Source organism: Falco biarmicus, chromosome 15, assembly GCF_023638135.1.
Source record: "Falco biarmicus isolate bFalBia1 chromosome 15, bFalBia1.pri, whole genome shotgun sequence".
In the NCBI taxonomy this organism is placed as follows: Eukaryota; Metazoa; Chordata; class Aves; order Falconiformes; family Falconidae; genus Falco; species Falco biarmicus.
Genome location: NC_079302.1, coordinates 10,131,446 through 10,275,624, shown reverse-complemented (window position 1 = coordinate 10,275,624; position 144,179 = coordinate 10,131,446). Strand labels below are relative to the sequence as shown.

At 37.8% G+C, this 144,179-nt stretch overlaps 1 protein-coding gene and 1 long non-coding RNA gene across 3 annotated transcripts; one reads left to right on the top strand and one right to left on the bottom strand.

Moving 5' to 3' along the window:
- The first annotated feature begins 25,896 nt into the window (after positions 1-25,896).
- On the top strand, positions 25,897-107,684 carry CDH11 (cadherin 11). 2 transcript variants are annotated; one of them, XM_056360905.1, is made up of 15 exons: positions 25,897-26,053; positions 26,376-26,527; positions 66,691-66,821; positions 85,911-86,016; positions 86,901-87,296; positions 88,323-88,617; positions 89,374-89,493; positions 90,007-90,174; positions 93,098-93,285; positions 94,799-95,052; positions 96,032-96,168; positions 96,368-96,489; positions 97,274-97,391; positions 103,523-103,774; positions 104,779-107,684. In XM_056360905.1, exons 5-15 carry the CDS (start codon positions 87,069-87,071, stop codon positions 105,273-105,275), a joined length of 2,379 nt encoding a protein of 792 aa, XP_056216880.1. In that variant the 5' UTR covers positions 25,897-26,053; positions 26,376-26,527; positions 66,691-66,821; positions 85,911-86,016; positions 86,901-87,068; the 3' UTR covers positions 105,276-107,684. The 2 variants fall into 2 exon arrangements, with proteins under 2 accessions (XP_056216880.1, XP_056216879.1); XM_056360904.1 differs by lacking the exon at positions 85,911-86,016.
- Positions 86,077-120,639, bottom strand: LOC130159366 (uncharacterized). Its single transcript, XR_008825719.1, has 3 exons — positions 120,528-120,639; positions 110,324-110,409; positions 86,077-86,419 (listed from the first exon to the last, which is right to left on the bottom strand). It is a non-coding gene; the product is annotated as an uncharacterized LOC130159366 (long non-coding RNA).
- Between the last annotated feature and the right edge of the window lie 23,540 nt (positions 120,640-144,179).

Below are 144,179 nucleotides of genomic sequence, written 5' to 3'. Positions count from 1 at the left end.
AGAGGCATCATGTTTGTCAGATCATTTTTCAGCTGTGCCACACAGGCCTTTGTGTGATATTTATTCTCCCTCTAACAAGTTGTTTAATTAATTTATAGATGTGGCACTTAGGATCTCCGTTTTGCTACCTACTATTATTATCATTGTCTTTAAAGTACGTTTTAGATAAGTTTTCATTTTGTCAGGGTTTGTTGTTTTTTTTTATTAAAGGGTGCATTCTGCCCTGAGTAATCTTGTTATGATCATGTAGTAACTGAGAGTTGTATGGTTCTGCTCTGGTGTAAGTATGAGCACAACACGACCAGATGAATGGTAGTAGTCAATATGCTTCTCAGAGGGGCAGGAATCCCAGGGTTAGCATATGACTTGTGTGAAGCTAGACTGCAAGGAGATTGCTGTTTGCCCCAAACCTTCCAAGTTCAGTTAATTTTACACCTAGTCCAGAGCAGAAGTTCCTTGTTCCTGGCTTGGGCCCTTGAAACCATGTACCCATTGCATGGAAACAAATAAATGGAAACATAGGTATGTTAGAAAACCTGATGAATGAGCCTTGGCAGAAGCAAAAGGCAGTTTCTGTGTCTGAAAAGTATTTTCCTGAGGTGAAGACCAAGGAAGAATTTCTTCATCTTGAAGTAGTTTGCTGCTTCCTTTTAGCTCCTGTCAGTCACCTTTATCTATCTCGGGTGTTTATAAGGCACCTATTGCTTCTGGATCTAAATGGCACAGGCGTCCTGTGGAAGGCAGTTTAGACAAAATAACTACATGTAATAACTGACTGACAGACTGCAGAGTCTCTTCAGATGTGAATTCACCTGGGAGAATGAATACATCCCACAACATCTAAGTACTAATATATAAACTCAATTATAAATATTTATACTCTGTGGTATAACAGAGTTTTGGCACATTGTCTATAAAATCTTGGTATTTTGAGACTAGGAGAATTTGATTTTCATGCATCTGTGTTTTTAATCAATTTTCCACAGAACTATATGCTGAACTGCAGCAGCAGTAAAGCAAATATTAATGAAAATACATTTGATAGAATCTTTTAATAATGAAGATATACGGGCAATACCAGAGGATTATATATACAAAAATATACTTGGCTAAATTCTGAAGAAATGCTGCAAGATGAGTTTCTAGAGCCTCAAGTAGCAGATGACAAATAGAGGAATGATAGATTTCGGACAGTATGTGTTTTCCTGCAGGTACAAGGGATGATGGGTAGAAGAATTTTGCAGAATGTTGTTTGGGTATCACTGAAATGCTACTTTCTGCAGCAGTAAAATTCAGTGTCAGAAATCTGTCACTCTTTTACACTTAGCTTGAATTACAGGGAGAGGTATTTCAAGGTCTCTCTAATAACATACCTAATAATAATTTTAGTGGAAGCCAGAACTGTTCAGAAGATAGAGGTTACTTTAAGAGCATTGTGGTATGGGCAGAGGTAAATTGAAGAACTCTTAACATATTCTGGTGACAGTGCTTAAAACCCACCTTAATGTGTGTGTATTTTAATTAGAGGTTCTGCACTACAGTCCTTAATTGTAATCAAAATTATTGTTCCAAATAATTTTGAACTCTGGATTGATCTAACTATAGTGAATATACAACAAAGAAATAAGTGCAATTTATTTAGTTAAAAATTAGAAATCAAGGGAAGGGAAAACAAGTTAGAAATTACATGCTGTTTTGCTGTTATTAGAAAAGCAAAGGTTGTGGAGTTTGGGAGAGAGTTGTGTTGTTTACACTGAGTTCATTTCATATGTTCAGGTGTTCTGCAGGTAAAAATGCTACCAGGTGCTGAGAGTGCTTCAGTTTATCCCATCTCAGGAGCTCTAAATCTGAAAAGGTGACCAAAACGGCTGTTTCAGTGAGTTCTCTCACAGTGTCATGCTAAGACCTAAAACCCAGAGCATCTGTAACACGTGCACCATGCTTCAAGCAAGTAGAATACATTTTCTGTTCCTAAATAAAGTTTAATATTTTTCATCTGGAGTTGGTTTTCTACTGTCAGCAAAAAAAAAGACCATGGATGCAGTTGTGTATTTACGAGCAAGTTTTATCTCTAAACAGATTTGTAACTAAAAACAGAAATATCTTTTTATGGGAGACAGCTGGTTGGGAGATTAAAGAAACACAGCAAGGGAGGGGAGTTCAAATTAACAAACATTCCTAGACAAGGAATGCCTGTAAGCATTAGCAAGCTTTTAGCTTGCGACCTAAAAACGTATCTAATCTCATCCATGGGTCTGTACTGATGGGTTTCACTTTGTTATTTGCTGATAAAGAAATCTTCCAAAAGCCTAGTGTGGAGCCATAACTCTTGTACGTCTTCAAGTATCAGACAGACCCTACAAATATGTGTCAGCCTAAAAATTTCCAATTATGCCATGAGTTGGGGCCCAAATGGTGTCAGGCAGTTAAATCTAACAGACCTTGTGCTGGGGAAGTTTTCATTGGCAGAAACTGTTCTGAGTCTTTAGCAGCTTCCCAGGCAGCTTCGAGGTCCTTGAGCAGTCTTGCAGAGACTTTTCACCAGAGCAGATGTTTGTTCTAGGGAAAGCAAAATTTGCTCCCTGAACAACAAAATACCTGGAGATAAGCAGACAGGAATCAGCTTGTCCACAGCCTGCTCAGTGTGTAAGCCAGGTCTTAACAGTACGCTGTATTGGTCACTTAAAACCCTTCCTGTTGCAAGAAAATTTGCATGACGTTCCTGCTGCTCTCAAGATGGTAGCCCTCAGATGGGAGCTTCTAAGTGCATTTTTAATAACTATGCAGAAAGTCAGCTCTCAAAAAAAGAGGCAATTTTTCTGTGCAGCGAGCATTTGAATAGCTAGACCTTGAGTTATTTGACAGATCTGGTTGAACTTTTCTCATAAAGTATACAGTAATATGTCATTTAAAGATAGCTGGAGTATGCCTGTGCCCATTGTATTCTGTCTTTCTGTGTTAAATATTATTATTGGGAATGCTGCCAATTTCTAACAGAACTATTGTTTGTTTTTAAATCGGTATAGTTACTTTTGGAATTATGGTTCATCCTTCACACTGTGTTCGGTTTTATATGATTTTTCAAGTTTGTCTTATAAGGGCACATCTGCTGAGGAAAGCTAGCTCATATTTACTGACTTCCAGTTGCACCATAACAGAATCTTACCTATGTTCAGAAAATTTCCAGAAATATTTGGGCCAAGAAGAGAAACAAAGTATCAGCATTCTTAGTATCAACAGCGTTGAAGCCAGTTTGGTTTGGGTTTTTTTCCTTCTTAAGCTTTACCTGATGCATGATTGTGTTTTTGTGCTTTATGTCATACATATCCCCTAAAAAATTGAAGGGTGGAAAATCCTGTCCTCAGTGTAGTTAGTTAAATCCAAGTTTCCCCAAAATCCATATTTTTATCACATCTGCTTTACTTGTTTAAAAACTCAAAGTTTGCTTGGAAAGAATGAGGAGAAGAAGGGAAACTAAAGTTTTTTATCCTGATAGCTAATAAGTGCATGGAAGAGGGAGAATAATGGCCAATATGTGAATTTCTTCGTTGCAGATAAGAACTCGAAGAAAATTTTGGTAGTTTGTACTTTAGAAAGCATGTGCTTGCACATCTTTCTTCTCTGACCTCAGCTCCCTCAAGAAGCTTCTGAATGTTCATATTTGGCCTTAAAATATGGCTTAATAAGGGGATGAAGGTGAATATGAACAGAAATGAATTGAGTTACTTTACCTCTGCTCCTTGGTTTCTTGTCTTCTGAGTCACTTACGTGATGTTATTTCTCCTGCTCCGCTCAGGGTTCCAGGGACTATGTGGCAGATAATTTATCCTGCCTATGTCTGATGTCCATGCCTGATGTCCGTGTCTGATGTCCATGTCTCTCAATAGAGGTTTGTTTGAAAACTTGCAAAATGAAACCTTGCCAGAAAATATCAAATATTATTTGGATGTTGTACCCAACACAAATACTAAGTCTGTATGCTCTGGGAGATTTCTCACCACTGGCTTTTAGATAGAAGAACAAAATACATGGTTGGTGAAAAACATGCAAATTAAATTTTAAAGTGGATGAGTAATAAGATCCTTAAATTATGTTTCTGTCAAATCATAGACCAATGGAGATTTTTTCGGGTGGGTTTTTTGTTTGGTTGTTTTGGTTTTTTTTTTAATCAAGATATTATAAATAAAGATAATAGAAAAATAGAAATAGAAAAATATATTTAGACACTTAGGTATATTTTAAGGGTGGGTTTTTTTCTGCAGGATTTTACTTAAATATTTTAGGGGTTAAATATGGAATTTTAGAACTGCTCTGTTTCCTTTTTAAACTAGATTGAATACAGGTGTTTGTAGCAATTTGTGCTTTCACCTTCGTAGTTGCAATTACATATATACATTACAAAATCAGACTCCTATCTGAAAATCTTTTTCTTCCATTGCTTTGTGAAGTATCATCAGTTTAGATCTTTCTCACACATGTTCATGATTATATCCCAACAAGGAAACATTTTTCAAATTCATAAGTTGAAAGGGGAAACAATGTATCTGATTCTTCAACACAAGAAAGTAATGTGAGATTTGCTTTATTTTGACTGGAATTCTTTCTTCATTATATGCAATTCTAATCCAGAACACATTTTTATTTCCCTCAAATTGACATTCTTTCAGCATGTGCTTGGATGGAGATCTACAAAAAGGCTGAAATACACTATGAAAACACAATTTTTTTTTAACATAAAAATAGTATTGGTGAATATAGTTTCCATAGATTTATGCAGGGAATATTGGCCCTTTCCGTACTCCTTTCTGTCAGTTTCCCAGTCATAAAAATTGAGATGGAAGGGACCCATCAACTGTTTCATGTATTTTTCTACTGTAGAAAGATATCTAAAAATTAGATTTGGTAGTTCGGTGGTGACTTGTTGTGGGTTTGGATTTTTTTTGTTTCACCCTTTTTTTTTTTTTTTTACCAAATTATGTAATTTTTCTCTTCCTTTTACATTTATGTCATGTTTAACTCAACTTGATGAGACAAATCTTGGATATTTTTGTAGACAGTGCTTAAATCCTACTTTTATTAATTCTAAGAATATATCTTGAATGCATCCTGGTACATTCTTTTATTCAGAAAAAAAAAATTAAAAAAGTTTAAATGGGATATTTTTCATAAGCAAAAAAAAAAAAAAGTAATTTAAACTTTTCATTTAAGCAACATTCATTTTTTTCAGTGTGAATAGCCTTTGACTGCCTGTTGCATACATTCATCAGGACGTAGAACATTCACTAGAGGAGCTGTGGGTGCCCCATCCCTGGCAGTGTCCAAGGCCAGGCTGGATGGGGCTCGGAGCAACCTGCTCCAGTGGAAGGTGTCCCTGCCCATGTCAGGGGGGGCTGGAACTAATCTTTAAGGTCCCTTCCAACCCAACCCATTCCGTGATTCTATGCTTCACACGCTTTGTTGGTGAGGAATATTAATGTTGAAAGTATCAGCCATAAAGCCATAACAGGACTAGTCATATAAACTGTATTTAAACAAAACGAAACAAAAAGTTAATAGACCTTTTTTGTTACCCTGTTTCTTCCTCATTAAAAAAAAAAACAACAACCACCAACATGGAAATTAATAGCAACTGCTAGCAAATTAGGAATGCTATAAAGGAAATTTCTTCTGTAGTGCAGGCATTTATGAAGACATGCATGTGTAAGGAGTTTAGAGGGTAAATAATCAAAAAATGTTTTTAATTTCAGGATTGAATGCAACCATTAGATTACCTGCTTTGACCTTAATAATAATAAAAGCCAATAAATCTTGCCTTTTTACTTTACTGAACTCCATGATGCAATTGAGGCAGCAGCATTTTAACAAGAAAAGCATCTAGATGGGAAAGGATGAAGGCACCATCCTTCCATAATTATTACTGTGTTCAATTACCCGTTACAGATATGTGCCCAGTTTGGAATTGTCTGATTTCAGCATGTTTTGTGTCAGGTGCGTTTAGAATTTCCCTAGCTAAGTTTGCTGTCTGTTAAGTTCACTGTATTCATTGAAGAATTTAATACTATTCTGTAAAAAAATAGTGTTTGGTCGTGCATGTCCTCCATTTGTCATGAAAGTTCCCATTGTCACTGTGACATTACTGAGACAAAGTAACAGTTTGTTGGTGCAGTTCTAGCTACAAATCAAACTGTTAAATCTGGTCTTGCTTGTGCATTTCAGTGTCTTTGTGCAGGGAGTCTGGTTAGAATAATGTTTCCTAAGTCACCTCTCTGCTCTCTCATCTGAACACCACGCTGTTTTTGGCATGCATGGTCAGCTTAAGTTAATTTTCTAGTAGTATTTCTGTGAGTGAAACTCAAGTATTCCCTTAAATTGAAGACCCAGCAGAAAGAATCTTATTTAATTTCACTGGTTTGCTTATATGCAGTTTGTTTAAAGCGTTAATGTTAATTATTTTAATGCTTTACAACATTTTTTGCTAGTACTTTCTTAGTAGCCGTAATACCTATAGCTATTAATTCTCTTAAGGTGTTTATACTCTGCAGAACTGAATTCATAAAAGTCCCTGTTAATAGGTAATATAGCAGTATATCCAGAATTACAACAAAGCTGGGAAGTAAGTGTTGGGTTTTTTTCTTTAAGCTTGTACTTCTTCCCTTTATTGGCTGGGCTACATCAGCAGCAGTATTCTAGTACCTTCCTGTCACCTTATCAGTGAGAATTCCAAGGACTTCTAAGTAATTCTTATTTAAATGTTGAAGGATACAATGGGTTGAGTCTCTGCTGTCATACAGCCAGATCTAGATTTCTGCACGGATCCAAAATAAATCATTGGCAGGAAGACGAAATTAAGCTAAGGATCTTAGTTCCTGTCACTGAAGCATTTTTCAGATTTTGGAAAATAATAAGTACAGTTGCAGTAACAATTGAAAGCACTGCAAAAAATAGAAAATACATTCTTATCATACTGGAAACATTAAGAAAGTGATGTTAAAAAGAAGACTACCTCCTGACATCAATGCAAAAAGCAAGATTATATGCCACACTATTGATTTAATACAATTATTACTGTTGTTCAGCGGTTACTTAAATGGTTAGCTGAAGGTTAAATAAGAGTAGTAGTAAAGTAGAAGGAAGAAAAAGAAGCAGAGAAACAGATTGAAAAGTAGAGTAGAATTATCTTATTGATAGCCTAGATCAATTATTTTTTTTTCCCGGGGGACTTTATGAGATGTTCTATCATCATCCATAATTATCTCCTGCTGCCGCAATAGTGTTTTCTCTCTTATAGCAGCCAGACAGTTCTGCATCTACAATGTAGAATCCAATTTATTTTTATGTTGTATTCTTCATTCAAGGCATAACAAAATGCTTTTCAAATGGAGGCAGTGTTGCATTTTTTTCATAAAATTTCCATTGCCGTTTTCCCCAGTGAATTTTCCTGGATGGAAGCACTGCTCGCTATAGCAGTAGTCCAAGACTAGTAACACGTAGATGGTTTTGGATAGGGTTAGTTGATACTGCTATATTGTAGTGAGAAAGTCAATATCAACAGGTCACAGATGGAGTTAGACTAACAAGAGATTTTAATAAGAATGTCTAAACCAAACATTTCTTCACTGGATGTTTTATTATGTTCTGGTGGATATTTCAGTTTATATAAATCCCTTAGCGCTGTCAAAGTCTGAGGATTTCTTTGGCTTCCTCTAGGGAATCTGTAAATGCTGAGACTTTTAAGACTACAAACTCTCATGACGATATAGAAGGTTTTAATCATGACTTGTGGGGCATATGCTTTTTTTTCTCATACAAATAAATGGAGTCATTCTATACAAGAAAATTCAGAGGAAACTGGCCATGGTACAGCTTTTCTAGTTACGTACATTACATATAACTCAGGTCCTAAAATGGCCTGTACCAAAAGGATTGAGGAAAAATGAAATTTTGTAACCCTGGATAAGTGACTAAAGCTGAAAATAAATATTTTCACTGAAATGGGATGGACATTTCAAGGTGAAGAGAAATTCCTTTGGTGTCCCTGAAACAGGAAGATTTCATGTAGATCAGGTCATGAAAAGCAAGACAGTCAGGTGCACCTCACCTTTCATGCAGGTGTAAGAACTGAGAACGGTAAGTTTTTATCCCCAAATCTGTGAAACACTGACTGAGAAAAAACAATAGAAGGAGGTTGTGTTTATTTCTGCATTATGTACCATAGTATTTTTAACCTACATGGAGAACAAAACATAGAAATGTGATTTAGGATTTACTAATATAGGTAATGAATTTTATTGTTCTTGATCTTTTGGAATGTTTCACTTTAAACATTATCATAATGGACATCTTACCACATTTAAAGCATTGGTGGAGGAAAACAGAGCTAATTCTCCTGTCAGAAGACACTGAAGTGTATGAACACTTTGAAAAAGCGTGGTTGGCTGTAGGCACTCCTACTCCATAGTGACAGGACTGCAGTGTAGGGTCTGACTAGTTCCCAAAAGAGCTACTAAGAAAGAACTCTAACTAGTGTTTTCTAAGACTAAGAAATTTTCAGCCACTCAGTTAGGGCTCTAAGTGTATCAAAAGAGCTCTGACCTTCCATATGCTCCGTATTTCCTTGACTGGAACCTGTGCAGCTGAGAGTATATTTTCCTGCAAATTTCTGTTGACTAAGTGAGCATGATACCGAAAAATCAAGAAGAAAGTGCATTCTGATGTGTTTAACAGTAAATATAAGAGTTAGTTAAAAAGCAAACATTTTCTTTTTTAAAGTGATAGTTTAAGCAAAACTATGACAAGCATTATAAAGGAATAAGTCCAAGGATTCTTAAAATACTATTTCATGCATCTCCAGATGGTTGTGCTAAACGATACAAATCATATTAACCTACTCACTAAGATGTTACTGACAAATGATGGTGTAATGATTAAAGACCGTGTACTAGGTTCTAATGTTTTGTTTCTACAAATCCAATGGGTTTAAGTGTAATTTACTTAGAGGATTCTGGTGTGTTTTTTTTTCTTATTTGCCTTTTTTTTTTTTTTTGGCTTTGTATTTGGAGCGTTCCACCTGAAATGTTATTCTTCCATGCTGACAGGAAGAATATGACTAGTTACAGAATGGCAATTAACACCTTTTTATTTTAGGATTTTTGTAATATCTTTTCTTTCACCTTTGTACATTGCCTTGTAGCTATTATCCTCACTGTTTTATACTACATTTGATGTCTTGCCTAGTTTTTTTCTGTCTTGTGATTCAGACATCAAGTGTTTATGATTTTTGTAGGTCACTTCAATGTTATATTCATACTGGATTCTTTCAGACAGTCTCTGTTTTGAACAGAAGCAGCAATATGTAGTTTCCTTCTGTACCTTTCCCTTCACTTTATATTGTTTTATTTGGCTTCCTGAACAGTGTTTCGTATGTCTCTAAGTTTTATTGGAGGAGCAACAATTATTTCTAATAATAATGTTGTGAAATGGAGACGGACAAAGATCAAAATATAAGTAAAGCAGCAGAGTATTTCTTTTTGTCAGTGGCATAAATGTAAATGAGTGTAGTGGTGACCTGAAGAATAGCAACATAAGAAGAGAAATTGTATTCTGAAACAGAGGAAAGATCCAGAAAGTAGTTATGGAGAGCAAATGGTACTTCAAGCAACATTAACTTCCCTGTGTACTCTGTGGCCTTTTCCATAAAGACCTGGTAGTCTGTAAGCCAAGAACCAGGGAACTGCTGGTTGCTTATATATAAGATGTGTATATATTCTTAACATATATATATATATATATACTGTTCTTAGCTAAGAAGGTGGGAACTACAAGCAGTTGTTGAGTTGGCATCTCAGTCAGAACATCCCAGAATTTGGGTGGTTTGGTCTCCTCTGACTTCTGAGCCATAGAATGTCCTAAGTGCTCTGCACTGGTCTTGTTAGAGGGGAATAAAGTTTGTATGGCTGCAGAGCATGGAGATTTATCTGTTCCCTTATTTGTCCTGATATGAGGAAGGGAGAGCATAGACTGATGTTACAAGTTTTTAAATTTTTGTATTTGTCTTTGGAAATAGTGTTTTGAGCATTAGTCAGATACTGTTCTGTAAAAAGATACTTTACTAAGCAAACGGGTCGAGGCCAGACTGTGTTTGACAGATGCGTGTTTATGGTGTGGAGATGTGATACTGAACCACCCCAGGAACAAAATCCTAGATTTCCTCAGTCTGCAGGATTAGCACTATGATCACCATTTAGCAGACAGGATTAGCACTGTGCTAATCATTCCTCTGAATGATGAGCATGTTTGTCCAATTTGCTCTGATGGCTGGTTAGGGTCAGAATGAATAGCCATGTCATCTGCTTTTCACCCTTTGTACATGGCATGTGTGTCCTTTAATTACCCCAAACCATTCTGTGCTGAGAGCTGAGAATGCTGATGATTATTTTCCAAACCATCAGAAAAAGTAAAAGCAGAAGAAACTGCTTCCAACTAATACATCTATTATTCTGTTAAAAGTAACAAGCATGTTCTTTCCAGTGTACGCTAACGGAAACCTTTTCTGTATATCTGATATGATGTTTCCACAAAGAATTAGTGTTACCTGGAACATTATCAAGGCAAAATGAACCCATCATTCCTTAGAGGAATTTACATAAAAATGAAGTTATTCCACCCCCATATTGTAAGTAATACAGTAATCTACTCTTTATACTCCCTTGGCTTTTTAAGCCTTTTCTAAAGCGTTGTACAATACAATACGCTTGATTTAAATAAACTGTTTCTTGATAAAAACCAAGGAGCCTGGTAAAGATTTTCTATACTTCTGTGATGTCAGAAATAATGTGCCAAACATTCTGTATATGAAATCTGGCACAACTCCATTGACTTCACAACAGTTTTGTGAATTAATAACAGGATTTAACAGCTGTAGGTGCAGGTTGTGACAGGCCCAGTATGTGAAGACTGGACAGCACTGTTGAAGTTAGGAGACTGGTTTAAATTTATCTGGAGGAAAATAATGAGAGAGCTTGATCCTCCCCAAGCAGAAACAAATTACATCAGCCGCAATCAATAAAAGTTACTTTTATCCAGGAGAGGTCCAAAATCATTATTTTACATACTTTCTCTCTGCCCCAAAACAGAAACAAACAAATGCAAAACAATTCAGGGGAGAAACGAAACCAAAAAGAGTAGTTAATTATGATTTATAAATGTATTAACTTGGTGAATATTCTAATGAACCAAAGCGGGATTTCATTCCAGTACTATTCAGTGAGGAATGTTGCCAAAACCAGCACCTATGGGAAGAAAGTAATACCTGTCAGATCATGGTTTAAGATCAATTAAAAAATGTAACCTTTTAAACTTTGATATGATTTGCTTACTTTTAGACAAGTGAGTAGAGTGACAGATTACCAGCATGGTATAGCTGAACCTTGGAAAGAATCATTAATACTGAATCAGTAGGAAGCATCAGTAGCAAAAGCCATAAGTCAGCCACAAGTGTGCCTGGCAAAGGGATTTGTTAGATCTCTGTCGCTGGTGGGGAGCATCTGCAGTTCTTCCCACAACTGTGTCTGCATACAGGTGCTGACTGTAGCAATTCTGCTGCCGCATCACAGTAGAGGAGCTGGTGCTGATATATGGAACTAGACTTTCTCCTTCAACAGAAGTAGCACGGCCCCATTACTTTAAGGACATAGATCTCAAAGTGAGTCTGTGTTGCTCCACAAAAAAAAAAAAAAAAAAAAAAAAAGATCAGTTTTCAGCTAATAATCAAGACATTTTGGAGGAATTCAATGTATTTGTGAAGTTGAACTACTTGCAGAGTTGGGTGGGAATGTTAAAATACAGAGTAAAAGGGTCATTAAAAAAAAAAAGTCATTTTCACTTTTTTATTTTCTGCATACGCATATATTTTTACTTTGGTGCTCTGCAATACTCTATAGAACAGCACTTGCATGAACTCAGACAAGCCAATTAATATGCACAGTGTCCTGGAGGAATGGTGCTCCTGAGCTGCAGCAGCCGCTTGCTGAGGTAGATGCTGAATTACAGACATAGACTAAATGTGCCTGCACTGTGCTGAGCCGTAATTCAGATGCAATTCTCTGTATAGCAATGACATCTTGGGGCTGGGAATGCAAGAATATAGTCCTGATAGTTTCACTCCCTGGATTCAGGTTTGTATCTAATAGTAACAGAAGCTTTATGTTGGAATAAGTGAGCTGTTAAAATCATAAATTAATTCATGTGTAAAAGTGCCCTTTCCTAAGGCACTTTGTTTGATGACAGTGATAATACTACTTTGTATTATGATGCTAATACTTTGCATGTCTTCGGCATCTTTCATCTCAGGATTTCAAAGTGCTTTACAAACATAATGAATCATGCCTCACAACACCCTTGTAAAGGAGATGAATGACAAGTCTCATTATAATTGCTTTGTTATGGAGACAGATTTTTAGCATTTATGCTTAATGGAGGAAAGGTATTTTGTTTGTTGAGAAGGCAGTACATAAGTTTTTAAGATATTGGCAAGTCCATAGATTCTTTAGATAGCATTTCATTTTAACTTATTCTTCTCTGTTCTTGGTGTGGATCATCTTTCTGTATATTAGTATGGCTAGGAATCTGATTAGATTTGCCATTTTTGCTTTCTTTTCACTTGCCACTGCTAGTATTTCAACATACGTAAAAAAAAAAAAAATCATTGGAAACTTCTTACTTTGAACACAAGGCCTTCATCTTTAGAAAGAAGCCACATGTAACTCTTCTATGCACTGAGATGAAGTTTCTTCCCAGATTTTAGCCACCACCAGAAGCACTTTGATTTATTTTTTTTCCCCAGTTTGATCTGGTAGCACAAAACACGGGTCACCAGTGTATTTAATGGTTTTGCTGTGTTTTGCATACCTAGCTCTGTAATTGGAACAAAGGTCTATTTTTTTATGTATGGGTCAAATCTTTTTATTTTGTTTCCTGAACACACCTTTTGAAGATTAGAAAACAATACAGCACTTTTGTTTTCTATGGAAGAACCATATTGTGTGGCTATGAGCAACGCTTTATTGACATATTTTCCTCTTATTTTTCTGCATTTCCATAATTTTGTAGTTACGTAACCATTTAAGACAATGGATTATCTAATCCTCTCTCCTTGTCATTTAGATACACAGGTTTTCAAATATGTGCTTTCAAGGACTTTGATTACAATACAGTATTTTGATGGTCAATGAGGCTTACCTGTTAATTCCATCCAGGAAATGCATAATGGCATGATAACCTCGTTATCTCCCATATTGCACTGCTTTTAATAGAACTCTACTTAACCATCTTCATCACTCATCAGATGTCATGTAATCTGCACCATGAATAAGCTGACATTTGCGCTTAGTTTTGATTATATCATTATAAATGTTTGTTTTTACACATTTTAGCTGCTGCCTTTTCACATTTCATTGCCTTCTACATATCTAATATGTATGAAGATTGATAAAAATGGGTTGTTCTTTTTTTCTGGGAATATGTAAATTATATATTTGTATTGGATACATTAGCATGAGAACCCATCAATAAGCTCCTGGGGAGCAAAGTCATAGAAATACTTTATTATCAAACCAGTGAACTTCATAAATTGAAAGTTCAGCAGAATATTTCTGTGCACATCCTTATCACATTACTTGATACAAACACTCATAGGTGTTCTCATAAACTTATTTAAACTGGGTAGAGAACTAATTTTTCACATTTTTTTAGCTGAATGCAACAATTTAAACATTTATTTTTTTCTCACTGAAATGAAACTCTCAAAATACTTTTACAGTTGAACCTAAATGCTGTATCCTGCTCAAAGAGGGTGTTGCAGGTAGGTTTTAAACATTTAGATTTGAAAATTTAATATTGCCTACATTTCATTTTGGTTTACATTTATAAAAAACATTTTCATACATTTGGTTTAAAATACTTGAAAAGATGTTTTGACTTCTCTAAAATGTTTCGCTTCCCCCGGTCCTCTCAGTCAAACCTGCACATTGGATTTAATGTCGATGTACCAATAGGCTGTTCTTAAAACTTCAGTTTAATATTTTGAATAACAACAAATAAAACTACATGTAAATCTGTTATAGAAATGACCATTCTAAACTGTGGCTGATAAACGGGCATGCAAATTAAGGCGCAAATTAAACAAGGCACTGAATATTTTGTGCTGAAAAGAAATATTCTTTTTGTTAATTGGGATTTTAATTGGACTTTAACAAAAGCTGAAGTGGCAAATGCTTTGAAAGGTGAGAAATTGAGTGCCATGAGGGCTATTTGATTTAGGACAGAGAGGTGAAATGCATGGAGACATGGATATAACTTCAGGCTGCACAGACTAGGAATACTGTACTGCAGAAATAGTTTTATTTAATGGACTACTCAGGAACATCATGTAGGACATGCTTCAGTACATGGTATATACTTTTTGGGTTTTTTATAGTATAATGAATTAAAAATACCAGTTTATTTTTCCTAGTGACAACTTTGTATTTGCGAAATTAAAGTTATACAGAAATGCAAATATTTTCTTTGGCCTTTTAGATCAGCCTCTGCAGCCTTTATGTCTGATTGCAGGCCATAATGGCTCTGGCCAATAAAAACAAACTATTTCACTTGTGTGTGCATTTCGGTTCCATTTTACTTCAGAAAAACTGCTACATAATTTTATGAAATGTGAACTAGAGCACTGTTGCATCATATAATTCAAATAATAATAAAAAAATCACTGCTGAATTAGAGATGTTCTCTTTAAATTTAAAGGCAGTAGAATTTGGAGACTTCTTCAAATCAGCCCATTACAGAATGTTTCATGTTTAATGTATAATGCTTATATGTAGTTTACACTATTTAAAATTGTTCTCTTGGTATCTTTAAAATCTGAATACTTCAGTTACTACAGCACATCCCTGAAAAGGATGATTTACAGTGCTTTATTTTCAGGGTAAAATGTGCAAAAAAAGTGTATGTCTCGTTTGTGTGGGATTTATTCAGTATTGTGGTGTGCAGAACCATTATAGTTGTGCTCAGAAATCATATATATGTATCTACTCAACTTCATAACTAGTCATTTTGTACATGTGTGCATAAGGAAATTGAAAGGACACACATACTCAAAATCACACACTTGGTTTGGGAATGTAGCATTAATGTCTTCTCAATATCTCTTGCTTATAGATCAGCACCAAAACAGAGTTCACTGTTTGTTAATCAGTTCTTTGGGATTCTCATTTATTCAGGAAAATTTATCAACTGAGCCTGTGACTTGCAGAGTATCAGAAGATGGATATTGTGTCCTCTTATGCCAGATGAGAAATTAATTTGAATGAAACGAAAATCATCCTCTGCTCAAGAATTATATTAGATTGTTGCACTTATCTCACTGATGCTCGTAGAGTATCCTGAAAATAACAGCTACAAAGGTCTAAGAACACAGGCCTACAGCGAAAAATATTTTTTTCCATTACATTCTATAGGAACACTGTTTAATAAATGAGGGAAAGCAAGATGAGACATCATAATTGGAATCAATATTCAGACACAGAAGTGCTGAATCATTCTTGTGCCCAGAAAAAAAGCAAAATAACTTGGACCAAGATATTGAAATGTCTTCTGGGTTGATGTCAGTATGAGTCTATCATGAACAGGAATTAAGTAACAGAATGTGGACATTGATATCAAAATACATACATCTGTGCTTTAATCCTATACTCAAAGTTTTACTGAATAAATGTCTAGAAGAATAGAATAATCCTGTCCAATAACTGAAGTTAAATGAATCCAGTAACGTAGGTATGCTGTTAAAAATGCCCTTGGAGTTCCCTTCCACTTACTTGCAGCCTTGCTTGGTCTGTTACACTCTTCCATGATGTTCAGTTTCTCTGCCAGCTTCCAGGTCCGTAAAACAGGTTCTTTTGGCAGCTGCAAATGCTCTTATCAGCAACTGCATTTGAAATGTATCCAACTCTCAGACAGTTGTAAAATCTTGCAAATTGAAAATCCTTGGATCTCCTGGGATATCACTGTTTAAGATCATGTTTAATCTCCTTTTAATATCCTCTCAGCAGTTTGATCCTGATCTTACAGTGATGTAAATTCAAAGTAACTCTCTTGAAGTCAATGTAAAATCTAAGTAAGCCAATGGTGTTATTTTGGATTTACGGCATGTGAACAGAATCTGGCATAGCATCCTTATGTTTTAGCTCATTGAAATAGCAAGTGTAAAAGTTTCTGAATCATGTACTTTTCCTACTTCATCTTTACTAGCCAAAAGGTTTGTTTCCTTTATTTGAGCTTGATCTGAAGACTAATTACATTAATAGTCAATCAATTATGTTCTCTAGTTTCTTTACATCACCTGTTTGCCTCTTCATTTTGCAGTTCTTCTACACAGTCTTTCTCTGTTAGCTTTTCAGCAGAACAGATACTAAAATGGTACAGGAACAGTATTAATTTAATGGCCTGAATCACTGCAATAAAAGAAAAAATATCTCACTTTTCCTTACAGGATCAGAAACTTCAAACATTTAGGCATACTTTTTAATCTTGGTTTTGTTGGACACCTATAGCCATCACTACTATCAATTTTAGTATTACAATTAAAAAGCTAAAAGGATCCGGTCTTTTTTTAAAAATGTGTGAGCATGTGTAACTCTTGGGAACATAAGGGTGTTATTTGTCAATTCTGTTCTTAAATTCTCTCTTTCTGGTATTCTTGAGTAAAAATTTTCAAATACTATGATCTACCACAAGCACTGCGATCCAATTAAAACTTCCAAACAATGTTAAACTACATTATCAAACTGAAGAAGAAAATGCCTAGACCTACAATATAGTATCATGTGCTTTATGGATGGTGCCATAAAAATCAGCTTGTCCAAATCAACGAGGTCCATGACTTTATTCGCAGAAGGCTAGATGAGACTCCATTGAAATAACTGAGTTTTAAAATCAGGAATCTATTAAGTGGCTTGTTTTAACATCTTGTAGGTATGCTCTTGAAATTTTAGACCCGTGTCTTGGTCCATTCAGGACAGATCTCAGTGCCTGGTGTGGAATACAGAGTAGGCAGCAATAGAAGAGAAAATACGCTTCTTTCTGAAATGTCACAGAAGGCAACCCTTTTCCATGAAGATGCTTAGAAAAGCTGAGAGTCAGAGTAATAAATACATCCCTAAAAGCAGAAAGCAACTACAGAGAACCTCTTAGGGGTTACTACACAGAAGAAGGCTGCAGGTACTGCTTTCCATGGAAATGAGTTCATCTAGATGCTAAACAGTTTAGTGAGGGCTACTTGCACATTCCTAGACTGCAGCGGTGGAAAATGGAGAAAGATGAGGCTTTCTCTGAGTAGGTCTTATGGAAATGAAACCATTTTCCATGGATTAAGGGCTCTGTAGATCCAGAACATATGTAATTTTCTCCAATACTCCTAGGAAAGAGCCATTCAGATGTGTTAAATTGTATGAAATGCTTATGTGAAGCATTTCTTTGTGTTGTATAACCTGAACATAAGCTGAAGAGGCCTAGCCCATGTGGGAATTCACATTAGTTTCTTTTTTAAATAGGTAATTTTTCTTCCTTTGTTGATTAAATTAATGGGGAGGGTATACTGGGTTTTCACGTGGAATATGTTTTTCTTCTAGTTGTATTTGGCAGTGTGGCAGCATAGTTTGAGCATGTTTTCCACAATTTGTTAGCACCCACAATATTTCACTGGGGAAAAAACCCTGACATTGTTTGATGCATTAAGCATCTGTGTTAATCTACCTTCTGATTTTGAAAAATGGAAGGCAAACGGTAACACATCTCAGCTATTGAATCAGCAGAAGATTTGTGGGGTTTTTTTCTCAAAAACTAAGAAACATCACCAAATATACAGAACAAATAACCAAAAGCCTCAAATGGCCAAGTGACAGAAATGTATTATAAGAAGCTGTATTTCTCGCTGGTGTCATAAAATACAGTGGGGACTGAAATCTTATTTTTTTTTTAAATAGGGAAATATAAAAAATTAAACTGGCATCTAAAATGTAAGTCACATAAGAATTGTTCACATTAGTTTACATGACTGGTGCTGTGACATTATTCTTACAACAGTGGTAGTATATCTGTAGTGGCTGTTTGACTGTAAAGATACACAGCGTGCCTGTGTGATGAGTTCAGCTGTGTGGTTGAAGACTGACCAGCCAACACAGGTCTTCTCATGAGCACTTATTAGTCAAAGGTCAAAGGACAAAAGGAGCTCATTCAGCCCTCTCCCATGTGTGGGTACTGCAAACCTATAAGGCCTGATCTAAAGCTTACAGAAGCCAATGTGGAGCCTTCCCCAACTTATATAGTCATTGGAAGTGCCCTGTTGAAATCACTTTGAATCTCACGTTCCTTCAGAAGTAGAGCCTTAATGTTTGTACAGATTTCTAATAAATACCGAAAGGACACTTTTTTTTTTTTCTTTTGGTAGAAACTTCTTAGATTACCCATCTAGACACAAATTAAAGGTAAATATATACCTGAACTTCCTGAAGTAAAGCCTATCGTTTTCAAGCATGCCTTCAATCACCTCTCTGAGTGTGATTTATAATCCTTGACCTACTTGTACGTGGAACTAAAAATGTTACGCAATACTGGTTTTATGCTACTGGGAAATACAGAAAAAACCCAACATAGGACACTTTAAATGATTATCTGGACTCAAGCAAAGTGATACCTTATTATATGTAGGATTTAAAAAAAAAAGTATTTTAGTGATCAATGAAATTTTTAACCACGTGGCAGATTTATAGTAAAGCAATGCCATTTTATTTTTCAACAGGTTTAATAACTGAGATTGTTTTCATGTTTTGTGATTGATGATTGTGTGAATCATCTAATGTTTTTAGTTATGACTCATCTGACAAACTCTAAATTCTGTTATATTTTTATCTTGTGATAAAAGAGGTATTAAAGAATTATAATCTTGTGTACTTTAAATAGTCAAGCAAACCTATATTTCTTTTAACAACTTTTTTCCTCCAGCTCATTAGAGAAAAGTCACTTAGTGTTTTTTTCAGTAGCAGATGGATGTTAATGCAGCAATAGCATATCCCTGGGTTCAGTATTATGTATGGCTTAAACTAGAATTTATGGCAAAAGGTTTATAATTGTGTCATTATTTTGCAAGCCTATATGAAACAGCTCAATTTATAATTGTTTATCAAACTCTTGCAATCATGATAGTGATTGATTTCCTGGATCTGTGCAACATGGTTGTTCATATACTGATGTAAAAATGCCTTTGATTATGGCCTTGTATAGACAGATAAGTAGCTACCAACTCATAGTACCTGGAATAGCATGGGGACATAAACAAAAATCACAAATAACAATCTGAAATACTTCAGGCGCATGCTGGGCAAGATTGACTATCTCAAGCTGTGGGCATTAAATGAAGAAAGATCTTTGTGCTAGATAAGCATGACTGCCTGGTGTTCATCAGTACAGAAGGGTTAGCAGCTGAGATTACAGGAACATCATTCTCCTTTAAATCTTCTTGGGCACAGTTTGGGCTATTTGCAATGTGATGTTAGATATACCCAATATACATGTAAAGAGTATTTGTAGCAGAGCAGAAGTACATTCTGATAAATGTGTATTCTTTAAACAAAACACAGGAAAACAGAAAAAAATTGTGAGGACAGTGTATTTTCTTCTTAGGCTTTGGAAGAAGCTTAATCATTAATTGTACAGCACATACTGCACAAAATAAGTGACACTCAGAAATGGAATTAAAAGCCGTAATTATTACCAGCTATTTAGCTATGCTGTATCTTACTATTGAGTGATAATACAAGCCACGCATACTCTCTAGTAAGATGCTGTGGCTTTTTTCAAACTTCTTTTCTAATAAAATATATAAGGTATAAGTTGAATGCATTAGAGGACTATATTTGGAGGCCTCATCCTGCTTGACAGCATATGCAGATGGTGCACACACCTAAATGTGTGCGTGTACACATACATATAAAAATGCATTACTTTCTTTTAATGCACAGTGTCAGAAATAAATGAGTATCAGGTTACTAACTAAATAATACCTTGTCTAAATGAGAAATTTAATTTTCTGATCTGTATTTCTAAAAACCCATTAGCAAAAGACATTGATACATTAAAAAGTTTATGAGGTTGGTCTGACTAACCATTTAGTCCTTTTTTCCCCCCTGAATTCTTTTGCACTGTAATTTTTGGATACTAGGTTGGGACTATAAATAGAGTTTACAGTTGCAAATCTACATTGCTCAGCAGACCTTTTGCATACAGCATTTTTCAATTAATGTCCTTATGAATACTGTTCTCTAGTAATCTACTTCAGTATTGTAGAAACGACCCAGCTGGGCCTTGATCCTTGACTGGGTCTAATCTGTAACCCAAGGCAACCAAAAGGCTGTCTCAGTGCCTCTGGAGATCTCCCAAGCCTGAGGAAACCCTTCAGGACATGAAAGCTGACTAGTCCTGTCCTACCTGGTCTTCAGTAAATCACAATAAAGCTGAGGAAGTGAGATGATGCCCAGGATGCTGCTATACCCTGGCTTATCCCAACAGTTTTTAAAACTGAATAAAATAGCCTCAAAACATTCTGAGGACTGTGTCAGGGTAAGATGGTCTCAAAGCTCAGTGACAGAAATAGCTAATCATCCATACTCATTATGTGCCAAACTATTTAGATTTTGGAAAAAAAAGTAGTTCCCCTCATGAAAGTCTTACTGCAAACAGACCTAGCTTTAAAAGGTCTCTGAAACCTGGAAAAAATAAACTTGACTATTCTACTGCAGCCTAAATGAAATAGGACTCAATTCTGTTGTATTTTATGGGTAGGAAGATGCTTATTCTGTGGCCAGAGTCTGGCCACTTGGGTTTGACTGAAGATAAGGATTTCCATCGTCATTATAAAAATGAATTACAATGTGAAATGCCATCAAGGCCAGACTCCATCAGCAGATTAATGAGAAGAACTTTGCTTCAGTCTGGTATAGGAATGAGACCTTTCTTTCCTGTAATGAACGGGGAAAGGAAATAACCAAGCCCACAATATGGGTTCTTCCTTGATATACCAGGCATATCAGCCTTGTATTTGAAAGTATCACCCTAGGTATCACTTGGAATGGCTGGTTCAAGCTGATGATTTATCAGTGTGCTTACAAAAAGCTCTGTATGCAAATCTCAAATTTAAAAAAAAAACCAAACCAAACCACAACTAAAACCCTGCATAGCACTGTTGATAAGATTGTAGTATTTCTGTACTTCAGTTTGGGTTTTATTGTAACCCTCCTCCCACTTCAAAACTTCCTTTTCTCTCCAGGCTTTAATGCTTCAAGTATAACCCACTGGTATAGCCAAAGAAAGATTTTTTCAGTGCTAACTTGTGGAGATAGTTTCTGGATCAGCTGTTTTGTGTTGAATTTTTGCCTTTGTTTTAACCTTTCTCAAGTAAGTGCATGTACTTATATTCTTATATTTCTATAGGGAAGACATTTGTTATTGGGACCCCCCCCCCCCCCCCCCCCCCATCTTTAGGTACCAGCTGCTTTGATCTATCCATTCTTCATTGTGTAAAAGCCCTGTTTCCTTGACACAAGATGCGCATGTTTGTTAAGCTATACTCTTCTTACACACTTCTTACTGTGCTGGTACTGTGGGTTTAATTAGTCTTCCAATTTTTTTGAATCATGAAGAACAATATTTTTCTCTCCTTCAATCCTGCTCACCTTTCACATTTTCACATAAGAGTCAAATTTTGCTTTGTTTTAGTAGCAAAATGACACTGACATTGAAGGACATTTTGGACAAAAACTTTGTTCAGACCATGTGGAAGATACGTTATTATAAAACTCTTCTTCTCTTTCACTGTCTCTGCTGCTTCTTCCTAAACTCCCAGCTCCTGCAGATAGCAATATGATGTTCACGTGTCTTTTAAATCCCTAGTATTTTCCAGGTGAGAAGAAAAGTGAAGGAAATTGCAGGTCTGTTAAAGGTAGCTGAGAAGGAAGAGAGTCTGTTGGAAGCCAAGTGGGAAAAGTCTGTAGGGCCTGGAGGAAGCAGGGTCAAAAGATGGAAAGAAGTTTCTTCTTTTGTACTTGCTTCGTAGATGTGCCTGAGCTACTGAGTAAATGGGACATTCAGAAATTCTTTTGAATTGCAAAAGGCTTTTAGGAATTCAGTTTCCAAAGTTCACAGTTCAGGCTTTTTCGTGCACCCTAATACAAATGTCCAGCTTAAACCTGTATTATATTTTCTGCTTTTTTCATTAAGCTGCAATGTTTCCTAGAACATGGTTCAGTTAGCAGAAGTGCATGTACCCCTTCAGATGCTTAGAAAACAAATCAGCCAGCTTATTTTCAAATGATAAATGGGTTAACTTACCAAGCAATGAGTAGAATTCTAACAAACTTTAGATTCTGTAAGCCCACAGTAGAAATCTTTTTTTAGTTTTTGCAGATTTGTTATCACAGATGTTCTTAACCTAAATATATGGATATGCAAAAACAATTACTGTTTAAAATATGTATAAACTTCCTTTATTTATGTCTGACATTGATTTCATTCTGACACCAGGTTTGAAGCAGCTGTAAATGCTAACTCCAGACCTCACTGTACTCCCCTGCTGCTCTGCCATGACTTCCAAGGCAGCAGGATAGTTAAAGCCTGCTTTTTTGGTTTGCATCTAAGACTTTGTGAAGAGAGGAGGCAACTGTATTTAGAAAGATTTCCCACTAGTTAATCTGATACTGTCCACATTGAATTTACATAGGCTTCTGCGTGCCATTCATGAAATTACCATCTAGCCAAAGGCTTCACAGATGAAGAGTCACCAACCAGTAGAAACTGCACACAAGAACTGGTTGCCATCCAGTGGAGCAGCTCTGCTGATGTTCTAGGGTACCCTTCCTCCCTGCATTTCTTATCCTGAAATGATGGCAGCATAGTTTGGAACTGCCTGAACGTAAACTGTAATGGCTAAAGGGAATATACCAAATGTCTTCATTTATCAGCATCACATACTGATTTTCGTTTCACTACTTCTTATGCTCTGTATCTAACATAAAAAGTAGGACTCATCTTATCTGACTTTTAGATGGTTGTAGGTAGGTTTGTAGTCTGAGCAAGTTGTTAAGAACCCTTTGGTATATAGAGAAGCATCTGCAGCTGGTGGCCTGTCCTGATGAGAGGGACTTCTTTTTTGTTGACATTAAATGAACATTTACTATAGATAGCATGTTAGATACTCAATTTTAAAAAGGCTTAAGTAGGTGAAATTAATTCCACAGTGGTTATGACTGTAATCAGACTTGGGACTTAGCCAGAGGTGCAAACACATAGATTTCAGCAGCAATTTTGCTTTAATTTTGTTTGCAGATAAGGACGATCTATCTATAGATCCTATAGGAAGATGAACAAATGGGAGAAAATAATAGCAGAATCTGATTAGTTTACACTGAGATTTCAGTGCAGAAGGAAGGGAGGAAACAAGCCACTCACCAGATCAGACTTTACTATGCTCGTTTGTTAACGTGCTTCCTTGAATGGAATTAATGAAACCTTTCATTATAGATCAATATGCTCTTTGACTAGAGAATATTATGGGTACCTATTATATATGTTTAATTAGGTTGAAATTGCATTCACATTTCCTTTATATATTACAAAAAATCTGATCTCAGCAATTCAAAAAAAGAGAATTACAAAAGTCATCCCCTCCGCTGTGCTGCTAAAGCCAGCAAGAGAAGGGAAAAAAGGGAAAAAATCCTCAGCCAACTGCCCAGCTCTGGGCTTCAGCTTAGTGACAATTTTGGCAGAGCTGCACTGAGTAGTACTCACTACAGGGTATCCATAAAGAAAACAAATGGTAATTCTCACACTATCATCACAGGAGATTGATGGTATCCATTAAAGGCAATAGGTTTGGACTGGGACTATATGGAACTATTTTGAGACATATTTCCCTTCCTCTCATATTTTCTGTCCAAAACCAATTTCTTGACAAAACTGTTCCAAATTAATGTGCACGAGCCTCCTTTCTCAGCTACGTCTCCCCAAAAAAATTCTGGAGTGATCTTTTACATCTTTTATTTCTCGATAGAAATGTATTACTCCTTGAATTTTCTACCAAAACCCACTCCTAAAACTAGTTTTCGTAGCACCACCGCCCTATTCCTATCAAAGTAAAGCCCTCAGTACTTCAGTACCAGTTAATTAGCTGTATTGTTCCCTGATGCTTTCAGCCCAGCCCAGGGTGTTTCGGGGTTTGTTCCCCATTTCCCAGCCTGTCCCAAGCCCTCTGGGTTCTCTGGGTCGGGGCTGCATCCCTGCCCCAGGCCGCCTCGGAGCCCTCCAGCCTCGTGCTCCCACCCGCTGCGGGCCTTTCCCTGGGTGCCTGTGAGTGGGACCGTGAACTCTCAACGGCTCGCTGAAGCCATTTTTAGCCTTAATTCTCCAAAGGCCCCAGCTCCGCAGTCGGGCGGCTCCTGCTTTTCCCCTGGGGCTGACATCAGGCAGGACTCGGTGTTTGGCCTGGAGAGGAGGAGGCTCAGGCGGACCTTGTTGCTCTGTACAACCACCTGACAGGTGGGGGTAGGTCTCTTCTCCCTGATAACAAGTAATAGGACAAGAGGAAATGGCCTCAAGTTGTGCCAAGGGAGGTTTAGACTGGATATTAGAAAAAATTTCTTCATGAAAGGGTGGTGAGGCATTGGAACAGGCTGCCCAGGGAGGCGCTGAGTTACCATGCTTGCAGGTGTTTAAAAGAGGTGTAGATGTGGTGCTCAGGGACGTGGTTTAGTGATGGACTTGGCAATCCTGGGTTAACAGTTGGACTTGCTTAAAGGTCTTTTCCAACCTAAATGATTCCATGATTGTATGACTTGCTTCTCTGCTGTGCTAAGTTTATTGTCCCTCAGCCTCCTTAGGATGCATTGTTTATCAGCTTTCCTCCTTCCAAATTCTTTGTTTATACAGTGGCAGCTTTTGTGCCAATTTTTTTTTCTCTTTGCCCGGAGTTATTGGCAGAGCTAATTAACCACAGAATATAAAAGCCTTGTTCTTTGGGGCCAAGTGGGGTGGTCACAGAGCAGCGTGAGTGCTGCCTTGTGGCGTGGGGGATGAACGGTTGGATGGGTTGCCTGAGGATGGGCAGATTATCTTCACAAAGAGGTACCTAGTTATTTCCAGCAGCGAATGCAATCCTTATTCTTGAGGGGCTGCGCATTGCATCCTTCCTGGCTCTGCTCTGTGCTGCTCCACAGCTACACAGATGGCACTGACTGTGCTGACAGCCACCTCAGAGCACACAGGTCCTGGCCTCCCTGATGGGTGAGAGGGACATGCAGTCTCACGTGTGCCTGGGTGGGCATGACAGGAGAAGGGGCTGCATGCTGCCTCTGGGTTTGCATTGACTCAGGGCACTTCTCGGTGGGCTCACAGAGCTCAGCCCCACCCAGGAGTCGTACCTGGGGTTTTCACTTTTGGTAACAAAAGCGGAGAGCGCGAGCTGCAGCCCCTGGATCAGGTGTGTTTGAGCAGGGTCACCCACTCCACCCCCCACGGGAGAGCAGCTTGCCTGGGCAGAGGCCTGGCCTCAGCCTCTGGCTGCCAGCGACCAAGGTTTTCCACATCCAGAAATGCTTGGGGAACTTTATAATTTTTTTTTTTCCTGGGGCAAATGTCTGATCATGACAGGAAACACGACTGGGTTCAGCATAAAATACTCCTGCTGCGTGTCCAGCTCAGACGCCTTCCCCATCCGTGCTGCGAGGTTGGGGCAGCCCCCCAAGCCGGAGTCTGGCCGCAGCTGGCCGTGCCCGGGGCTCTGGCGGGGGTTACAGCCCACCCGCGGTGCCGCCTGCCGCCGTGGGGTGGTCCTGGGCTGCCTGCAGAGGAGTGGCGACAGGGAAGGGACAGGACATCCCTCCCCGCAGCCTGCCAGCACAGCAGGATGGGTGTCCCGGTGCCCCTCGCAGACGTGCTTGCGGGTGCCTGCCTGGCTGAGGGGGTGCGGAACCCACCCCTGGCGCGGGGAGAGCGCACCCTGCCCACCCCCGGGGCCGCCTAGGCGGAGGGAGAGGGTGCCGGGGCTCCTTACCCCCCTCCTTTCCCCTTCCAGCCCCAACTTCTCCCCTGCGGGCGTCAGAGGGCAGGCTCGGGGGTCTGCGTTCCTCGTGGGGTGGGGGGAAGGGAGAAGAAAACAGAGAAGCAACAGCCTCCAGCTTTTCCCTTCCTCTAATCTTGCTTCACTCCCCCTTGCTCCCTCTCCCTCCCTCTCCCCTTTCCTCTCCCCTTTCCCCTCCCTCCCTCTTTCTAATTCCTGCCGCTAGCTCGGAGCCTCATTCAGCAGCCGCTGCCGGTGGAGTGTAATAGGCTGAAGATGCTGCCGTGCCTGCTCGGTGTCTAGTTGTGAATGGGACTTGCCTCCTCTCCCACCTCCGGAGGTGGCCGAGGGAAGGAGCCAGCCCCGCCGGACCCGCAGGTAAGCGGCGGCCGGAGCCGCGGGGGGCAGCGGGGCACGCCGGCGCCGGAGTTGCCGCGGGCGAGCGGGGCGGCGGGGCTGCCGGGCGAGGGGGAAGGAGCGGGGGCGGCTGGGGCAATGGTCGCCTCCCGTCGCTGCGAGCCGGAGGACCGGGCGGCAGGATGCCTGAGTGCGCACCAGAAACTTGACAGCAGCAGCGGAGCTGGGGCTGCGGCGTGCGGGGGCCAGGCAGGTGCGGGCGCCGGGAGCGGGAGCGGGGGGCCGGGCAGCGCCGGGCGAGGTGCGCGGCGCCCGGCGGCAGCTCCGCGGAGGCGGCCGGCCGGCTCCCCGCAGGGGCCAGATAGCCTCTCCGGAGGGAGAAAGGAAACGCTGTGGCAAGCGGTATTTTATTTATTTATTTATTTTTAATTCCTTCAGTTCTTGCTCGGGGGGGGGGGGGGGGGGCGGCGGCAGGGTTGGGGGAGAGCGAGCATTTGTCCGTTTTAAAATGTTCCTCCGGATAAGCGCATATTGAAAGCCCCGAACTGAAAATCTTTTACTTGTACTGTAGCTCCTAAGCATGAAATGGATATGCAGAAATTCTGAGTGCACGAAATGATGAATACTCTATCCAGAATAAAAAAAGGGAAAGACTTTGATTTATATCTTCCTCTCCTCCTACTCTCTCTCTCTTTTTTTTTTTTTTTTTGTTGTTGGGTTTGTGGTTTGTTTTGTTGGTTTTTTTCAGTTTATTTTGCTTGCTGGTTTTCAAATGCATTACTATTCACAAGATACCAAAATGGTATCTGTCTTTAATATGGGCTAGTCCAAAAAGCATTAGACTCCTGGGTGATACATGCATAAGCACATTCCCAAGAAGGGTAAAATAGATCAGGCTGCGGGTCCCCATAAATACCATTAACTTTTAGAATAAAAGTGCTTCCTGTGCAGTCCTTCGGGAGCACATATAGCAGTCTGACATCATGATACAAATGCCTTTACCTTCTATAGAAGTCCCCCTTTATTGTCTACTCTTTTAAATATTCATTTGGTGGGGAGAGAACCAATATATGCTAGGAGATCTTTGTACCATTGCTACAAAGGACAGTGTAGCTGTGTAACACAGTATTTACCTACTAAGATATCTGTGACAAAGTAACCTCTTTAGCAAATGAGGTCACTAATTCAGAAATTAGCCCTCTATAAGGAGAATGCTCATTTCTTTTCCATGTTCCATTGACGAGTAACTCCCTGGGAAAGACTTTTCTTCCTGTTGATTTCTGATGGTGATACAATGAGAATGCCACAGGCTCTGCACCCCTCTATTAAGAAATTAAATATTTTTAATTATTTAATAATGAAACTGTTGAATGAGAAAAGCACTTGCAGATTCAAAAGCAGGGAGGCATGGACTCAGACGTTACTGAATGCCCATCTCTTTTCCCCCTCCCTGGCTCTTATGCTTGCTTCAATGTTTCCAAAGCCTATGTGATTCTTCAGTTAAATACTTTGTTCTCCTTTTCTACACTGGCTAACACATACCAATAAATAAATTTGCTTTCAGTGTAGAAGTTCTGCAACAATTAATCTGACATCTGGCTCAGGTCTGTCCACTGAGATTTGGAACACAAACTGATGGTTGTACTCAATCCTTTGGATGTTTTTATATGAAGAGATATATGGAAGTATGGAAGTGGAATTGCAGATGTTTGCTTATGAACAGCATTTTCATAGCAGAGCGGCTCAATTCATGTTGCTGGGAGATGGGCAGTAAGAACAGTAGGGAGACTAGAGAGCAGAAGGTCTGGTTTGAGCTTCATACCTTCACGCACAAAACATTCTTCTAGTGTATTCTTAGTCTACTACACTCTAGAAAACAGAAGGTTCTGGCTGTACTTGTAAAGCAGTTCTCCTTCCTCTTGCAGGAAAAGAGGAAACTAAAGTTACAGAACTAAGAATAAGATCTTCCATAAAATATTCAGAAATTCTTTAAGGAAATTGCCTAAAAGACATCTTTCTTCTGCAGGCTCTTGTTCTTAGGCCCTGGAACTGAATATTTATCTTTTTTTCCTCACCTCAGCATCAGAGAATGAGCATGGACAGAGAATGCTATTAATAGACTTCTCCACATCAGCTTTAACTTTGCTAAAATTTTAAGTGTTGCCTGTCCAAAAAAATCACTAGAACTAGATTACTTCATTACCAGAAATGCTGCTACACTAGGGTATGTCAAGAAATGAGATAAGTCATTGCGATTTATTGTCAGCAGTTTCAGAAGGAAATATGTATGGAACTGGTTGATTGAGAGACAGGACAGCTAAATTAATTTTTCTTTTGCATAACAATATGGGGAAACTACAAAGACTGGAATGATTTCTGTGATTTGTTTGATAAAATGTTTTTAAATATATCATGTAATTTCAGCTTCAATTAACATGCTATTCTGACAACTTTTGACATGTTTGATTTAATTTAGTGTAAGAAACATACGTGAAGTTCAGAGTTCCAGCAGACTAACATTTTTTTTTTCTGTAAATGCTGTGACTAAACAAAGTGTAACTTGAGAAACAAATGTTTTATTGCTGAGATTTCCACAATAGAAGTTATTTCTAGCTCAGACATCATAAAAATGTAATTTCAAACTTAAAGCTAGCATTTCCTTTTTTTGAACCCCCTGAACCAATTGTGAATCCATTTTGTGAGCTGGATGTTTAGCGAACTGTCTTCAGTGTGTGAGAAACAGAGGTCTCATCTGGAATCAATTAAATTGAAACAGTTTAGCAACATACTTTCTAGACTTTTTTTTTTTTTTGTCTGAGTTTTTCTACTAGCCTTTTAAGCTAAAAAATCTGTGTATAATTTTCTATGCTATAACCCACACCCCCACCCTTCTTTTTTTTTTTTTCTTCTTTTTGTGTAATGGCATTTCAGTTTTCATTGTCTCTTTGCTGGGGCCAACCCAAAGCTTAGGGAAATAAATGGAAAGATGGCCGTTGATTTAAACGGAGTTTGGATCAGGCACTTTGTCCCTAGGAATCAAGACGACTTACTTCACACTTGAGTATTGCCATTTTATGCCATATCTCTGTATATTTTTTACTGCATCTCTTATCAGTTAAGGAATATTGTAGTCATATACTTCTAAAACTCTTTTGCAGTGTTTTAGGAGAAAATGTAGTCCTGTGTTTGGTTTTTGATACTGAAGACTAGGATGCTGTTAGACTGTGAAATTCTCGATTCATTTAAGTGCAAGCCTGCATATGCCGAATTATTAAACCCATTCATTTCCTTCTCCTGTGTAAGTAAGGACTTTAAAGTCATTTAAATATTACCGAAGGGTAGCAAATTTGCACGGGATGCTCCCGGAGGAGAGATTTTGACGCCAGGAGCCGGGATTTGTGGAAGCCGTTCGGCGGGTGCTGAGGCTTGCTGCCGCTCCGCCTTGCTCAACAGGTCGGCGGCGGGCGGCGGGGCGGGCACTAGAGGGCGCTGATGCTCTTCGCTGCCGCCCGCCGCCGCCCGCTGCCAGGGCGCTATGAAAAGCCGTTTTGTTACCACCGGCATTGCTGGCCCTCTCTGGGGAGGCGGGATTCAATCTCGCTGCGGTTCGGGCTAATGCTCAGGCAGTTTGTCAGGATTAGCATCTTTCTAGTCAGTGGATCGCGTTACCTTCGGCGTGGCGTTACCGCCTCGGCGCTCGCTACGAAGTTTTGGAATGCTATAACTTCAGCTCGTCTGAAGAGTGCCACAGCTGGAGTCTAGGTGTAAAACAAACAGCCCAGCCCTCTCAGTGGCTGTGGCTTTTAAGGGGTTTGCTATCTCTGCCTTTTCAAAGACGGTGTCAGTTCCTGCTATGCCCAGTAAAAGAGTTTAAAGACAAGAAAAAAATGACACGGTGAAACAAAAAAGTATCTCTTTCAAAAATATTGTCATGCTTGAGAGATCTTATTAAGATGTCCTTGGTAGAAAAAAGACATATTAGGCCAAACTGGTCTAATTTTACCTGTACACATCTAGGTCAGTGGAGCTTACAACTGAAGAACCGAGAAAAGTAGATTGGTCTGAATAATTTCTGTATATTCCGTAGCACCTTGGAACATAAAGGATGTTTGTAGCCCATTGCTGCAAGCGCTGACCAAGAAGGACATACATGACAGTATAGATTTGAAACGGCTGCAGGGTTGGAAAAAGTCTCATTTCTACCTGCCCTGTTCTGATGGTCTTCCCTAGACATCCACTTTGCGGTATTGCTAAAGGCAAGTGCTGGACTGCACTGATCTCTGATTTGACTGATAGACTAACCAAATTTCTGTGTATAACAAACATACCGTAAGTTCCAGAGTGCAGAATTTTATAATATGTATTATATCCACTTGGGCAGATATGCAGCCAGAGAAGCTAATGTGTCTAATAGAAATTTCTGTCTACAACTTTGATGCCAAAAATGGGCACCATAATACCATACTAGCTGTAGAGTTTTCTGTCAGTCACCTGGTTTGGGAACTAGTTAAGAGGTACCTTAAAGTAACAACTCTTGGTGCAAGGGTTAGTAACTAGTACACTGGAAAATGAATGCCGCTTTGCTGAGGAGCACTGTGCTGCCAAGAGAAGTCTGCAAAGGGTAAACTGCCCATCCTCTGTCCTCCAAGACAGGGAATGTCCCTTAAGCTGTTAGATGTGCTCAGGGTGGGTGGAAAAGCTAGAGCTGCCAGTCATGTTCAAGGCCCTTCAGAGAACATTATGCATGGCTGGGACATTAGCAGTGCCTTGCAGGCTAGCAGGAATTCAGAGACAAATATCTGGAGCAGCCAGCCCTGCTGCTGAGCAGTGCCTGTGGGGAAGGTGACATTATGGTTAATTTTGCCTGACAAAGGCATAAGGCCTTCTTCCATAACTGCTTGGGTGGTGTGGTGGCTTTCAGGCATCCCAGTCCCACTGAGCTCTGCTGGCTCCATGAGCCATAATTTAGCTCTTCAAATTTAAAGTGCTGGCTGAAGCAAATTCTAAGGGTTTTTTGTGGGGTTTTTTTCCTCCAAAGTTTGGCAATGAGTAAGAGCCCTCTCCCTTCTGAATCAGCCAGAGTTCATCAGAATTCTTAATTGTAATGCAATGGCAGGCAGTTGGAGTAGTAGAAATCAATGTAAATGGATTAAAAGAAAAGGACCAAGTAACTGAATGTAAAAGAGGAGCCAGGATTTTCCAGAGTGATTGCTGAAGAACGCAGCAATAGGTTTCCAAATATAATTTGTTATTATAATGATGATTTTATAGTTCATCAACAAATAGACTGTAGCCATGTTATAGGCAAACTAACATAAAATGCAATTGTGGATCGTGAAGTATTATAGACTAGACAAAATTGAACAGAACTTTGATACATGAATGTAAGCTGTAGGAGTACCTACCTAGACAGTAATTACACTTAGGCTTTTATTTAATTGTGTTGGTGCAGTCTGACACTATTCCAATGAACTCTCAATGACGCTGTGGAGACACAGGCCCACACAGGTGATGAGCAGAAGGACTTGTATTCAATAACCCTTTAAAACACAATTCACAGAATTTCCATGTTTGTGAGCTTCACAGCACCATGCGTTTAGCTCCCTTATCCTTGTATGGTGCAACTCGTGCAGGTTTTCTTGCCCTACCAGTGTGTATCAGGACTACTCCATAGTCTGGGAACAGCCTGGCTTGGATGGCTGTGCACAGGTTTGTTCCTTGCTTCTATCCTCACACTAGCATGTGGGGTAGAGGTTGAATTTATGGTGTACTGTCTTGCAGCCACCGTTTCTTTTTATATGAGCTCCTAATCACACAGAGTCTATGCTGGCTTGGTAAGCAAAAAAAAAGAAAAGGTCCTTAACTTGATGTAGATCCCATTGAAGAGTTGTTTCTTCTGCATTTCATACTCTTCATTTTATACAGTGTGATCATCAGATATTCCATGTGAAAGTACTACGTTTAAGGTTAAACTGGTGCCATAGAAACTCTGGTTCAACATAATTTTTATCCCAGTGAGGCTGCTGAAATATATTTTAAAATAAAATAAAACTTCAGAAACATATTAATTGGTCTCAGTGGTTAAGTTAAATAGTTAAATACATGCATACATATCATTCTGCCAAGGATAAGTCATTAGTTCAGTATAAACTAGAAATGATAGCTCTATTTGAATCAGGAGACTAAACCCCATTTCCATTAATGCTAACTGTTTTATTAATACATGCGTGTGTCGGCATTAAGTCATAAATTTAAATGGTCTGTCCCTTCTTGATTTAAAGTAATTATCTCAAAGATCTTGGCTGCTGAAGGAATAACTGCATTACACCTTTCATCTTTTATCAACTAATTTTTAAATTATTTTTTTGCACGTGAACATTATAAGGCAAACAAAAGAAACAGAGTTTGTGCAAAGCTGGCTGGAATTTGAACCAAAACTAAAAGTATTTTCATTACCCAGAGCAGAATACCTGCAGCTATACCAGCCCTTGGACAAGGATTCTCAGACCTTTTTAGAGTCATATAACATCATGTACCTGCCTGCATCTTATGTGTACTTTGTGCACATTTAAGTATATTTTCATTTATATAGTTAAAATAATTTTTTGTGTGTTACTAGAAAATTTTTATTGAAGCAACAGGTAAAAAATGCAACCTATAAATTATTTGAGAAAATTGACATTCAAAAAGTTTATACCTAGTTTTTGGAAATGATTTAGTTTTATCTGAGGAAAATCCTGAGGTAAACACAGGACTTTGAATAGCATTTACAAAGTAAAAAAATGGTCTCATTAGCACTAGAAAACACACTTGAAATTTTAGGATTAAATCTTGTCCTTTTCAGAGCAGTGCTTCCAACAGGCAGTCCTCCCTTTCAGCAAACTAGACCATGTATTGATGCAGTTAGGTGTATCTAAGTATCAGTTCATTTTAGATCACCATTCAAGGCAAGATTTTAGTGCATTTCTTCATTACAGAGAGCTTTCTGGTCAGCGCAGAAATGATTGTAAACTTCTTCTGAGGAATGGCCAGTATTAAAACAGTTGAACGCTGCCAGGTTAGTTCAATACGTACAGTGCAGCGATCAAAACCTCCAGTTTCATATTGCATGTAACCATCATTATTTAACCACAGAGATTACCAAGCTGATGTAACTGAAGAAGCACTCAAACATTTATTCAGTGCACACAGTGAACAGATATTTTTAAAGATAATGTCTCCTTCATATTCTCTTTCAGCATATTTTCCTTGCAATTGAAATTCCAGTGAAGATCTTCAGTATTTCACTTTAGTGAAAGTTACTGTTCATTCACGGTTTCAAACCCAATTTCTCCAGACATAAGAGGTTCCAAAATTTTGAAAAGCAGTTGAATAATAATTTTACTTGGGGCTGTGATTCAAATCGAGAATTTTATCTACCACTGATTGTTGCCTTTCTATTTGTTACCATTCCAGCTATAGCTGGTGTAGCTCAGAGAATACAACTGATTAGTATGCATTTCAATTCTTTTTAGCACGGTGGCAATTTACATAGCATTTCTGTTTCTAAAGCAAGAAAAAAACATAGTAGGCATTGGCATTTACATACAAACAATTTATCATTTACATACAAAAGGGCTGATTAGGTAGCAATACAAGTGACAGTAAGTCAGACTTAGGATGGTCATTATAGTTCTTTCTGTCCTTAAAATTGTGAATTTTGCAATAGTTATATGAAAAAAAAAGTTAATAAACTATGAATATGTAGTCACTAAACTTAACAGTCCTTTTAGAGATGTCTAGTATGTGGTTATCTATGGTGCAGTCTTTGACTATACCTTTGTAGTGAAGCTACTTTAAGATGATCCCTTCCTCAAGGATTCCCAGTCCTGCACTGCAGTTTGCAGTCCACTGATCTGTACAAAGAAAGTTGATTTGGAGACTTTGGAGCTCATTGGGGTATCTGCGTGGTCTGGGTAAGGTAACTCTGTACGCCCTTGGTACATAGCATAGCCTGTGCTCCCAGGCGTGGTTTCTCAGGTTCCTGCATCGTCATCAACTTGAGGTCACTGAACTTGCTTATGTTTAGATGATATTTCTTGTGCAGTTTGTTAGCGTCTGCTCCCCCTCTACAGCACAGAATCTAATATCCAGTGAACTTTTCACCTTCAAAGTTTCCCACTTTCCAATACAGACTTCGCTCTGCCCTCCCATAACCTCCTTTTTATCAGGTATAGAGGGCTCTTCTAGCCTTCCTTTTTATTTTCATATTTCTGCTTTATTCAGCCACCACCACTTATCCTCAAATGTAGAAGCATTGTTCTGTGATTGATTGGGTCACGCTAATTCAACACTTGCCTTCTCCTTTGTCTATTACTTCTAGCTGAACTAAACAAGGCCTTCCCATTCCTAGGCTGCTATGTAACCCTACCTCTTACTACAATCTTGTAGTTAGCAATGTCCAGTTGTCTTCTGCACATATTACTTAGCTTTTTGGATCCATAACCAGAAGTCTTACTTTCTTTGTGTTTGGCTAGGTATATGTCAAACTGGTGGGAGCAGTTAGATTTGAAAAAAACTAGTTCTCAATATGTTCAATCACTTCCTATATATTTACTTCATAACAAAGAAAACTTCACATTTAAATAAGGTGACATTAGAGTGACCTGGAAACACTCAAGCAATCTCATGAAAAAGGAAATAGAAACAAGCCTCACTGCTGCATTAGACCGTTTATTTGCAATATGCAGATAGCCTATATAACTAGGACGTGATGAACTCCATTGAAAAAAGTAACATGAAGATTTACTCCATGCTACAGTGATGTCCTGTGCTTCTATAGCATCACAAATTAATAAGTGGCTGCTGGCCTGGGTTTTAAAGAAGTCAAAATGCATGACAACAACCAAAAGTCATATTACAAAAGTCTAATTTATGTATTTTTTTAATGACATTGAGTTGACATTGAGTGCCACCTTAGTGAGATCTCTAAGGCCTTCAGTATGTATTTGTACATTTAGAAGGCTAGGGAAAAGTTCACTTTGCTTAGTATATGCTCAGAATTTTTTTATTGTTGTTATCAGGCTTTTTTAAATGCTTCTGTGAGCAGGCAAATTTAAACTATCTGACATTTGCACTTTACTGGTTAAAATTCTGTCTGGTCAACCTGATATAAAACAGTGTAACCTTATTGGAGTCCATGGGGTTATTCAATTGACATTAGTATTATTGAACATCCTTGATATGGAAATTTAAAGTAGTTTCGGCAATCACGTTAACTCATGTTTTTAAACAGAGTACACGGAGGTGTGCATTTCAGGGTTAAGGCAGTTTTTAGTCCTACTAACATTAGGAACGCTATCAGTACACCACCATATGTAAGAAATTGCACTAATACTTGTTTAATTATCCAATCAAATTAAACAAGAAATGAGTTTGGCTGAAATAATCGAGTCTGTAGAGAAAGGGCCAGCTCTGATACTTACCAAGATTTGACAGTTGCTCGTTGTTGTGACCTTGGCTTTTTTTTATGACAAGCTAGAGGTCAGAAAGCATGCTAGCTGTAATTACTGCCTTTGTAAGATTCTGTAGGCCATCCTCTGCAGCAGACTTGAACCAGATTGTGTACATGTATCAGATTACTGATGAACTGGGTGCAAATCTGTATTTCGTTCTCGTAAGGGTTAAATCCCGTTTCTGTCACCATACACAGTCTGTGGAACAATTTAGCCTTTATGATATTTCCCTTCAAAAATGAATGATTAGCAAGTTATTTCTTGAAAGCTGTGCATAATGTGAGAGCTACCAAAAATGAGACTTTTTAAACTTTTATTTATTTTTTCCAAAAAATTTACAGAAGGTCATTGATACTTTATTAAGAAAAAAAAGTAATTTAAATGGAATTAATAATGTGTACGAAATACTTTTCTGTATTAAATCATTTTGCCTACTGGAGGAGACAAGAAGAATGTTTTTGCCTAGAGGTATACCCCATCTGGAAGTTAAATCCATTTTTACTAGAAATGAAATAATTCAAAATAAACTGTAGAAAAGCTTGTGTTTTAACTGTTTCCATGTGCTTAAAAATACACTATTTTTAACCCATAAATGCCTTGGGCAATTTATTACTTTCATTGAATTGATGCTAATTTTTTCTGGAATATGAGATCAGCATCTCCTTCTTTCATGCTTTTCAATAATGTTACAAGGAGTATTTTGAATCACTCAAATACAATGATTTCCTCTTTCTTGTGTTAGTTATATATGCAGCTCCTGTGACTTAACAGGAAAAAGATAAAACTGTATACACGTTAAATTCCTTTCTCATTCTTACCAATTGATTATACACGTTTCCCCTTTGGGCTTTATATAGGCCCCCAAGTTTTATTTTCCAAAAAATTAGAAACATGCCAACTTTTTAATAACATATCAAGTGTTTTAAATATAAAGACATGAATGTCTGTCTACATCCTCTGCTCCAAAATAACGTCTGTTATCTGTAGTAAGCCAGACATATTCATCATGCTTTCTTAAGCCTGTATCCTTGTGAATTGAGATGTCAGTGTGGATGACATGAGTCCTTTCCACAGCTGTGCCTTGAAGGACAGATGCCTTTCTACCATGAATGGTACCAGAAAAAGTTGTGTTGCAAAACTGCTTTTCCCTGCTTTTCAGTAGTCTAGTGAGGTCATTTCCATAATACATGGAACTGCTTCTAAAATTAGGGGTATGTACATACACATATATGGTTCTGTTGAAGCTGTATAGGGAACTGAGTAAGAGATCCCTATACATTAATTATGCCTTCTAATTATTCCCTTTTAGTAACCTCCTCATGTCCCAAAAGAATCCTAGAATGAATGAAGAGGAGCATAATTCCTCATTTGTGGAGAGGAGTTCTTTCAGTAATCGTATTCAAAATTACAAATGAGCTGAGAGGACAGCATCTGTATTGACCCTAGTTTCTGTTCTGTTTTGCAGGCAGCATGGCTAGGACTTTGACTTGTTAATGGCAAAGATGACTTCATCCAGGTGCTTGCTTTTGAGGACAGGGAAGAATGAAAAGCCAAAATCTATCTCTCTGTTTTTCCTATTTTAAGAGTGTTCTTTCACCTGACTAGATGAGTGTGTGCCCACTCACATTTCTTTTGGGGGAAATAGTTGAAAAGCATGGAACATGATGAAAACTCTTGTATTGCAAAGGCAAACCCCTTGCTTCTCAGGAGTGTTTCTGTGTGTCTCAGTGGCATGCCATCCAAAGAGCAGCTTCCAAAGCATATTAAGGTGAGATAACTTGACTGAAAAAGAATTTCAGCTTGTTTAGGAGGGGAAGGTTCAGCCTTTCAATAAACATCCCATCAAGCCTGTGGTGTATGGATTCTATTGGACCTACTGTACTCCTATTGGAGCAGCATCCCCAAATGATATTGTGGTGCTCACTTTAAAATGCCAGACTATTGCATAAAATCTGCTGCTAGTGACAAAAGGGTTAAAAGACATATGGGCTAGTTATCTGTCTGGAGCTTCAAACAGCCATATTCTACATCAAAAAGGGACTGCAGCAAGTCCTTGATCAAAGCTCAGGTAATTTAATTATTTGCCTTCATGAATCAAGGGGTCCTTGAACAAGCTCAGGATGTCTGGATATTAGAATATAGGAAATTTATTGTTTCACTCCTTCTAATATTCCAACATCAAAGGGATCTTTTTCCTATAAACAAAGCAGTCTGAATTCAAAGAATTCAAGCAAAAGCTGGTGTGGAGAGCTTCAGTTTTCTAGGATCTTTGTGAGCTGGAAATTAAGCTGATTCCTGCGGGGTGAGATATTTACCACTGTGAATCTTTGTGTTTGTTTTATATAACTAAACATCTGTACCAAATCTTGCAAACTGAAATGCTTAGCTCCTACTCTTCCCGTAAGTTCACTTGATGTTGTTTTCCCAGTTATTCAATTTTATGTGATTTTTTTCGTATTTTGTTTTGCAAATCTCTGTTTGCCGAGCTCTAAGTGGCTCTTTGACCACATCATGCTTTGAGATTCTAATTAGCAGAGTGTAATGTAGACTGTGCACCCTAATGCAGAGGAGAGAGTTCAAAGCTGATTCCTCCAGCAGCCCAGCCAAAAGTCAGAACAAATTTAGGGTGGTGAGAGAAGCCCATGGTCTGAAAGAACAGTGCTCAGTCCCAAGCGCTTCTCACCATCGGTGGCAGTCACGTTAGTTCAGGATTAGTGAAGCAAAAATTGGTTGGCATTTTTTAAACCCTAAACATAGCAGAAATGTGCATGCTGATTACAAGATAGATTTTCAGCCTGCAAAAGTAAGTGTCACTATTTCTAGGAAAGATTAATTCCTGTGTATCTTTCCCTGTTATTTTCACATTTTCTTCTTTTGGTCTGGCAGATTTCCTTTCACAGCTGGGGCCCGACCCCTCTTTTTTCTGTGTTCATGGACCAAACATAATAGACTAAAATTTATTATGGTAAGTGCTGCTCTTAGTGTGTGTGTGTGTTGTATGTTTATCTGCTATGCCATTTCTGCATAAAAGCTGTCTTGTTGCCTGTGTCATCATGATTTTGTATGTGTTATATTCATGACTTGCAACAATCCTGTGTGTCAAACTGCTATTGAAACCAGGGAGATGTCTCTGTGCAGAGTACTTCCTTATGTCTTAGCAGGAACAGAAATAAATTAGTGGGAGACAAGTCAGTAGAGACAGGAAACAAGTGCAGGCACTATATGTTTCCAAGAATAACATAGAAGTTATATAAATAGATAGAAAATAAAATGGGTTGGCTCATCCCACCCTCTCATATTTACCTGTGAAATAACAAGTGCCACACATATGTAGTTCAGCAGATCCTTTTGCAAATGAAAATTGTTCTTTAAAAATACCATGATTTTTTTTATAAAACAAAAGGACTGCAAAATTCTGATAAAAAGTCTGTTTAATTATCTCATATAAAACAGTAAATAATCAAGACAATATAACAATGCAGTATTCTGGAATTCATTGTCATGCTTTTGAGCTCTGCAAAGCATTTTGTTTGAAATGGTGACATAATGCTTGGAGAGCCATGCTCCTCTGCTTCATGAAAAGAAGGTATGATCTACTTCACATATTGGCTAACTGTAGAACTCTGTCAGCTATGCATGCTGCAGTTCCTTACAATAACATTACAGAATGAAAACAACTCTACTCAGTAGTAAAGACGTTCCTAATTCCTGCCACAAAGCCCAGATAACTCAGTTATCAGAAGAAGACATTTTTTGTGTGAAACTTTTGAAACCACTGAGTCAGATTTTTCTGTTTCTTTGATTTAGACAGAAAACTTTCTTTTAAGCTTGAAAGACCTTGATTTTCATTTCAATTAACTAAGCACATTTAAATTATTACCATGTGATAATCTCATTCCATGTTTTCCAAGAGATCGACAATTAGAAAGGTGATTATTTCCCTGAAAGTGAAGTTACTTGGTTGATGTCATACCAAAATCTACAGTAGCGTTCAAGACAGCAGTATCATAGTCACCCAGGCAGTATTGCCAAAAAGTTTTACACACACACATATGTTTTCTGTGCACATGTGTATACATACACATGAGAACACACACCTTTCCTGAATGTCTATCATAGTTTTACTGTGAAATCACTGATGTTAAACAGGACCATACACATCAATTTATGGAAGCCTTAATTTCTGCCATATAAACTACGTGGTGGTGCGAGTGGTTACATTTGCCAGTGAATGATGTAGTGACAGTGCACATGCCTGTGCCATTACCAGAGGAGGAGGAATTGATTAGCAATAACACACTTCATTAACACTGCACTTTCTCAATCATTGTAATTGTGGCTCTTCCCCTAAAACATCAAGTGGAACAGGTTTCATTTCAACCAAATCAATCTAATGTGTTAAAATTTACATAATTTCCTCTCATTGCGTTTATAGAGCAGCAGGAATTTTAATTTGCATTGTCTGTATAGTCTATAATCAAAGTGTTAAGAGCACAAGGTTTATTCATTATGTATGGCATGTGGTGACAAATTTGCATAATAGGCTGCATCTTGCTGAAATATTCCTTCCTTCCCCATGCCCACCTTTGCAATTTTGGCTATAACTTATTTTCTATAAACTTGTTAATTCAATTACAAAAGCTTTTGAGTTCCATAGAACATTTTTTAGGGAGAAGTATCCTTTTAAAAATAAGTAAGTAGATAAAATGTCATACTGAAAGATGAGAAGTGCTAAAGGAAAGCATTGACAACTGGAGCGTGTTTCCTGATTTCAGGAGAAAGCTGGTATAAAACCACTGCGGTGTCTGCTATTGCTGTATACCAAAGGCAATCATTCACAGATTGAATGGAAAGGTACCTTTCTGTGAATTTAGTTGCAGTTACTGTATAGAATCTGTTCAATGAAAACTTTCAAAACTAAGTTAGAAACTAAAAAGCACTTAAGAAATTAAGGTGCTATAAACGTAAACCTCCATCATTGATTGTTGCCTGCTAAAACAACATATTTGCTTTATGAAAATAAAAGTGTTTAACAAGACATTTTTGTAGGAAATTATTATATTTTAGTAAATAGAGGGAAAAATAGAGAATTTTGAAATAATTTGTAGCAGCTAAAAGTATTATCTAAATGAGGAAGATAATGCATCCATTGGTTTTGATGCACAGGTCCTGTACAGAGTGTCACAGAGATACCATATCATAAGATTTATCATTTAGATCGTTGAATTACTGAATTTTATATGTGGTATGTATCAGACAGTTCCCTTTACTTTTGCTGCCCGAGTAAGGATATTCAGACTAAAATGCAGGAGAACATATTTATTTTTATTATATCATACTATCTTCTAATGCAACAGTATAACCAAGTATATTCTATGTTCTAGTGTGTACAGAGATTCAAGTAGTACGAGATTTATCTACCTTTGATCTCTGTAGAACCTCTTAACAGAAGTGCAGAATATATTTAGATGTTGACAGTTATGCTTCGAGTAAGAGGTTATCTGGGCAGGTGCTTCAGTCCTCTACCGAAACATTCATACGCATAATTTTATTAATACATAGCTGAATCCCTAATCTGATGTTGACTTTAAAACCATCATACTGTATTGTATTTGAATTACATTTTAATCTGTGCTAAGAAAAGGGTGTGTGGGTGTATTACATACATGATGGCTTGTATTTTCAAGTTATATAAGTACAGAACAGACACAAATCTGACATTTGTGAATATTTCAATTTCTGTATGAAATCAGAATGGAACTTCGGTTTAAGTAACTGTTAACATCCTACTTGTGCCAAAATGCTTCTAAACAGTGTTATGTCAATGTAGATGCAACGGCTGTGTACATAAAAAAGGAGTGAACACTGTAACCAAGTTCACATTACTAAAATTTCAAGATTAATAGATAGTCAGATTATGTTCGGTAGGTTGAGAGAGGTGCAAAAGACCTTTGAGAGACAGAGAGAATCCAAGGAAAGGGGAGAGTCATTTTGCAAGTGAACTCAGCAACAAAAGGGCCTGCTAAAGTGATTATGAAGCACTAACAGTGGCTGATTTTTTTGTTTTTCAACTTTTCACAGAGGTTGCTGTGTGTGCTGCAGAGTACTTGAAAATGCCATCTCTTTCTGCTCTCAAGCTCCTCTGACAAGGACTGTTTTGCCTACCTTCTATCTTTTTTCTTCCTTACCTATTTTCCTACCATTTTTCCACATCCATTGAAAATTGTTTAAAAATTTGCAAGGAACTATCAACAGGGGTCGGTTTACAGATAGAGGCATGTAGCAAGGGCAAGTAATATTGTATTGGTTGTCTCTTTGCCCAGTATATTCCCAGCAATAAACAACATCTATGCTCAGTATTCATGCTCTTGTAGTGGACCCACTCTGATTGTATGAGCTGTAGAACAGGGGGTGAGGGAATGTGCTACGTGTTTTAAAAGACTTCCTTTATATCTGCAGTGTGTGACAGCTGTATGAACCCCAAAACTGATTTTGTGAGCTTTGCAGAATATTCTTGTCAAATTGAAATCTCGTTTGAACTGCACCTGGTTTTGGACTCTGATGTTCCCAAGCATCAGCACATCTTGCTGTTGATTAAGCATCAGCTGAAAAAATGTCAGTTGGAAATGTCACCAAAGCTCTTCGTTAGAGCTCCTCCTAGCCATCTGGGGGGAGCCTGCCTGCCTGCGTAGGAGAGAATGGATGCTCCTGAAAGCCCAAGAAGAAAAGTGGAAGGGTGGAAATATATGAATTGTTACGTGTAATGCCAGTTCAGACCATCTGAGGATGTGTGCTCTCTGGGGAATTGCACCTGGACGTTAATCAAACCAAGTGAAGCTCTATGGTTACATCTAACACAGATGATTTAAGCTACTGAGTTCAGTTTGGGAAATTTCACTTTAGGCTCTCACCCCAGAGTTGGCTTAGTCCTGCTGCTGTGAGCTTTCTAGGAGAATAAGACCTGCTGAAGTCTAAGCTGAAGTACACCTAAACTGCTATTGCCACGAGAATAAAACAGAATAGTCAAAGCAATGTATCTCAACCAGCTCTGCTGAAGCAATGTTCAGCAATGCACCTACTACTGAAGGTGCTATTGTTTATGCTCCGCTTCATTCAACTTGATATATAGTATTCCTTGTCCATGGCTTCAGCAGCTGTCATCTAGATCAGACTTCAGCTGAAATCTGTTTGTGGCAATTTTTGTAAGAAATACGTGTTTTAAAACTCAATGTGAGAGATGAAAGAGAAATCAAATAGTTTAAAATGCTTTAGAAGTTTAGTAAGTTGTCTCTTGAAACAGCTACAGAACTTGGCCAGCCAGTAAAATAAAATAAAATGTACATTAACAGCAGATTAGGATCTTGATTATAAATACTGTGATGCTACAGATAAACAGGATTTTTTTTCTGCAAACCAAAATAGTTTTACTATCAACTCATAACTTGTCTTTGTTTGAAAAAGCTCTGGCTAATCCAGTTAGAGAAATGCCTAAGATTATGGTAATTAAAAGACCAACAGCAACAGCAGCACTTCCTTTCCAACCTCCTGAAGGACAGTTTGGCACCCAGGCAAGAGAACAAGGGAATGGTTTACCTTGCTCTTAGATGTTGCAGATTGGGCAGAACTTAGGCAAGCTCAGTTTGGACTTAGAGGACTTACAATTTTTCAAATTGTACTTTTCTTCTTCTGTAACATGGAATATGATTTTTTTAATAGTATCATGTGGAGCTTTTATATAACAAACCTGTTCCTCTTCCAGGACCTACGCCAGTGGTGAAACCTTTTGATTTCTCAAGCTCTTTTCTTATAGTGCATTATACGTTTACATTTTTGCTCTGGTATTGCATGTCTTAGGTTTACTATAGCATGCATTGAAACCTATATGCTACATACATAAGATCATGCTTTTGAGTGGATGCACCTGTCTAAAGTACTTTTGCTTTGCCTGCCTGAGGTGGCTGGACTCAGAGACTACAAACGTATAGTTCCCCTCTTCTTTTTTATTTATTAGTACAACACCCTATGCATAGAGACAATTTCTTTGCTTATTTGCCTGGTAACACAGAAGCCAGAGCAGAAGTCCCTTGTTTTAAGTGCTAACATTTAGAGGGTACTTTGAAAAAAAGTTAAAAATATAAATGTTGACAGCTTTCAAAGGAGATGTATCAGCTACAAATAGACAAAATATTCCACTAATTTAGTTCTTTCTCTCCTTGATCTTGTTTTGATCCAGGGACTATACAAAATTTCAGTATTTAATAGGTTTTTGGATACTTAGTTTTAAATCAGGGAAAGATCAGCAATATGGCATTGCTGGCTCTAAAGGAAAAATGAAATGTCATGTAACTGAAATAAGTGCTACAACTCTCTGTGAGGCAATTTGTGGGGTTTTTTTTCCTTGCATGATTAGATTTTATAAATATCCTACTGTGTACAGGTATGTTCTCATCTTCCCATCTACCAGTACAGGCTGATGGGCTGTCCTCCACTCTTAGATGACAAGCAGCCAGCAGCAGTTAATGACAGCACTGGAATTTTTGGCACCTTTTTTAACACTGCACTGACTCCATGCTCACAGGATAATTATCTCTCAGCTTTGCTTTATGTCACTGAATACAGAACATGCATCAGTGCTCCTTCAAGAAATTTCCAAAGAATTTATCTCTGAAACTATGATTTCTAAGTGTTTGTGGGGAAAGGGACCCTTGACTCCAAATGTGATTAAAGCAGGGGGTATTACTGACATCACTTTCTTGGTTCCTCTTTTCTGAAGTGCTGTTGGTGAATTTTGGGCAGGGTATAGCATTGTGATAGAGGATGATAAGCAGCTTTATATGTTCTTGGATATCAAAGCAACCTTAATACCTATTTGTGTGGCAGCCATCAGTACTTTTGAGGATTGATTACTATGCTTGAATATAGGCCTAGGGAAAGATCATGGAGGTGTTGTACTTAAACTTTGTGTTTGATATGAAGTTTTATTCTGCAGCAAGCTATGTTTATGGGTTCCCATCGTGAGAGCCGAAATAAAAGATGGAGTAAGCCAGTAAGTGCCAGAACCAGGAAGAGCATGGATTTTCTTTGCTCCATATGCACTTTGTCAAATAAAATTTATTTTTATTCCTCTTGAATTAAAGACAGAGATAAAATGCGTTCTTATTCTTGACTTTTTACCACCATATTGCTTAGTCTTTCATCTTTTTAGTGCCTGGATACTTCTTTTAATCTGTGTCTCTATTGCCTGTTTTTAAATATCCTAATACCACAGATTCCCTTTCCACATTCTTGAACTGCTTGAACTCATTGAGATTTTTACTGCTGAACTTTAATGGGTCAGGTCTAAGTGTTCAGAGTGCCTTATGGTGGTTTCCCAAACTCAATTCAAATTTTCCAGCATACTTACTACAGGGAACCCCCTTTTTTTCTTCCTTCTTTCCATTCCCCCCCCCCCCCCCCCCCCCCCCGTGTTTTGTTGTTGTTGATTTTTGTTTAAACTGGGATTCTAATTATTTCAAGTATAATTATGTACTTCAGAATTTTGGGAGTACTAAATGATCCGCAAAATACTAAAACAGGCAGATCATATGCATCTTATCATCCTCAGAAACAAACAGTATTAGAAGTCTTTTGAATAGGCCATAGATAGCTGCAAGGAAGCTGAGTGAGGAGGACTGGATTACTTATGCCAGAATATTTACATGGCATTGAGCCTAAATGGTTGTTAGGAGAGTTTCTCCTGTTGAATGATCAAGACAAAGCAGCTACAGTCCTTCCAATTCATTCAGCTGTACAAGCTTTAATTACCTCAACCTGGACTGAACCCACTAAATCTGTCTGGTTCTTCTGAACTACAGTCATTAAATTACTTACCCCCAATGGCATCCTGGTGTCAGTTGTTGCTTCTGAAGTCAGTTGGAAGAAACACTATTGGAATAGGGGTCTTTAAGCAAGGGAATACCAACACTTTCCTTAAAAGATTCTGTTAATAAGAAAATAAAGAGTAAAACTTGTTTGTTACAATTATCCTTCTCAGATTTATTTGACATATTTCAGCTCAGAGAAGATGACTTCTATTTTCAGTGTTTTTTCTGTATAGAATAACTCTTGTGCTTTTTCGAATTAAATTTTTGAATTAATTTAATTTCATGTTTGTTGTATTGTCACAGAATCTGAGAAAACCAAGGGACATGTATTTGATTAACTGACCTCTATTGAGATCCATAGTCTTATTCTTACCATTGAAAAGTAAATTTTGTGAAAAACCTTTAGAGTGTATCAGATCACAAGATGTTCCCTGCATTTTGTTTGCTCTTTTCCATTATTTTTTTTTAAGAAGTTCAGTACCACTAAATTCAGCTCTGATTATTTTTTTCCTTAGACTTTTAAATGGAGGAAATGTAAATATTTTATTTCTGCAACAAACTGTTCCTCAAGGAGGTGTGAGGGTACCACAGAATGAGACAAAATTCAGATAAATCTGGCTGTAATAGTCTCCCAAGGAATGGTAGGGTTTTAAAAAGAAACAACATTAAATCAATACGGGCTAATAATTTCTTCCAAGTGTTTTCTCCAGATGTTATTATATAGAATTTCAATAGATTTTTTTCCCTTGTTCTTGACCTGTTGCTATTTTCTCTGTCTTGGTTATGTCTCTCATATGTTATATGTTTCTAACATATAACAAACTGTAAAGTTACCAAGTTTCTGTTACACTCATAGGCCAAATAGTTACAGTTCTTTATGCAGAAATTAAAAGCATTTACCACCTTGACACTATTATTTCTCATGATAAAATAGGCAAAAATCATAAAGCTCTACAGATTTGCTGTGATTTTTAGATAGTTATTTCCAGGAATAAAAAAAAATAATCTGAAATTTTTAATTCAGAGGAAAATTAGTTCCATCCCTTAGTATTCTTACCAAATGACTCATGTAAGTGTTTTCAAAGTCATTAGCAAATCTTTCTTTTGGTAAGATAAAAGATTGAACTTAAGAGGAATTGTTAGCTCCCACATTCTGTCAGTTCGACTCAACTGAAACTAGTTTCCAAATGTATTTCTTTGTCTGCCTCTTGTTCCTTCATAGGGCAGAATATGTGCATATATTGGAAGACATATGTATACATATGTACCTACAGTTAGTGGGAGACTTCTGTTTTGTGTAACATCGTAGTAGCTGGTTTTGTTCAGCATAATGAGAACAGGGAAAGTCCACTAGATTAGACTCATGGAGCTACAGAATATAGAGGTGGCCATTACAGGTAAGATGTCTGAAATGACTCCTTTTTTCAGATTAGTTTTTTAAATTAGTTTTAGGTCAGGACAGGAGCAGAAAACAAAATTTGCTTCAAAAGTAAAACACGTTACGTTTTAAAGACGTTAACTCTCTTCAAACCTTCTGCTCCAAGTTTAAAGTTTTTTGTGGTTTGAATTTTAAAAAAATAATTCTAGTGAAGATGATATGTTTTTGGTCTTGTTCTGTGGTAGCAAGTGTTTGCTAATATAGTTATGCCAGGATATCTATATTGGTAGCAATCCTTATTTTAAGCACAGCATATGTTGGCAAAGGAATGCTTTTATCAGCTCATGAATAAAACTCATATAGCAGAAAGGACTCGTCTTTACCAACTGAAATATTTCCATTCTCAGGTTTTTGTCTTACACCGTTGTCAGCGAGGAGGGGCTGAAACCATACATCTCTGTCATAGGCTCGACCCATATTTTCAGGGTGCCAGAGGAAGTGAGACATTACTAATTTACATGTCTCGAAAGTTTCTGGTTTTTAAAAAAAAATATTTATAAAGTCACAATTTTAAAGAAAAACTGATCTCACCAATAGAAAAAAGTTTTTAATGAAGAGGGATTTAAGATCCTGTAAAAACCAACAAAAAAAATTGTTGGAGTATATGGGTTAATGTCACATTTTCTAATCTAGAGGGATCTTGGTAAAAAAATGTGGGTTCTTCTCCTACCATTGTGGATTCTTTTAATGACTTGCTTTATGGACTTTATTCAGGTCATTCCTCTCTTTACACCTTCCCAGATGGCTGTGGCCGTCTCTTGTAATATGTTTGCACATGGTTTTAGAAATCAAGAGCCTTTAGGGAAATAGGTACCACTGTCAAATCAGGAATAATTTCCAATTAAGTAATATAAAATGTCTGAAGGTTTTTTTACATAAAAGCTTTGTGCAGGAGGCTAAAAACCCATGGCTGTAACTGCTTGAGTGCAACTGAATATGGCCAGCAGTGGCCTTCAGTTCAGAACCTGCAGAACGAGTTTTAGTTAACTACACACATCAACATTAAATTGTCAAAATTAAGCACTGCTTTGCCTGGAAATGTCACTAATAGTTTGCAGGTGGAACATACGCATCATTCATATGCAGTATGATACAATCCATAGTACTTACGGTTAAGCATCATTTTCCATTCTTCTGTGTATAAGGTTTTAAGTGTAAAACATCCAGGGGTGCTTTGCTCTGTCTGTGTCTGAAGGATGGTTGTTTAAAGGAGAGGCAGGACAAAAGGATAAGTAAAAAACCTCTCAAACTCTTTGTTATAGATCAGTCTTTGGGTATGTCAATAGCAGTTACGTGAGGATAAAACTGCTCAATCAGTACACCTTTTTTGCTTCTTGCCCACCAAGAAAGCTGGTATTACGGCAGCACACATGGCACTCTAGCATTTTTCTGCTGTGCAGAAAGCATTTCTTTATTGCTGGTAACTGAGAAACTATCAATGCCAGGTTCTCATTCTTTTGAGATCAGCTGGTTAGTATTTCTCTAGGCCAGAGGTGTCCCAGGTTACGGATGTCTTGGGTTAAGATGTGCTAGAGCTGCTAAGCAGGAATAAGACACCAAGGAAGATGTTAAAATACAGAAAATAGGCAAGTGACATGAGATACAAATATTGGGAGCATTCCTTTCTATGGAAGCTTTTGTGTGTTTATTTCCTCTTCACTGTTGTTGGTTTACGTGCAATGCATCTGTGAGTTTATACTATGGGAATTTAATGCAAATCAAAATTAAATACAGAGAGTGAGAATCAGCTGACACTAGATACTCTCTTTGCCGGTAGGTTGAGAAAAGTGCTGGACAAATGTCGCAGTGCTCAAAACTAGCCAGCTGCAACAAGGTCTTTTACCATCTCATACCAGCATACTTTTCATGCCAGCCCCTCTGCTGCCTTCTCCTCGGCTCTTCTCTTCCAGGGCGTGTGTTCTCTCTGCTTCTTCCTCCCTCTCTTCCTTGGCTGCCCAACCCCTTTCCAGAACCAGCCACAGCTGCACCTTCTCTACATCGGCCAACCCACCGCCCCTGAAGCCAGCCCACAGCTGTATGTTATCAATGATAATTAACTCAGCTTCATTTTTCTGCAAACACATTCTTTTTGCTAGCATTGTCCTTTAGCATGATTTCTTGTTCTTTTGTTGTTGTTCTTACTCCAAAAATTAGATGTAATGAAAATAGGGCTCAGAGATGTTTTTTTCCTTTGCATGTATGTGACAGGGTTCTGACTGAATTTTGTATGTTCCATATTTTTGTAACTGCTCTGTATTTAATAGACTGCTATGAATTTTATATTTTGTTCCCTTTTCTACATACAAAAATCCTGTGAATTATGGGAAAAACATGTTCTTTGCTTTCAGAATTTAGGAATAAGATGATGAGTTAGGCCAAAAAAAGAATAGAATGACCAACACAGATCCTAGAAAGATACCTAAGGTGGTGAAAATGACAAATCAAAAGAAATGTCAATTTTAAAGCACATAAAACTAGCTTAGCTTGGGATGAAAGGAGGGTGACATACTGGCACAGTGGCTACACTGAAGAGATTCTAGCAATGGCATTTTGGCCATCCTGAAAAAGTTGTGCTCTTCTTAAAGACACAGTCAGCTTCATCTTGCCTGCCTTCCAGCTGAAGCTGGTTAATCCTTAGCTCTTGTTAAACACATAGCAGTTAGAAGATGGTTTATTTCCAGCAAAAAAGTACCTGAGAAAAATCTGAGCTGCAACTGTTACTGAAAACTTAGTAGTATTTAATGAAGACAGTAAAAAAAATAATATATATTTATTGAATTGGAGTTCTTCCTTTCCAAGAGCAGGAAGAATTTATTCTTGAACTATGCAGTTTATTTGGGATTGTACTAAATGGTAATGAAGCACTTCCTAAATACCGTGGAGATGCTCCTAACAAGACTACAGGCATCAAACTGAGCTTCTGCAAGTATCTTGCAATGATTACAGAGTAGTACTGGTAATACGTCAGGATGGCTTGACCTCTTAAAAACTCTAGTAGTGAGCTAAACTTGTGCTTGGCTTACCTACTTTTTCCTAATTGTGTGGGACTAAATTTTGAATATAAATCAGATGTTGCCTGAATGGCTGTCATCATGTTTGTTGTTTCAGTGCAGCAAAGCCATTTATATTGTTGGATAATAATAATGGTTGCTTGAGCTGATATATTTTATTGGGTTTTGTATTAATGGAAATTATCTTGACCAAATCTGTATTTCGGCCCAAATGGAGGGAATTACAAAACCTCGCTTCTGATGTTTTTGATTGAAACAGCCATCAAGTTTGCTAATTGTAGCTTAAGATTGAGCTGCAGTTTGTTTAGATTTGACAGCAGAAGTGTTGGGCTTTCAACTGGACATAGATAATGAGAATTCCTAACTGTGATTATAACTGTTTATCCTAACAGATGCTCCTGATTTTCCATGATCACATATTTTCCTATACTCAGACTATATAACTTAAAATTAAACAAGTGGATGTAACATTTAATCTCACATGTGACAGAGCTTTACATTTTTTTCTCAATAGCTGTATATCTCCATGGTATCTGGGTCACGGCATATATTGGCCATGGTATGAAAGGTTGAAACATAAGCTAGCAGGTATTGTGCTACCAAGAGATTTAAAAAAAAAACTTGGGATGTTTGTTACAAATGGTTGAAATGAAAACAGACAGCTGAGGAAGTTTTACAACGATCTAATATTAGCTAGGCCTTTTTATGTTCCATAACCCTTCATATAAATGAAATATATGACTAGACGCAGTACAACTCTTTCTGAAATTTTAGATTTGTAATGGCTGTGTTAATGAGGTATGGAAGCATGTTCAGCTGAATGGGTTATATTAAGAAAACAAAACAATAAGAGCAAATGCTGCCTCAAAGGTACCTTGCTGGATGGGAGTCTCTACAAGTAGCTGAAGCACTGTCTCATGCTGAGCAGGCAAAGGAATACAAATATTGACCAAAGAATAATATAGAAGTGTAGGAGTTGAAAATGAGTTGATGTGTTTTAACTATGAACTTGATAGTTTTTTGATATTTTTTCCTACATTGTTTGCAGAGAAGACAGTGTACATTTGGTGACTTTCAGAAACAGTTGCAGTGTTCTAAAAGTGGAAAAAAAAAATCATTAATAACTATTGATTTCATCAAAAGAATGGCTAATATGTTAAGGCACCAGCAAGTATCTGCCAAAAGCATTTATTTAACTGGCTTGCATTGATTTCAGCCAGAGGTATGTCGGATCTACACAGAACAATATTAAACCATATTGACTCAATTTTCAGTTGTTTATTCTAGTATTGTATCTTTTAATAAAGCATTATGAATCCTTTTAATGTAGAAACATTTTGTGTACATATAGTTAGATTTTAAAGATTTTTTTTATAGGAGGGTAGTTAATTTGTAACAGAATTCATTAAATGAGGGTCATCTTGCTTTTCTATTTGCAGTATGTTCATGCAATAGATACATAATCTGTTCATTGAAAATTAGTTATTTTCACCAAAATATTCAGTAAACAGTTCTGTAAGTCATCGGCTTTCCTCATCTCAGTAAACTGCTTGCACAAGGTTGCTAACATGCATTGTTAGCATAATTGTATTTTATTCTGGTAAGGTTTTTTTGAGCCATTTGATTCATTGTGAGCTGTGTTGATGGGAGGTACCAGTAATATGATAACCTTCAGTTTCCTAAATGGATGTGAAGGTCTTTGAGTTAGGTTTCTGACACGAATATTAGCAATTACAAGTTGAAAGTCTGCTGTGAATACTTATTTAAAATATGCTGTTTCAGCAAACATACTTGATAATCTGAATTTAGGGAAATGTTTGCAGAAATAGAATCTGAAAGTGTGTGAATCTGATAGAAAAGATTTAATATGAAATGAATATTTATAGATACATTGCTAATATTTGCATAGCTTTTATAATTGCTCATGGATGTATCAGAGTATCTTTGATTTCTTATCATGCAGAAGAGAAGTGAATTTTAGATGGGGCTAAGTAGCTAAACAGAGAAACAAACTCTTCTCTGCTTTCCGATAATTGGAATCAGATTCTCCTCAATACAATGGATAGCTAAAGTTTTATCCAAGAGTCCAAATCACAACTGGTTGTCTTTGTAAGACAAAGACTTGTGATAAATAGCACTGGTTCTGCAGTACAGCATGAGGCAGACTGTTGTGCCGGTGCAGAGCAGTTTCTCTGGCTCCCTGCAGCGGCCTGCCCACCCAGGCGTTGCACTGCACACTGCTTTGAACCAAAATGTTTGAGAAAATCCTTAGTATACCACCGGCATCCTATAAGAAATTGTTACTCCTGCAGGATCTCCCTGCTCATTGCAGCCTTGTTCTTCCATACTGCATGCTGTCACTTTTACATCTATTTACATTCTGTCCAGATGCAGAATGCAATCTTTTTTTTTTTTTTTTTTTAATTTTTCTTACAAAATGTCATCTTTTTTTACACTCAAGAATGTAACTTTCCTTTTTTTTTCACACTGGGGTACTTAAAATATTTCCATTGTTTGCCTTACTCAAAGATAAAAATGGACTTATGTGTCTTGCCTTCTATCATAACGTTGGCAAGAATGTGAATTTAATGCCAAGTGCTTGTATAAAAATTTCATTATAAAAATTTCTTGACAATTCCCAGCTTTAATTGCTTTACGGCCTTGCCATTGAAGGCAACAAAAAGTTTGCAGTTAAGTCTTCCTGCCACTCTTTGAATACATAAAGCATTTTTAACCTTTTGGTTATTATTACAAGCTGATGGCTTCAGCTTTCTGATGCCATTTTCTTACTGACTTTTGGATGAGTCATACAGTCCCTTTTATTAATTGTTATTTTATTTTTCCTATTCTGCTGATATATCATTTGATCCATCTGGCTCACATACTCAAGCTCTGAATTCAGCCGCAAAGTTGGGCACTACAGTGTCAGACTGTTTGTTTTCAACTACTAATTTTTATTTCCTACTTCAAATGTGCATTTGACTAAAATCTTTGCACCTGATTTCCATCGAGGACGCTAGTTTCTTCATACTGTGCTACATGTCTTCCATACAGTCAGGACCTTCCATCATGGCCATATTCAGCCTTTGAGCACAAATCTTCCCATCCCTAAGTCATCAGGATTTGTTACGTGGTAACTGACAATCAATACTTGTTTGATTTATTGTTTCCTCTGAAGTTACTGGTTCTTACTCATAGTATTTTTTGTTTACTTGGTTGTGATCATTGCTGATAGCAGGATTCTGAAAATCCATTTTTACCTTCTGTTAATATCAGAATGCCTCTTGCAGTTTATTGCTGAAAATTATTACTAGAATAAAAGGTAATTTTGGATAAAGGTTAAATGTAGGTGGGTAACTTTCAGGAAATGTCAAATTAATTTTAGCAAGATTATAAAAACTTATTTTTGCAAAGCTTTATGAGATGTAACATGCTCTATTTCTTAAGGACTGCAAAGTTCACAACATTTTAGATAGTTATCTTGCTAACCAAATTTGGATGATAGTTTTGAGAGTATAAAAGTTAGATCAAAGTAACTTGACCTTGAAATTTTAATCACATCGTTTATATGTCCACACAGTTGTTAATAACTAAATTTTGTCCTCTGACTCATTTTAAATTTCAGACTGTTTGATGCTTTACCATTCTATAATTGGTTTAAATAACACATACAAGCAACTTTCATTCATCTGGCTTAACAACACAGATAATGCACCTGACCCTGCCTGCTACCAGCTAATAAACTCCCAAGGAAGTGCATACTAAAAGTTTACTATCTCTGTCTTTTAAACTGCCTCATCCAGATGTTTCATTTATTTGTACAATAGACTTGTTAAAATCAGACAACCTTGCTTTTCCCTATAGTTTCTAAAAATTTTCTTTATCCATCTCAGTCATTTATAAATTAATTTCTTACAATTGTTTTCACCAAAATAATCTTGGGTTTCTTTTTAGGCTTCAAAATGTTGATTGAAACCAGATGAGTTTGCTAAACAGTATTGTTTCAAAATTCTGCAGCATGTTTTCTTGCATAGAAACCTTACCAAGATCCATGGTCTCCTCAATATTAGCTTTTAATGTGCTATCTGCTGGGGCAACCCCTTTGCCACCCCAGAGGCAGCTGTGGTGCCCCCAGACAGCCCTCCCCTGCTCTCCTGTCCCTGCGTGGTGCAGGACATGGCTCTGCCTCTGCCACGCAGGAAAGGACGGGTGCACGGACACGTGTGAGTACTCCTGATGCCTGTGGCTGCTTGCAAGAACTTACTTGTTTGACAACTTCTGGTTCATATTAGTTAATGTGTTAGATTGGATATTAGTTAACAGAACATTTTAGGAAAAAAAATTTCTGTGCCAGGTCTACCTTTTAAAAACCATATTGTGTAGTTTTGAAAAAATAATATTTTTTTTGGCAGAGAACGGTTCTTGTATTCTTGTTTCCCATGCAAGACCTTCCATTTCAATTGCTTAAAATACTAATTTTAAATACTGTCCTATACAATCAATACACAATATTGTGGCCTATTTAATAGCATAGAAGTGAAGAGTGTGTCAGGACCTCTGTGTTAGTGGGCTGTGATACTGAAGGAAATAAGCACTGAAGAAAAAAAAAGAGTCCTCACAGGGCTTTTATCTTTCCTTGTGAGGTAGGTTGCTATGGTCCACACCTGATGCTACAGCTCAGTCAGTATAGCTGTATCAGGTGTGTTCCCAGTGTGCTTTTAAGTAAGTTTAACATTGGGCTGCCCTTTATTCATGGCTTAAGAGAAACCTCAGCTCAGATCTTTGTGTGCAATGTATTATTACTATATTTTTTTAACGGCAAGGTGTAAAGAATGCCAGCAAGTGAGCGCTTGTGTGTTTACTAGCAACTGACTTAGAACAATATTATCTGGATAACAAGGTAAAGCCTTGGAAAACCCATTTTTCTGCTTTGCACATGCATATGTACTGCTACTAAAACATATTGAGAACCCAATTTAAGTAACCTTGTGGTTCAAAATAGCAACGGTTCTGTGTCCTTCGACAGGTTTGGGAAACCACCTTCATTTCAGTAGTCAATTGGTGTCTTCTTTCTTTCCCCTTTTCAAATCTAAACACACATCAATTGTTTGATGTGGAACCCCAGATCAAGGTATTATTTGTGTGGAAGACAGTAGAAATTATTGTGAAATATTTCATAATACCAGTTCAACTGATAAGCTGCTGTTGCTTTAAAAAGATAATGTGAAAAACATAATCAGAAAAGCTTGGATTTTGGCCAAAAAATTTAAAACCTTTATGGTGGATTAAACTGTTTTGCAACTAAATACTGCTTTTCTCTGAAACAACCCATTCCCTTATGCAACTAAATACTGCCATATGTTTAAATTCTTGCAGGCCTCCTAAGGCTGACCCAGAAGAAATGTCAACAAATGTTTGTGAGTCCTTGTGGCCTTGTAACATTTTCTTTAAAAAGTGAAGAATGGAACAGCAGGAGCTGTAACACTCCCACAGAACAGACATATGAAGGCATATGGCTAACATGGGAGCCTGCTGGCTCTTCAAAGCTTGCTGGCTTCATTCTTAAGGCTCCCCCCCTTCCCCGCCCCAGCTTTTTTTTCTCAAGACAGCTAAACTTGTCTTTCTATTTCACAAGTTGCTCTGTTCTACTCCGAGCCGAGTTTAGCAAGCCTGGGGTCCTGCACGGCCCCCAGCCTGCTATGGGAGAGCAGGCACGTCTGTTCCTAGAGGTGGCAGATTGGTAAACACAGGTACAGTGCGATGCGGTGTCCCTTGAGAATGCTCCTGACCTTGGTGTATCCCTGAAGTATCTTTAGACAGTCATTCACCCTGTACGTACAAGAGCTCAGATAGCAATCTCCTCCCTGGAAGTTTCTAGGAAAGTACAGTCTTTAGAGCACCGACCTAATGCTGGCTCTGACTTTGGAAATTAAAATAAATTACATTTGCTGAAAGGTACTGAACACTTGCACTTAAGTTTCATTGCAAATGTGGGTTTATTGCATTTAACTATGAGGTTTTAGTTTGCTGTTATGGGGGAAGATCTTCAAATGCACATGATCACAAGGTTTTACAAAGTCAATGTGATTTAATCATCTGAAAACTTAAAACTATCAATAGAATATATATTCCTAAATCTTTTTGATGCTTTGGTGTTTTTTTCTTCTCTGTAAGTATCTTTTCCTGCAAGTGTTATTTTTAATTAATTGAAATATTTCTGTGCTGGAATAAGGTAACTTTAGTACTGGAAACTCAGGGCACAAAGAAATCAATAGGGGAAAAGTACAGCTCAACAACTCCATTTCCAACTGTCTGTGTTTCATATTTCTGATATGCAATTTTACTACTTGTTTCTAAGGTACTTACTAATATCTGTGTAGCACGAAGTACAGTTTTGCAGGTTTATGGCTTTCCAGAGGCTGTACAGGCCATGCCTGTGCCATGCAAGCTTGGCTAAATGGGCGGGTTTTCACATCCCAAGAGGAGAGGAGAGCAGTGCGTGACTGCGCTTGGCTCGGTTATGCAGTGCGCCAGTACGGGCGTGGGGGGAACCCTACTGTGCATTATGAAAAGGTGTTTTTCCCTGATGTGGGCAGATGTGCAGGCTTCTTCACTGTCACCTAAATTTATCTGTTTGATGCCACACAGGATTGTGCTCTGAAACTTGTAACTTTCTTTTGGTCAATTTTGTCTATTGTACCATAATTGTGGATGTGCAGTGCTCTAGACCAGGAGATCTTGACCTTTTGAGTTACAGCATTGTGTATTTCTCAATACCACAAGATATTTCTTCACAAAGTATTTTGGGGGATAATTTATGTAACCACTCATAAAATTATACTGTCCTGATGTGGGGGATTGTTGAGGTTTATTTTCTCAAATGTGGTTGGGGAAGTTCCTGTGCCCTGAAAAATAAAAGCATAAAACAAGCACATAAAGTACAAAATATAAAAGGACAAATCCAACATTTAGTGAAGTTTCTGTGGTTTATTCCTCATCCTCTCTCTTTCTCCATGCACTACAGTTACTTACAGTAATAAGTAAACAATAATGTAAAAACATGAACATTTTGCATGAGTTTGACAGAATTAATAATTAGATTTCTTTTTAAAAGGGGAGTGGGGAAGCTAATTATTGTCATTTGAAACTTCTCAAATGAATTTTCTGAAGCATTCAGCCATAATTTAGCATGCAGAATGCTGTCTGTTAAAAAAGACTACATTATAATTACAATTGCTGTGACTTGAGAATCAGCAAGGTGTTGAAGCAAAGTTGTTCACTCTCTTAGGTAACTTACTAGGTGACTTGTTTCTATATAACTCACTTAGGTTGATGCTTTTTTGAAAACAAAATAACAGGTTTGTTTAGATACATGGAGTTGTCAAATACTGATAAGTCTCACAAACCTGAAGATAATACCAAAGACATGACGATCCTTTTATGTTATCTGAATGGAGAGCTCAGCAAATGGAACATTAATTATGTATATAGTCTTATTTTGGCTCAGTTCCATAGCTTACATGCAGAAAAAGGTTTACTCCCTTAAGTAATAACTATATGGCTGTATGATTCTAGTTTGAGAGCATCTTAACGTTCTCTGCAAGAGTAAATTAACTTACCTTCACAATACCATTTTCAGATACAGGTGTTAATTATTATTTCCAGTTTAGTGATGGAGCTGAGGAGCAGAAGGCATGTTGACAGAGTCCATTGTTGGCAGGCAGAACCTCAGCCCACCGGAGCTACACAAACATGCTTATCACAGTGCCAAATCTGAATTAGCAGGTCTGATCACAAGCTCGTATGCCTCGGTTCACAGTAGGACTTGGTGGGTTGGGCACAATGTGCTGTGCTAACCACATTTATTCGGCTTCAACTCAGCTTGGAACTAGGGCAGGATAAGCTCACATCTGCCAGCAATATACTACGTAGATACTCCCAGCAAATCTGTCCAAAGCCACCCAAGAGACTTAAGCCATGGCGTGGAATATTCTTCCATCCCTGTCCAATTCAGTTGAAAGGAAAGAAGTTACTTCTGTACAAAAATTATTCCACTTATATGTTTTTAGATAAGCTTTTGGCAAATAGACCTTTCCATGCTTTTGCTGGAAAGTCACATTTCTGCACAGTTGGCAGTGACTTCTTTCATTGTTATAAAGATATCTTTTTTATTAGGCATTAGGTTATTTCCATATGCAGTCTGTCTTTTTGTCTAGTTGTATTAACATTGGACGCTCCTGGCTGAGTCCCAAAAGAAAGCAACTGAATTATAGAGTAGCTGAAATTCTGAAATATTTTAAGATAGTGGAGATAGGTTCTCAGCGTTCAGCCAACTAGAGGCTTTTTGGTTTGTTGTTTTTTTAAAAAATACTTTTTTATTGTCATTATTTCATAAATAGATCTTGTTGGTTTGTTGAATATGAGTTTACTAGATGATTGCTAGATGGTATAGTTCTCTGGAGCTTATTTATTGTTATTTAAAGCAAATGCCTTCATAGCACCTAAGACTATCTCCATCAGGCAAAACTCCCTTCAATATCAGTAGAAATTCTTTCCTAATTATGTGGTTTCATCCGAATATGCAGAGCACTTGCTCTGTTATTATTTGGTTATGCATATTTCTATTTCACAATAATTGTTTTGAAGAAAACTCATAATACACTTGCTCATAGCTTATAATAATTACACTACAGAAAATTAAAGTCTTGATGGTATTTGGGAGGCATAATGAATAGCAGACAAATGTTAAATATTAATGTTGTCAAGTATTCTGGTTAATTTTGACTGTGAACGTCAGTGTTACGAGCACTTCATTACATGATTCAGCCGAAATGCAAATCTGTGTTTGTGTTTCAACTCCCAAGAACAGGTAGGTAGGCATGTTACTAAATAACAAAGTAACTCAATAAAAAATAGAAATATGTTGTAATTTCTGGAGTGGAATATCCTGAAATGATACGTGGTGGAAAATCGTATCATCCTGGCTATAAACAGCACTGAAATTCTGGAAATGTGTATTAGTTGTGAGTAGAAACTGCATACCAGGCACCATGAAGTACTCTTAGTGCTTGCACATCTTCCAAGTTCTATACTTACTCATTGATATTTTGCTATACGTTTAATTACCATTTCTTAAAAATTATATACTCTTGAGGATGGTATCAAAACATCAGCTGATCAGTACTGTTCAGTCCTGAAAACTGAAGTGTATTCTTTAGAGGCTTGGTCTTTGGAATCAGTAATGTTTAGTTTGTCTGTCTTCATTTTTCAAGCTTTCTTTTGTCAACACTTAAAGAGTGTTTCATGGACAAATTAATGTGTTTGACACTGCCTTGTCCTTGATTGAGAAGCCAACCGTGTAATGTCCTTTGAGAAAACACAAAAGGAAATGAGGAAAAGACGACTAGGAAAGACAGACACTGAATGCCTTTTGGTTGACCTAAAATGAGTTTACTATCCATTTTCCCTTCCTTCCACTCTCTGTAGATCTAGACAAGCTATGACCCATGGGAGTTTGGGAGGAGGACGGGAGGGAATAGGGAAAGAGGTGTATTCAGTCAGAAATAAGGCTGAATTAAACATTGTAAAAAAGCTTTACAAACCTTTGAAGATTATTGCTGGGTTTGCAATCGGCTTCCGAGAATGAATTGTGTATCTTCCTGGGATGACAGAGATATTCAGAGTTGAATAAGGCACACAGGAATACAGGAACATCAGATCTCTGTAGTGACTTTGAACAACTCCTCTTTTCTTTCTTTATTAATGAAAGGGAGAAGGTAGGAAAAAAATGTCCCTAAGACCAAAGAACTCTGTCTCTCTTGAGCCTCTTGGATGAATTCTGAGCTATTCTCCTTTATGGTATCTCTGAATTATTCTTTCTTGGGCGTCTCCAGTGGACCTGGAACCAGCAGGATGATTTTGTAGAACATTTATATAAAGATTTTTTGAAAGGATAGTTGAATTTTTTTACTGTGCTGAGTGTCCCCTACAGCTTAACTAATAGGGGCATTCAGCATATACTTCAGTGGCTCTCAATTTTTAGTTTTTCTTTTCAGGTCACTAGAAGAGGTTGATAAAAGAAAGCAGAAGAAAGCTAGAGGAAAGAAATAGAGAACAGCCTACTGAAATTGGCAGCGGAAGAGAAAGACAAAATGTGCCAAATGCTAGTGAAGACAGTCTTTGCTACAGTTTTGCTGTAGAGGAAGGATCTGGCCATTTGTGTTTAGTGGAAGAAAAGCTCCAAAGAACAGGAGTATGAAAATGGCAAGGGCAGGAAACAAACAAGAAAAAAAAAATCTGCAGGGAAAATTGGCCATAAAAATATTGCCATGATCCCACTCTAATGAGTAGTCTCTGACATCTGCTGCCAGTGAAAGCTGTGTTCCAGCGTGACTTAGAATGCATTAGAGCAATTCTGTATGCCTCTTGCAATAGTAGTAACTGATTTTGTATGCTTTGTACGTGTAATTTTTTTTTTCAAGAGAGAATATATGTGAGCATTTTACTGGTGGTGGTTCAAGAACGTACATTTAAATTAGTCTGTTAGCAAATGTAAATACCAAGCTTTTAGTGGGCAAATAAAGACTTTTTCTGAGTGCAGGGAATTCAAATTATATACAGTGTGGTACACTAAATTATTTGTTTATGCATAAAAAGTTGCAAAAAATAATTTGACTTATTTACTTGCTTATGTGTCTGTATAGGCGTGTATGTATAAAAAGTATGTATCTAGTTGCTGTGGATCCTCTTCTTACAAATTTAGGATTTGGAAGAAACTCACAGAAGTTGGAAGCATTGAAATGGTGGGCTTGATTTATGATATTTAAAATGACAGAACATACCTGCCTTCAGGCCTCCCAACCCACTTGTATTCTTAGTACCTGGATAGGATGGGACTGGAGCAGCATGAAGCTAATTAATACAGACTTTATCCTCAAGGGCCTGTTGTCTACCTTCAGGCACTTGTGACCCAAAAGCAAGGAAAAAACCCTGATAAAGTCATATTCTATTGGGTGAGCACAGGGCCTGGGCACTCATGTGATCTGTAAAGAGCTTTTTTGAGGGTGACCAATTTGTTCCTTGTGAGCCCACATGAACCTTTTCTCTTACTGCTATTTGGTTTGGCCTTGGACAGAAGAGATTTTGGGCTTTAGTCCACAGTTGTTAATATTCTAAAAAGTGTTAAGATATATATTTTTGTCTCTCATGGGAGCATAGGGCTATTCTGCTTTTCAGTTTCTTAATTTCTGACATTATTCGTGGCCTTCACATCTAACAGCTTAGCATTCAGGACAGTTGACTACTTTTCAATGCATGGTAATTGGAAGCAGTCCATCTCACTGGTTCCCTGCTTGTGGTATTGCAACCTGCAGAATATTGGTCAGCACTCAACAGCATGGTGACGGCATGGGAACACCGAGGGACGATATTTTGGTAGACTATAATGTAAAATCAGAATAGTTCATAAGACAGAGAAACAGGCTGTCTGCCTGCTTTGAACAGAATCTTGTTTCTGTGAAACCTCCTCTGCAGCTCCTGGGCTTTGGCCTTTTCTTCCGTGTCCTGCCTTTCACACGTGTCCTGCCTTCCAGAAGGCATCACCCCTGGGTGGCAAGGTCTTTCTTTCCTTCTGGAGGAAGCTACAGGGTGGTACAACTGTTTAGTTCAAAATCTGTTTTCAAGCCTCATTTTATGACAGTCTGCGTATGGAAACCATGGGTTGAAAACCTACCTCCCCCAGGACTGAACTCTGTGCTGTGGAATACAGATATTAACACTTTCCTACCTCAGAACCAGGAGGTAATAAAACAAATCTGAAGTGTTCAAGTATTGTGGTGGTGAAAGACAGAAACAGGAAATGTGTGCTCCTCCATCACTGCTGCTCAGCATGGGGTATACCTGAGGTCTGCTGCGGGCTCTCTGGGTGCTCAGGAGCACACACAGAGCGGTGCAAGCCTCCCCCAGACTCTGAAATGTGGTCAGCCATCAGTTGTTGGCCCTGACCTGCCAATAGACCCTGTAATTGCATATGTATGTATTTATAAGGCAGATTATACAAGATTGCTTTTTTATTCTCTCTGATGCAATTCCTGCCCTTTGTTCTGTTCTATTGGTTTTCACGTGGCTGTCTTTCAGCATAAGATGGTAAGCCCTTAAAGCGTTGGTGTCCACACAGAGACACCTTGGTCATGCTGCTAATTTCAGCTATTAACATTAATGAAGTGACAGCCTTAATAACCTAAAGTTAACTTTGAAATTGGTGTTGCTTTCAGTGGTGGAGCTGGACCAGATGACCTCCAGAGGTCCCTTCCCACCTAAATTATTCGAGGATGCTATATTGCTATCTTGGTTGCTGCCTGTGGGGATTCACATTACTTGACTTATCTGCCTGTAGTAAGTGGAAAAAGATAGATTCTCCTGGAAGGTGATTCCAAGCATAAGCTTATTTAGATCCTAAGATAATAGCTTGCAGGAGCAATTTATATTTAGTCAAGGACACTACCCTCCTAGTCAAGGCACCCAGACATATATTCTCTAGCAGGGTTAAATGCCAGTTTTGCTCCAAGAGACTTAAACTTCAGTGCGGATCCATTTTTTTATACTTAAACAGAGACTGCTGACTATATAAAAATATGGTGTGGTTGTGTGTCATGTAGTAGGGCCTAGAATAAAATTATGAGAGCTGGCAGGAAACAGATTTTGTTGAAGACATATTCCTGAATTGTGAATTGCCTAAATGATCAGAATAAAATTATACAAATTATATTTATACAGATGATCCAGCTTCAAGAGGGAGGGGGCTTTGGGCAATGTGTAGCATAGAATAGCAAACATTAAAATTAGTATACAAGAAGTCAAGTTTAAACTTTATGTGGAATCAGAACTTATACCTATACCTTTAGAACAGTGAATTATTCACTGAGGAAGAGAAGGTGAGAGAAAAAATGGTGAAGCCCTGCACCCAAATGGTAGAGATGCTCAGCTGGCATGTGGGAGGTCTGAATTCAGGCCTTTTCCCTCTGATTTTTATACTGATTAGTACATTTTTCATAGGTGAAACGTTTTACAGTGCCTTTGTTCACTTTTAGAAATGGCTCCAAGGTTAAGTGGTGTGTGGTAGGGTCAGACTGCAAGGTCATGGTAGAAGCATGTAAACCTCATGTGTTGCTAAGTCTTGGGTTCTGCCTGGTGATTGTGAGATTAAACCTCTGTTATTTTTATGTTAAATGTTCTTAAGACTCTTTTGCATCTTAACGGTATTGCTGTTCTAAATACTTCATTTTCCCACTTAAATATCTGTTTAATACGAAGGTTAGAAATATTTATATGTTTAGTAGGCTTGTAATAATTCGACACGGGAAGAGAAAACTATTCAGCCCCTCAGCCAGTTTGCCTGGGTTGTGTAAAAACATTGTGGTATCGGATTTGAATAAGTAGTTTATGATGAATAATTCAGCCAAGAAGTTTCAACTACTTCAGGTTTCCATTCAGAAGTAGAGATTACTCTGCCATTTTGATTGAATGTGGTCATGCTGTTTGCTTGAGCGATACTTTAGATTGGTCGGGTGTTTCCTTAATAATTGTGTATGGGGTAAATTGTCTTTCCATAAGCACTTTTCTAGTAAATTGTTATCAAATAACTGTTTACGTGGAAGCCTGATGCAATGGAATTCTGACTATGTTAGAAATGCTCTTTGAAATTGGAATATTTTAGTCCCTTTCACTCTTTCCTGTGATAGCTGCCTGAATTTTCATTAGGCTTGAAAAAAGTTGCAATAATCTGGCAACCATTTCATTTCAGAAACTGATCCCTAATGCCTTTATATCTCTCAGTAACAAGGACCTAAACATATGTAGTTATAAATCCACAGTTCAAATCCTTTTATGATTATAAGTATTTTGTCTCTATGTCATTAAACTCTCAGATATGTTTTTTATTATTTCTGTAATTGCTCTTCTGGAAATACTTAGATTTAAAAGCATGTTGGATGCAATTTTGCTCCAATCTGAGATCTTTGCAGATTTCTAATATTTTTCATCCCTTCTAGTGAGCGTAACATATCTAGGTCTTTTTTACAGAGACAATTGTGTATTCAGTGTAATTTCCTGCAATCAGGAAAACTGAAAACGAAGAGAGGAAAATAAATAGAAGTTTGGGGTTGGTTTGGACTTCCTTGATTTAAATCTCATATTTTGCATGCTCCTTGATTGTATTAGTTTATTCATTCTGCCAAACAGACCACAAGGCTGTGAATATTTATTTAGTTCTGTTCCTAATAGTTTTTCTAATAGGGAATTATTTTGGTACAATGAAAGACATTTGTAAATGAAGCAGATAAGCCCTTTGGCAGACAAGGACTGTTTTGTTCAACACAAGAATTCTATTGTCCACTGCTTTAGTTGTCAAGTGCCTGGGGAGCCCAGGATTTATGATGATGTTACAATGGCCCTTTCAGAGCAAAGTCTAAGAAGCTGTGAGATTCCGTTCCTCTGCTTTTCAGACTTTCAAATCTTTTTATCATGCAAGGACAATGCAGGATTCAGCTGCTTCTTAGGCCACAGGACTGCCCATTTAACATCAGGCATTGTGAAATAATTACCATAGTGACAATGGGTTTGGGGGTTCCCCCCCTCCCTCTAACCAGCAACATTTCAAAATTGTTCAAGTTGTCACTTTGTATAAACCAGCTCTGAAGCCACAGCTTATTTAAAAAAAGAAAAAAAACAACCTTCTTGGGAGATTTGATTTAAAGTGCCACTGTGTCAAATCTATTTGGAGCATTGGATCTGTTTAATGGATGCTTTTTGGAGTTTTTTTTGTAATTATAATTGGACTTTGAAACAGCCTTCTGTAAATACAGCAGTTGTTTTTCTTTTGGCTTTTCTCCCTTTTGTAAGGGTTATAGAGTTAGTAGAACCTTCCTGTTGAAGCCTTATTTAACTACAGCAGAAAATAAGAAAATAAAAACATAATTTGTAGTAAAAGTAGTATCTGGTATCTATGCATCAATCAGCTAAACGTTTCCTTGTGCTGTAGTGATGATGGAAATCATTCAGCAGTCTTAAACCATGTTTTTCATGAAAATTGATATATGGAAGAGTTTCTTTTTGCTTGATATTAGTATGAAGGTTTATTTGCTTCAAATAATTATTAGTCCTACCAAAAAAAAATAAAAATTGTAACCTCTGATGTCTGCTTAAGTGAGGTGTAACTGGAAAACGGAGCCTTTACTTGGCAGTTAAATTATTATGTACATGGGCACTTCACTGGTGGTCAGGCGTATACACAGGAAAAAGCTTAATAATGTGGCAGGTCAGGCTGAGGACTGTAGTATCTATTATCAACTATTTGCTACTTTTAAAAGCAAAAGCTGATTTCAATAAAAAATTAGACCATAGGGCTAAAGTAAGACTATAGTTTGAGAAATACTTACCTAAGCAACTTAAATGTCTTGGGCAAAAAGGAGGCTTGAGCTGCCTTTGTAGAGATGTTGTCATGTGCAAAGATGTTGAACAGATTATCAAAATGAGAAAGTTTATTCAGTTTTAGTCTCTTTTCATTCCTTCATATGAATTGTGAATTAGTTGAAAAGATTTCTCTATGAAAAAAAACCCCAAACATTTGCTTGCAAAATGAACATATTTTAAAATACCATATGTACTTCACAGCAAATTGCATAAATATGTTGCATGTGTAGAGTATTTTTATAAACCAAGTTCTTTATATATTAGTGACTTGGTCATCACACCAAAGCATACCTTACTTCAGAGAGCTTACCTTGGCAAAATTCACGGTCTAGGAAGTAAGTGTAACTTACTAATTTAAATTCAAGAAAGACTTACCTCGCCTTATAAGAAATTATTCAGCTGGTTTCTTTTTATCCTAGATGTCTTTTCCCTACTGTAGTGGTAGTTCTACTTACCAAAATAATCTACTTCCTTCTCCATCATGATGGCAAAAATACTAATTTTCTGATATGCCTTTAAAGCACTTAGAAATGTTCACAGCACATCTTGTTGGCTAATGGTATCTGCAGCTGTTACTTTTTTTCCCTACAGTGTGTCTTGTATTGGATAATGTTCCCAGAGCAGATTTTTCCATAGAACTCTGTTTTTTTCAGGAGTTAACAAAAAAGATGTGAAGGAATTTTGATATGGCCTCCAGCATTTTAGTTATGGGAATATTCTTGCAATAGTAAGTCTGTTAAGGTAAAAGCTATTTATTCATTTTCTCCTTGGAATTATAAGTATTATTTAATTGCTAGTTTTTAAACTCTCTTTAGGCTACTGTGATAGTTTATAGGGTAGACCTATGTTTTCTTTTATTATGGTGCCAACATTTCATTGGATTTTAAATGAACTTTTTCATTCTTTGCAGCCAGAGCTGAAGGTCTGGATAAGTGACAGCAGAAAACCTACATCTCCGTTGTCATCATAGTCTCATTAAGTGGCATTTCAAATGTGTGGAATATGCTACATAAATTGGCAACAAGTTTCCAGTGGGTGAAGGTAAGTAGCACATCCAAATGTGTGATCCTCTTCGTGATGTCAGATATGCATAGCTCGTCTCTTGTTTCTGTAGTGTCTACAGTATCTGTGCAATATAGGGAACACATCTTCAGTGAGTAATCCCTCGCTTGATGTGTGCTGGCAACCAGTTTTTCTCATGCATCATAGAGTTTATTCACTGGTCTTGACTGTCATTCAGGGAAGCTGATGCTGTAGGACTCTGACCATCCTTCTATGTCTGAAAAACATGGTTTGATAAGGTGTAATTTTTGGATCACATTTGTTTAGTTTCTTGTATAAAACATCAGAAAACCTCTTAAAAATTCAACAATGCAGCACTGAAGAGCAGAAACGTAAGGCATTTTTAACTATTTAGCTTTCCAGCTTGATTTTATCACTCAAAAAGATTCACGCTTTTCTTATTCTAGGCCTACTGAGTGATTAATTCCATATTCGGTGTATTTCTCTGGTATTTTGGGCCATACCACTGAGCTTAATGTAACTGCTCAGACCTGGGTTAGAAAAAGAATTTGGTGGTGACCCTTAAGCTTCAGAGAAGGTGGCTGTGGAAACAGAGCAGTATGGGAAACCCTAGACCTAAAAATAGTTATATCCACTACTCTGATGCCTTTAATTTTTCATATCCTCTGTGACTTTCGGTTGTGTTATTACTTAAACCAGTTGTTTCCAAAGAGGTAGGAACTGTCTGCTTGCAGGAGTATCCATGCTTTTTTAAAATTAACACAGAAGCAGATTAAATGTAATAGATAATAAATATGTAAAACCTATCATTTTTACACAGTCAAAGGTATGAACCCATCTGATTTGTCTAGGACAAAGAGTACAAAGCCAGGATATTAAAGCTCTTTGTCTACCTGACTTATTCACAGTTTTTACATTCAATGCACTCAAGTCCTGCTTGACAGACGCTTCGTTTCTGTGGAAATGTCCTTGAATAGCGATAATCTTATTTCTGGCAGCCAAATGGGCCATTTACTTCCTTGTGAGCAGCTATATCGGATATGTGTTCATGCTATCCACCGACTTGTTAAGGTAGACTGCAGCAATTAATATCAGGCTGAAACAGAGCACATTTGACAGTGATACCAACAGTATTCAATTTAATTTAGGTGGGAGATGTGTAAGCTCCTTTGCTTCTCAGGAAGGCCTGTACCTCAGCACATCAGATTCTTGTGTTGTCATTCCATAAACACAAGGGCCAAATGTTGCAACCAATGCTTGGTTCTTGTTCAGATACAGCTTTTCAATAGAATGCAGTTAAAAACAGTTTGGTTTGGCTGAAGGCTTCCTGTCTAGGTTCCAAATTCATATGTGGGTATCAAGAAGGCATAGCAAAAATATCTTAAATGAGTTACGTGTTCAGTTTCTCTGAGTCTCCCCTCCATGCACAGTTATGTGCATTTTCTCACCACTGTTTCAGTTCGCCTTTTCTGGCATTTTCTTATATCTCAGTTCAAGGTTTAGTTCAGGCATCTTTCTAGTCTCCTTGTTCTTGACTTTAGAGTTTGACTTCCAAATAGATTTAATTTTTATAAATTAAAGGACTGTGAGGAATAACTGGAAGGGAAAACTGGAAGGCCCATCACTCTCACTAGTGTATGAGATAAGTTAATTTAACAAGTGGGGTCCCTACTCAAGTTTTTTTCATGTCTTACCTGAGAAACCGTGTCTGTTTTCATAGACTTTTAAACATTTCAGAGTTCAAGCAAATAACTTGTGAAGGAAAGCTTCCTGCAGAGTGACTGTGGGATGTTCCCTCTGGCTAGAGTGTGAAGTGCCTCCCTGCAAAAGAGGAGGAAAAGGAATGGCTTTTGTTGATTATCATGTAAACCTGGACATCCATATTCTTCTTAAATTCACTTCTCTTCTGTTAAAGGACCTTTTGTAAATGGTCTCCAGATGTTCCTGTTCAGGAATGCAAATTTCCTTTTATAGTATCTAGATAATCAAACAGTTAAGAAGGTAAAATATTCATGTTTACCTATTGTTAGTGGAACAAAGGACAAGAAGGCGGACGGAAAGGCTCATCTGGAGCTAAAACACAGACTTGGCTACACAGTCATACAAGAAGATGGCCAGTGGCTTCCTTACTTGGGCCTATCCTGACTAGAGATACCCTTCCTATACTGCTTGGATTCTCTATACTGAAGTTTTAGAGGGAGTGAGAGTAGGCACAACAGATAAATTTCTTCTCAGTTATATTATTCTACAAAGCATTTTATATGAATAAAAAGTCCACAGGACACCCAAAAAAGAATACTGCCATATCTAAAATTCCTTCTCATATAGGGTGAGAAACTTAGGTTCATATGCTAAATATATGAATCAGTCTTTTGTAATGTATACTTTGCCTCTTTCATATCTAACATTTTTACTATTTGTTTTTAATTCTCACATAGTAAGCCTAGACTACGATGGGGAAAACATTCCTGACATACAAAGTAGATCTTGGAAGGAAATTGCTGTACAGTTTTGTTTCTGCACAAATAGCATGTAGGAAGAAAATTAATTTTTAGTTAGTTACAGTCACCCTGTCTTATTACAGTGCTAACACATGTAACGAGGCCCACATATCTAAACAGAAAAGGTGATGTCTCCAGTCGCCTGCATTATTCTGTATTACGGTCTCACTTGGCTTCTATGCAAGTAGCCATTTATATAGGTTTTAAGACCTGAATTTTTGAATTCTCAACTTCAACCCACAGGACTACAACACAGAACAAACACCTAATATATGTGCAGGATTAGTTTATTACGTATATTTTTGGATGGATATTAGTAGTCCAAATGAAATAGGCTCATATATGTGAGGGCAAAAGCTTTGATTTTAGTAGGACAACTCTCCAAAATACATTGAATCCTTAGGTTCTTTTTAAAGTAAGGCCTGAGTATGAAACGTTAAGAGTAATCTGCTTGTGTCAGTCTCATCTCACATAGTCTGTGTAATGAGATGGAGTCTGAATTTGTTACATCTGCTTTGTTAGAGCTCTTCAAGACTTGCTTGAGCTAAAACACTTTTGGAGATATTGTTGGAATTATTGTAATTATGTATATTATAATTATGAGACATATCCTGGTCAAACAGATACCAAAGAGGAATTATTATTTTCTTAGAAATTACAAAGACTTCTAAAAGTTATCCAGCGGGGAAATATATTTCCTGTCCTTTTATAATCTCAATACCTTGTAATATGAACATTTTATATTTTCCTATCTGCTTTTTAATAGAAAATTATTTCTATGAAGTGCTGTTGCCTTGAAAGAATCTTGAGTGTTCTGAAATGTGTCTTTTGTTGTTGGAAATAACTAAGTGGTACCTGAACTGAAATTCAGCTCTCAGTGACAAAAAGTTTGTTTTTCAGCTCAAATGCTGAGAAAACTGAGTCACCTCTTATCTCTGGGTCATTCCAGCCTTCTGGGGAATCCCAGCCCTGTAGTGTTCTCTGCCCTGGGGCTGGAGCAGCCTGGCTGGGCTGAGTCATGGGAAACTCCTGAGGTTCTTCCAAGGGGTGAGATTTACCTAAGCAAAGGAGAGACTGCACTGCACAAACTGCAGAGATGGGTCCTAAGAGGAGAAAAAGGCATTAAAAGATTGATACGTTGTCTAAAAAACTCACCAAAAATCCAGTTGTTTGCAAGTCAAACCAACTTCAAATAGTTGTGAAATATGTGTTCTGATAAAATTTCTGACAAAATTTCCAGTTAATCTAAAAGTGAGACCTATAAGCCAAAAGCTAAATCAAAGTCTTTCAGAAACAATTTTGATGGGAATTTATTGAGAAAAACGTGTTCAGCTATAACTATAAATGCTCTCTATAGTTGCTGTCTTTGAGCTTTAATAATAATCATGGTGATGATGGTAATAGCATATATTAAAACATACACCATCATGCCTCCAAGAACACACACACACATTCAGGGCTAGAAAAATAAACATCACAGAAAAATAAACTGTGTGTCTTGCACATCTATATTATATATAAAAAGATAACTGCACTCAGCCATTCAAGGTTTCATATGCAAGAAAAACTGTCTTGAATTCTACTCAGAAGCTAGTTTGCCATCTCAAATGTGGACATATTTGTACCCTATAAAATAAAAAAAATAATTAGTGTATTTAATTTTTTAAGGTATTTAATCAATCCAATTACTGCATTGTTAGTCACGGTTGAAGAAAAACTTCTCAAAAATGGCTTCAGTGTCTTTCAGGAATACTTGCTAATATAACCATGCAAACATATGCAGTTTATGTGGCTTTACTAATCTATATAAACACTAATAAAGTTACACAAGTTGTGATTGGTAAAATCTCATGTAATGCAAAGGATTTTCCCACTTTATTCCTGACAACCTGCATTTGCAACCATTCAGTTACTTTATTTTAAAATGGCTTTTCAATTACATTCTAGTGCTGAAGGGGAAAGCCTTTTGACAAAGGCATGACATAAACCATTTATATTGCAGCTCCATCATAGTTCCCATAGCTAAACTAGACTGGACAGTTCATTAAAAAGAAAAATTAATAGTACAAGGTTGCAGGGAAACAATAACAGATTATGACTGGCCTGTGGCAGCCCACTGAATTCATGTAGTGGAATAAAAATGATTCCCTTGTCTCATAAATGAAGGTTTGTTCCAAGGTTTTAGGCAGTCTATACTTCTATTCCTGTACAGGAAAAAGCTGTACAGTTTCTTGTCTATAAAAGCAATACTTTTTAATGCCTGGAGAAGATTGATATGTACTTTTTTGGGATGGAAAGCACATATTTAATACTCTTTCAATGCATAATAACAGACATAATATAAAAGAGAATAGACTACAACATACTGAACAGCCACATCAAAGCAAAAAACCAAACTTCTCAGAGCTGGACAGAGGCATGGAGGGGCAAAGCGAGTGCAGGGTCAGGACTCAGTCCAGTCTTTTCTTACCAAAGGTAGTAACTGCTCTAGACCAGTGTAAAATTGCTATGCTTAGGTGTGCAAAAAGTGGAGTATTTGTGATTCAGAGGCATTTCTTTTAGGTCTATTGCCACTACCTGTGTAACATCATGTGTGATTTATCTCTTGCTTAAGGTTGTTCCTAAAGGTGTAACCAAGTCCTAATGGCCTCTTTCTAGATGTTGCTGCATATTTTCCTAATTTCCTCAGGGTTTCATGGTTCAAATTTTCTGTACAATTCTGGTATGTGTGGCAAGTACACAGACTTATACTTTAATGTTGAAATCTGAGTTTTATTATAGCAATGCTATAAATTCCTGTCTCAGAAGATATTTCAAAGAATATGGGCTCTGGGATGCATTAACCATTTTTTTTGGCCGGTAGCCACAAACTAATGAATTCAATGGCATAACAGGAGAGGCCAGAAAAAGGGTAGTCTGAGCCAATATAATGTTTGGAATCAAATACAGGACTGACCCTCTAGGGTATTCTCTGGTTTTGTTTATGAACATGATCTTCTTTTAGAAAGAACAGCCTAAAATACTGAAAAGTCATGGTTCTGGGATCTGATCCCCTTGTACTTTTAAAATTTTATACCTGCATTTGCAACTGAACTTGGGTACTTGGCCTTCCATTCTCCCTTCTGTCCCCCGAAAACAGAAAAACAGATAACGTAAGCTCAAATGTCTAGTCACTCAGAGGCCTCCCAGCTATCTTGGCTGAATTTCATGCTATAAGCTATTCTGTGAACCAAGGCTGCACTGAAGCAAAAGTAACCAACCAACCAAAAGGCTCTTCCTTGACCTCTTGAGCTGTTTTCGTACTTTCACTGTGGGCAACATCTATGAGTTGCAGCATGTTTGAGAGAAGAATATTTCTCTTAGTTTTTAAAGGGAATGTGCTTGCATGAACATTTAGCACTCACTAATGAGCTGTTTATTTCAAGACTAGGTACTAACTGCAAACTTCACTGCCATGTTCTTCTGGTTACATGTCCAAAGGTACCGCTTCCATCTTCTCTCCCTCTGTGCCCTGCGTAAGACACAGGGGAGAACAGCCCCATCCCAGGGAATACGCTTTCAGTGAGTCACAATGACTCACCCCAAGGAAAGCTCAACAAAGGCTGTGTTGTGCTGTTTCACAGTAAAGCTAGTGACCCAGTGGTTACTGCTACTTTGCTGCTTGCAGGATAAACAGAATAATATGATAGTTGTGTATTCAAGAAATCTTGCATCAAATGGAATGACCTTTTTTTCCCTGTAGATCTGTAATTATTTGATTTGCTTAAAGAGTGTTTTCATTTAACAAATGCAAAGACCAATTAAATGTTTAAGTGGGAAAACTTCCCAGCAAAGGCTAGAATGATAATGGCTTTTTTTAATGACTGTCAAAACCAGCTTTCCTAAGCAGAGTTTGATGTTCCGTTGGCCCAGTTATTTATCCAGGTTACTTCTGCTCCCCACATGTTGTTACCTCCTTTCAGCAGAAACTCCATTTTCTCTAATGTGAGCTTGCTCACACGTTTGACAACATTGTCTTTTGTTAGACTGAAATACTTTGCCTGTGAGCAGTTACTGGTGTGCTGCATCCAGGTTTCAGACTACATTGCTTGAAGTCTCCATCAGTTTATTACGCTACAGCTTGTGGAGCTTGTTTAGGCCAAAGGAATGAAATGTATATGTAAAGCCAAGAATGCACTGTAAAGTCTTAACAGTCTAACCAAAGAATTATTAGTTCATCCATGTTGAGCTCTTATACAAGTTACATACAGTGAAAAGTGATATACAGAAACTTTCTAGTATCTACCCTTTCACAGGTGTCACATGTCACTGCCTCTCAGGCAGACATCTTCAGGCAGGGATGGGGATGCAGGACCTTTGCATCCCAGAGCAATACAATGGTGGTGCTTTCTTCCTCCTCGCTCTGATACCCACCTGGAGTAATTTTTGTTACATTATACTGCACATCTCCACACCGTGCATGTTCTTCCTTGGTCTGTAGTTCCGCTTACATCCAGTTTTACTGTCAATGGTGTGTTTTTATGTATATTGAATATTGTCCTTTGTTCTCTGCGTTATCTCTAAACCTGGTTTTGTGCAGCTTCCAAGGTTGCTTTCTTTAATAGCCAGTAGCTGACCCCTGGTGAACAGTTTACAGCCCTAGGGCCTCCACTATCCTCTTGTACCTGGGCTTTCAAATCTCCTTATATCATCCCATGTCTGTATCTATGCTGCATTTTATTCAGGGGTCATAGGTACTGTGTTCTATATGGAATAGTGAATTGTTATCTGTTCATTACAATACATATCATAGAATCACAGAACAGTTTGGGTTGGAAGGGATAAAGATCATCCAGTTCCAACGCCCCTGCCAAGGGCAGGGACAGCTGCCACTAGTACAGGGTGCTTGAAGCTCCATATACATTAACCAACTGCATTACAACACACAGCCACCTAAAGCTAAGCAAAAAGTTAAAACAAATCAGGCAGTAGTCACCTAGTCCCTAGATAACCTGTTACAGCCACGTAAGTTAACTAAACCCAAGCCCCAGGCAGGCTGGAACAAGTCCCCATGAAGCCTAACGAATGAGTCCTAACGCCTGTGCTGTCAGCTTCACAAGCAGCCCTTGCCATGTTGCAAACAATGGCAACACTTTTACTGGCTGGCAAATCTCTGAAATTTTATCGATTTCATCTTGCGTATGGAAAATTACTTTTATGCTGTTTAATTAAATTCTATTATTAAATATGCATTTACTAAACATTCATATTGGCAGTCTTATTCTTACATAATCACTCGTGTTACATATTATAGTTGGGTTTAGTTATAGCTGTGTTTACAAATAGCATAGCATAAGTGCCTGCCTATGACCTTCATGATGAGTTCTCCCTGCTTTATAATATGCATTTATCATCCTTCCGGTTAGGCTCACTCACTGAAGCTTAAGCCAGAAGGTGTCCACAAAATTGGCACAAAAAGTTTTAGAAAAAACAACAAAACATGTTAAGGCAGTGTTTACCCTGACAGCCATTACATTTGAACAAGAAACATGCCTGTCTGTTCAGAAAGATGTGTTCCCAGTTCTTGGATGAATCCCCAGATCCAGTTTCTCCAGCTGGTGCCTGTCTGGTGCTTTATTCTCTCTGACCACTGCATTTCCAGGAAGCTATTTTTGATTGTAGGTGAAGTACAAGTAGTACCAAATCATTCCTTTTCCTTTTGCTCACTCTTGTGAGTTTTTAAGTTGAAAACACTGTCTTTTGGCCTTTGGAGTGGCAAGAAAATATAGGGTTAGCATTGTAGAAGAGCACTGTATCACTATCCTTGGATGTGATACTGTAAAGATTCCATAAAGAAATTCAAATACTAATCTGTATGGGTTAGTCTTATGTAACCTTATGTTATTTACCAAAGTGATTTGAAGGAAAAAGGAAGATGGAAGTGTTCAGCATTATATGCAAAGAAATAAGCAAAGTATTCTATTATTATACACAAAGAAATGAAGTTTTGCATAGGTTTTTAAATGAAAAACTCCAGATTCTTTGTAATGTGAACAAAATCAGCGAGCATCAGTATTATATAATACTGTATATAAAGTACGATATAAATTCTGTGAAGTCTGAGATATCAGGCTAGACTGGAGAACAAGGTAGAGGGTTATGGCACCTGTTCTGATGGTTAAATCAGTGGATGCTACAGGTTGCTTGGCAAGTATATGGCAATTTTCAACAAATGACAGGGAAAGCAAAGTGAGGAAAAAACATAAACAAACCTCCTGGTACACTCAACACGCTGCAACTAATGATTTTAGCCTGATTTGTAAACAAGAGGAAAAGTACAGATGAAACATAAAGTTATGTAATTTGAAACTACTTGGAACTGTGAAAGCCTCATTTCTCTCTATCAAAGATGATAAAATTCACAGAGATGAGAGGTATTTGATCTGACGAATTGCCATACACAGAATGTTCTTAACAGAACTATAGTAACCTGGTTTCCAAAGCCTCGTGCTCTTGCAAGCATGATGTATTTGTGCTCGCGTGGAGAGTGCCATTTTATACAATACACTCGCTCATTAGTCTTGGGCTTTCAGTCACCTTCAACTTGTCCACCAGCTACTTGCTTCAACATATAATTTGGGCTCCTAGCTCATGCTAGCTCTCTTGGGCTTAACACATATGGTCTTTAAAAGCTTTCTATTGACACAACTTCCATTTTCTTTCTCTATGCACTCCCAGGACTGTCAGCAGTGATTTTAGTTTGTTTCTTACTTCAACTGTGAAGTTGACATTTCCTTTACAAAAACTGGGAAGGTCCAAAGTTTCTAAGTATTCCATTCTTATTCCAGTAAGTGTAACAAGTACCAATGTATTTAGAAAGATTATGTTTGGTGACAGACTCTCATCTCTCTCTTCACCCTAATAGTTCCCTTTCCAGAAAAAACGTAATTACTGCAAGAGCAATTTATTTCATTACCATTATGGGAGACTTCAAAGGAAATTGGTTGGATTGAAATAGTGATATCACCCTGGCAACTTTTTGAAAAGAGCATTTTGGTAGGAAATATTGCTGAATGTAAGGGTATATTTAATGGGAAAAAATGCCTTATCCTATTCTTTTGACCAAAGATTTCAGTCTTTTTATATATATATGTGTGTGTGAATATATATATATTCATGTGTGTTAATTGTTTTTGTTATTGTTACTGGACTCTGTTTTTCTCCTATGAATATAAATCCCTTCCCCTGTATTTGTCTCATATTAAGGTCATTCCATCCAAGAAATAGACTGTTTTTAATCCAGCAGTTCTACCAAGCGTCAGGTGGTTTTCCTCTTTCACAAGCTCATTTTTAAGTAACATTTAATTGGTCTTAATTAGGGAGAAAACTATCCGTTATTGATTTGGAAGTTAAAGCTTTACCTGACTGCACACACATGTTCATTCACGCTCAAGTGCTTTTATACTGTCCTGTTAAAAAAGGTGTTGGTGATCTAAGGTGCAGATATATGCTACAAGTCCTGATTATTGCACTCTTAAGGTCAAGACTTACCCTTGACATCAGGGAAATGGTGGCAAAAGTTAGGGTATTTGTATCTCCAAACCATACAATGCACTTCCAGGATACATCTGATTCCAGCTGATCCTTGGATTCAGCTGTGAGTAACATTAATCTAATTAAACAAATGTCTATTTTTGCCAATTTCCTATGACCGGCTTTCTGTGGAACATCATTTTCTGAAACTAGAGCTTTTGTGCAAGAGCAGCTATAGGTTTGAGGTATTTGAATTTTGCCCCTACTGCATGATTTCATGGTGCCAGACATTGTTCCTACTGTAGGAAGGCATTGCCTTAAAGCTGCTGTTGTTAATGGCTTCTAACAGAAGAACAGAAATGAAGTGTTTTGTTGCAGTATCTCTGTTTACAGGTCAGAAATAGCGCCAATCCATGATCTCTGGTATGTATTAGTGTTTCATATGATCAGTTAGAGGTATGTAATGAACAGGTTTAACTCACAATGAGTTACGTTCATGCAAAATATGCTGAACCATTTGCCCTTTTCTGCAAATGTATCATTTGCATGAAAAACAAATTTTAATTGCAAGCTGACAAGCCTATCTTTTTGTGCTATTTATACGCTTAGCATCTAATTGCATCACCTTAGCACCTCTTGTTGCGTTTCTGGGATAATGCATTATTTTGCATAATACTGGGAATTATGTCTTAGTCCTTATAGCTTTGGAACACTGAAAATGCATAGTTTCTCTGATTAGTAGTCGAAGCAGGTCAGGCTGCACAGGAAGCCAGAGGGAAGGTTGTGTCTAGTGAAGGTGGTGTTTTCTTTGTGTTTGTTTTTTAAGTTTAATGGAAATATTCTGTGGTGACTGCTTACAACCAGACATCTCAGATGATATTTATGCAAATATTGTTTGAATTACAATCTTGTGATTTACTGGATTGTAGATAATAATTTAAATTTGCAGTTTTGGTCCTTTCAGCTGTAGCCTCCCATTAGGTACTTAAACAGTGGTGGTCTCCTTTATTAGAACTACTGACACTGTATTAGGAATGTGTTTGAGTATTCTGATGTTACTATTTCATGCTATTGAGCCAAAATAGGTCTCTTCACAGACAATCTCTGCCTATGAAAAAATTAATTATTGATTCAGTTTTTCATTCAGAAAATCTCAAAGTGGCTTTTATGCTCTTTATGGAAGAAATTTGCACTAAACTGGAACAGTTGAGCAAACCATCAAAAAGAACCTTACATGTTCATGGCTGAAGGATCTGAACTCTTCCCTCTGCAGCTCCAAGAAAACTGAGAAAAGGAGAAGGCTCTTTGATTAGAAATGTAGCTCTCACCTTTCTTTCTCTAGCAAATTTATTTGAAAAAAGAGACTCTTCGTAATTCACTAACTTGTCAAGTTTTATAAAGATAAGTGTTATAGAGAATCTAATTATGTGAACCTCTCTAAATGAGAGTCACAATGGTTACTAGCCTTAAACAAACTGCTTCAGGGTGGTTTGCATGTGCTTCCGAAGTGGCAATCTTTTATCAGAAGCTTTCCTACTTGAGGGAGACCAAATTGAAAGGGACTGGCAGGTCGAGTAGTCTAGTAGAATTATATTCAAAGTGGAAAAATGTTTTGTAGAGGAAGACACTAGTCATATAAAGACCACACAAGATGCTTATAATAGTTGGGAATTTCAGCAGCACTGCTGAAGCTGCCTCTAGAAATGAAGCTGTAAGTACAGCACCACAGATTGAGGCCTGGCTGTAGTCATTAGGTTTTGATAGGTTTTCAGTTATCGCTGTTTAATTGTGACTTTCTGTCTCGCTTTTGGCATAAACCAAAAAGACTGTCAGTCACAGCACAAGTGGTATTTAGCTATTCATAAGTATAAATTCTTAAAGAAAAAAATATATTTAAGGTTGGCTTAGCATGTAAGTACAGCATTTGTAGTTGGATGTAAGGTGACTTTAGTTGTCCTTTATTTCTTCCTCAGGGTGTCACTTATAGCCACTTAAATAATAGCAAACTATATTGAAACTAGCATGGACGTAGGCTGTGGCTATATTGGCCTTTGAGTATACAGGAAATTATGAGAATTCCACTTTGTCTGAGGTGCACAAGAACACAATTACTATTTAAAATAAACTCTACCAAGAGCTTAGTCATTACTTTAAATGACTCTATCAATCACCACGTTCTTTAATAAGACTACCTTTCTTGTGCTAGTTGTTTTCCCGTAGAGTTTATGCTTAAAAACAGACAGCCTCTGTCACATTTATCTTAAGTGGATCTCCCCAGGGCAGCAAGTAAATGTAAAACTCTGTTTACAGCCATTTTTCATTTCCCAAGCCTTTTAATATCACTCTCTCAGGCTTATTTCTATGTCATTCACTTCATAATGTACGAAGTTGTCTTCCTACTTTCTACTGCTTTGTATGAAGCACACCAAACAGCAATTTCAGTCATCTTGAATGAGTACAAATTAAATCAAAGCCTGATGAAAATACTTTCCTTCCATGATGATTTCAGAGGTGGATACTGAAGGATATATCGCATCATATTAGTCAGGAGGTTATTTTTCTTCCTCTTCCCTGCAAAATGACTTCTATTTTCAAAGAGGCATCATTTTATGGTTTTGTCTATGGCTTCCTAATACTGAGTCTCAAAGCTGCTACAGGAAAATATGGCTACATTTCAAAACCTATTGTTTGGAGCAACTGGGGATTATTGGCTTTAAACATCTCAGTAATCCAATACAGTGCTATAAAACATAATTTAAAAATGCAAAGGATTAAGATTTCCTTTCATAGGATTCTACAGAACTCAGAATAGGATTCTACAAAACTTAGCATTTTTAAAGCAACTTCTATTGCTAAAGATGAGAATCACCACTTCTGCAAAGATTTTATTTATGTATTTAGTACATACAAATCTTGCCATGACCTAGAATCCCTCTGTAGTAGGATACCCTAGTACCTTGGCTGTTTGCACACCATATATAAAGTTATATATATATACTTTGCAGAACTGCAGCCTCTGCTTATAATCCTTTACAATTGCATTGTGTTCCTGTGCAAAACAGCAGAGTATGAACTCGGGGAGTATAAGGTTCTCAGCATTCAGTGGAATAACTAAAAGACTTTTTTTCCCAAATATCTTTAAATATGAAAAATTTCCTTTTCTTGACTAAACACTTCTGTCTCATAAGGCTAATTATATTTTGTGAATGACACAAAAGACTTTATATCAATTTGCATTCAGATGAGGGTTGTTTGCTGTTCACTCCAGTGAGACCTGAAATATGCTTCAGCAAGAAGATTCAGGGTTTCAGAAGGGCTCACGGGGTGTTAGTTTCTGGCGGTCTGTTTTAGAATTGCACATTGGGAAGAATGAGATTTACCAGTTACTTACACAGCATGAAAATCTTTTCTTGTATCAGAAGTCAGAGCTCTTGTCATTTAAACAAAATGTTTTACATTAGGCTACTGCATATGGGCCTTTAATGCTTGATTCCCAGTAGATACATATATACATGACTAGTCTCATGGGGTTAGTCATATTCATAAAGTCAGTTTGCTATATATTAAGTCCTTTCATTTTTAATTTTCCTCTTTTGTATGCGATGGGTAAGGGCCACGGTCCTGGTACTTTGGGAGGGAGCTCTGCTGGTGTATGAATAGATCTCTATGTCCCAGAGCTGTCCTGGGATAAGTGGTTCGTTTGGAGAAACAGAACTCCATCTCCTAATGGGCTGATTTCCTGACTGAAAAGACATGCAGAAAGCCCTTAACAGCTGGGGTGCAGCTGAAAGTTAAAAAAGCTGACGTTGCCTCATTCCATTTAAAGTAGACCTTGCAAATGATGATACACCAGTGTTGTACCTCTCTCAATTCTGCGTATCATGTAAGTAGCTCTGTCAAGGAAAAATCAGGCATACTCTAGTTCCAGTGGAAAAATGCAATAATCCTAATTCCAGTTTTGTCCAGATATAGGGTATCTCACAGAAAGCTTGGCATTTTTCAGGACTAAAGGATTTATTTTAAGAACTGGCTTTGCTATATGTGTCATGGAAACTAGATGTGTTGTATAGCAGATCTTGATGTGTTGCATAATTTTATTTCATGTAAATAAAATGAGATCCTTTCCTTTCAACAAGTATGTTGTATAGTGAGTTTAAGCTAAAAAGTATTCAGAGATTGATCTGATAATGCAGAACAGTTTAAAATCAAAAAGTAATTAAGAGAATAACTTAATTTAATTTTAAATGTGGAAGGTACTCGTTCTTATTTTATCTTGTTTCATAAACAAAAGGGACCAGGCTATTTGTTTACCTTTACGTACTGTTTTCTTGAAATGAGTCAAGGGAAGAGAACAAAGTTTGTTAAACAGGGGAAAAAAAATTAAAACCAAATGTTAGGTTATCAAGATGTGTGAAACTAAACTGGTTAGGGCTGAATAGCTTTCTGCAGCAAGAACTAGGATCCTTAAAAAACATTTTTATATTAATTTGTATGTATTTCTTGAAAATACTTGGGCATCAGGTATCAGGTATTTTGAATGCAGCAGTGTACAAGAGGATAAAAATACCTGCTAGACTGAACTTCTGCTTTTACACTGCTATGCATATGTTCACCAATGCACGAGTAATGAAACAGTTGTGCACAAAACTATTCCACATCCCTCAATTCATGTACTTTACTAAAAACTCCCGAAGTAGTTAAATTCATTAGACATCCTGAAGATTGACCAGTATGGGCTCAGTGGGACTCGACTGATTGTTTGATCTGGAAATCTTTTTCCTACCTTCTTTCCATGTGAACTGCTTATTTTTCATGACCTCAATTACAGTATTCAAGGAAGAAAGAGACTTTTAGCTAACCATTTAAGTTAAACCAGGAGTATGAGCCCTGAGGCTGCTCAGAACAGCCCTATCCCAAAAGCACAAAAATGCCCTGATTCTTGTTAGCTTTGCTATGCCTGATTACAGGGAGGAGGGCCCCTGCAGGGCTGGGGGCATTGCCTGGCCGCAGTGGGTCTCTCCCTCCACAGGCACCGGGGGCTCAGCCAGCTGTGCCCACCTCTCCGTTCTTATGCCCAAATCTCAGGCACTCTTAACTCCAGAACTAATATGATACAATATTTATTCTGTCGTTAAAAAACTATTCATTTCCTTGTCTGATGATAAAATTATTGTAAAATAGATCATTCATCTTTTCAGCTAATTCTAATTACAGCTAAAATCTCATTTGGTCTGGGAGTTTACTATATTTACTTGATACTTTTGCAAAGCATTTCAGAACATAATCATCCATTATTATATTGCTACGCTGTGCTCTTGACTGCTTTCTGCCAAGTGTATTCCTGAGAACAATTGCTATTTTAATGTATCATCCAGAAGTTATGGCCTAGACAAATCAGAAAAATTGTTTCGTCTATTGTAATTTGGCATATGGTCATTTAATAGCCCACAGGAAGTCATCATGATTGTTTGGGATTATTTTTGCTATAAATATGATGAAAGAAATTTAAAATTGGCTAGACTTCACTTCCGCGACTGGTCTTGTCATTAGAACAGTGTTTGCTGGCTCTTTAGTTTTATCTATTAGTCATCCGTGAACAGTCATTCAGATTTGTGCGTGAAGTTTTGTAGAGCAGACTGACATTTTAGCTTAGCCTGTCAGAGCAGGGGTAAGCCTGTCGCACCACCTCTGCTGGGCTGTGCTGCGCATTGGGAGCTCTGCGGTCTCAGGGCAAGGGCAGCGGAGGCGATGTGTTGGAGGAGTCAAGACCCTGGCTCTACTCCGTGCCATAGTCTGTGGGCATGGTTATACAGTTTTTCAAGTTGATGACAGATGTGTTCTGAATTAGTTGACTAGCATACCTTCTTTAGGAATATTGATGAATTTTATTTTCTAACAGCAGAAGAACAGACTTAGGTTAAAATTGAAACTTGCTGGCTTTTAGTTTCCAAAATTCAGTAACGACTGCAAGTGTGGAACATAGACATACCATCTATGTAGGTACAAGTGCCCTGAAAGCATGCTCTCGCAATTATTTAGAGAGATCTCTCCTTACATCTGAACATTCTGTGTATACGCCTCACCATGTATGTGACTAGACACTGTTTTAACATTTCTCAGTCCTGCATACCTCAACTGATCAACTTACACGGACAATGTTTGGGAATCTTATTGCACTCATGTGCCTTTCTGATGTGATTTGACCTTGTGTGGTGGCCACTTAAGTCTTTTTTCCCTTTATCCCTGCAGAGCTATTATTCAGTACCAAAATTGCCAACATTTGCTTGTATGCAGTTAAAATATGTTAATGGAATTCTTCCTTATGAGAAAAAGTCCATCTTAGTTCAAACCTGGCATCCACTACATTTAAAGAAGTGGGAAGCAGATTTTTTACAGATTTCTTAGGAAAACAGGATTTCAAAATTAAATGTTGTGCAATTCTAGATAACAATGGAAAAAATCAGGATGTTGCAGTTTGGTCAATTGCCCACGGAGATGGCTTTGCTGTCATTGAGGAATATAATCCATGTGCAGAAATAACAATAATGTTGAGGATAGTTGCAAGACTGATTTTGTGAAAAGACGAGAAACATCCACAGCAAACGATTCTGACAGTTCGCTATCTGTGTAGTGTTGTGCAGTGCCTGGGTAGAAGTGCTGCACACAGAATTTGTGGACGCTTACCAGAGCAGCGGTCCTGGCAGCTGCGGCAGCTAATGTCTTCAGATCCGTATTCCACTGGTACAGGGCTATGAGGTATTTTTCCACAAGAGAAAAGGAATTTCTTTATAAGTTCTTTAACAGTTTTTCCATATTTTCAGCTTGAAGAAGTAGGAAACTGTAGGCTTTCAGCAGCCAAGTTGATGTTAAAATGTTTGAAAGGGTTTAAGTAGATTATTTGGGGAAAAAAAAAAGAAGATAGAAGACGGCTTTGTTGTTGTTAATAATACTGCTTTGGCTTTTAATTAAGTTTATTTTAGCTTTAACTTTTTAAGAGTGTCTTCTGCACCTTTCCTTTTAGGAGGAATATAGTTTGTAAAAAGCCAAATTGTAGTGGTTTTGAATGTAAGTAATTTCATAAAGTTCAGTGGAACCCTGTTCATTTATTCTGTTGGCTCTTCTTGTGCCGATGGGAGTTGGAGGGCTCACTGCTGTGGCAGCCGCTGTGTAACTGGACAGAGACTGTGAACTTCAGGAAGGGAGAAGGCGAGAGGGGCACAGGGAAGCCAGGGAGACACACTGCCTGCAGCTCTAGCTTAATTGCAGCCTATCGAGCAGTAGGTCACTCACTAAAGAGCCAACCTGGTATGACTTGCGTGGAGTCCTTTCACATTATAACTCAAAACAGAAGCAATTACCATAAAGAGACTTAGTGATTTCTTTTTAGCCCAAGTAGTGAATGAGAAATATTTTTATTATCTTGAAGACATGTTAGCCTTGTGGCTTCCTCTCTGTACATTTATATGCAGAGGATAAAACAAAAGGTAGCAAACAGTTTTTGCTTTAAATACTTATTAGTAAATTAAGCATGGTTTTGTGATTACGATTTTGTTTCCAGCACTTCACTCTTGAATAGCTGATAATAAGCAGCTTATGTATCAGCTTGGCTCTTCCATTATTGTTAAGTAAGTATCTTTATAAAGTGTTTACTGATTTACATAACAGTATCGAGAAGTTTGGGAATAATGGTCATATTTGTTTACTTATTTTCATCATTGAGATCATTATGTGATGTTAATGATGAATAATTATCAGTGAATTTAATTTTCAAGTGCATCCAAAATCTATTAATGCAAGCAGGTTATTATTATTTATTTATTTTTCACAACAGGTTTAACAATGCACAGCTGCCTAAGCATACCTTCCTATTTCATTTCTGCTTGGAGCATATTATTCATGCTATAGATCCCTATAGCAATTGTACTTGCCCAGTGTAATTAGGTATCCTGTGCGTGGCACTGAAGACCATTTGGCTCAAAGGAGACTCCATACCACACTACATCTCAGACAGCAGTATCGTTGGTTAACAGAAGGCGATTATGAAGCAGACTGAACTGGCCTTAATACGTAGAATTTGGTTGCATCCATAAATTTCTGTAGACAAAGCAGCCAAAAGAGGTGACCTCACAGCCTGCTTGCTGTGGTGTTAAATTTACACCTGGCACAAGGATGTAAACCCAGAGGTGTTTACTAAACAGGACAGAATAACTAATTTTACAGCTGTGGGATTAGTAGAGAATTTGATGGCTTATATTTAAGAAAACTTACTATTGTTTAGTAAAGTTAAATGATACGGAAACTTAGTAAGTAAATGTTGCATATTAAGGGGTTCAACTTTATTTTTTCTGTGCCAAACTGGGGGGTAAAAGAAGTGTCCTTTCTTTTTAGGAGTAGCTATTATCATATGAATGCACTATGATAACTAGTGTTGAAGGGCTTTTCATATTTAAGCCACTTCCACCACAGACCTAATGCTCCACACTTCACACGCTTATATTGTATCAGAATGAAAGCATTTTTCTGACCAAAATAATATTGCTTTCTTTTTCATGTCTTCCATGCTGGTATGAGTCATCTGTAATGTGACATCATACAACAATAGTAAAAAATTAAATGGATACACCAAATGTACTTAATAAGTATGCTTAGGAAAGCCAGGTTATATTTGCATCTATACGTGTGACTTTCGTTTAATTCATTATGCTGGAGCCATTGTGGTGTTGTAATTGAGGTGATTTCAGTTTTCAACAAAATAAAAAGAAAAACATCATTTTTTGAGGAAACAAACCCAAATATTTCATTCCTTAATTATGAATTACTTATTTATAAACCCCTGTCTGTCAATATTGGGTGTGTATTTTTCTGTAGCTGTGCAAAGGGTGCTAGTGAGTTGTTTATCTGTTTCTGGAGTTATAGAATTTGATGTATGTTCAAGCTTTTCCCTATATTCATAATTTCTCCACCACAGATACCGTGTGTAAGATCTCCTTATTTCTCATTTAAAAAGTCATGCTGCTTTAAAGAAGGTGGTAGCATATATTTATACACATGCCTGTATGAATATAACTTTGAATGTTTTATTACTATCTTGCAGAAGAGTAAAGTGAATTACACTGAAAGCTAAACCAAACATCGTAGGGACCTTGTAAAACTTGGCTGTTCTGTAGAGATTGGAGTACTATGTGTTGGAAACCCCATGGGTAGGTGAAAGTGGCCTTTTTGATGGATCGTTAGCTGCTGGAGGTATAGACCTCAGTTCAGTTTTCACTGTATTTCGCAATTTTTGCTTCAAATATTAATTCTGACCTAGTGTTTTAAGAATTATTAGAAAGTAAGAAATCAATATCATTCTGGTAATTTAAATCACAGGGAAAGTAGGAACAAATAGCCAAATCAATTGTTATATTATCAAAGGTACCTGAATATGTTTTTATTTGTTTGTGGCATTTGTCATCACCAGCACAAAGGCAGCCGAATTGGCAATCAGTGCTGCTTCTCTGCTTTGATAACTTGATCCTCAGAGGGAGGCAGAAGGGCTACTTCAAGGGTAGGGTCTAAATCCAAAATGTAGGTCCTTGGAGTTCTGTCAGCCGCTGCTCCTGCCTAGAAAAACATAGGTAGTTATTTTCGACATGAAAGTCTGTTGGTCATGAAAAGGCATGTGTAGAAATAGTCCACTCTTCATAAGCAAGTATCTTGGTATCTATCTTACATCTAAACCTATGGCTTAACAGCTTGGATCTAAGCTCCAAAGAGGGTGTCGATATAAATTAGGTGTTTCTATAGCTACCTTGCATCTTGGGCTAAATCCATTTGGAAGAATCATGAGAGAATATGATTCTCTATCTTTCAACTCCCAAATGAGGGCCCTAACAAGCAAGTCAGGAGATTTTACAAGGTGGCAGGTACATGTAACAAAACACCAAATATACTCATTACTCAGTATTAATAATTATGAATATATTTTAATCTTCTTATTATCTTGACATTTCCCAAGGCAGTCCTAGTTTTATTTTCTTAATAAAAAAGAATTGCACCTCAAAGACATAACAAAACTATCTTCTCCATTTTTTTTTTCTTTCAGGAATTAAGTTGGGAAGCTACAGAGCATTAAGGTGATGTGTTTAATGTGTGGTGGCATCCTATGTGCAGAACATTTTATCTGAAACTTTTCAGTAGCCCCAAACTTCTTGACTTCCAAGGTGGAAGGGGTAGATTCTTGGATACTCCTGTGCCTACAAAATAACCAAAAATGAAGGAGGACAATTGTTTACATGCCGCTCTTATCTGCCTGGGTGTGCTGTATTACAGCCATGCCGTAACTACAGACAAACTGAACCACGCAAGGCCATCACTTCATGGTCACCATGAAAAGGGAAAAGAAGGACAAGTTCTGCATCGTTCAAAAAGAGGCTGGGTGTGGAATCAGTTCTTTGTTATAGAAGAGTATACAGGACCAGATCCTGTACTGGTAGGAAGGGTAAGAAAGAATTTGGTTTTCATTCTTGAATTTTTTGTGAGTTGCTTTCTTTCCTTGCCATTGCTTTTCTGTTGAATTAGTTGCTTCTTCAGCAGCTGCCTGATTCACCTAAGAATTAATCGTTCTATTGTAGCTCAATTAAGGTCTTAAGCAATATACTACCTAAGTCAATACAGACTTTTCCATTGACCTCAACAGTCTTTGAATGAAGGGGTACAAGCTGTTATCTAACACGACAGCAGGAACCACAGCAACCACTTGAGCAACAATATGCATCAAGAATATCTGGTATCATCCTTGGGTCTTTAAAAATGGTCATTAAAATGTAATGCCTTAACCCAGCAGCTCAGTAAAAGTGTACTGCTCAGTAGGTATCTCTTCATTTCTTTAATGTTATGTTATCAGTAAAACTAAATATATGAAGGCTATGTATAGAGGAAGATATATATCTATGTACACGCATCCTGGACTAATATTTTATTCTGTTAGTGTCTAACACAAACAGAATATAAATACATAAATATAAATACATGGTTGTGAAAATAAGAATGTAAGGTTTTGTTACTTCCTTTACAACGAAGAGGTTGTAATTAAAAACTTGTTGGCAATCACCGATTGGCTCATTTGTCACATCCCGTTTGTCACTTAACAGCTTTTTACATACATTAGTAAGTAGGGTACAAAATCTTTGTAAAAGTGACTCTTCCTTCCAACCTCATTTGAAAAAAGAACCTTTTCTAAATATCTTCTCATGCATTCTCTTCCTTAAATCTTAAACCTTAAATCTTAAAGCTTGGGTCTCAGTAGCACACTACATGCAGTAGCATGCAAGTCTGCGCAGGCAGCTTCTCTGAGCGCAGGGCAGATGTGTTCACAGCGTGTGCCTGCGTACGGATTATCACCTGATGTAAGACAAGATTTTTGAAAACTATGAAATGATAATATTTCCTGAACTTTTTTCTTTCATAAATGCATATATAACAAGTATACCATCTTGTTAAGGTGTGTCTGTTTCTCGTTTTGTAGCTTCATTCAGATATTGATTCTGGAGATGGAAACATTAAATACATTCTCTCAGGTGAAGGAGCAGGAATCATTTTTGTTATCGATGACAAATCAGGGAACATCCATGCAACAAAGACACTGGACCGGGAGGAGAGAGCTCAGTACACTCTGACAGCACAAGCTGTAGACAGGAACACTAACAGACCTTTGGAACCACCTTCTGAATTCATTGTTAAAGTTCAAGATATAAATGACAACCCGCCTGAGTTTCTTCATGAAAACTACCATGCCAATGTGCCAGAGAGATCAAACGTAGGTAAGTACTCGTAAATGTGCTTCAGCTCCTGGCCCTATGGAAGATGTTGCATCGTCAGTACATCATGGCTTTATTTCTTATTGGGAAGTAAAATTTACTTCATGCTCAGCCAGTGGCTCAGTCAATTTGTCTTACTTTGCTGACCAAATCAAACCCTGCACAGCTACTAGCTGTCACGATTGAAGTGTCTCTAGATGGTTCCTAGAACAGGACTATTTCCTTCTAGGAAGGAATGTGAGTGTCCCCTGGAATTTATGGGGTGTGAATCCTCTGGGGTAAACATCATCATTCCCTTGGCAGAGCTGCATAACAAAGCTAAGGAGTTACTGCCACACTATCTATTCCATTTTCGTCTTCTGTTTAAGCTTCTGTCTATCTCAGAGATTTCTACAGGAAAGATTTCTCTGCAGCTTACTGAGGAAAATGTAAACAGAAAACTATTATTTGGCTAATGACAAAAACAATCTAAGGCTTAAACTACCGAGGAAAAAAACTATACTGGTACAGAGTGACTGCTGGCTTCTATATATTCAGTGTTTAGAACATGAATCCACATCACAGCTGATGACAAATCTTTTTGGATCACACAAGTCTATTTTGTCGTATATAAATGGCCAAGTACATTTCTTTTTCATTTACCGAATCTGGGAAAAAGTTAAGAAATAGTTATGCTGTATGACTGAAAGCATCCGCACGCTTCTTACAGACACATTTGCTTCTGACTGTATTCCTTCTGTGTTTGCTTTCCACTTTTAGGTACATCAGTTATTCAGGTAACAGCTTCAGATGCTGATGATCCTACCTATGGGAACAGTGCCAAATTGGTTTACAGTATTCTTGAAGGTCAGCCGTACTTCTCGGTGGAAGCTCAAACAGGTATTATTGAGCAGTTTATTTGAGTAGGACCTCATAACTGGAATACATTAAAATGAAGAACTAAGTATATTGACTGAGGCAGTACAGTTGGATATATCTACTGACGTGTTTGTGCAAAGCTTCCTTCATTCTCTCTCGATTCCAGCTAAGCTTTTTTGCTGGCTGGTCCCCTGGTATTCAATAGAGCTTCTGGTTACACTACACTAGAGCAATGATGCTGTTTCTTTTGTGGTATGATATGATATATGATATGATATGTTATGATATGATATGATAAAAACGGCAGTTTCAACGCTGAACTGTAGTTTTTCCAGGGTTGTTCTGTGTTCAGCTGTGTTGAATATTTCGGCTACTTTCCTTGCATAGCATGATGCACAGTGTAGGGAAAACAGAATCTGCACCAACACTGCAAATATTGCTGTGTTTTAATGCAAGCTAAAAATGCAGTGTCCAATTTCTCCTGATGTGAACATATGAAAATTTGTATGTGCCATATTTTCTTTGTATTTATAGGAATTATCCGAACTGCCCTTCCAAATATGGATAGAGAAGCTAAGGAAGAGTATCATGTTGTAATACAGGCAAAAGATATGGGAGGACACATGGGAGGCCTCTCAGGGACAACCAAAGTGACAATTACACTTACAGATGTCAATGACAACCCACCAAAGTTCCCACAGAGTAAGTAACAACTTCTTTGCATTTACTACCAGTACCTGTATTTGTATACTATCAGATGTATTCAAAAAGCAGTAACTGATGGATTATCACAGCACACATGTGAATAGATAAATATTACATACTGCTAGTAACATACAGAGCCTTAGAATCTGGATTATTTCCTTTGTGTTGCAAAGTGAGACGCTTTTTAAGGTTAAGATTACATTAGAAGGATTCCTAACCCTACAGTTCATTTTTTAAACCACTGGACCATGTTATATTAGAAATACACCTATGGTATGACCAGGGAGACATAGTGTGGACTTTTCTGTTAGTGGAGAAAGAAGCCCTATTTCTTGAGGGCCATCTTGTGTGTTAAATCAAATTGGTCAAGAATACTAGAAAATGTACCTGCCCTGCAGCAGTGCTGGATTAGCTGGTTTACCTTTTTTCCCTTTTTCATAATTCTGCTGTGGATGGTGAAAGACACTATAAAAAAGCAAGTAGCATTCATTACTCTGCTCAGACCACAAGAACTTTTAGAAATCATTGCAGGGAAATAGGAGGTTAAAACAAAAAATCACGGCAGAAATCTCTCCAATTAGACTGACAGCATTTGAAAGAAGTCTCCAAGTGGCTTCGTGTCATGCCTTTCAGTACTCCAAGTTCATAGCTATTTGCAAGCATAGTTATGGTAGTCATTTTCAAGGAACAAATCCAATTTGATTTTTGATGAAGATGAATAAAGAAAAGATCTACGTTATGTTCTTAAAGCTGTATTTCTCAGGCTTGAAGTCTCATGCTTTTCTTGGCCCTTGATGAAAATGTTGTACAATCTATTAATGGCTCCTGATTATGCCCTTTCAGGTCTTTGACAGACCTTCAAGCGAGTGAGCATCATTTTTTATTTCACATAGCCTTTCATTTTAAGTGTTGATGCTTTATCCTTTACTTCTCTAAACACTCTGTGGATGGCGAATGTCCGTAAGAATAAAGGTTAAGACTGGATATTCCTCAAGACTTATATTTACCATGACAGTCCAAGCTAAATTTAGTACAATTACATTTCTAAATTGATGGTTGAAGTGTATTGCTGGTGGTCAAACAAAGCAATTTTTTATACCTGTGCTATTTATTTTTCACACATAAAATTAATCAGGACTGACATTAACAGATTCAGTCTTCACAGTTGGGTGGAAGTACATTAGTGGACCCACACATCTGTTCTGCAGCTTATCTCTGCATGGGTTTCTGTTGGGTTTGTTTGGAGTGCAGTGCACACACCAGCCCAGCCCAGCCTGTTTCTCCTCTGAGCAACTGGTATGACACTGATACACCCTGGATAAGACCATCTCTCTAACAGCTCTTTTTCCGATGTTGCAGCTTCCTGGACCCTCATGCAAAAGTTTAAATTACATAGCCAGTCCCTAAATGTAAAAATCTATGTCAGCATTTTCTACCATTCTAATAGGAAAGTATTAAATCCTAAAAATGTCAGGTTTTACATAGCTCACAAACATACCTTTTCACTCAAATCATAACCTGGAACCCCAGTACATGGTATTTTGTTGATTAATTCCATCAAGTGATGGATTTTTCTCTAGAAATTCCAGCCACTTTACCGAGTATTTTGGGAAAATATTTAAAATTATCAGAAATGTTAAATAGCAGTTACTAAACTTAATCATCTAACGCCAACTTAAAACCTTAATTTGGAATGCTTTGTATCTCAGAAACAGGTTTGGCCTGTTCATATAGACATTCAAATGATTGATTTTTTTTTATTATTTTCTTTCTTCTTGTTCTTTTTTTTTTGTTGTTGTTGTTCATTGCTCAAGCACTTAATGAGTTATGTGCTTACATTTTGGGTTCTTTGTGACTGGAGTTAATGACCTATTCCAATGACATGTGCCAATTGTTTTTATGGGTAATGAGCCAAGTCCCTGCCTGGTGTAAGTCTCCTGATGTTCCTAGGGTGCTCGTGTAGCGACAAAGAGCAATTATGGAGCGGAGGATAAATTAGATTATTTTATTTTATTATGCTTCCCCCCCCCCCCCCCCCCAACTCATTAATGCTGATGTGCTGATGAAGTAGCAGAAAATGCTTACATAGATTTGTACATTTAGGATGAGGTTATGTTATCCAAACTGTGGAGTGGGTTGGGAAGGTTGTGAAATCAATGCTGCCTAAAGGACAACTGTTGGAGAGAGATCTATCCAGGAACAGTAATGCTCTCCTCTGGTGCCCCTGAATACACAAGGGAAAAACTGTACGGCAACACATCTATGGGATGTTTGGGGATGGCTTTCCTGCTGGAGTTTGATGAAGGAAAGCTGTTTTCTGTTTGATATGGAATGCCACACAAATTGGTATGTATTCTCTGTTGTGTTGAATTTTAAGCATCATTGCTACTGTACGTTCACCCTCCAAATTTAAGCCATAGAAAGCAACTGATCTATTCTTTAGCCAGCACAGCAGAGAGGTCTTATCCAATTTGTTGTATAAAATTTATGGCTCCTGAATGAATGGGCAGAAATGCTTCTGGACTCTAGAGACTTGAAGGTCATACTATGAGTCGTATGAAAGAGAGTTTTCCTTCCTTTTTTGTAATAATGTTTCTTATATGAATGATAACCTTGATGTTACAACAATTTCTGCATTCGGAATAATTGATTGTCTTTTTAACCCTACCCTGAACAGAGAGATACACAGATGTGTTGTAAAACATCAGTAGGGAGGTAATGTTACATAGATTAGCAATGTGCTTCAAGATTTCACAACTGACTTGCTTCTCAGAGCTCTTTATAATGTAACATTCCTTCAGGGGATTTGAAAATGTAAAAAATTACTGTGTTTATTTGGAACTTACAAGTTAAACTAGTAAATACACAACTGGAGAGCAGACTGCATACTTAAGGCAGATGCCTTTTTTCCTTCCACCAGGTGTGTACCAGATGTCAGTGTCGGAAGCAGCTGTTCCAGGAGAGGAAGTAGGAAGAGTGAAGGCCAAAGATCCAGACATTGGGGAAAATGGCTTAGTAGCTTACAGCATCATTGACGGAGATGGCATGGATATGTTTGAAATTACAACAGATTACGAGACTCAGGAAGGTGTTGTAAAGCTTAAGAAGGTGAGTATTACCTACCAATGTGTAGCATTCTTTGTTGTTGACAGAAGATTTGGTAATAATGGATTAGCACCTAAGATCAAATATCAGTAAATGCAATTTCACTTAATTTGTTTCTAGAGCTGTGATTAACTCTTAATATTCCATTTCCCCATTAGCTGAATTGGAATGGAAGAAAATAACCCAGAAGAGTTACATAAATACTTACAGTGGATAAATTGCACAAACTAAATGAATTCATAATAAAACGTCACGGTAAAATACAATGCCATCAGCTTCATTGTTAATGAAGTTTTGCCTAGTGCTGATAAGTAGCACACATTCACTGTTGCTTTATGTTCGGTCTGAATAGCCTCATGCCCTATAGTTTGAATTCTTCAACTGTGCATTGTCCACAATATTGTTCTGAAGGAGTCACAGGCTATGAGAAAAGCAGCAAAAATACGGAGGTGATCTCGGATACAATCCATCAGCATGCTCTTTAAAAGTGTTACTAAATGAATTTTAAATTACAAATGATAAATCATAAATCTTATTCATTATTTCAGCATTATTATTTTGCCCTTTGTATCTTTATAGCTATTAATCTGTCCTGGAGATAACCAAAACTGAAAGGAGAAGGCCTGGGCAATTTAATGTGAAAGTTAGCCCTGCCTTGCACATTGGGATGGTCTCGCAGAAAGACACCCAGAGGTCTCTTCTGGTCAAAACTCTGCTGTGGTTCAATTACTCTCTCTGTTGTAGAGGTGGGAGTGTGTTATTTGTGTGTTTTACAATGCAGGTGGAACTGTCACACCACTAGTCTATGGTGTTAGCAGACTGTGACTTGTGGTTGGCACCTGCATGATCATTTTGAGGTTCCCAGTGCTGCAACGCTGCGGCCATGCCATGTTACTGACAGCACAGGTGTGCTGTGGCTTTTCCCAGCCTCCCGAAAGGACTTACCTCATGGGGCATTATTTCACCTCCCCATTGTAAAGTGCTCCGAGATCTATGGATTGAAAGACAGACAGAAATGAAAGCACTGCAAAGCATCTGCACATTTCCCCTACTACTTAAATAATTTAACTTCTCTGGGTCCATAATTTAACTTCTCACGATGCTCCCAGTTCAAGCCACATCCATATCTCTAAAGGAACACATGCCAGCTTGGGATAGGCCAATGCTGGCATATTGTGGGAACCCCTTCCCTATCCATTGCTGTTTTGTGTTACATGGGAGGCTGTATGAAGAAAAGGTTAATTTTCCCAATAATGATGGTCTCCTGAGTGATACAGCAAGCAAAGAGCAAGACAAGGACCGTGTCGTGACATCTTGAGCGCCTTCCTATGCTGCTCCATACATAGAATGTAGCTCCTTCCATTTGAGTCTTGATGTTTTTAAATACACACATTTCAGTCTAAGCTTGTTGACAGATGCTCACATTTGTTTTATGTCATTGAATACTAGGGGACTGCTTACTGCTTTTACACTCTACTTCTCCTAACTGTGGCATGTGTTGTCTTATTTCTCACAGCTCTTAGATTTTGAAACCAAAAAGTCCTACAGTCTGAAGGTAGAGGCAGCCAATGTACATATTGACCCTAAGTTCATCAGTAATGGGCCATTCAAGGACACAGTAACAGTGAAGATATCAGTGGAAGATGCCGATGAGCCACCTGTATTTTTAAAGCCAAGTTATGTTTTTGAAGTACAAGAAAATGCAGCATCTGGTACTGTGGTTGGAAAAGTGCATGCCAAAGACCCTGATGCTGCAAACAGTGCTATAAGGTATGCTTCATCAGAGCGAGCTGTTTCTTTCTAAGCATTAGCTTTTAGAATTGTTATGCAAGTTATTAAGATAGTGCGATAGATCTAGCACAGTAATATTCTACATTCACCCAGGATGTTAATAAATTTAACCATATAGCATTGTTTTTAATGACTTGTTCCATAAGCTACTAGCTTCTCAAAGCCTATATCACTAAGCAAGTGGTACCATAGCTATGTCTAATTAAAATAGGACATCTGTGTTAGGCTCTATTCTAAATTACATTTTCTATAAAATATCACAGCATTTTTTTCTTTCTCAAAAGATACAAGTCTACACAGTAGATTAGAGATTATGTTGGGTAATTGTTAAATATTAATTGCTAATGTACAAATACACATACCCCTACTTTCCACTGTTACATTGGATAGTTTTCTTTTTGTTTATTTTTGTTCATTATGTTCTCCATGTAACTTAAATTATGAAACTCTTGTTTTGTGGGTATAGTTGACAATTCAAAGAATTGCAAGGTAAAGATAGGAAAACCGGAGCTGTATAAAACTGTATGAATGTGTAGATAATGGGTAATATTTATTAATCTGGTATAATCAATTAAAATTCTGAGTAACCCAAAGATCAGAAGACTTAAAAGATCTTAATGATTAACATGAAACAGAAGAAAACTTAAATATCTCAGTAGATACTTTTATCATGTTTTATAAGAGAGGAAAATGAAGAGTATTTTGGGGCTTTAATGGAGACTTCAAAGAACACCAGTTTTCACTTACTATAAACATTGTGATGTAATATTTTTTCTAAATGTAGACACCAGTCAGGTGAATCTCCTTTTAAAAGAGCACATATCACCCCTTTGACAATGATATTAAGGATAACAATAAGTGTACTAAGAATTATTTAAAAATAATAACAATATAGAACAAATTTGCATGCATGAAACTAAGTCCTTCCATCTAATTACTGACTTTCAATCTGCTTTAGATATTCAATTGATCGTCACACTGACCTTGAAAGATATTTTATTATTAATGCAGAGGATGGCAATATCAAGACAATAAAAGCTTTGGATAGGGAAGAAATTGCTTGGCATAATATCTCTGTCTTTGCAGTTGAAGTCCGTAAGTATTTCACTGAGGTATTTTATAATCAATGATATAAATTCTGTAGTCTTCTAATTGTCTCAGTTTGACAAGCTGTGAAAAATCCCAGTAGAAATGCTTCAGCCTATTCCATTTTCCGCTGGATACTGCTGGGATTTTGTTTGTTTTGAGGAGTTTTCCTGCTTCTGTTTCATTTTGGGTTTGCTTATTCTTATAGACAAACAACACCAGGAAGCCAAAGTTCCAGTTGCAATTAAGGTCATCGATGTCAACGATAATGCTCCAAAATTTGCAGCAGCCTATGAAGCGTTTGTTTGTGAGAATGCTAGAAGCAATCAGGTATGCCTGTGCCCACCACCTTCCCTGCGCACGGACTGCTTTCTTCAGGGTGTTAGCCCAGTTTTGTGTCGGCAACTCAAATAAGTGGTAGTAAACAAATGTTTATTTTGAAATTTTGGCCTAAATACCCCAAAGCACACAGAAAGGCACTTTCCTGTGTTTTTATTTTGAACTACTATCAACAGTTATAGATACAGTGCTTTGTGCGCTGAAGGTGACTGATGTTGAGTGTGAGTATCCACCATCCCATGGGCAACAAAGCGGGCTGGGAGCAGCTTCCCCATTTGTGAGCCTGTTTCGGATATTACAAAAATACTCAGTCCCTCCTGGGAAGAATCACAGTACAGTGCTCGTAGAGCTTAGCCTGCAGGTTTATCCTTGAACAGTCTGTGAGGAAGAGGGGTGAGTACCACAGAGAAATACGGCCCTACATGATATCTGTACTTCTGCATGTAGTGTAGCAGCTTGAAAAGGATGTTGTGCTACCTCTTTCTGAACTGCTGAATTTTATGCGGAATTTTATTTAGTCTATTAAGTTAACATTAACACATATTTGTGGCGTATACTGTTACATCTTTAATTCTCCATTGGTTAAATATAATAGTAAATAAAGATTGCTTGTTCTAGGTTTGAGTCTGCTCTATGTTTATAATTGCAGACACTTTTCAGGCATGTAGGGGGGCTCTGCCCTTTTTTTGTACTCAAGAGATTTCTCAGAATGCTGTCTATATGTGATGTATCCAGAGAAGGAGCTGTTTGTTTACAGAGTACTTTTCTTTTACAGCAATTTATTACAATTAGTGCTGATGACAAGGATGACTCGGCCAATGGACCAAGATTTATCTTCACTTTACCACCTGAAATTATTCATAATCCAAATTTTACACTCAGAGACAACAGAGGTTTGTGTGAAGATTCCCTGTATACTAGAGTCCAAAGAAATGACAAAGTAAAACTAATGGCCAACATAATGTTATGCAACAGCATTTTCATTAACTTGGACAGAGTGTCTGTTTTCCAGAGATTTAGGGGAGGAAGGCAGAAAACATACAGCTGAAATACAAGGATGTTCTTGGAATAATGTGATGCTTGTTAACTCGCTTTCATTTTCTTGAATACATTTTTAAAATTACATAATAATACCCTGCATGAAGAATCCACTGCCATTTTATCTTCCTGGAAGAGGGTGAAAAACAATGACAAAAACTTTCACTAAATATAATTGGCAAATCACCTCGATTTAGAGAAAACGTACTTGCTAAGCCAAAATTGTTAGGTTGCTTGTATTTGTTCACTTTACTCTGCTTGCTGTTTTTTGTAAATTATGGATCATGTGAGATGTGGACTAGATTCCTAATGGAATAAAATCACTGCCATGCTAACCTTTTGTAGGAAATACAAATTTGGATTTTTGTTGTGAAACATACCCACATTGGGTGTATCTCAGGACGGGTATCCTGATTCCTTTGCCAATTTTCTATCCATGAAATATAGTATAAATCTTGCATTCAGATTGACGTTAAGATATAAGAAATTTGTTGGGAAAAATCCAGGCATAGGGGAGTGTCCAAATTTATATGATCATCTAACATAAAATCATCAGCGAACCTAACTTGTTGAGGAAGGCAGAAGGGGGTAAATGGAAAAAAGACAAGTCTGCCATTATACATATTTATTCTATTTATTTAATGATAATCAGTAGGATATTGTCATTCAATGTTCATTTGCTATTTTCCTGTATGGGGAAAAAAACTGCTTCAGCTTCTAAGAAATTGGTTTTAATTAGCAAGCTTTAATGTTTGAAGGAAACTTGACTGTTTTCAGAAAAGTAGAACTGGTTTAAATAACAAATCCAAAATATTTCTTCTAGATTGCCAGAAGTACAAAAGGCAACATAATCCAGATGCATGATTTCAGTAAAAACTTCTTTTTCTCAAGTATTATGTTGTGGCATGCTGTATATCTCTGTCAGCATCTGAAGTGAGGGCAATTATCATCAGAGTCCCCAAACAAAATTTCTGTTATTCTTGAAGGGTCAAAGTAATACTGTTGCCTAGTGCTTGACACTTGTACATACATAAGCGATTCGTAACAGATCCAGTGGAGGGGATATATTTATTCTCTTTAAAGTAGTAAACCACAATTTTTGAAAAACTGATGAATATATTTTTAGAGGAAAGTAAATAAAAATGTATTCTTTGCCTGAGACCTTGAGGGCAAGTTTCTCTTTAAAAGATGTTTTATGGTCACCATATCAAACTGAAGATGAATTAGGTTTTATAATCTAACAGAGGAAGCATAGGTCAGAATTGAGACTCTCTGATACAGCTGCAGGCAAATGCTGTTATGGTTTCTGACTCCAGCCAATTCTACTAATCTTTCATTTCTGTATCCAGCAAATTCTTTCTTTTTTTTTTTTTTTTTTTTTTCAATAAAAAAGTTAGCCCAGGAAAAAATGTTTTGTAATTGAAATGATGATGTCAGCTGAATGCAGTGATTGTACCTGACAATACTGCAAAAGGTTATTTCAACAAGATGCTATTTAAGGATCTAATCTTCTCTCATAGTTTAGTGTTTGGGAAATTAATAATGTAATGAAATCCATCCATTTTGATCCTGTCTGTCCCTCATTTTTGTACAGTCTTCAGTGCAGTCATGTTGTTAATTTAACTATTTCTGTCGGCTGTTTTAAAGTAAGTTATGGTAGAGAGCAAATTAAAAAAAGTTAAAGTTCTATATACTTCCATACAAAAAAAAAAAAAAACCCAAACCCAAAAAACCCAACCAAACTTCTCGGAGAGAGTGTGTTACCATCTGCAAGTCAAATAATTTACATGACTATTTGAATATTTTTTTTCTCAGTTATAAATCCAAGTAGTCTAATATACCAGGCCACCGCTTTCAGAGGGAATTGCTAGTTTCAAAGAAAAACAGCCTTATTTACTGTGGAGAACAGTTAATGAAAACTCCAATGTCTGGGTCTATTACAGAACTTTAAAGTGAATACAATCCATAATTATCATTTAATAGAGTTTCTTTCTACCAACTCCTAAAAGTAATCGCATATTGCAGTAATGCAAAAAATGTAATCACATTCTACATCCTATTAATAGCCTACTGTGTTACCAAGTTTTTCAGCTGAGACTATCTTCCATACTTCCATAGAAAACATGAGATAATGGCTTATCACATGCTGTGATAAAACACTGAATTACTTTTGCACTGTTTACTTACATTATACCACATAAATAAACAGCACTGTGTTTGCCCAGGCCCTGTTCAATTTTACTCCCATTGAAGTCAGAGCTTCAAAAGAGTGGTGGAGGTTCGTGGCACTTCACAGTAAAGAGATGGATTTTCAGCAAGTGGGTTTCCTGCTTTTAATCCTGCTGTGTCCTAAACTGAAACGCCCTTGACTCGGCTTGGCTCGCCTTGTGTGGAGGCCTGGCACAGAGCCAGCGTTGCTGGAAGGGTTGCAGCCACCTTGCTTTACCGTGCTGCACAAGGACGAGTTACACCTCAGTGGCAAAGGCTAGGTGTAGCCGTGTTCCCAAATCCACAGCATAGTGCTTCACAAAGACTGAAATTAAATTTGCGAGTCCCCTAAAATCGGTGACTAAAATCCACTTTGTTTTAATAGAAACAAGTCCTCTGGCTCTCAGTTTCAGACCTTCGTAATCAAGACATTTTGAAACATATGTACAAGAAAGTTACCGGATTTTGCCATGGATTAGCCACAGCAATTGCTACTGCCGGGTAATGATTTTAGAGAGTTGGACCCCTGAAAGTGCTTGTTTCCTGCTGAATCAGCACTCATATTCTGATATAGGTGGTAATGTTCACAACTACAGTCAGCTGCTTAAATCTAGAAGCCTCCTTACACAATATATATGCTAACAAGCTCCAAAAGCTAAGCTACATTTGCCTGTATGTAAAGGAAAAAAACTGGAAAACTCTCAAGAAGATCACCAGAGATAAAGATGAAAATCAAAGGCCAGGAAGATCACTCTAAAGATCACCACGAAGTCATGCAATTTTAACTTCTAATTGTGAAGATTTCATGGAGAGTATAGGTAATCTTCACTTACAATAGTGTTGGATATTGGATATCCCAGACAATAATAGCTGGAAAATGAGAGTGTATTTTTCCGGATGGTGTTGAGATGGCTGTTTTCTTCCTTCTGTCTGGTGTTAACCCCCAATGTGTTTGTTAAGACTGTCAGTCAAGTAGCTCCCATATGTGTTAAGTAGTAGTTTTAAGCTGGTATTGACATTTAACTTCTGTTTCTTGGCTTAAAAAATGCCATTATACCTGGATTATAGTTAAACTCCTGGGACTTGGAAATAATGAAAAAGCAAGAATGAGAATACTAGCTTGGATTATATATTATCTTTTATCTAGGTGAAAGAGGATTGGGTTTTTTTCCTCTTACAGATATTTTGTTTCTTATAAATGTGAGAAGTGAACATAAACAAACAAAAAAAACTTTTAAAAATGACCTTTTAGAGTTGATATATGCTAGTCCTTTGTAAAGTTTAGCCAGGCATGTTGATTAGATTTTTCTTTTTAAAAAATGTTAAAATAGAAATGACTGCAAGTTAAACCAGATAAATCAACCATTGGATCAAATTGAGCCTTAGTGTAATGTAATTGACTGCAGTGGAATTGGCCAGTCTGTATAAATGAATAATATGCTATTCTTTTTCTTATTTCTAGTTAGGAATACTATTTAAGCTGCCAAAATTTAAGAAAAATATGACATGATGTGACGTGATATAACATAATACACATAGACAGCAGACTAAATATATTAATATATGATAATGCCTGTGTTTCCTTCCATATTGCCTTTGCAGCCTCTAGGCAGTTGTAGCTCAGCCCACTACTAATGTTCATACTTTTTTGCTACAAGAATAATCTGTCCTATTACAATCTTTTATTTAACAGAGCAGATCTTTGTTCTCATATTGAGGAAATGAATTATTAAATGAATTTTAGAGAACTCTGTGGAGTAGTTTTATTCTATATCAATATATTTTGGTTCAAGTATTACTTGATAGGTTAATAGGTATTAGATGTTACATTTCTATTTATACCAAATTGTTATAAGTCCATTAATTTAAAGTCCTAAAATAAGAGTCCTATCACACAGACACTGATATCACTAAAGTCCTTTAAAAATTTGTGCTACAAAGCCTAGCTGGGCAAATGTCACATGTAAACATTTAGGAGGTTAGAAGGACTGAAAAGAGATGAAGGGCACCTCCAAAACCTAAAAGTAATAACCGATCAGATCTTTATCAGCTTCTCTGTCCTTAGCAAACGCGACCATCCTGTAAAGGAGAAGTTAACAAGCTGTTTTCTATCCAGACATTTTTTGTGAGACTTCAGTATCAGAAGGACTACAGTTCTGTCACGCCGAGGTAACTGCTGGGCATCAGGTGTGGTGGCCCTGGAAGGAGAGGTGTAGATATGGGGAGATGAATTAATCTGGCATGTAACAAACAGATCTGATCTAGGACAGTCCTACAAAAATTTCATCCTTGCTGATAGAAGTTATTAGTGGGAGAGTCAGATAAGCAGGGTCCTAGTGCAAACATCCTTCTTATTCCATAAATTGACCCCTGTCCACAAAATCTGGGGACGGTTTCAGATCTTGTCCTCCATCAGGGGTACTGCCTGCAAGGCTGGTTAGTATAAAGCAAGAATACTTCTCTTTTGGTATAATTTATTCACAAACTTTCATGGAAATAGCAGTGATTAGATCATTAAGAGAGGTTTTATGATTTGCATTATTAAATTCTGGAATTTATGCTGACTCTTCAACAGGAAAATGATTAATCTTCTGCAGTATCCTGAGGCAATAGTAAAATGGGTACCGTCGGAGGTGAATTAGCCCTCCCTTAGTAGATAAAAGAACCATTCTTTTATTTTTTTCCTGTCTGTTATATAGTGAAAAATAAAGAACACAGCAAAACAGAAAAGGTTGTGTGAAGTAAATCCTCATCCTAAAATAGTTTTTGAAGGTCTGAAAGCCACAGATATGATTGTTTCATTTTATTTACTTCAGGATGTTTACAATTTTATTAACTTGGTTCGGTGTGAGAACCGAGAAACAAAGAGCACAATAACGAAACGCTGTCCGTCTGTCCTAGCCTGTGTCCGGTGCGGCCAGGAGCAGGAAGCACTGGCTGTCTCATCCCAGCGTTTCATGTCACACGTTCCCTTTCAAATGCTTGTGCCCCAGGAGGTGTGAAGGACCCTCCGAAACGACCCCCCGTGGCTAGGCAGCAGCTGGGCTCCCACCTGCCCCAGGAGGCCCTTGGCAGGCCACCGCTGGGATGGAGCAACACTGCAGCCCTTCCTCCCTCCACACAGCTCAAAACGTGCCCAGACACACTGTGCCTGCACGATCGAGCTTTCTGAGTAACACAGGGTCTGATAAAATACTGCTTATGTTAGCGTTACAGAAAGAGGTCGACACTGAGGCTCAGATCTGCTAATACACAGCAAATGTTGGCTTCATTTGGGTGGAAGTCTTGTTAACACAGACCATTTTTGTACAGATTTCTGCCTGCCATTCCTGTGGGTCTGACACCACAAACTGTAAATCAGAGAGAGTTGGGGTTTTTTTCCCTCCACTGAAGGCTTTAATTCTGGAAAGAGACTAGAACCAGCCCAAAGAGCAACACCAAGGCTAAGCCATGATGGTAGTTGATGAATCTTGTGAGTTTCCCAGAAAGTTACTGGAGTGCCAGAAGGAGGTACTAACAGAGAAATTTTGTGTTCCTTGTGTTGCCCTCATCACCCTAAAATAATTAAAGTTGAGCGTGGTACTATATGAATGAAAGGCTATACTGTGATTGCTCTGGGGTCATTAGGAAGGTGATACTTTGTACTGCTCCATTATACAAATAATGCTAAGGCATCTGAAAATCCAGAGCTGTTGCAGCAAGATAGATTTTTTTTTATATTTTTAATAAGAGGATGACTTTGTGGAAAAAATAATGAAGACTGTCTCTCTTTAAACAGATAACACAGCAAGCGTTCTTGTTAGACGTGAAGGATTTAGTCGCCAAAAGCAAGATTTATACCTTCTTCCTATTGTAATAAGCGATGGTGGAGTCCCCCCTATGAGCAGCACCAACACCCTCACCATTCGGGTCTGCGCCTGTGACAGCAATGGCTCCTTGCTCTCCTGCAATGCAGAAGCCTACATCCTCAATGCTGGATTAAGCACCGGAGCTTTAATTGCCATCCTTGCTTGCATTGTGATTTTGTTAGGTAAGAAAGTTCTTTACTCATTACTTTTCTACACTTGTTTGTGTTTAAAAAAAATTAACCTTGCCTTTGGCTCCAAGATGGAGAACCAAATCTTAATTCCTTAGCTTTTATTTTTATAGGAGTTACTAATCTGCCTAGCTGAAATGCAGTATGTGATAACTGCAATAGCAGACACCAATGAATTTGTCTAGGTGTGCTCAGAGAATGTCCTTTTGTGGCCTAATATCAGTTAATCAGGGACACTGTTTAAAGGAGGTCGTGACACACAGTTTTAAGTTTTGTGATCTTCCCTGGATGACAAGTTCCTTATTGAGGTCAGCCAGGATTAACGGCTCCTACCAGCTATTTCCCTCTGACTCCTCTTGTGTTGAAGACAAATGATTGGCTCTAAAGACTAGCTTTTAAGAAAGTGCTGTAAAGCATTTGCTGATTATTTGAAAATACATAAAATGTTTTATTTTGCTCATAGGAATTTATAGTCTTTCTTTTCTTATGTATTTTAAAGTTATTTTATAGAAATTTGAAATGAGAAGGAACACAGCAACAAAGACATCTGTTTTGAGGTTGCTGAAGAAAAATTCCATTTTTGTGGAAATGAGACATAGAATTAGAGTTAAGCTTTGAGCGTACAAGAGAGAATAAAGTTTCATCTGTGTTTTGTTGCAGATATACACATGACTGGGCTGCCCAAAGGCAGTGTCATAGTGTTCATGCAGCGCTGGGGGCCCACAAATGCTTTTGTTGAATTAGTCTTGCAATAATGAGCAATTAGTAAGAGCGATGGTATTCAGCCCAAATAGAAACCTCCAAATCTGTATGTTCAGTTCCGCGTACAAACACCAGTGCTTTTACCTGGCTAGGTATGCTAAAAATGCAGATGTTTGCAAAAACACATGATGAAGCACAGCACAAAAGCTGAGGTTTCAGTGAATGCGATAAGCTGTTTATAAAGGAGCTACTACTGTCTGAGAGTGCAGTCTAACTTGCTTTTTTTCCCCCTGTAGTTATTGTAGTGTTGTTTGTAACACTGAAAAGGCAGAAAAAAGAACCTCTGATTGTTTTCGAAGAAGAAGATGTCCGAGAGAACATTATTACTTATGACGACGAAGGTGGAGGAGAAGAAGATACTGAAGCTTTTGACATAGCTACGTTGCAGAACCCTGATGGCATCAATGGATTTATTCCTCGTAAAGACATAAAACCTGAGTATCAGTATATGCCAAGACCAGGGCTTCGGCCAGCTCCTAATAGTGTTGATGTTGATGATTTCATCAACACCCGAATACAAGAGGCTGATAATGATCCGACTGCTCCTCCTTATGACTCTATTCAGATCTATGGCTATGAAGGAAGAGGCTCAGTGGCTGGTTCACTTAGCTCCTTAGAGTCAGCAACAACAGATTCTGATTTGGACTACGACTATCTACAAAATTGGGGACCTCGATTTAAGAAACTTGCAGACTTGTATGGCTCCAAAGACACTTTCGATGATGATTCTTAACAATAAAGTTTAAGATTTGGCCTTAAGAACTGTGTCCAATGTTCTGAAGAATCCAGAAGAAATGTAAGCAGGTATTTTTTTAAAAATCAAGAAAAATCTCATTTAAACATTTAAGTTTGACAGAGAGGATTCCTTTGATAAAAAAGGACATAAAAGTGGTAAATACTGTGAAGTACCTTTTCCTACAAAAGGCAAATATAGAAGTTGGCTGCCAACTTCACTAAAGGAAAAAACCCACTTAAGAAATACAAAATATTTAAATGAAGGAAAATGCTAAATGTGAACCTACAAATAAGGGAAATCTTTTATGTATTGTGAACATCTAAATCTTTTATGTCAAAGAAGCTTCCACAAATTAGAAAAGATAACAGTTCTGAGCTGTAATTTCGCCTTAAACTATGGACACTCTATATGGTAGTGCATTTTTAAACTTGAAATATATAATATTCAGCCAGCTTAAACCCATATGATGTATGTACAGTACAATGTACAATTATTATGTCTCTTGAGCATCAAACTTGTTACTGCTGATTCTTGTAAATCTTTTTGCTTATACTTTCATCTTGAACTAATACGTGCCAGATATAAAAACTCTGTCTTGTTGCAGTGGGAGGCGCCCTATTTCTATGTCATTTTTAATGTATCTATTTGTACAATTTTAAAATTCTTATTTTAGTATACATACAAATATCAGTATTCTGACATGTAAGAAATGTTACAACATCACACTTATATTTTATGAACATTGTACTGTTGCTTTAATATGTGCTTCAATATAAGAAGCAGACTTTGAAATAAACTGATCCTTTTTTAATTCTTGTTCTGGTTATTAAGCATATAAGGAAAAACATAGTGTTTCTAATGTCCCATTTATAGTTCTGACTAATTTACTACAATTGTGACCTTTTAATAGCCTTATTTATTATGTGTTTGTAGTTGGTTTGTTGCCTTGTTAAGTGATTATTTAAAAATCAAGTACATTTTACAAATGTTTTTTAGATTAAAAAAAATGTAATGTCTGGTGAACATTTTGTACCCTCTATCTACAGCTTGTGGCTGCTCCCAGAACACAGTAATAATCTGCATATAATACTACTGTGTTTTCTGGATAAAATTAGGTGTAACACTTTTCAGTATTTCCCATGTAATATGCATTTATCTTATATCTTAGAAATTCCAGAGGTTTCAGAAATGACTTTGTAAGTGGACAGGAGTATTCTGTACTTACAATTTACTCCAGGCTTGTGAATTTCCGTATCTGTGCTAAGCTTCTGCGGGTTCTAGAGACTTAAATCTGACCCAGTTTAGCTATAAGTTCCCTAAAGATTATTCTACCTGACAATTACCTTACCTGAGTAGTAATTAAGATTCTGGCACTTTTTTTTTTTTTTTCTTTTGATTTTTTTTTTTCCATTTACTGCAGTAGAATAGCATCGTCTACTGATAGGAAGGCATTTTAATTTGTGATGGCAGAAATACAGAGTGCTTTCAGAGTTGTTCTTTGTAATGTATGTTTTTAATCGAAAAATGATCTATAACTTTTTATATTAGTTCAGAATGAGCAAGGGATTGGAATATGTTCTGCGCATCAACATTTTCAGCAGCTGTGTACAGCTGTACTTCTGCTAAATTTAATATAGTTTGCTGTTTAGGGTCAGAGATCAGCAGCTGCAATATGGGAAGAGGCAATAAATAGAAATGATATACATTTTTCTACCGTTCATTTTACAGACCCTGTCCTTCATTTGCAGTCAGATACCAAACTGCTCGATCTGAGAGGAAATCTGGTCTGTTGGTGTATTGCTTTTCTGAAGACCCCCCATATATGTAGTTAGATTAAAATTTAACTTGTTAAAATTATGAATGATGTTTCAGCTCTATATTCATAACATATTCACTTGTCCCATTATATCCCTATGTTTTATAAGGCAGAGTTTGCTAAATCAGCAGATTTGCTCTACAATGTTTATTGTAATATTTCACCTTATTATAGCTGTATGCATTCTATATAATTCTATAGTTTATTATTAACTTGGTTCAAATTTCTTTGGTTGTTGATTTTTCTCTGTTTATAATCCAAAGAATATTTTGCTAGATTTGCACATTTCTCCATTATAAATTTAAATAAACATTAAAAAATGAAATGAGTATCAATTTACAAATTAACAGATTGAAATAAAGTTAAAAAAGTCATTTGTAGGACTCCATCCTCATTGATGCTATCTGGGTTTATTTCACTTTTGAGCAAGTTTTAGCATTAATAACTGCATTTTCTACATTTTTATGTTTAATTTTTAAGAAGGACATTGTCGACTACATTTTTTAATAGTTTTAAATGCTTTGAGTTTTAGTCTCTATTGTTTGTAGCACTCTCATAGATGCTTGGAAATAAATTTTCTTTCCCTGCTGGTTTTGTCCTTTTTCATTTGATTATTTTTCCCCTTCCCAGTGACTATGCAATTATCATACTGCTTTATTAAGTTAGTCTTGCTAATCTCAGCCAACACTACCGCTGAAATGCTGGGAATTATACTCATTACGTATCATCTGCAACACCCCAAATGAACAGCGTGTTTTGGCACTACGACAGGACATTTATTTGTGTTAAACTTCACAGCAGTGGTCACCGGAGTCTCAGGCTTATAATCTGAGAGCATAAAACCAGCCCAGCAGCGCTGGGTTAGTCCCTGACACAAATCAGAAAGGACTGTGGGCTGGGGCTGTAGTTCCTTGCGGTGATCCCAGGGATCTGAGCAGCCTGAGAAGGGATTTACTTGCCTGAATTACTTTAGCACAGGCGCTCGCACTCTTCCCGACTGAGCTCAGGGAAGGACCGAGCCTTGCGTCCATGGAAGGCAACGGAAAGATTAATTACAACTTCAGTGGGTTTGGAGACAAACCCTACTTAAAAGGAGGATTGTTACGAGTAAGCCAGGTAGGTAAGGGACAGAAGCAAGTGCAGGTGATGTTTTGGCCTCTCCTTTCCTTCTTGTGAGTCCTGCCTGAGGCATCATTTGGCAGGGGGACACAACAAAACCCCCCCAAACACCCTCAGTAACAGGCAGTGTGACACTACCAGAAGTGATGTTTATTCTGCGAACTGAGCACATGCCTGTGCTCCTGTTGGCAAAAACACAGAGCTCCTTGTCTAGCTGCTTATTGCCAGGAGCATTTGCATCTGACACGCTCCCCGTCTCACATATATCCACCATGCGTTTGTACACAATTCCTCTCATCACCGGCAAGAAGCAATTAGGTATGCAAGTTCAGCGCTGGTTGCTAAGGGAACTCTCAAAACTTACATTGATATGGAAGAAGAGGGTTTGTTTGGGATATTTTAGATTGCCTCTGTCATGTTCTTGCCATTATGTCAAGCGGTTTTTGATACCATGTCAAGGGGTACAAGCTTGCCACCAACATTTAGGTAATCCTGTGCGAGATCACGCCTCAGAAACTGATACGACCACAGATGAGAACATCTAAGTAATTTGCATGTTTTCTTGGCTCCATATCATTGACTGACTGACAAAATAAAATGCTGAATTTTACCATGTTGGAGCTGATAAGCTTGCAGAAGCAGCGAAGAATAAGAATTTAAATCAGGCTCACAAAGAGGCAGCCTTAGCTTTATGGGAACCAAAAGCCTGGAATACTTTTATGTCTTCCCCACCCAGCAGAATTCTCAGAACTCCACATTCTCATTGAGTACCTCAATAACAAACAATCAAGGTAGGCTCTGTGCAGGCTTCCACTTTGGTGGCTGATCAAGGCACTGAGCTACTGAAAATCTGAACGATCAGCACCAGAACCATATTTTTAAAAAGAGAGAGAGCAGAAGGGAGAGAGAAAGAGAGGAAAAAAGAATGGCTTGTGAAGTAATGCATGAGCTTGTCAGAATTAGTTAAATGCCAGTCTCTGGAGGTTTGCTATTGCTTTCGCTAATTTGGGCTGAGACTGGAGATCAACAAGTTTGACCCAGTTCCAGGTCAGTGAACTGGCCCAGGCAGGCTAGTGAATAAAGTTTTCCATTATTTAATATCACTAATCTCAGCATTCAATAAGGAAGGCTGTTTCAAATCCTTGACTGACCAGGCTGGGTTGACTATGAATACCCAAGTCACAAGCAGAACAATTTTCACCAACCCTGATTTGTAGATTCATAGTCATTTGAAAATCATGCTGCTTGTAGCTCCATACAATGACCTGGGCCTTGCCTGCACACCAGCTTTAGCTCAGTATTTGTTACTCCCTCCCTTAGTAACTGCAAACTGTTTCCCAGATTAGGTCTCATGCCTTCTCACAGCAGAGGGAGCACGGAAGCTGCAACCTGATGCACAGATAGCAGCTTTGCACATATGACACCATAACTTCACATGTGCATACACACACTGGTTGTTGCCCATTGTACATTGGATGTACATGAGAAGTACATCCAAGACCTCCTACCTCCTGGGCAGAGGTGGTGGCTGTGCATAACAGGGGCAAGTGTTTACACATGTAGGGGTTTCTGCAGGGTACATGGAGCATTTCAGGTTTCTCCATGGAAAGAAAGAAAACACATATGCCCAAAGAGGGGGAGACCTGCTTGGACTGTGTGTGGCTTTACAAAGACCTCTTCCCAGGTCAGAGAAGTGCCCTTTTCAAGAGTCTTTCAGACTTTCTGTTGGAATTTGCATTCTATAAATAATTAAGTGTTAAATGGGAGGGGAATTGAACCTGAGATTATCAAAGTCCTTGTGAGGGCTCTAACTGCCAAACTCAAAACCTGATTTATATTTTCTATTTTAAGTTGTACTTGTTTAATCCATTTGTGGTTGCTTATAACTGCATCAAAAACCAGCCGAAGCACCAGCCAGGCTGATGGGCAAAGCACTCCATGGCTGGGGCAGGGGAAGCTGCTTTGGAGTGACAAATTCATAGCTGGTATGGATGGGGAGTAAAACATCATCTGCTAAACCACACTGCCAGGAGGTGAGAAGAAGTAAACACATCTGTCATTTGCTGCATTTCTTTTTATGTTTTTAAAATCAGGACAGATATGTAATTACTTACCTAAGTCTAGGAGAAGACGTCTGGTTTACCTTGAGTCCTCTTGGCTAGGGCTGTTTGTTAGGCTCTTGATTGTAGGGATGCTCTTTTAAAAGAAATAGAAAAGCTTAATATTTTAAAAACTAGAAAGAAAAAAAAATTATTTAAAAGACTTTTAAAGCTATCCCCAAATTTTAAAACATGCCTAAGATTTTTGGTGGTTAGTGAAAGAGACTTAAACTTTGTGACTGCTTTGGACTGAAGTTACTGACTGCTTTCCTTTTTTTAAAAATAAATATGGTTTTCACTTTTTTTTATTGACCAAATCCATATGCTGTTCTCCAGGCCTTTTTGCAAGTGAAGGGTTTATTTTGTTGTTGTTGTTGTCTTCTTTTCCAACCTAAACGATTCCACGAATCCATGACTCATTACTTTGGCTGCCAAGGCAAATTTCCTCCAGCTCTAGCACCAGCAGGCCTTGCAGACATACCACTCCACTCACAAAGCTGCTTTATAAATATGAAGCACTTCTGTATTGTTCTTTATGATATATGGAGGTCTTAAGGGGCCCAGGAGTGTGTGTGGCTTTTTTTTTTTGTTTGTTTTGGAGCTGTAATGCTTTCACTTCCACGACTATAAAATTGCTTTTCCATGCTTGCACGCTGTGCTCATTGCCCTATCTCTGGGTGGTAAGGAGCAATTTTTCAGGGAGTAATATACTCCCTCATACTTGGCAGGGTGTCTTTGGAAAGCTCCATTGTTCCTCTGTCGCCAAAGATGGCCTTCTTTCCAGGAGACTATTCTCCCTGCTGCAGCCTGAGCTCATATTTTCCTTCTTATTAGCACACTGAAGAAAGTCATCATTAATCAAATGCAAGCACATTTAGCAAAGTTCAATGTGTATGAAAAATTTATGTCAACCTTTAGGCTCTATGACAGCCCCAAGGCTTCACTTAATAAGTTCTATAATGACTTACTGTTAATGGCCGATTCACATTATCTCTTTGAGGTCTATTGGGCCTTTCAGTAACATTTTCTATTATTGATTATGGAGCTGTTGTACCTTATCAAGACATATAAGCAAAACTGTTGTTTATGTTCTTTGTTTTCTAAAATGGAAAGTTGGATGCTTCAAACTGTAAAAACTCACAGAACATCATTTTTACCCATGTTAATTTACGTGGCTCTAGGACATTACAATAGTGAATGAAAAAGTAGCTATTTGTGGGGGTCTGGCAGAAGCTTTTGGAAATTACTAGAAATTTGACATATCTTGTCCATTGATTTAGCAGAAATCTACACTTCAAAAACTGTCATCATCCAACCATCTATCACCCTTGCTAACAGTCTCAGAAGAGGTCAAAGACAGAATGGCTGAGTGCCCTAGCTTCTGCAGTTTTGGTCGCTAATGAATCATATTTAAGCTCAGACATTTAATTTCTTTCAGAATTCTTTCTGGGGAAAATAATTATAAAATTCAAAAGGGAAAGGTTTCTGACAGCTGAGCACTGCCTATTCCTGTGGCTTTACAAAATGGTCCAGCAAATGCTTTTCACTAAACACAATCTCTTAAGATGGCTCAGTACTCAGAATTGTATTATTTTCTAAAGCCTAGATCTTGTATACACTTACTATTTAGCATGTTGACAATGTTTATTACTGTGAATAAATAGTAGCACACATAATAGTAAGTATAATGTGGTAACACTACTGTAATCTAAGTGATCCCACACTACTGGAAGCTAGTGTCTCTCACTGTGTTGAAACATCGTTAAATGAAAGAATATGAACACTTTATATGCCTACACATACTGCTACTCCACTGCAGACTGCTCTGAAGTGCCGGGTGTCATGTAAAATTCCTTTCATGAAGAAAAAATCCTCCAATAACACGTAAGCATCCCACTAAGAATCACTAAAATGGCATTTTTTTTGTCATGGCCACCCAAAGAGAACTGATTGTATGTTTCATTCATGTAAGTAATAATATGCAACTGTAGTAAAGGAAAAAATATAGAAGACGAAAGTAAATAAAGCCATAGGACTTGCTTTAAAACATTCTGAAAAAGCAAGAAGACAACAGCAGGAATTCGTTGTATTGAGAGATACTGTAAATCACCAGCCAGGTCAGCACCTACTATTGAGCCACTATAACACATAGATCAAAATTTAAGTCTGTCTTCCTTGCTGTCCCCTCCTCCCCTTTCCCGTCTTGCTCACAAAACTAAACTTTCTCCAAGTGCGGAGATGATGCAAGGTCAGAAGCCACCTTACTGAACACGCCACCACACCAGCACCCAGAACACAGATCAGAGGCATTTCATCTGTTTGGGTTTTTTGGGTTTTTGTGTTTGGGTTTGTTTTTTTTGTTGTTGTTGCTGTTGTTTTTGTGGTTTGGTGTGGGTTTTTTTTTTTGTTTGGATTTTTTGTATGTGCCCAATTGTGCACTGTAAAATCACTTAATACTAACTGGATCGATTCATAGATACATGGCATGGCTTTTGCACTACCATCTTCATGCTTCTGATGCTGGCCCAGCAGCCCGGTAGAAGTGGACAAGTACATTCAGAAATCTGCTGGCTGCTTTTCAAGTGAGATCACAGTATAAACAAGCTATTTATCACCAAACTCTTTAAAGAATTAAAAGCTGTGCATAACCCTGAATATTCCAAGGAGACTATTGCTGGTAAACTGCTCTCAGCCATAGCGGATAATCAGAAACTTCAGCAAAAAAGCTTTGCTATTAACTCTGCTACAAAATAAAGAGGGCATCTGTACTTGACTGTAATAAAAAGCTAGTGCAAAATGTCTGCATGATGCTAACAGAGACCAGAGTTTTAATGAGAGCTGGGGAAAAAAGAATGACTAGAATTTCTGAATGTTTATTTGCCCTTGGTGGATTATGAGATGATATGAAAGTCCCTGCTTTTTTTAGTCCAGAGGTCAGTATGGAGTTGTGCTAATGAAAGTGCATTAGACTCCCACTGCACCTATAAAATTCAGAACCCAAACTAACCCTTCCAGTGCTGTACATGAAGCCACGTGCTGGCAATTCACTGCAGAACGGCCTCTTCCCATCACGCATGCCCGAGGTGAGCCAGATTTCAGCAGTCAGCTCTTCTGTTTACTTGGCACCACACAGGTGACTGCAAAAACCTGTCTCCAAGAGCCTGGACTGCGTCCTTTCTTGTGACCTCCCTCACAAGCCTCAGGCGTTATCATTCTTTGCTACCAATTTATGTTGGCTGCAAAGTCTAAGGGCAAAATTTATGAGCTATTCCCGGGAGTCACAAGCTGGAATAGTCACTGATGGAGGGGGAATTCAGGGCTCACTGCCCAGCGCCGGGGCACCCAGGCTGTCCTGGGAGCAGCGTAGGTGTGCCAGCGGCAGAGATGCATCTGCCAGGAGAACAATGCACTGGGACCAAACCATCAAAACCCACCACCCCCGTGGCTAGGAAAACACTTTTCATTTTGGGGAGTCAGGAAACAGCTGAAGAGAAGCATTTCTAGGAACACTGCCTGTATGCAAAGGACTGGGCAGCAGCAGAGGGGCTGAAGCAGAGGCAGCAGGGGGAGGAGGAGGTTCACCTTCAACCACCCCGGCCCCCCTGTGCTTCCTTCACTATCTGTCTTGAAAACCATTTCAGGGAAGAGTGGGAAAAGATTCAAGCAAACTATTTTGCGGCTGATTGGTAAAATGTCACATAGGGAGAGAAATAGAAGTCTACTAGACAGGCAAGATAATCTGAGCATGAACGAAGGTGTAAAAGGGATTCGGTTCTCAATTCTCTCCTCAGCCCCCATTCCCCAGCCAACACTTTGGTTGCATTGCCCTGACGGAGGTCTGACACCGAAGCATGGACAGGGAAGACAAATCAATGCAGGCAACAAGTTTGCTTCTGTGCTAGTAGGAATAGGGCTGCTTCGATGCCCTGCAGATCTGTTGGGGGTGCAACTTTTTAAAGAAAAAAGATCACTACTGACATCAAACATAACCCTGCAGCTCTTAAAATCACTTTCTCTCATAACCCCATTGATCTTTAAGAATAGTGACAGACCCCTAGAAAACTTTCATCTGTTCTCTGCTGGGTCGCTTTAGCATCACGTCACGTTCTGGGAATCCCCTGTTGGGTTAGTACATCTCTGCTGTCATAGTGCTGAGGGAGTCAGAGCAGAACATTGCTGCAAAGCACGGGATAGCCTTTAAGTGCTCCACTCACCAAAGCTTCCTTCTTCACAGCTGAACAGCAGTGAAGCGGGGTGTCCAGCAGGTACAAGGCTATTGCACTTAATGGGCCAAACTAAGAGTTATTTATCTGCCAAAGAGCCTCTGTTGCTTTCTCAGAAAATTCAGAATTAGTCATTGTCTGTCATTTCAAATCACATCATCATTTAAAGTCAGAAGACTTCATTGTTTGCATTGCTTTATTAGACCTGATTTCTGACACATGAACTCCTTTCCTTGAGGTTTCTCCAAGCACACTTCAGCACGCTTGTTTTACTCTATTCCTGCTACTCACAGGGAAGACTACATGCTCGATTTGGCGTCTGGTTTTTGTTGTTGTTTTCTTTCTTGATATTATTTAGAGTACATTTAAAACGTGTTCTGCTTGCCACCCTGAGTACTCTATTAATATCCTTGCCACAAGCATCCAGAACTCAGTGTATTACTCTCCGTCAAGAAAATTTAGGGATAATTTCAGTTAAAGATCAGTGTTGCCATGGAGGAGCAGAATATCACTCTGGTCAGTTTAATGAATAAATAGGGTGAATATTAATTCATTGCTCACTTCCACAGGTCCTTCTGGTTCACTTGCAGAGGCTACAAGGAGCACAGATATTGCCTAAGCAATAAGGGCAGTTTGTAAAGTTTAGGGCCCATATTAATCACAAATAAGGTCAGAGGAATCACTAGGGTTATGCTAGGGAGAAAGGTGGCCATATGCAAATTTAATGCAGAATAGTCTCACCCTGCCAAAGAAAAGAGAAAGAAAAACACAGAGGGTTTTAGGCACTGCCAGTGCATATTATTCAACTTTCATTAGCTCTCCTAAGAACAAGCCAGAGAATTGAATTTGGATTCTTGCTGCAATGCTAAACCGCAGCCCATCTGTTTTCCATTCCCAACAATGGAGAGACCAAAATTTATGCAAAAAAAATTTTGCTCTAGGATTCGAAGGTTTAAATAGCAGTTACCTCAAAATCTGGTGCATCGCCCCTCTTTCCGAGACGCATTTTAGAAGAGCGTTTTGTGTTCAGGCTTCTTACGCCTGTGTTTGAACACTGTTTGAAGTGAGTCAGGAGTTTTGCTTGACAAACGGTTGCTGTGATCCAAGGCCCATATGGCTTGTTTTGGAGTGTGTAAAGGTCATTGCTTCTGTTAATACAACTAGTACAAATACTTCCCTGCCATCTGACGATGTTCCTCCTCATTCAGATTGGCAGCCATTTCCCCCCCACAATCTGGAATTTCCTTTCAATGTGGGTTGTTGAAGTGGAGATGATAACAGTTTTAAAATCAAAGGTTGAATGCTTCTGTTGAGTTATACTTGGAACCGACCATGTTCTGTACAGTGAGAACATCCCATATGGAAAGGACATATGTGTTGGATACAATAATACATAAATAGTGGATATAATTTTATGTAACCCTTATATTCCTCTAACAGTTACATATACTTCTGTAATGAGACAGGTGAAATAGATGACTTCACTACTGATATTTAAGTCCATATGTTGAAATCTTGCACAATAAATAGGGAGTTTGAAAGACAGATTTAATTGTTCACTATTTTTCAAACATTTGCATTGACACAAGACACACTTGAAAGCCCTGTTGACATGTTCTTACATAATAACACCGTAGACAGTACCGTAACTTCACAGTATGACATCCACCCTGGATGGACACGGACGGACACACACTCATAAACTGTCAAATAGAAAGTATTTAGACTCATTTCCCCCCTGAACTAGCTTAAAAACAAGTCAAGTTTTTGGAGGAACAGAGTAGGTGAAAAGTTTCTGTGAAAATGTTGAGAGCTAAGATTAAAAGAATCCTGACAACTGTTTTTGTCATGAAATTTCAGCATTGCTAAGATTTGGAACTGGGATGTGGAAACTGGCAGGAGGATAATCATGTCATCCCTGATCTCCACTTAGCTCTCCCTAAGAAAACCCATCCAAATGTAGAAAATGTATAAGCTTCAGAGGGGAAAAAACCAACAACAATAAAACAAAACAGTTTGCAGATGGTCAGTGAAGACCTATTATTACTTGGCAGCTAAATTCTCTAAGGAGTCTGGGCAGAATTTTTTCCAGCCCTCTCCTTGCCCTCCCCAGGCTCAGCACCAGCTCCCCCCAGACAAGCTTGAGCACTGAGCTGCCATTAAAACAGGATGTGGGAGGGGTCAAAATAATGACAATTCTGTTTATTCTAAAGGAGTTCAAATAAGTTTTCTTTTCTTAAGAAACTATAGTCATTTTTTAAACCCGCATTACCAGTTTCAAAAGTCAGGGAACAGCTACAATACCTTCAATGCTCATAGTAAGTCAGTTGCAACCATCTTTTCCTAATGACCGCTGTATTACCTTACAGATCTCTCCAGAAATTGTAGTAATGCTTGTTTTCCCTTGTAGTGACCAAAACACCACAACTAGTTTTGCTGGAACATTTTTTTAAACTTTTTTTTTTTTCCCCCCTCCTTATTTCTCTGTCAGTAAATACACTGACATTGCTTTGTGAGAACTTTTGGGGAAGAGGTCTGGGGAAATATGTTATTCTCTTAGCATATGTTCCCTGGAAATTAATCACCTATCAGATGAAGAACCTAATGGTTTGTGGCCTTGCAGTTATTACAGTCGCATTAAGCACTGAAATTAACTGCCTTTTTTCAGCGGTACTCCAATAACCAACAAGCTTTATAAAAGAAATCCACATGCTTATTCTATGCTTTTTCATATATCTGATAAAAAAATTAGCTCAGTGTTTTAACTGAACTGTGTGCCAATTTTATATAAAAGAATCATTTAAAAGACTTCAAAGCTCTGTTGATGCCTAGTGTGGGCTTCAAAAAACCCCTAAATCTGAAGTGTCTTTTTTTTTTTTTTCAAAGCATTTCCAGAGATCCTCCTTGTAAAAGGATTTGTGCTCTATGAACCTATTTGAAAGTTTCCATCTCCTTGTGGAACTAAGCAATTTTATTCTTTGCCTGTTTGTTTGTTTCCTACCTAAATAATTGAAAATGCTGTGAATCAAACCGGGTAGGAAAGAAAAAAATCCTACAGTGGATTTCAATGGCCAGACCCAGGCTATTAAAGAATAGATTAACACTGCAGAATGGGAATATTTTACCAGCCTGACCACTTCAAACTGAAATCTAGCTTGCTGTACTACATGCAGCAATGAGAGTGCTTCTTCTCACCAAACAAGCGAATCCTTAATCAACAACTTTACAGCCTTAAGAAACAACACCCCCCCCAAGTACTTAAAAGCCAAGTTACCTATAAAACACTTAATTTAGTTTTTATAACAACCTTATTATAACCATTATTGACATGATTAGGCCTTTATAGTACATTAGTGGGGATTTTAATTTTCACACCCAACAAAAATTAAAGAGCAAATTTCCATAGGTTCCCTCTACAAGCTATTAGGTAAATTATGGGAGGATCTGTAAAGAGCCTTCTTGCACCGTCTTGCTGCTCCCACATACTCTCAATGTGCCGTTTCTGGTGCCCATCCATCCTTCTATGCCATTTAACTGGTAGGAATATTTTTATTTTTTTCTTAAATTGAGTTAAATTCTGTCTGGTTTAATGAGCTAAAATGATAAAGCAATAAGAAAACTAACTAAATAACAAAAAATCCTGGAAGCCACCCAAATGGGATGCAACCTTTTACTCACTGTGACGAAGACCCTCCACTGTTACCAAGTCCTCTGATCACTGCAGGGAGGTACTATCACTTACTGACGCAAAAAATTCCGGTAGCCTTTTGAACACTGCATGGCTGATTCTGCAAGTCATCCTGTGTATTATCTTATACATCTTTCCTTCTAAAAATATTCAGGGATACTGCAAAGCTTGTTCCACAAGTAATTTTTAAGTAAAAATGTGTTTCTACTTTTTTTTTTTTTTAAATGCACATATCACTCATTGACTCACACTGACACATGTGCATATAACTTCACATTTTCAACAGATTACTGTATATTTTGGCAGCCTTCAGTTACACATTATTAAGTCACTTGTGTTTTTACAGAACTGACTAATTGTATTGATAGCCCTTAGACATCATTCCTATAGCAACTGCAAAATTTTGAGGTGCTTCAAGTAACCAGAAATTTAAACAGCAACATTGATACTTAACCCATTATTAAACAGTAATAACTAGCGTAGTTAAAAAGAAAGGAAAAGACTTACCAAAAAAAAATCCCACACCTAAAGCTTTATACTTCACAACTCTGCCATAACAGTCTTCAAATTCCAATTTCTCCAACCTGCCACAGCCCCCCTTAAACAGGCAGCACACCCATGTGATGTATCAGCTCCTCCTCCCACTTTCATGTCACCTGCAGGTTGAGGGTGTGGTTGGTCCCAGCACCCAGGTCATTAATGAAGGTGTAAACCACCCTGGAGCTGCCCAAATTAAAAGCAATGTAAGAAGTCCCATACTGGTGCCATCAGAGCTTGCTCCTGCATTGCTGGGCAGCATGCTGTGTAGCCACTGGTTTTGCTTCTGGTCCATATGTTGTTCTTTACTAATTTCTCTTAAAAAATGTGGCTGTCTGCATGCTTGAGGTACAGCTAAGGCAGCCAGGTTGAACTCGTCCTCACCCACTGCAACCCAGTAATAGCATCAGCCTAAGCCTGGTCTTCCCACCTCTCGTGTTCTAGAGCAGCTGCATGACGTGGGGTTCTGACATCTCTTGTACACCACTAGACCAAACATCTCTACAGATGTGCCTTCAGTGCTCTCTTGCTTGCTCTTCTATTCCTTGTGGCTGCAGAAGAACAGAAATCCATCTCTAAAGGCTCAAAAGACCTCAAAAAAACCCCCACACCCCAAACCCCCTACATTTATTATTTTTTTAAATCTCAGGGTTTTCAGCTCATCAGTTTAGTAGGCCTGACTCACTGCTTTTGATCTCTTGGGGTTGGCAGTTGGGGAAGCAGATTTCATTACAATAAAAGAACAGGTGCCATTCATATACTTAACTCTCTCTTTTTTTTTTTATATGTCACTGCATAACATACATCTGTCTTGCTGCTACAACACAAACCAGAAGCCATGAGCATTATTTGCCGATTATTCCACACCATTTTTCTTAAGAGCAAGACTGTTCCCCTGTTCTGGTCAAACTCTAATTAACAAAGTGATAGCATCACTTTTTTTGTGCAATTCCTATTTTAAATAATGTTTAGCATGTACTGCTGCCCTTTTCTGTCAAAGTGTTACTGTGTGTTTTGGCACAAAGTTATCTGCATTTCTATATCTTCTACCAATTTTACAAAGGTTTTATAAGGCTTAATGAATGGAAAATGCCTTGAAAAGCTGTAGATAAAAGGCAATTTTGAAGGCAGTCATTAGTAGTAAATACCCTCATCAAAATTTCTGTTGCTAATCCTTTATGCTCTAGCTGTGCAGGCTGTGCTGACAGCACAAAACTACCATTCCTCCAAGGTTATTCTAATGCTAACTTACAGGCGACAACTCTAAGAGTCACTTATATTTATAACTTTGCTGGCACAAACGTCACTCTCTTACCAACTTTGATCAGTTTAAAGTGTGCCACCTTCACACTACAGATCAATAGCAAGAAGAAATTCATAGACTTTCTAATAGTCTCACCATTAAAACTAATATTGTGTAACTGGAAATCAACTGCTTCAATTAATGGGAATATATGGCTTCATTTTGTAGGCACAACCTTTACATTTGAAAGTTCGGTGACATATGGCTTCCCAATGGTGCTATAATTACACCATGCCTAAAAGTCATCATTAGTTTAAAATGTGGAGGTACTTTTTTTTTTTTTTATATATATATATAATGAACAATCTTGTGCTGGTTAAGAGTGCATGAGTCTTTTCATTTAGCATCAGTTTCAATGGAACTCATTCATTTAGTTCACAGTTCCTCCAGTGGCTGCTGCATACCCCTTGGCGTCAGCGTGGGATTTCCCAGCTGACAGCCGTACCTGCGAACCGCAGACTTACAATGAGCCGCTTTGAAACGCTCTGTAATTCTATGACAATGGCGTGTTGGTTTTCACTGGGTCGAGGGCAATGTCCTTTCCAGCATCGTAATTCAAACTCTGCACCCCAGCGGTCCTCTCCTGCAAGAAGGTAACAGGAACAGGAATGTTTAACACAGGTGGGAGGCAAAATGAGGCTAACTGAGACAGGTCCTCAAAGACTTCTAAAAACATATGGGTGAGACTGATGGTAACATGTGGAGAGTAACCATCAGGGAAGCAAGAGATAAAAAAGCCCTCCAAGTGCCTAGCTGAAGTTGTTGATTACCCAAATTTGCAATATAAAGGTCATTTTTAACAGTCACTCTTCCGTTAGACACCCATATGAGCTTGTGGCACCATGAGCATCTGGCTGTGTTTGATCAGGACGCTGCCCATGTTGCATCCAAATTAAGTGGCTGGCTGTTTGTTTTTTTTTTTTTTTTTTTTTAATTGAAGAAATTGATAGATTTGTCAGAACAATGTTCTTAACGTTTTGGGGGGGACAAGAGTAGATTAAAGGCTTACTAGGGAACGAAAGCATTTCCTTTGATCTGCAATGAACACCTCCTTTTGGATTTCAGTATTTTAAGAACACCTTTGTATGGTTCAGAGGGAAAGTTTACATAAATTTGAAATAAACTTGCAAATAAGAACTAATGCAAATGGAAACAGAGAGATGTGTTTAAAATCTCTGGAAACTAAACATTTTGATTTTTGTAAAGTTTTGTGTTTGTTTTTTTGGGGGCACAAAAATTTCAATGAAAGCAATACGTGATTTGAAAATACATATTGATATCAAGTGTCTGCATTTTTCACACAGTTCTAGTAATAGTCTGTCTTTTGGTTGTACACCTTGATAGCTGTGGGTCTTGTCTATCATGTCACCGTTTTGTTACCTCAGACAGCCACTTTAAACTCTGAATAAAGAACCTCAAACCCAGTCACATTTCCCCAAGAGGCAGTAGAGAGGCATCAATATAGCTTAAATCAGAGAAATGCAGCTGGGTGTATTTACTTGCCCTCACCATACCACTGAATACCTATGGAAGACCTGCAGGCCTTCTTAAAAGCATTTGAGCCTGAGGTCGATGGAGAGGGAAAAGCCGTTTTTTATGTTGAGCTACACATGTTATTAAAAACTGAGTAACACCAATCAGCCTCTGCCATCCGCCTGTCAGTCTCTCTATGAAGAAATTGTCTTGTCTGCTATTATGGACTAAATGATTTGTACCGGTCATTTTTATACCTTCTCATTCCTCGTCAGGCAGCTACCATGTGCTCAACAAAACACTTGAGCTAGTGTTCCCCTGAGGTACAAATGAGGGCTGCTGGCATGATACCACTTGCGAAGGCCAAGGCTTGGATGTCTCCTGAAATTTGGAAAACCCAGATGGAAAGCTGCACGAGGGCGATGGCAGGGGTTTTGCTCACTCTGGCTGTCTCTCAAGGTGTGTATGGTGCTCTTCCTAAGTGGGCTTGAAGTAATGCAGGCTCTGGTGCTTTTCTGTCCTCTTTGCCATTAATTATTTCTTGAGTCCACTTGGCTATTATTCAGCTTCATTTTAGATGTGTCAGAGAGAGGATTAATGCAGCTGGGCTGAAGGAAGTGTTCCTACGGTGAGACAAGAGCAGTTAGGAAAGCGCTGTGCTGTAGGCGAACGTTGCACAGTCAGGCTAGCACAGACTCAGTACAGAATCCCACAGGATTTTGTCTGAATTTGTCCTGAAAGAGGCTGTATGAAGGGAAATGTTCATGACTCATTATTACTGTGTGAAATATTTACATGCACCGTCTGCGTACCTCTGGTTAACTCAGTCTGTAAGAAGTCCCCCTAGCTATTTGAGCCACATGAATACTCCTCCTCTATTTTCTAGAGATCCCTTTTCAATTAAGAAAAGCTGCCGTTTGCTTTGATGCACAGATCTCTAACTACTTCTAAGCTTCACCCAGCTCCCTCACCGCTAGCGCGGGAGCGTTTCCCCAGCCCACACATGCTTCCCTCCCGGAGCGCAGCCAGCTCGGCCTCCCAGCACACTAACCTACATCTCCCTGGCGCTCTCCGCCCGCGCCACGCGCTCACCTGCAGCGCTCCCGGCCTCCCACGCGCATCCCTGCTCACACGTCTGCTCTGCTCCGGAGCTACAAATGCTCTCGTGCACCAGAAAAGCTCAAGAGATACCCACCCTTACCAGATTTCACCTGGTATATCCAAGTAAAATCCCTGAGGACAGTCATTAGGCAATGTTAATTATGGCAATCAGCCTACCCAGTCTGACCTAATTATAAATAATTAGCTTATCCCTTTATTTCCAAACCTTTCTCCCTAGTGAGACTGTACTTTTAATATTTTAAAGTAGCAAAACTCCTCTCACAAATTTGCTTTTCAGTTGTAGCAACCTTGACATTAAAGGCCTAAGGCTGTTAGAAAGTCACGGTCAACATCTCACAGACCTGGGGAAGAAGAAGAGGCCCTTGACAACTTAAGGGATTACAACCACTATTTCTTCAGCTATTTCACTCCTGTGGTGTATCTGGTGGGCTTTTTAAAGATAATTAAAGGCAACAGAATTCCACTAGATGCTCATTTGTGTTAAAACCAAATGTTTCTTAAATTCCTTTTTAAAAATCTCGTGCCTTTGTATTATAGTGATGCATCTCAGAGCCAGTGTAGGAAAGCAAGTAAGCATGGTCCAGGCTGTCATTGATTGCAGTTATGCCACGTAGCATGTAAGACCTTTGCTTAGAGTACCCTCTGGCCATTCTGCCTGGTTACAGTAATGACAACAGTGTTAAAAAAAATTCTTTGCTTTTAGTGAAAGAATGTAATATTTTTATTTTTGCTGCTTCAAGATTTGTCTCCATAAAATGACATTTACTAATCCTCTGCTGTTCTTGAAAGATCGACTCTACATGAAACTAGATTGTTTTCTAAGTTTATGTTTTGTTGCTGTCCTGTTGCATTTTGAAAATGAGTGTGGCACATGTGGGTTGCATGTGATCTCTTACAAGTAATGCACTTGATGTAATTAAGAGATGCATCCTTGTAGTCTCAAAATGTCTCTCCAAATGAATCCTCTGATAAAAGTGCTTTGAGCAGCTTTCTAAATCCTCTTTCTTGGCCCAAAGAAACACTTTTTCTTGAGTTCCTGTAGGTGATTTTCAGTTATGTACGTACCTCCATGCCAAGCAGTATATACCTGATGTTTTGCCTTTTCCACCTGCAGGTCTTTGTCTGAGGCCACCAGTTAATGCACTTCACTGTGTAACAGAGCATCCATGGGATTAGGAGCTTCTAATTACTGTTTCTAGGCTTTGCCCACCCATGTCTGGGAGATGCTGTAGTTGTTTGTCCTTTTCAGACTCCATGCCAAACACAAGTTTATACTGTCATGCACTGATGGACCTTTCCCTCTTACCTCTCCCACTGAAAAGGACACAGTTAAACCCAGTCAGTGATGTCAGTCTACAATAATTTTGAAGTAGTTCCCATTCCAAGGATTTGTGCTCCTGGCTCATTTGTGTTAATGCAAAGTACTCCCAAATGCGTCAAAAGTTCCTACTTTGAATACTAAGTCAAAGCTCATTAAAGCCAAATTATTTTTTCCCTCTAATGATTCCCAGGTTCTCTGAATCAAACCCTGTTTACAGAATTCTCCCAAGGCGGTCTTGTGCCTTTCTCTGCAAACGACATTTGCAAAGTTTAGAGCCACCTTTATTTCCATGCATGGCATTTACTAATAGTTAGATCTGTAAATGACAAAGCTTGGTCAGAAATGCAACCTATGTGATAACATTTTACACAAGAAAAATATTTCAATGACTTCAAGAGGAAACTGATTACAAGACTAGTCGTTTTGTACTAGGAATTCTAAGCACAGGCTGGGGAGAAGGTAAAATGAACCTAAAATACAGTGATTGTATTTTCTTGTGAAGCACGTGATTCTGGACACTTCCAAAGGCACAGTGCTGGGATAAATGAATGTTTAAGCATTGCAGATTCCTGCATTCCATTTTATTTTACATGGAGGAAATGCTAGCAATGTTCTAGGGTCATGGAAACTGCCTTGTTACAATAGGGTTTTTCTGTGCCAATTATCACAAATAACACAGATTTGCAGATGAAAGAACTCTAACCAATCCATCTGAATTTTCCTTGCACCATTATAATGTCAGCATTGTTTTAACTAAATAAGGATGGTGCTGTTAGGGGTATTAGTGATACTCCTTCCGCAATGGAGAAGTGCACTTTGTTTAGCATGGTAAATTATGATATGAAAGAATGAATAAACAAAACCCTCATAACAAAAACTCTTGGTTATGGATGATAAATTCAACTATACTTCAAAAAAAAACAACCACAACAAAACTTGACATACTTTAAGCTTCATTTCTCCATGGACTCTTGTTCTTGCTTTTATTCTAACCCTTTAACATCATCTGTCTTGTCTCTTGTTTTTGCTTGAGTAGTACAAAACGATCCTTCACTCTATTACTTCCCTTTGCAGACCATTATCCTGCCCCAGAGGAAGCTGTGTACCTCACGTTTCTTGCAGGAATTCCTCCATGCTGCTAACCTTTGCCTCGCTTGTACAAAGCACTGCTCTCAGGCAGACTCCAGCTGTCTCTGATCCAGGCAGAGGTGTCAGAGTGTCCCAGGGAGCCATTAATCAACAGCCCCCCTCTGCCATCAGCTCCTTAGAAGCTCTCGGTGAACCTGGAGTGCTTTTGGAGGTCTACAGCAAACAGCGCAAGAAGCTTTTACCACCAATATCTTTCATAGATCATCTAACCTGATTGATGATAATACTAACAATTAAATATTTATGGTTTAGAAGCATGGGAAAGTTTTGAAATACATATTTTAAATTTATATGAGAGAAGTAATGTCAATGCATGTAAGATACTTTACATACAGTGGGTTGGAAAAGGAGTTCTGTCCTGCCATAAATGCCATCTTCATTCTTTTGTCATATTCTTTCATATAAAGCACATGTTCATGAAGTTAAAGAAAGAGATAAAAACACAAACATGTGAGATACGAGAAAGAAGCTGTCTCAGGCTTTTTGTCTATTTAACCATTAGAAACAAAGAAACAACCGGTCATGTTTCATGTTGCTGAAATACCACTTAAGGCGGATGCTATATATACATCACAATAATGAATAATTTACTATGACCATATCATCTAGGGCTATGATCTCAATCTCTCCTCCTCTTCCTACAAGGAATGTATACCCACCGTGTCTGACAGCTTGTAGCTGGAAGACCCACAGATACAGAGGCAGAAGCAACAGAGAAAATTCTATTACCATATCAATCCAACGCATCCTCTACTCATGCAAATGTCGAACGTGCTGGAGGAAGCTTTAGCCTCATGCCTTTTAAAAAATCCCATGAGCTCTTCATAGATAATACACTTGAAGGATTTTTTTCAGTTTTATGAGCTGCATTTTGGTATAGATGCTGCCTTCCATCCTGAACAGCCCAAATACTACTATTCTTATTCATTCTATTGATCTTAAAGATAGTAAAGCAGTACTTGTGCAAGGTTAAAGTATGTTTCATTACCCCAGAAGAGTAGTGACATTTCTATAATATAAAATATGAAGTCCTACATATTCTAGATATGAAGCCTGACAGCCTAATCTTTTATTCCCATTCTGAGCAACAATTTGCATGAGTGAGCCTTCTCAGGATTAGTTGCATAGTTCAAAAATATCCAGGGCTTGTTTAGGATTAACAGACTGAAGAAACAAGACATTTTTAAATTAAACTGCTGGGGTTTAAGAAATGTTTCCTTAATGGGTCATCACAACCTTTTTCCTGACTGAATGGATTTTTCTAAACCACATTGTACTGAGAATGTCTTTTCATGTCAGCTAAAAATACAAAGTATTTGGCTACATGGTCTACATAAACCAAACAGAGAAACACTATTGAATATAAGATTTTTTTTCTGTGCAGGCCAGCATAAAGTCTGTGCCCTACATAAATGTTCTGGGCAGCTCTTCAGAAAGGCTGATTTCACCTAGAATTATGAATTTCGACACAAAATACCAACTGTAGGAACTAATTGCTTCCAGAGGTACCATTAAATTTCTTGCCCACCCCTTTCTTGATCTGTCATTAACCTTAAACAAAAACAAATCCAGGAAACAAACCACCAGAGTCTGAGCTGAGGCCTGATGACATCCCATGGCTTTCTGGAATCTCTGAAAGTGAGATGTACAACCAAGCCATAAACTAAGGCATCCTCAGTTGAAAGCGTCATTGATTTGGACATAGCACACTCCCTTCTATTTTGGTCAAACTGCATTTCCCACCACAATATTTTATCTTCTCATAAAAGAATTTAGAACAGGCTTTCTGGATGATCAAGAGATTTTGCAATTCTGAGCGAGTTCTGCAGCTCCAATGGCCCTGCAGCCCCTGCTGGGTCTAATTCCCAGTCAATGTGGAGCTCTACTTTTCCAACATTCCAGACATTATTTTGGCAGAAGGCTTCCAGCACCCACTTATCTACAGAGAAAGATCTGCCCATCTGGCATCAACAACAGCTCCTTGTGAGATCCGTATCTTTTAAGGAATGGCAAACAGTAGCTTCAGCTTAGACTGTGATGAGTAAAGTGGAACATTATCTGTGTTTTTCCTGACTTTGGTGAGCTCGGTTTTTAACTTCAGCATTCCACCAGGGAAGTCTGTTTTTAATACATGCAGATAGAGAGCCTGATAGCAAGGCTGTAACAAAGAGAGCAGGCACAGTTTTATCTTCATGTGAACAGAGTTAGGTTCCATATTCAGTCTTTCAGCAAGGCATTTGAAACTGGAACGGCAGTAAGCATCATGTCTAATTGTTTTATGGGCCTGGGTCCTGGGCAACTAGAGAATGCTGAGCCACCACGCCCTAGAAACCGAATGCCAGGAGTCAGACAACCCTCTTGTGTCTGGTTGAGGGATCAATCAGATCAACAAACAAACCAATTTTCAGAGCTAGTAAGACCAGAGTAAAAAGGAGACAGGATGGAAAGCAGAACTTTCTGGCTGGTTTAGGAATACTGAGGTCCAAAGAGATGTCAATAAGGTGAATATCATCAGGTGACAAGAAAGGACAGGACAAAAACTTGGGCTCCTACATCCTGCATGTACGTTCTATTATAGTATTTATTCAGGTTGCGTATATCTTTAATGCTCCTGTTTATTGAGTCATGTTAATATCTGTGCCGAGATCTATAGGTCTCAGCATTTCTGAATCAGTGTTTCAGGATGGTCAGCATGTGCCCACTGCATGCATACAGGTCTTTCAAAGGTTTTTATCGTTGCAGTTTAATGCCATGGGAAAGAGGTGGAAAAGCGGAGCGGAAGAAAATAATATGGAAAATCTTGTTTAGTCTGTTGATCAGGAATTGCTGACAATTTCATGTGTGGAATGACGATGGAAGAAGATATTCTCTAGGAAACATCTGACACAAGGCACTGACATGAAGAAGCCAGACTTCTGACATATGTCTCTGGTAACACTGTAAGCTCTGTAGAAACACACTAAAACAATGAGAAAAAAACACTAAAATTTCCTCTCCAGGTACAATATGGTTTTTTGCTATTTCCTACTACAAACAATTTTTCCTCTCTCCTCACCAATTACATTTGAGTTGGTGTGTAGGCATTTTGTGCCTTGAAGGTATTAGCTTAAAACAACAGATAACGCAAAGCTTTTACTTGCTAGTGACAATTACAAAAAAAGCCTCGGTAGCGTGTATGTGATCTCAGTGCGAGTCTCCTCCTCTGCCCCTGCCATGGAGAATTTTTTTGCGCAAAACCAAGACCAAAATAAATGTATGAACATAAATCAGAGATTTTCTGATTTGCAGTGATCGGATGTTAATATTGAAATCTAGTCAGGTCTTAGAAATAAAAGAATACATTGCTAAATAAGAAAGATCTTGCATCAGAAATTATAATTAATATGCTTATCTAGTGCAATTAGAGGTTTGAATAGGACATCTGATGTCACAGTAATTTAGAAAAAAATATTATCTAAAGCTTTCCCCACAGGTTAAAATATACAAAAAATATACTTTATTCTCACACAGTATTGTCATTATCAAAATATTTAGATATTTACTACAGTATTCATAAATTCCGATAGGTGAAGCAAATTACGTCTATTAGAAAATTCTGCTTTTCTGTTCTCAAGATTTCTTATGAAACCTAATTAGAGTTTAGATTAAGGGTATTTCAATAACTTCTGCAGCTGATTTTCAAGCCCTGCTTTGAACTAGTTAGTGTCAGAAACGGTGACTCTCATCACTGACTAGGGACTGGATTCAAGTCAAGTAGGTTTAAACCAGTGGGAATTAAGTTGTTCTGGATTTAGGCCTACATGTTTACTAAGAATACCAAGCTGTATATCAAGCTGTGGTTGAAAGTTTTGATCCTCACTGTGCGTCATAAATCAGAAGCTGGGTGGTTCAGTCCAGAGAGGCAAGTGGTGTGGTCCCATCATGGAATCAAGAGCAACGCTGGGCTTAGATCACCAAAAGATCAAAGTCTTCAGGACTTCCAACCTCTGAAAGAAGAAGGGAGATGAAAAGCAGCCTTAATCCTCTGCTATCAGCTTTGACTTCCAATCTAATTATAGATAACTTGTGGTTAATAATCAGAGAAATTTCTAAATGGCTTTTCCTCAGTTCATTTTTATATTACAGCACTGTTACAAGTACACTTACATGAAGTCTTTGGAGTTATAGTTGTATAGAAAGTAATACAGTCATGAGTGGAATGAGTTCTCTTCAGTCCTATATCACACTGTAACTAAAACCAGACTGCATGCACACAGAACTTGCTGAATTCTACAACGTCTGGAAGAGAATCCTGCAATTCTGGCCACTGTAGTAAGAAAGTATCAATGCTTCATAGTTGTTGCTATAATATAAAGCCAAATTATTATTACTTTTTTAGGTACAGAGAATGCTAAGATACTTTATTGGAAAAGAACAATGTGCTCCCATGAATTTATAGTCTGTCTACTTACTGAAAAATCCAAGAGGAACAGTACAATAACACTATAGCTGTAACATTTGCTATGACTTAAGGTTAACTTGGTTGAGTTTGTAGAGCTTCTTTAGAAATCACACAGTTTGTTTGCATATACTGTAACATTATTTGGATTTCTGTTGATTGGAGAGAAGTGCCTAAGCAATCCTCAATAGATGTGCAAAGCTGATGAACATTTTCCACAAATTACCTTCCCTCAGCATTTTCCTTTCTTTTAATTGCACTATTTCTTTTTATTGCACTGATATTTTCCATTAGTTTTTAAATGGAGCAGATGTTTTTCCATCAGTTTGGGATTTTTCCTAAGAAAATATTAACTTGTCTTTTCAGTCTTGTATGTAATGCTTATGGCTGGTAAAACTTTATGAAATAGCTATTCTTTCCTCATGGCACCTATGTTCTTCCAGCCTGATGCTATGTTTCATTCCCAGAAAAATCTGTCACTGTAGAATTCCTAAGTAATTTGATAGTTAAAGAAAGATTAAGCTGGTTTTCTTTCAAAAAACACATGATTTTTGTGTTTTAGACCTCAAGTGATACAAATCAGCATAGCTCAACTGATTTCAAGAGAGATGTTAATGTTCGCTAAGGCTTTACCTTCTTCAGGTTTTTCTTGAAAATGCTTTTGTTGTAAGCAGCAGGAGATGAATATTCATGATACTGACATTTAAAATTGGGTAAGAGCATCTTATACAAAATCTTTTCATGGACAAATATCAGAGATTCATCACAACATTTCTTTTTACCTCCCTAAAAATCCAGCCCCAAACCAAACCTCAGATTTTTCTGTCACTGTTCTCTTCTCCACTTATTTAGGGGAACTGTACTAGACATATTCTTCATCAGCTATTGGCAGCCAAAAAAAAGAAAAATTCTGATAAACTACTCTATGATGGATTATTCTTTTGCTTGAGTCAGACAGAGTCAAGCCTTAAATTTGCAACAGAAAAGTAGAAACTGTAGTATACTTAAGAACACTCAGATTCATTTAAAATTGAGCATCCATTCTCTTTTCAAAGGATTTCTTCCAAAAGAACCATTCTGAAGCTACTACTAGTTGCTTTGAGGACCTATTTTTCCATTAAAATTTGCAAGTAATTTTAAAATAAAATATTAAAACTACACCATTAAAAAATGTATGTACATAATAAAGAAAGACTATCAGAATAGAGGAAGACTAGATCCAAATGAAATTACCAGTGTTCTCTAGGAAAGATAATGAGGAGATGATTTTGTAAATGTTCTCAACATTCCCAGTAATCATTCTGTTATTGATGGCTTATATTCTGTGTAGAGACTTACAACTTCAGAGGCTTGAAATACCTTATTTTCTTTCTTGAGTCTTTAACATTCCTATTACATGCCTCTACGTTATGTTAATCAGAACTGCTTTTACACATTATAATGTTCAATTACGCTTCAATTTTCTAAATGCATAAATTGTTATGGTATAATGTAAAACTCCAAAGGTGTGTGTAAAAATGCTGGATCAGAAAATTGTATCACATAATTAATTGTTTTATAAAATACCTTTTTTCATTATAGATATTAAGTGTCTAAATACTTGAGGTGAACAGTAGGTAAGGTCATGAAAAACTGCTGAAAACAGTCTTTTTAAAAGTTAATGGATTCTAATAAGTGATGATGAGAATGCGAGAGTATTCCAGGCTGCTATTCACAGTTAAAACAAGAGATTTTTTATCCTATGTTTTATCTAATGTTGCCAATAATTCATTAGTCATACGAAGCAAAAAAAAATTAAAGGCAGAGATGGCAAGAGGTACAACAGTTTACTTAAGACTTTATAGTCGAAATATATTCTCAACAGGAACAAAGATGAACAGTTATTTCCATTTTCTTAGAAACAGGAACTTCTTCCAAATGCTTAGTGTCTTCTATAGCGAACCTTTTGTGGATTGCTTTTCCCGTTGTCTCCATTTTATCAACTGTATACCTGGCTTGCTTTGATTTTTTACATATGAAACTTAAACCTTTGACAACTCTTCAGAGTTAACTATTTTATATATGCAGAGAAAAGTTAATAGGAGTGTAATTTTAAATATTTCATTACATTAAACACACACACAGTGGTTTTGAGCAAAAGGCTTATCATAAAGGTTCTATTAGGGCAAAAGTGATCAGTATGAACCCTGTGGGGGTTGTACATTAAAAATATTTTGTTTACATCTATTCAGAAGATTCTAATAATCTAACTAAAATAGATGAATATCTTGAACTTACATCAAGAAATCTTGATGGAGATTGAAGCCTGTAAGAGCCCCTTTTTCAAATTGGTTCAAATTGAGAGGGAAGGAGGCAAAGGAGGAACTTGGCAAGGAAAGCAGAAAGAGGTGTTTAACAGCCAATCTGGATGGATCATCGGCCAAGATAATCTTCTTAGTATTCAAATGTCATAAAGCAGCCAGATGTTTGGGCAGAAAGAGAAGCTGAAGATTCTAGATGCAGAGAGATTTACAGGGTTTTTTTTCTTTCCCAGCGCTATAGGGACTTCACAATACACATAGTTAATACTCTCTTGCATTCTCAATAGTAAAGCTTCAGTCTGAGCTGTGTTATTTCAGGAGGGGATGGAGTTTAAGCCTTACCAAAGACACGGCTTCTTCAGATAAAAGCATCCACATAATGGTTCAAGTTGCCAAAACCAAATCTGTATTAGCAGTAATTTCTAATCACATCAGAGATATTCAGGCCAAACAAAGCTCAGTACAGGCATAACAAGTGATTGATTTGATTTCTTAGGATGATAAACAGTTTCATGCCTTAAATTATGGAGATAATAATTAGGCAAACATATCTGATCCCTGTAATGTGAGGATGTGAGCAATGAAATCCCAACTTTGGCAAAAGAGCTTAGGTATTTTTCCTTGATCCCTTCTCCTTAAAATCTCTTCTTTAGACATCCAGAGCCAAAAAAAATTTCTGGACTCTAGTACTTATGTACTGCATATAAATTTCTGTAACAAATCTCTTGAGCTGAAAGATGTCCCCAATACTCTTTAAACTGTGCGCACCAATACTTTCCACACTCATATTTCTTTCAAGATGAGTGTCTCAAAGTGAATAAAGCCTTGGCATTATGTGAGCAGTTCTATTTGAGAAAAAAGGAAAGATACAAGAGTCTTGAACAAGCAGCATTTTTATTTTAATTCCAATTTTCTCCTAGTTATGCTACACTTGATATAGATGTATATTCTTTATCATAGTTACATTACTGACACCTTTATCTTTCTTTTTTCTTGACAGTATTATGTTACTGTATTGATTTAAACGAATACTATATCTCGTTCATTAGTCTGTGCACCTAGAAAAATCAGTAAACCTCCCATTGCAAAAGTTAAGAGGTTAGTGGGAAGAATTCATGTTAGCTGAGGTTTTTGACTAATAAGTTTTTATTGTTATGCATTACCATAAATTTTTCATCTTGGAGCAAATAATCTTGATTCCATATTGGGCAAGACTTTCTACCAACTATAATTATATGTAGGCCAACACATTTTACGTATATAGGACAACCAAAAGGAAGGTTGGTTCTAGACACTTAATTTGAAGGGTATTATTTTTAGTCCCACTAAGGACTAGTGGCATGAAAACAATTAGGATCTTTTGTCAAGTTAATTAAATTTTACTAAGTGTAGTAATCTCAGTGGATTTAGTACACCAGAGGAAATGCTAATTAAAACTTAAATTCTTCCTGGTATAATAAGGAGCTTTAACTCTAGTAGCAAATGAATGTTTTGCATACTGATAGATATTCAAACACTGATTTTTAACTAGATAAGGGTGAACCTTTAAATGATTCAGATCTACTGAAGGCTCGCTTGAGAACACCAGTAAGTATGTTACATCTTAGAGAAATCCACCTAAGGACCATCAAACAATCTGGAAACTTGCCTCTTTCTTAGTAGAAATGGTGTCAGCTTTGCAACGGGGTCCAAACATAAAGCAATACGAACACAAAAGAATATTGAATATTTAAATTATGAGGCAAAACAAAGTAAATATTACCAACTATCCTTACCGGATTAATTTTTTTGGTGACTTGCTAAGTAACGGAGATTTACGGAGATGTGTTGATCTGTGGCAGGTACAAGAAGACTGGCTGCATTTTTTTTTTTTGTTCATGACATTTGATTTTCAATGCTCAGTCGATCGTTATTTTTTTCTTTACACCGTCTACTCCATCAATATCTTCTTGAAAGAAGACCTCTCTAATAGCCTAAGGGTTAAAAAGACATAACATTATTCAATAATAAAGCTTTTGTCTTAGTTTTATGATTTTCTTTTACCTTTTAATTTACTGAGCAAATTCAGACATGCAAAAGACATTCCTTCAAAATGACAGTCACCAACTTAGAAAATCCTTTGTCTTTCCACCTCCCATAGAAAACGATATTTAACAACTGTTTACAACCTTACTACAGTTAGGCTGTGCATCAGCACGTACACCCTTACCCTGAGACATAAAGCATGGTTGGTGTGAAGAGTCCTCTCTTCTAAAAGTGTGAGTGCTGATCTTTGCCAGAATAAGATGGGTACCACACTGCATATCTGCTCTGTTGCACTCTAAGTACTGTGAATATTGATGAAAATCTCTTTGTCGGATGGCTGACTGCTTAAATTCGTCTGATGTTCCTAGCTCGTAGTCATTTGGACAATTAATGTTCATCTTCAACCATTCAAAGAAAGGGTCAAACCTAGGACAGACGGATCTGTAAATTACAAGAGATCTGCCTGACCTGGACACAGAGCTGCTCCCTGGGAAAAAAGTGATGGTAAGGAAGAGTGTGCACATTGCTCTGCCCTCACCACATCAGCTGTGTGCTGATGCTGCCTCTATTCAGATCTTGTGACTCTTGCCCTTATGCCCCTGGGACATGGGAATAAAGGTTGGTTGTTTCTCAGTGAGGAACAACTGCACATCCCAGTCATGGATTACCTGTGAGCCTTCTCAGGTATAAGCAGTCTACTCAGTGTTGGGGAAAAAAAAAAAAAAAAAAAAAAAAGCAGGAGCTTGCAGTATGTGTTTTTTGCTTGATGATAAAACCGAATGGTTGCCACAGCCTGGAAATGCACAGAGCACACTTGGAGTGTGAGAGAGAGAAGGAAGCCGAGACTGCCCGTGCAGCTGTCCACACAGCCAACACTTGTAGCCACTCTAAACTCCCTATCCTAAACCATTACTGGGTCAAGTGCGTAAGTCAGAGGGTGACCTCTTGATCCCTCTACTTTTTCTTTCCTTGCCAGGTGTAAGGAGGCGATACATCCCCCCCCCAAAAAAATACCATGTCCCCCACAACACACTGATTTCCTGGAGTCTTCAGTATCAAGGAGGGTAACACCTACTGAGATTGTCATTAGAATGATTTCCCTCCCCTGTAATAAGGGAAAGTAACAGTTAAAATCAATTATTATTGACTTAAAAGTAGAAATAGGTATGCTGGGTATAGTACTGGGCACTGCAGAAATGTGGATAGAGCTGTGGTAATTTCCAGTTCTGCAGTCCCTTTGGATGAGACATCAGTACACATCTGGGAGCGGGAATTTCATTTGCATACTCTTTATTCCTTGAAAGTATTGCCTTAAAACACACCTTCTGAAATTTTTCCCTTCATTCTTTACACAGCCATCCAGACTAAACTGCTGCTTTTGCAGTAGTGTGTGCCCTACCTATGGATTTGACAGACACATCACCTTTGACTCACATAATTTCATTTCTATGTACAGAACTACTGCAACACATCCCCCTTAGAATTTTCTTAACAAAGCGCTTTCATTGGAATTAGCTCAAAAAGGATGCAGAGCTCAAAAGCAGCCTGCAGAGAACTTTTCCTACAAGCATTCTCCAACGTCAGACAGATTAAACAGTACAGGGAGAGCACTCACTGCAACAGATTCATTTTTGTCTATTCCCAGGTGCTTCCAGCCAGCAGGAAAACAATGGAGCCTATTGTAGCCACTGACAAACAAGGAACATTTTAGTGTCTTTATTAGTGTGCTATTCAGCATAAATTAACACCAACAAATTCACAAAATCTTTGGACCTTGAAAGTTTGAGGCAACTTTCCTTCAGAAATGGAAATACCTTTTAAATCTGTTTGGCAGACTGGTGGTGGATTAGCAAACGGAATACATAAGGAAAATGCACAACGGCATACATATCCATCCTCTGTTCTGACAAGTGAGGCTTAAATTATTGATAACAGACTTGTAAACATACTGTTGTGTCTTGCAAACCCAACTTACTTTTTGAGGTTTTCTGATGGCTCTCTTATTGAGTCTTTGCTTCTCAGAAGCCAAAGGAGGCTAGGTATATTTCTGCAATATCGAATTGTAATACCAGTTAGGTTTATCTGTGATAAATTATCAATAAGGAAAGTAAAGTTTTTGTAAAACTAGAATTCTTCTGTTCCTGGCACAGAACACACAGTCTTTTCTGCTTCACAACCAACAACTCCTGTCCATACTCTAAAATAATAATTAAGTCCATATAAGAAATACACTTGCTATTGAACTTTATTTAAAAACAAAACAAAACAAAACCAAGAGCAAACATTAAAGGATTAATTTAATCAAAAGTAAACTACAGTGTAAATAGTGAATTACAAAATATGTCACCTTGTACCCAATACATCTCCATCCCAGAACAGAAATATTATTCAAACACACTGAGAAAGAGAGAGAGAGAATTTTCTTCCTGCAAGGCAAGCTATGGCAGGACACCGCCTTAATTCCTAACACACGGTACTTACATCGCTTCTCTGACAAGGAGTAACCAACACCAGTACTTCGCGTTCGTTTGTAGAGAATGGTTCAGTTTTGGTTCTACTTCAATAAGGTTATGTATTTTATGAAAATATGTTTATGTATTTTATGAATAGGCACAGTATTATTTATGTGGTTCATGTTGAACAAAAATTCCAATGTTTTGCTGATTTGGCATATCAGGCACGTTGTATGCGATGTGATAATTGTGCCTCTTTAGCAACCTTGAATGCAGCCCAGTCAATTATTGTGACACTGTAAAAATGTGCTGTGGAAGAACAGAAAACTTTTTCTTCCCGTGCCCCTAGCCTGTACTTAACCCCTGAGAAAACACAGAAGATAATAACGATCTGAACAAAGAGCACATTCATTTAAAGGACACATATGCTATATGCTACGATGCAGCCATGACTCAGCTTTGAGCTCTGAGTTCAGAACAGGCTGAATAGGCTGTGGCAGTGAGGATGCTCAGCACAGCCCGCACCGTTAGGAGCTTCCTAGGCACCCTTCAGGCAAGTAATACTGGCAGTACAGCACTGGTCAGTGCAAACAAGATTTTGATACAAAAAATTCCTTGGTCTATACTTGTTTCACCTCTAATCTATATTTTCTGAGAGGTAGGGTCTTGTTTCTTTCTTAGAATTGTCATTCCAGAATATAAAACTGAAAGGGTTTTATATGGTGAATGACATTTTCTTAGTTTCTCTGTTGCTTCCAAGGTATCTGCAATACTATGCTGCTCTTAATGTTAAGTATTTTCAGAATCCGCGTTCAATTTTATGCCCTTTAGGTCTCTCCTCCCTCATTCTTAATTTTCCAGTGCATTATAATATTATTTTAAACATTTATGATGGCTGTGCTGTACCTCAGATAAATGTAGACCAAGAAGAAAATCTGTCCTTCAGCTGCTAAAAATGAAGCTGTGGATAAAAGAAATGAACCCTGATGACTTAGTCTTTTCTGATATTCTAAAGCATACAAAACTTTATTGCAATAAATGGCATGAACCTTGGAATTTCAGCAACAAACTAGAAGTTCCCAGTCTACTGTCCTGTCTTTTGAAAAGTTCAGGAAGTACAAAACCTCTCTGAGTGGCATCAGATCAGTTCAAACTACAGCTTATGAAGTTTCCGAAGATGTGTTTTGTTATTACAATATTTTTTTGCTTTTTCTCTTTGCTGCTTTCTGGAATTTGTAGATTTGGAAACCAAATAACTATAGCTGTGTTTAATGGACAGTATTGGAAGGCACAGGAACTGGTATGTTTCTAGGAAGTTTCTCTACTGTTTTTTGGTACCAGATGCTTGCATGGATTGGTGTTTACAATACAATACAAACGTGGTTTTACTCCTTTAAGATCAGATATGTCCTGCTGTCTTACCATTTGATCATGAACCAGATTTTCATTCTTTCTGACAGGAACAGAAAGATATTTTTGTGCGTGCAGCTGACAGTTAATGTAATTTTCAAACTGGAGATTCGGTATTTCCCTACTATTTGTTACAGGTGTCTATGTCCACACTTAAATTCACAATGGTCACATTAAAGCTTCATTATTGCACATTATTGAAGTAAATACCCATTCAGTGAGGAAATAAAACAATAGGTGTATTCGTATAACTGCACTGACTATTCCTTTTTTTTTTTTTCCTCTCCCTACCTAGATAAAAACCAAGAGATCATTTCTTGTAAAAGTGCTTCATAATAGCGGCAAGACGAAAAGAACTGTGCTGATGACTGATCATCTTAATATATTAAGTGTTTGCAAGGATACTGAGCTGTCTAAAGTACTTAGTTATAATGAGATGATAACTACTGAGTTTAAGTACTTTAATTTACCTTGGACTACATTTCATGTGTCATTCTAGCTCCATGATACCATTTCTTTTACGAAAAGAAATTTCAATAATAAATCAACATGAGTACATCTATAAATTCAACAGAACAGAAAGATTAGAGAACCTTGGTACAAGTTCAATTTTCCAGTCATATTCAACTAAACGTTTTCTACCAGGAATTGTGGAAGGGATATAGAGAATGGTTTCATTAACAGTCTGTGTTTATGCGTTCAGGTTTTTTTGAAGCTACGGTCCAAAAGTGGAATCTAGCCAGTAATCATTTGTTAAAACTATTCCAGGGTTTGAAAGCAGCAATCATTTATCTGAGTGAAGATTGCAAAATGCATTTTTATACTTATTCAGGCTCCTAATGGTGTGGAAATTGAAATTTTCATTTTTGCTCCGGCAAATGTATATAATATCATTAATGATCACCTTCATTGCCTTGTTACATCTGCTTCTACCAGTGCTCAACTAATACCTCCTGGCCAAGAATGAGCAATTCCAGTTCAAAGTAGATTTACTAAGATGTTTTCACTACCCGACTTACAAGGAAGGCATATTTCAGCTCCATTTATAAAATATTTGAAAATCAAACCACAATATCCTCATCTGCTAAAGTCTCAGGAAGGTAGTGCATGGAAATATTTGCATGATAACACTAAGAAAAAGTTCATGACTGAGAGGATGCTTGCAGGGAAAGATGCTGCCAGATGTAAATTAACTGTATATTAAAGGAATGTGATTCCCCAGCTAATAAAACCAGTTACATTATAAAGTCTCAGAGCATAACATAAATCACCAGACCTGAAGTCTGCTTGGAAAACAAAAATAATAATAAAAAAATATTAAAACTAGTAAGAGCTTTTCTTTAGGATAATTTTTTATATTCTTACAGCCTAAAGTACATGCATCCCCTTTTTACATATACACAGAAAAAACTTTAATCTACATTTATCTGCTGGTGGTGCAAGTAACTTCTCATCAATTAGGTAACTAATGCATTTTGAAAAACTAATTAGATAAAGATTTTTAGTGATTTGAGTGATAAACAATGTCACATGTCATTTTCGTAAGAAGGGGGAGATCAAGTTGTGGTCTTTCAATGAAAACAGCTATTGATCTATGCTAAGCACTATTAGCAATGTAGATATGTGGCACCCTGGGCCTAAAATAGAAAGCTTTTCTTCCATGGTTAGACTTTTTGTATGCAACTAACACGTTTCTGTGGGAGCTAAAAATCAGCTTTATCATATGTCGTAAACCCTGTTCTCATAATTCCTACATCTGTGATATCTCATCTATTTTTGTAAAGACATAACTCAATGCATTTAAAGGTCAAGGAATTTTCACCTGTAAGTGAGTTACAGATTCTTGTGTGGTAAATGATTCTTGTGTGGTAAAAACAGTCTAATGAGAAGAAAACCTGGCTAAGGGAGCTAAAATAGAAATCTCATTCTCTTCCGAATTAGATTAATTGATGAGATTATATTTGCAAAGGTAAGTACTGAGGCTAGGACCTGTTCTTTAATCTTCTAGAAGAATGTGATGAGTGGGTGTTAATTACCATTCTACATGCTCTCTTCTGCTTGTAAGAGCTTGATAAGTAGAATGTTAACATTTGTTTCCCACTTACATTTTGTCTGCCCAGTTTCTGTATTATTCCTTCTGCTGTGTTATTGTTTGAACAACCATATTTTTAGAAAAGTGAGATGTGAATATGTTTTTGTTGTTGCAGGACAGCAGCTTAGATCAAGGTCAATATTTACTTCAACATCATTTTAGCTTACATAATGAAACGTAACTGTACTGATAAATCTCTTTTTAACATAAATATTTCAACTTTCAGAATTAAAATGCCTCCTTTAGTTCATATATAGCATCAATTTTGGTCACAAATAAAATCAGGCTGAATAAGAGAGTGTATAGAGAATAGAGTTTACAGCTAAACAAGGGACAAACCTCAGCTTCATCATTGAGACCTGTTGCTAATCGCCAGTGAAGAAGTAGGTAAGAGTGTTTCCCCAAGACAGTGGTGCTTTACCAGCATAAAGGGTGCACACACACACATACATGCAGAATTAGCTACTGTTTGTAATTTTTTTCAAATATGGATAAAATACTTAACTACAAAGTTTACTACCTGTTCCAACAGATTTTTACCATCTATTAACTATATTCATTTCCAAACGTTTATACTTAGTGAAATGCAGGGACAAAATGATAAAATTTAATCAAATGCAAAATAGATTTAGTGTCCAGCTGGTTTACTAATGTACAAAATCATTTCACATTATAAACGCTTTGATTTTCATATTGCCTAGAAAGATCAAAGAAAGCCAGGATTCACAGCAAGAATTATTTTTATTCAAGGAGAGAGTGATTTCAACAGGCAGAGTTGGAAGTGGAAAGTATTATGGACCATACAGATTAAGGATTTCAATAGTAGACTTTTAAAGGTAAATAGACACCAAATAATATGCGCTTGAAGTTTTTGAATCATCCACTCTCACTGACTTAAATAAAAATGAAACACTTAAATGAGCATCAGATGTATAGTATTTGATTCACAGAACAATTAGTACATCACTGTCGGGGTTTAACCCAGACGGCAACAAAGCACCAACGTGGGAGGAGAATCAGGAAAAAAGGTAAAACCCGTGGGTTGAGAGAACATTTTAATCATTTAAATAAAGTAAAATATACTAGGACTACGATGGCTACTAGTACTGAATGTAACAAAAAGGAAGATAACAGGGAGAGAGGAATAAAACTCAAGAAAATCAAGTGATGCACAACACAGTTCCTCAGCACCCACTGACTGATGCCCATCCCATCCCTGAACAGCCATCAGCCCCAGCCAACTCCCCCAGTTTATATACCGAGCACGACGTCCACGGTATGGAATATCCCTTTGGCCAGCTCGGGGCAGCTGTCCTGGCTGCTCCCTCCCAGCTCCTTGTGCACCTGCTCGCTGGCAGAGCATGGGAAGCTTGAAAAGTCCTTGATTTAGACTAAGCACTACTTAGCAACAACTAAAACGTCGGTGTGTTATCAACATTACTCTCATACTAAATCCAAAACACAGCTCTGTACCAGCTACTAGGAAGAAAATTAACTCTATCCCAGCTGAAGCCAGGGCAATCACCAAAGCAGAGTAGCATCTAGTCACACATTAAATGCAGCTGACTTCCCGACAGGACTATTCTGCTCTTCCCTGCCTCTGTCTCCACCCTGTAATCGAGAGTCCTTTCCTACATCCACCCTAGGGTGAGTAAAATTTTGTCATTGATATAAAGGAAAATTAACTCATTTCTCACAAAGCCAAAAATAAATAAAATGTTGGGGTTTTGTAGCTGTATGGATTGCTAGGTACAGTCAGTGCACAGGAAAAGGGGGGATGAGACGGGACATAGAGCTGAGCTTAAATGAAACAAAGAAGGTTTTGAATAAACCTTCTCCTTTCAGTCTGAAATTGTATCCTTTCCACTTCAGGGCACCCACAATTGCAGGTATGACCCTCCCAACCCCTTCCCACAAGTGCTCAGCACTGCAGGCAGGATGATGGTGCACACGGCGATGCAGCACAGTCACCTGAGCCGGCTTGTCTTGCTCTGGGAGCGTAGCTGCTGTATCATCGGGCCGAGCATCTGCAAAGTCATCCCACAGTGGGCAGCTCAAGCAGAGGGTTAGCTCTAATTCAGCTTCCATCTAATATTTCTTCTAGGATGTGAACTGCCCCATTCCTACACCTTCCAGGGCTTCCATGGTACAGTGTCTTGGGCAGTAGAAGTATGAACTGAATTTCTGACTGTACCATTCCCTCAGTTCTTCTGCTTGATGGTGGGTACCTCACAGTAACTCCCATTTTTAGGAATATCCTGCAGAGGCTCTTCTGAAAAGGGCTGGAACAGAGTCAAAATGAATAATAACTTGTGTAGCCTCAGAGCACTGCTGGAGCCACTGAGTATTAACAAAGAGAATTAACATTTACAGGTTAAAGATCTGTTTGGTTGGTGGTTATTTTTCAGCATTAAACATAATTTCCAGCTGGCTGATTTATGGGCATGGAGTCATTTAAGATATTAAACAGTACCTAGTAGCTGCTTCATAGCTGCTAAGCAGCTTCAAGTCTTCCGCTCAGCTCCCTGTATCATCCTTCTTAAACAAAAGGACCATTAATAAATTGCTCGGCGCAGAACAAGAAAGGACTGAATACTGCAGCCTCATTTCAGAGGTAATAGACTTAATAATGACCAAATGACACCGAAATAGTTTTAGGCTATTATTTTTAGTAATGTATGTGTCTTGCTATAGCTCTGTATGTGGTAAGCCTAGCTCAAGAAAAACATTCCATGGTTATTCACATCACAGACTATTTTGCGATACTTTTCTGTAAAGAAATCCAGACAAAAGCTTGCAAAGGACTATGTGCCAAGGTCAGAGCCAGTTAGTACTTATAAAAATATTGTTGAGATTGGTGAGAACTGGTGTAGGAGTGGGAAGAGGAACTGTGGCAGTAGCTTCTCAGGGTTTCACTCCATGTTTTTCTTCAAAAGAAAGATACAACTCACACTGGGCTTAGCTCTTTGTGTATTGCTTGAGTGGAATGATTTGGGGGCTGGGGAGAGTGGTGTGGAGGCGGGGGCGGAGGGAGAAAGAGAGAGAGATATGCTTATATCAGGGTTTTCTTATAAACTGAAGATTTTGGCAGCTAGTATAGAAAACTTTGAAATTACCAAATATTTCAGGGGAACTTGGGGTAAGTACTGAGTGAACTTTAAAGCACCTCCTGGGATCTATATAAGGATTTATGGCAGCTATTTGAAACCAAACTAAATATAGAGATTTTGCATAGTTCCAACCCAAGTCAGACTATGCTGGCAGTTCAAGCTGGGTTCTCCTTTGAGCTTTCAATTTTGTTTGAAACTGAAACTCTAAGCAAAACTCAGGAGATGCAAACATATGCAGACAGCTTCCCCCGAAGTGCTAACTGACTTGTGAACCAAAACCCAATTGAACTCCAGTCTATTTAAAATCCGGCAGGCAAACACTTAGCTCGGAACAATTTTTTATTCACTTGCACACATAAAAGGAAGATAAAATGGTAGTACAGCATCCAACCGCACAAAAGTACATTTAGAGAACAATGAGAAAGTCTCTGTACTCCATACAATACACTTTGATAGAGGGTGTTGCTTAATCTCCTTGAACAACTCTACAAGCCATGATTTCATCTGTGGGTTGCCTCTGAAAACCAGAACATGCCCAGAATCACTGCACTGTCTATCTCCATTTCTTGTGTTTTTCTGAGATGACTCAGTTTCAAAGAATTCTTATGTAAGGGACATAATGCTCTTGGCTGCCAGACCCATGACTTCCATGGTGATACCTCAGCTATAAGCACAGACAAAAATGCTGTAATGCTGCCAAAGCCCTCCTTAGAAAACAAAACTAATGTTTATAAGGAAAGCCTTTCATAGGAAACTGGAAAGAGATTACTTGAAACTTGGATGGTTTCACTGTGTCTTGCCAGTTTTATGTAGCCTGATAAGCCAAGGATGCACTAACCACATGCATGTAGAAGCTAATGAAAGTTAACACATAAGCAGCACAGTACTAATACTATAGAAGAGAGTACTCACGTTGGGAAGAGGCGGGGGACACCCATCAGTCAACAGTCTGTGTCTCCCACCACAGAGGACATCTGGGCCAGTGACTGTTCAATGCAGGCAAATTAGCAGGTGGGTGTGTGAATCACCAGTGTGATTAATAGCTTACAGGCTGTGTTTTGCTGTATCTTGGCAATGATTCCTGGTGACCTTTGCTCTGTCCCCCATGGTCCTCTTGATCCCATGAAGCAGCAGCTCTTGTGTCAGATATTGCACATCACCCAAAAGTACTCAGATGCATTAAACAGATAAAAAAAGTTCATTTTATGATGTAAACAGCTGTA

Coding starts and splice junctions, on each gene's coding strand:
- CDH11 (XM_056360904.1), top strand. CDS start 87,069: ATGAAGGAGGACAATTGTTTACATGCCGCTCTTATCTGCCTGGGTGTG. Junction 89,494..90,006: donor CTCGGTGGAAGCTCAAACAG/GTATTATTGAGC, acceptor TTGTATTTATAG/GAATTATCCGAACTGCCCTT. Junction 95,053..96,031: donor GCTGCAAACAGTGCTATAAG/GTATGCTTCATC, acceptor AATCTGCTTTAG/ATATTCAATTGATCGTCACA.